Source organism: Falco peregrinus, chromosome 1 (genome assembly GCF_023634155.1).
Source record: "Falco peregrinus isolate bFalPer1 chromosome 1, bFalPer1.pri, whole genome shotgun sequence".
In the NCBI taxonomy this organism is placed as follows: domain Eukaryota; kingdom Metazoa; phylum Chordata; class Aves; order Falconiformes; family Falconidae; genus Falco; species Falco peregrinus.
Window position 1 is genome coordinate 116,686,974 of NC_073721.1, and position 124,392 is coordinate 116,811,365.

Sequence of the window (124,392 nt, forward strand, 5' to 3'; positions counted from 1 at the left end):
TGTATTGCACATCAATGGCCCTTACATGAATTTATCATTTTAGAAGATGAATCTTTCCTTCCTGAAAATTTTCAGATTAGCATTTAAGGGCTCAGGATTCACACTGAGAGCCATAGGCAATATTCTTTTCCCACCTAGATTCATAGATTACAAGTAAAAAATAGCTGTGAAAGTTACATTGCAAATTATTAGATTTACAGTCTTTGAAAACTTGACAGGTTTTTTCCCCCCCTTCTAACTTGAGTGATGAACAGTAGAGCAGGTGCTATAAAATATCTAGTCTATCACACCCTCTGTCCTGTGCACGTTCCTGCCCAGCAGAGCTTAGAAGGACGTGCAGCAAATACTTCCAACAAACCAAGCAAAATTAATCAAAGGTCATTTATTAGGCTAGGAGCAATGTAAATGATTCTCCCCTCCGTATTTTCTTTTCTTTATTTTTGGATTGGAGAAGTTCACGTAGTATGCAAACTCAGGAATCTAACAAACAAGTTCTGTTTTTTTCAGAGAGTCTAACCAAGGTACCTCCCACTGGATAAGCTGGAAATAGCTCAGATCTGAAAATGAACTAACAGAAATTGCATATTTAAGTTTATAAACCCAGGCGTGTAAGACTCGGAACACTTAATTAAATTCTTCCCCAGGTAAAAAGACCAAGTAGGTCCACTGAAGTGAGCACGAATCATATCCAGCTGAGAAACCAAAGGTTTTCTACATAAAAGGTTGTTAAACACCATTTTCCATAAAACACACTTTAGTGGAACCTCCCTTCACAGCCTTGTGAGATGAAAAGTGGTGCAGAAAGTTTTCTGTTTCTTGTGGAGGCTTATCTTACAGCAAGATCAGAGAAAAAATACTTTCAAATTCAGATTTGCAATGCAACCCCATCAAGCTGGCAGAAAGGCTTATGACAAGCTCTAGTATTACAGGTTCTTCTTATCTTTGTTTCTTTAAGTGCATAACATGTATATCCAACACCTGAAAGCTAACTTATTTTTGCAGATTTAGGATTTATATACTGACTACTGAAAGTTCTGTTTAATTAGCTCTAATTTTACACACAGGCATTTGGCTACTGAAAGACTGGCCTTGCCACACATCCACAATTGGATGACAGCTATTGTCAAATTAGTGTTTTCAGATGCTCTAATTTCACAGTTACCTTTTGCCAGAAATATTGCCTGGCACTGTATTAAGTAAAGAAAAAAAAATTATTCTAGGTGATAAGTGACAGCAATCACCACAAACAGAAGTCAAATAGTTTGAGAACATCATTATAGGCTGATCATCTTTTAAAAATATTTAACAAAAAGCTCCTGGGTCTGCTTTAATAGCTGAACCTGAACTCAGCAAGGACATGACTGAGCAGAATCAGACATTCTTATTAAGTAAAATTAGCCAAGTGCAATTTGCCTGGCTGGTCCTCTCTATGTATTAGTATTTATATTCAGCCAGTGATGAGCTTAATCAGGTTTTTCAAACAAAAAAGAAAAAATCCCCACCTCCTCAACCATAAACCTATCAGGTTTATTAGTAGCAGATTGCACTTCAATTGTAAAAAGGCAGCTAAGAAACTGAAGAAAATTGTCTGTTCAGAAGTGCATCCTAGTAGCTAATAGCAATCTTCCCCCATAGCAGGAACACGACCTCACATACAGGCTAGCTGATTGCTGTCAGATTTACTGAAGACAAAAGGACACATTTTTTAAAGGGCAAGTGCCAGGAGGCTACACAGAGCTGCCACAGGCCTTCACTGGAAGGGACAGCTTTGCCCTCTGATTGCAAGGATTATATCACAAGGTCTTTTTTTCCCCCCCTTCCATAATGAAAGCATCTCTAACAGCTGTCAGGCCCAAGAAACAGGAAAAGAAATGCAGTAGCGTCTAAGGAGATAAGCATCGGCAACAATTCTGATGTGACAAAGAGCAGAAACAACCCCAGAGAGCTGGTCCTGCTGGAGGGCACTTACCTGAAACAACAGCAGCAAAACTGAAGGTGAAAGGCAGCCAAGAGGGCATATCAACCCAGGGCCCAGAGACACCAGGCAGGCAGCTGCTTGAGCTGAGCGTGTGTGCTGATATCACTATCAAATGTAACCCTGCAGACCTTCTGAACATCAGAAAAGAAGCAGAAAATTTTGTAGATTTTAAGACAAGCTATTGAAAGTAGCGCTGTTAAAAAAAGGTTCCATTATAAATAGCTTGTTTTTGTAAAATTCAACTTGCTAAGGCCCCTTTCAGACAAATGGGCACCAAGCATGTCCTACCATGTACTAAAAGCCTTGAATTTTTTTATAAATTATGCCTCAATGCATCCTGGTTTGCAAAATACTACAGCAGTGAAAGCTGGCCAAAGGAACAACACGCTGCAGCCCTTTCCATGTGCACTGCAGGTAACAGAAAAAAGGCAACTTAATGACAATGACCCCACAATTACACTTTGTAACCCCAGTTATTCTCTTAAGGCAGACAACTGCTTTATCTGAGCAGCACAAAAGGAGGCTTTGACCCTCTGTTGTTCATTCCAGAATTCTTTTCTCCTTAAGTCCATGGTTAACTGTTCTCTTTACAGCATGTTTCTATAGCGACCAACTGCTAAATTGATTCTCAATACATTTCCCTTTCCACCTGCCTTACTTCAGACTTGGAAACTCAGAACGTTATTTAAAAAATATTCCAAAACCTGAGCCTCAAGCTAGTAAAATGGTATGGTAGACTACTTCATCACTAACTTCCCCAGCTCTTGAAACAATGCAAAAACAAATAAATGCAGTATTTATAGATGAAAGCAACATTCTTCATGGCTCACTAACAATTACTTGAAAAGCTAATACATAAAGGACCAGGAAGAAATTAATTCCCAGTACCTTAGGAAAGTATCAGACTACTCCTTTCAGGCAAGTATTTTACTTCTTCAGCAGCTTTTTGACTGTTTATTGTGCTTTGGTTACATTAACAGCACTTTGCTCCAAGCACAGCAGCCTTCCTAGAAAATAATAACCAAGATATGCCTTACATGAGGGTAAAGCACTGTGTTCCAGAACAGAAAGGGGAGCACGTTTTTGTAACACCTAACATGGCAATGAATCATCCTCCTAAGATGAAGACTAAAAACATTAAGAGGGGACTATAGTAGGTTAAAGTGAACAATTAAAAAAAAGGGCCTCAGCTGGTTCAGGTTTTGCATATGCAAATAAACATTACGAGAGGGGAAACACAGAGTGAGACCTGAAGTAATGAGTAGAAAGACCAGGTGTATCTATCCTCCTGGAAGCTGCAAGCAGGAAGATATTAAACTGTGCTTTCTGGTAAATTGCCACTGCCAGTTATTGACAAAGTTGTCAATTACACAGGATTATTTAGACCGATGATACCTGGAGAAATGGGGATTTAGAACCACTTGGGACTAACAGGAGAGATAGGAATGCACTGCAGATGATAAATGGAGTAGATTGAAAGTAAAACAGCAAAGAGGCCAGCTTCAGAGGGTATAATTAAATACCCTTAATTAGCATATTAGAGTACTTTAATGAAACCATATACCTACTTTCAAAGTTGGATTTTAGAAAATAAATGCAATCGAGTGGATGAAAGACCAAGAATATTCTATGCCCTAAGACAGGCATAGAATTTATTCAGGTAACTTCTATGTTGCTGATGTTAAAATAATTATATAAAAAAATGCACTGACTGCCCACGTCTGTAAGCAGTTAAGATATTAAATCATCATTAGACAGATTTTACTGAAATGGGTCAATGTATTAGGAAAAGAGGACAGTGCCTGAGTCAGTAGTAGGATTTCAAGTAGTTGAGTAATCATGCAGCTTAATGCACAAGGATAAAGCAGAGACCAAGTAAAAGGAGGGTGGCAACCAGCACCACAATGTATTTAAACAGGTCTAAAATTACAAGTTAAGTTTCATTTTGAGACAGGGCACATGAAAAGTTTTTTGAAATTCTCTGAAGAAGCCTCCTAGAATACCACAAAGTTCTATTCTGTTAAAAACATACGCTGGTGAAGAGTTAGGGATATTTGCTACCACAATTTTCTCAACAGAATGAAAGATATTTCACTGTCTCACTCATGAAGAAATCGTTGGCAGGTTAGGATTTTAATAAAAGATTTGAAGGAGCTAGGCTTGTATCAGTTTCGGCATTGACCTGTTTGGTCACGCAAGCTGCTTAACTCTTCTGTACCTCACTTTTGATGTACAATGGACCAGCAACTCCTGCCTCCCAGGCATTTCACCAGGATACATGTATCCACAACCAAGATATTATTGATATAATGGGAAGACTGCATGAAAAACTTTGATATGAGAGGCTCTCAGATATTACATATGGCACCCCAGCGTTATTTATGCTACCTTTCTAAAATAATTTTGGTTACTCAAATAAATTCTCTGTTCCTAGCACATAACAGCTTTATTTGCCACAGTACTAGCTAATCCACTATTTCGATCTTAAGTGAGACAGGGCACTACCACCAGGAGAATTTAATTTCCACCCCTCTGCTTCGATTGCTACTGTGACATCCACCTGCTGTGGCTTTTTTTACACAATCACTGAGGCCCCAACTAAGTAATGCCTTGAGCAACAGAAGCCAAGGCTTCAATACGTGCCATCAATATTTCTGCTTCCTAAGAAACAAAGCTAAAAACCTACCAACTGCAACAAGTTTTGAAAAAATACTGTATGATGACTGAACTGGACAGATTGAAGTGAGTCTTCAATGCCATATTACAATCCAGACAGAAGTAGTACTTGGCTTGGCCAAGCAAAAAATCAGTGTTATATACATGGCTCTCCCCTTGTAAATGCTACGGAAAACAGAAATGCAATAGGGAGGAGGGCACAGTGGTTGTTTTCCCAAGGACTAATAAACTTCCTAACCGAACAGTACTTGTCTTCTGATGGACAAGTGATGAATATGACAATATGACTGACTCACATTACATAAAAACGACAGCATAATACACAGAAGGCACCCTATTTGTCTTCAAGTTACTTTACTGATTAGGATGCCAAATGCCAGCTGAAGGTATTTAGGAAAGGCTTCAGGGAACCTCTGAGGCAGAAGCTAACAAAGACCAGGCAGAACATTTTGACAAGACACAGAGGGAACCAAAAGATTAAACTGGCCATCATCGTAGATAATCATCCCTGAAGACCAATGTACTTCAGAGACTGTACCTGCCTACCCAGCCCCTACCTCAATCTGGGTCTGAAGTAATGCAAAAGTGTACATTATTTCAATATAGAATATAATACATATAATATAGCACATGGCATTAGCTTCCAAAGAAATCTTCATAATGACAGTTACAGCATCCAACTCAGAATATAACTTCTAAATGCAGGATTTCTCAGTCTTTGGATTGCTTTCTCCACTCACAATAAGAAGAAGTTTAGGAAATGCGAAAAATACAAAACCACCACCGACGTTTGCTTGCTTTGCCTTAATTTTTCTCCAAGACATGGTACCCCCCTGCTGGGCAAGAACAGATGAAACAGCAAGGAGTCATAACCCAAAACTGAACAGTAAAAGCCAGCCTCACATAGACTGAAAAGGATAAGTAAAGAGAGTCAACTGAAGCAGTGCATGGCTGATCAAAAGCCTGAGAAAATATGGAGCCCAAATGCAAACCATTAAGCAAACAGCAAAAAACCCTGGAGACCTAGTTCTCCAAGCAGTGTCCAAACAAGACAGTAACATTTTTCGTAACAGCTTTAAAATGAGTCACCTTAAAGGAGCTGTCATCTTGACAAACACCAGTTCTCCAACTCTAAAAACAATGGTTGCAATATTTATGAAAACAGGAAGCAGAAAGAATCTCCTAAAGCAAAAGACTTTTGTCCATGAAAAAATATATTATGAGCTGTGAAGTCTGCACTGCATGAAGCTGGTAAAGAAATTTAGCTGTAACTTACGTATTCATAACATTGCTTTCCAGAAGAAGGTATGACAAAACTTAAGCAAAACTTCAGAACAGCTTTTCTTTTTTACTTTAGGTATTATTTTAGTATATGTGTGTATATATATGTATATATATAAAATTACAACCATAATAAAGATAGAACAATTTCAGACATCAGCAGTGATGCAGACAAAAAAGCAAACTCTTACCATAGACATGTAAGATATCACATATATTTTTAGGAAATACTAGTTAAATCCTACTCTGACATCCAAAGCATGATAAAGAGAGGTTAAGCCGCCTTCTCATTAGCCCTGAGACTAGAGTACAGTTGCCCATCTTGTTTCAGACTTCCTGTTCTGTTCTACAAATGAGACTGCTCAGTTCTCTACATGTCGGAATATTACTCATTTTTAAACCAAGGAAAAAATGCAACAAAGCCCTGTTTAAAAATAACACTCCAATAAGTGACTTCTAGGAACCCCCTTTTTTTTTTTTGCTAAAAATATAAACACAAAACAAAGTTTGATAATATTTTTTGCCCCTTTTATTAAAAACAGTCATTACACTTGATATACATTTGGCAAAGATAAAAAATTGTATCTCTACTTTTCAGGAAACCAACTACAGACTACTATAAAGTGACACTGTGTATGCAATTACCAGGTTCTGGGTCGGTTTCTCATAGCGTAAACTTGATTTTGTTGCAGTCCTTCAGGCCATTCTGCTTTTACCTTGCCTGTATGATCAACAATAGTATATTGGCTTCAGGTATGTTTATTTTAGATGACATATGTGCATAGCGCAAAACTGCAGCCAGTACCTGCTATTAGACATTGAAGAGAATGTTCTTCCAAGGTCTTTACCATTCAGGCAGACTCTTCCTTTTGTACCACTTTTCACATTGAAGCTTGTCACTCCAAACCTTTCACTTCGTTAACCAAACTTGGTTTCACTAAGAAACAAGTTTTCTAAACCATTTGTTTAGGGACCAGGGAAGAGGAAAAATCTTACCAACAGGAAACTATCCAGAGAGGAAAAAAAGTCTGTAGTGACAGAAGCAGATACAGAGCCTCAGTAAAGGTGAGATTTTCTAACCAAACCTACACAAAACCCTCAACTACACAGCAGTTACATTAACAAGGGGGGTACTGAAAGAAGTATCTTTCCCCAATCATTACTCACATTCTCAACATGACCAGATTTACATTAAGAGACAGTATCAGTCCGTTTACCAAGATGCGTTGTCCCATTTCCCACTCTTGTTTTAGGTCAACTGGAAGCTTCTTTTTTCAGTTTTTCTAAGATTTCATCTGGTGTCATTGACACCAAAATCTTCACCACTTTTTCACGTGATTTACCACCCTGGTTTAGACACACACACACAAAAAAAAAATCTTTCAGAGAATCACCACCATATACACATTCCAAGAAAACCTCACTGTAATGCCAAACACATCAGGTATTTTAAAAATAGTTCTTAAACCGTGGGTATGCAGGATTAACAGCAGTAAGTGATAGTTCATCAATGTCCTTTCTAGTTATTTGAAAGGTAGAAAACAATGTCTTATCTACTGTCTTTTTAAAATAGGATACAGGTCCCAAAGCACGCCCTGAAATGATGGTCTTTTTTTAGGCTAGAACAAAAAGCAAAGAGTGACGTTTCCGTAATTCACTTCTATCACCTAGAATCAAGACTCCAACTAACTTGCATTTTTGTTTTTTAAAAGTGGGTGTGTTTATATAGGTGTGTGTGCATTTGATAACTGCGTTTTCATATCTTTCTTCAGAGTTGTCTCCCATAGAGTATTAGTTACTCTTAGGCTGAATTCTTGGGTTGGTAATATCAACTAAATGAAAACAAATCACATCATATATAATCTAGAAGACATTCAGATTCATACAGCCGTTATTAGAAATATTATTGACCTGTTTTTTTATTAATGAAAAAAAAAAAGGCTATTTCACATAGGAACTGGCAAACCTGCAAACTCATTTCATATTGCCTGAAGACACAACTTTGATAGTATTCAGTAAATCATGAGAAGCAAGTTGCTTGTTGATCTGCAGCCTGGTGAAAATTTTGAAAATCCCACAAGGGACACCCTGAAGGAGGAATAAGTCCTTAACACCACTATACAGAAATATAGCATGAGATTTAAAATTTAAAGTAGATTTTTGAAGCAGTCTAGCCAGCTGGTGATGAAAATCAAGGCCCTTGCACAGAAATCTGGTAACTTCAGTTTTATACTGGATCATTTCCCACCAATTTTCTGATTTAGGTTGGTTTTGTTAATGTCAGCACTTATAAAGCAAGTAGCATGTAAGAGAGTGACCGGTACCAAAAATCACTTGCTGTTTATACCTAGATCAGGACAGAAAAAAAATCTAAGCCACAGGTAAAATACAGACTTTACGACAAAACTTCACAGAAAACAAACAGTGGCTTGTGAAAAACAAACATTTGCATGTAATTATTCGGACACCATAGGTCAGAATAACTGAATCAAGGTCAGACAACACTGACCCCTTTTATGCTCAAGTCCACTTGACACTTATGAGAATGATCTAATTAAACCTGAACATCCCTGTAAGGTAGGAAAACAATGTTATCTGTAAAATGTTGATAAACAAATGAAGCAGTTTGCCCATGATTCACGAAAAACAAGACCCAAATCTTTGCATCTCTACCTTTTGGCAACATGCTGCTCAATTCATTGATCACATTGCCATTTACCACTACCCTTTAACAGACTTCTACAACTACTATATTAAACCAACAGACAAAAATAAAAAGCACCATTTTTCACTGTGCTCTTATGTTCATAAACTATAAATGAACGTGGCTGGAAAAACTGACTTTAAGTACAATGAATAAAACAAATTATTTATTCAGTGCAATGAATAAAACAAAGAGTTTCCACTCGCCAAAGTCAAGACATGTAAATTCTAACACAAAGAAACTCGAGGCCCAGCTATAATCCAACTGCTTATGTGTGCTCTTGCTTATGTGTGACAGTTGTCACAAATTTTTCACTCAAATACATGTTACTTCAAAAAAATGAATGAAAAGCTATTAATAAAATGCACATTCCACAAGTTTTGTGAGCTGCATTTGACGTGAAAACAAGAGAATCTTTGAAAAAAACAGAAAACATGAACCACACATACTTGGAAAATACATCATGATGAGAATTGTTTTGACTCAAGATCAGCTGTGGCTCTTCATACACGAGGTTTGTTCTCAATTAACCATTCCATCAACTTGACTACACACCTTTACAATGTCTTTTGGGCTGAACTTGGAGAGAAGCTCCCTGTACTCAACGAGCAGGTTTCAAAGTCTTGAATTTAAATTGCAGTAGGGCAAGACTGAAAGAAAGGTGGCAAAGGAAAATAAAGGAAGTACCTTCTCTAAAATTACTTCACTCTTCTTCACTTCTAGCACCTTAGAGAGGTAGCGACACAGCTCTGCATTTGCCTCCCCTTCTGATGGAGGTGCAGCAATAGCTACACCTACTGCCTCAGCTGTCACATCTGCAACAAATATTTTAAGGTTTTTAAGCTCAAAACATTCAGTTAACATCTCCTAAAAATGAATCTTTACGCCTTCAAAAGCATTTTAATTTAAAACCAAATAAAGTTCTAGATTAGCAGGTAACCCCATTTTTACACTTCACAAATTCCCTGAAGTTAAAACTATTAGCCAGGACAAAGCCCATCATCTGATACAACGAACAGTGAAGCCCTCAGACCTGGATCTGAGCGCAGCCAGGAATTCTCAGCCCTCACACAACCAGGGCCCTGTTCTGAGCCCCCCACGCCACGCTGCCCGTTCTGATGCAGGTGGAGCCCAGCTCGGCACCACGTAGCGTAACACAAATCACGTCACCCCAACACAAAAAGCACGCTAAAGGCAGCCTGCCCAGCGAGCTGCGCTACCATCACCGCTTTCCTTCCGTTGCCAGTCGAGCCTGGATACTCCACTACAGTCCACCACGCTTGTGTCATGCACATACCTGTGTAAAAAGCAGGTTTGAGTTTGTGCATAAGCAACTCCGCATTTGCAGAGGGAGAATGTGTTTCATTAGCTCAAACGCCTACAGTTTGAATAAAACCGCACAAGCTCTTGCGATACAGAGCATGCACGAAATTACAGGTCACACTGAGGCGCTGCTCGAGCCCCTCTGCTGCAACTCCCCGCAAAAAAGCCCGTTCGGGAGCTCGCACCGCGCTCGCTGCACCACCTGGCCGCGGCAGGCCTGCAACCGCCGCGCTCTGCAGCTCGCTGCGGGGCCCCGGTAGGTTTCTGGTTGCTTCTGGCTTGCTGGGCTGTCTCCGTAGCGCAGGCGAGCGGGGCCGGCTGCAGGGCTGGCCAGAACGCGCAGCTTTCCCGCCGCGGCCTCCTCAGGCGGGACGGGCGGCCCGCGCCGCGCCTCACCGGGGGCACCCGGGCCCCGCCGCGCACAGCCCCCCGCGCCCAGCCCCCCGCGCCCAGCCCCGCGGCGGCGGCCGAGCCCCGCTCTGCCCCGCGGGGCACCGGAGACAGGCCGGGAAGCAGCCCCACCTGTGACGGCGCTGCACCGGGAGCCGGGCTTGGCCCGCACCGCCACCCTCACGCAGCCGTCGCCCGCCGCCACCACCGGTCCGGCGGCGGCGCCCGGTCCCGCGGGCTCCTTCCCGGCTCCTTTTCCCTGAAACAGAGGAACAGCCGCGGTCAGCGCGGGCGCCACCCGCTTGTCCCCCCCGCGGGGCTGCCCGCCCGCACCTTTCGGGGCATGGTCCCGCCGCGCCGCACCGGCGCCGCCAGCAGCCGCCGGAAGCCGCCGAGCGCCGGCATGGCGCCGGGGTGGCCCTTCCGCCAGCGGCCGCTGCCCGCCTCGGCCCGCGCCTGCGCGCTCCGCCGCCGCCGCTCGGGGGAGCCCGCCCGGGCCCGGGGAGCCGCCCCGTTCCCTGTGGGCTGGGCTAGGCCTGTGGTGTGAGAGCCGCGGCCTGCGCGACAACGGGTGTAGTTAAAGAGAAATTAGGGAAAAGAGGGTGGTATTCTTTTTTCCTCCTGTGTTCTCAAATTATTACTTTAGTATAACTTAGCAGAGGGGAGAGGGGTTTGTACATGAAGGCATTCTACTACTACACAAACATGGTATGAGATGCTGAGTACTATATACATACAGCAGTTGCATCAAATTAGTGTATGCAATCTGTAAAACTAGTTGCACACAAATAATCCTTAGTTCATACTAATTTCTTAGTATTACAATGTCCAATGATAAAATACCATCGTTACAAGTCTTGTATTCTCGTTTTCACATTATACATTTTCTTATAGGCACATATGTATATACAGTGGCTATTTCCATAACCAGCTTTATGTTCCAAAACAGCCCTTCTGGATTAAGAGAGATTGTGGAAAGGTGGGATGTTGCTGAATTTGACTTTGTATTTCTTCAGTGCAGCTGCACTCTGAAGTCCTAAGTCCATTAATTCTCCACAGCTCATCCAAAAGTCAAGATGACAGCAATGTGAATCCAGCGTACTTCAGAATACTATAGTAGCAATTAATGTCCGTAAGGTGATTCCAAGGTCATTTCAGAAAAAAAGTGGAAGCTTGGACTACAGCAGCAGCTTTACTATCCTTTGAAGACAGGTTGGGGAAAACATATGCAAGAAGTTCATAATGAGTAAGGATTTTCCAGTTCCAAAGAAATGAATTTTACTACACAAGAAATGAAGGGGTGTAAATACAGAGCCATCACAAGACACCGTTTCAAACCATCTTTTCAATATACAGAGTACTTACTCCACTTGACCATGAAAAGATATATTACATCCTGCCAATAACAATGCAGAGAAAATAGCTTTTCTGGTACCTCTCAAACAAATTGGTTATGCTTTCACACATTCATGTAATTTCACAGAATTTTTTAACTGCTGCCAATAGTGAGTTGAAGTCCACTGATATACTGACACATTTGAGATGATCATGTGAAATTATGTATAAAATATTATTTCTGGTATCTGTCCATCTTCTATTGATGTACCATTGTTGTTACCGGGTGAACTATAGAAGACAAAGCATGTTTTGCTAGCAGTAGGAGATTCATGGATCACTTTCTTCAAACCTTTTGTTCCATAGTGAGAATCAGGACCCTGAAAAACATCAGAAGAGATTAGCAACTGATTGGAAATGGGCAGCAAGACTCCCAAGATGTTGAAGTTCAAACACTACTAAGATTATTTTAATAGTACAAAATTTCTGACCCCACATCATGCAAGTTATATAGAAAAATCACAAACAGAAGCAAGTGTCCTATGTCTAAATAACAAAAAAAAGTTCCTCTGGCAGCAGATTTAAACCACTTTATTTTATCCAACTAGTAATGAATAAATACTTTCTAGTATTTCTCCTTGTCTTACAGGTTGTCTATATTCCTACCTAGTTCCCTGCCTCAGCTTCTTTTCATGTGCAACATTTTTTCCCCAACCCACTCAACCTTGACTTCTGTATAGGGAATTATATTTAAAAGGATATTAGAAGATTTTTTGTAAAACACTGAATAAAATTTGTCCATAACATTCAGGGGAAACTTTCCTAGAACAAATAATTCTTTCCTATATTTCAGCACCAGTATTTAAAAAGTGACTGGGGGGGAGGGAAAAAAAAGCTTTCAGTTTTCTTGACTCTAGCTAGTGGTTAGACTATCCTTGATAAAAGAAATCCAATTTACATTTTGAAAGAGAGCTGCCAGATTAAATAATCTAGATAGTGCTTTTGCTCACACAAAAGCAGCAGCTTCCATTACGACTCAACCTAACTCTTACATCAAGCCAGAAAATCGGAAGGCACAACAGATCCAGTTATGAATTCTGTGCTATGGCACAGAAGAGAGGTAGCAGTCATACAATTTACTGTAGACTTGAACTACATCCTTCATTAGCACTAAATTTAAAAGAAATTCAAGACCTAGAAGACACTTTCCCATCAGAAGACAGATAAAAGAGCAACTCTTGCATCAAAGTAACATTTTCTTTTGTACTGTTAGGATTCTTACTTTCAATGTTGCGCAAGCTGTGTAGCAAACTGTTGGCAAAATCTCTATAGGTTCTTTGAACATAACTCTGAACGTGCTGGCTGTTCCATCACAACTAAATCCAGTATCGTTTTGTCCTAGCGTTTGATTCTTCTCATAATCAATTATCTGTACAAAACCATGAAAACAAAACATTATTTTTAGGTTTACAAGCTTGAGAAATATTCTTACCGTGCACATACTAGAACTAGATTACAAGCAAACACTTGCCTACTCCACCCAGTTTAATTGCAAGGATAGTGCAATCTCAGAACTGCGAAGTAGGTGAAATTTCCCGATACCATTAGGGTTGACCCAGCAGCGTGCTGAATGATGGCTTGTGAGTTTTACATGGGCTGCCCCAACCTGTGGGCTAGATTCAACACTGCTCCAACCAGGTTATACGATCTTTGCTTGGGAGACAAAGAACAGCGCTTAGACCTTCAGCTTCTGACCTCCACATACTACACGTAATCCCGTACTTAGATCTGCTGATCTTTGTGTACCTACACGGCCCGCATGAGGGAAGGATGTTTGCTGGCTGCGGCTAATTTGGAAAACAAGTTTTTACTGATAATGTAAGAAGTCAATGACACACTCTTAAAAGAACTTGCACTGCGGTGTTTTATACAATTCTATTCTATATTCAGAATAAAAACTATGCTCGCATTACATATTATTTCTTTTGCCTTCAATTTTAGCGGCGAAAAGGAATCACTAGTGAAGATACAGTAATAGCAGATAACTCATTTTTCATTTTGGGTAGCAATCCTGATCCATGCTGCAGAAGATGGATATCAGAGCTTCAGAGTAACACGAACATTTCTCATTATCACTGTGCTAACAAGAATCCCATCAATTTTAGTATTTTATTATGAAATTGCCATATAATTTTTAGTAGTGCACAAATTAGGTGAAGCCCTATTCTAGGCAAAATGTGCTCCGATTTTTTCCCCCAGCCACAATCAATAGCAATATTAACAGTTATAACGCTGAAGTCCTAAGCCCCTTTCACATAAAAGATGTATTTGCAATCCACACTATCACTATTTTAAGATGGGCATTAAATGTTTAATTCTCTGAAGCTCTGCTAGTACTGATGCAGGTCCAAGAAAAGTAAAGACACAGGACTGAAATACTCATCTGAAAAGATGGTGACAAGAAAGTTTCAGTATCACCAGGAATTGGGGATACTTCCAGAATAAAAAGAAACTGTGCAAGATGGATGGCTTTATCTGAACCACAAAGGTACATCTGCCTTTCAGTATGGATCAGGAGCTTGTTTTCAAGTGAATCTCTTCTTCATTCCCACTTAATATGCTTCAGTTTGCCTTCTAAGAACTACATTATTTTCTGATGGAATAAACCCAGCAAACATTCTGAGGGAGCACACCAAATGCTCTTATCTGCTAACAGGAATTTAGCCAAGAGAATCAAACAAGAGTTAATGCAAAGTAAAAATGCACAAACAATGTGTAGCATAGCTGCTAGATCTTCAGTACCAACTCTTTTGTTCTGAAGACCCAATCTAGTACACTATGCTATTCATTTACACAGAAGTATAGTTTTAGAAAACCAAACTGATGGTACTTCAAGTCAAGGAATTTGAAAGTGAGTTTTTAAACTGAGGAATGCGGAAAAGCCAACCAATTCCTTCAAAACTTCATTCCAGATACATTTTGTTTGGAACAAGGTAAGAGGAAAGGCACAGCACTATTTTCTTAAGAGACAGACACAAAATTCCTACCCTTAAGTACAGGATGGTCAGAGAGTAGTAATCATCAAATAGGAAACAGAAGACAAACTGTCATTTAAATAGGATGCCCAGAAATGACCTGAAACAGCAGTTCCAGCACATGCCATACATCTATGAAATCAGATAGAGACAATGGAATTTCTGTCCCCAAAATGGTTACAGACTCTTTCTTCCACAAAATTTACCCCACACCTTATATACCGATGTGATAGTACCAGGTTACAAAATACACAGCACAGAATAAAACTGTGCCAGTCATGGAATGCTAATACCTTGTTAGAAAGCTTAGAATCAAATCAAAACTGATCTCAGCAAGAAAGAGAATTCAAATGGACTGAAATTCCGTATTAAAAAAGAAAAAATATATACTGCTGGAACAATATTAGAAGACTACAATCCTGATCAGAATACGTTAAGAGAGATCAATCAGGCTACAAGAGCAGGAAATACAATTTTAGTGGTGTCTTCAATTACCCACTCAGACCGGGCAAGTATCACATCAAGCCATGAAGCAGGGGTGACATTTTTAGATGCTATCACTCACCGTTTCATGGGCTTGCTAACCAATTGCTCAGTAGGAAGAAACGCAACCCTTGCTTTAGTACTGAGTGATGAGCAGGATCAGATTCAAAATTTCATAATGGAAACACTATGTAACAGTGTCCATTATATACCTAGAGACAATGCTCCCACGTGAACAACAAAAGCAAATCCGTAACAGCTGTGCTAAATTTCAAGAGAAAAATGAGGAAGCTTGTTCAAAAGAAGCTAAAAGGAACAATTAAGGAAATCAAATCCTTGTAAGAAGCATGCAGACTACTGAAGGACATTGCATGCCCAAGTACAGTATCAGTACGTATCACCTATTAGGAAAGGCTTAAGAAAAGGGGAAAAATGCTGGCATGGCTGATCAGCAAAAGGCTATTACTGGACATAAACAAGCAAAAAAGAGCATCCTTTAGAAATACGAAGTTGTATACAGATTAAAATAGGTCAAACTGACACGTTAAAATGTAAAATATAGAATTAGGCAGCCCAAAAGAAGGTTTAGAAACAGTTATCTGAAAGCATCAAAACCAATGTTACATCATTCTTCCAACACAGCAGTAGAAAAAAGCCTTATAGACGCTCCCTGGCAGGCTAAACAGCAATGAAGATACAAAATGAGTACCAGCAGGATAGTCTTCACATAGGAGCCTGGAGAACAGCAACACAAATAAATCATTTACCAGCAGAAGAAACTGGGGAGATTTCCATGCTGGGACAATGTTTTCAGCAAACCTAAAACTGAAGTAACTTTACAGAAGTAGTTACGGTTAACAGTAACATACAACCTCCTGCCTAAGACTGAATCAGTAGCAAATAAGATGTCAGTTTTCCCCAAAAGCTCTAGGCAAGGACAAGCCCCTAAGCCCCAGCACATGTACCAGGAGAACGAAGAACGTAATGAATACCCGACCAGAACAGACAAACGGTCCAGTGCACTCCAAAAGCAGCAAGAGGAGGTGCTGCTGAGGGTAAGAACAGAAGTCTGGACTCTGCTGTCCATTGCCCCAGCACCCACATCTGGTCTACTAGGGGTGCTACAGTGTACATCCCCCTTCTGTTCCTTCTGGAATCTTCTAATGGATCTGCTGTTGATGAATGAACATGTTCAAACACCACCAAATTCCAAACAGCGTATCTGCTTCCTGAGGCAGTATGTTAGTATCCTCTGCATTAAAAAAATACCCTGATCTGTTTTGATCTTCTGCTAGTATCAGGAAGAATCTCCTGGTTATATTCTGGGGTTTGGTGAACTGAACAAACAGTTCTGCATTTACCTTATCCACTGCCCTCGTGATTTTAGCAGCATTGCTCACACTTCCCCATAGCCTTCTCCTCCAGAAACCGAAGAGTCCTAGCCTTTTTGGACTCCCCTCATATGGAAGCAGCTCTATCCCTTTAATCATTTTAGTTACCCTTTTCTCTACGTTCCACTTCTACTGTGTGAAACTGGGAACTGCACAAATTACTCAAGATGCGGGCATACCTTGCTTTCATACAGCAACACAATGTCACCTTTTACCTTGTTTTCAGTATCTTCCTGATGACACAGCAGCTTTTTTAGCAGTCACTACATGTTATGTCACTGATTTCAGAGAGCTGTTGGACAAATCCAAGATCTCTTTCCTTAATTACTAGAAACATTTATTAACGGACAGACTTTGTGCACAACTGAACACATTACAAAGCTATGAAATTCCTCTGCAGAAAACTTACAGGAATTCAAGGTTAGACTGGGCAAGTATCCTGAGGAAAGCTTCGCCAGGAGCTACTAAATAGAGAAAATAATCTGTCTCAGGAAACACCTATACTGAAAATGATTGAAGGACAGAGGAATACAGCAGAAAGGGAGAAGAGTTTCATATTGTTCTTACATTTCCCTAGTCATCTGCTTATGACCACTGTTGGGGGAAAACCACAGATTAGATTTCTGGGCTATCAGCTGCTCTTAGCCAAATACACACTAAAGCTTTTGCAAGTACTACAAGTGTAGTTTTTGCATAAGCCTATTTAAATACGCTATACTATACCTGTATGTTAACTTGATAGTCTGTGGGTCCATGAATAGATCCGTATAATCCGAATCCCACTATGGAAATTCTTCTATTAACTGTGAACCTAGTAAGACACAAGCCAAGAAAGGAATTTATACAACTGTGATAGGTGTGTTACCTTATTTCCAGTTAAGCACGAAAAAGACTCCCACTGAAGAGTAGGGAAGTAAACTAAAAATGACTTTTTTTTTTTTCCAATAACTTTCTATTTAGATTTCAATAGTAAAAAATACATTGTAAGGTATCAACTTTATAGGTTAAAGCTTTGCTAACTACCCCAAGATACTCAGTATGACTAAACAAAAAATGAGCAGATTCTTTTTAATATCTCTGAAATAAAAACAGATCAAGACTTGGTATTTTTAAAAGAAATATGCAGCTAACACCTAATCACACTAGAATACACCCAATCCTCCAGGACTTCGTTTTTTGCTACTTTCTACTTTATGTGCACAACAGCTGAAGTTATTTTTAAAAATACAGAAAAGATCAAACATGCCCAAACAGAATCAGCATGATTGTTACTCTATCTTATGCCAAGAAGTTGAGAAATTTGTTTGTTTCTTCCCACACAGTTCTCTGTTTCTCCTCCTGATAGTTTCAAAAGCCATACCTAATTCGATCACTTGTTCCACTATAGCCCCAGCGACTCTCCACTTGCTGGAACCTGTTAATGCTGCATTCTTTTCCTCTAAGGCAACATCTTGGTCGGTCAATATAATCTACTTTAGGTTTAGGATTGACAGTAAAATGCAGAAAGAGATTTACTACTTCCCTATCTGACAAAATTCCAGATTGAGCAGGACCTGTGAAAAGAAAAAACTTCTAAGATGATTCAAAGAATTACTTTGACTGTTTTATTTAAACCACACATATTTGCAAACTGAAGATGACAATAACATTACACAAATGAAAGCATGTTGGAAATCACATATTTTATTAGTACAATATTAATAACAGAATAGCGTGTTAAGCATCTAAACACTCACAAGCAAACATCGCAGAGATATCACCTAACATTAAGAAAAAGAGCCCCAAAACCCACCTGCTGCAAACTCTTCAATAGTCATTAATGGAAAACGGATTAAGGAAAGAGCTCTTCCAAGGACTTTTTGTTTGTTTCCAAATGTCGGAGGCAGTTGTTGTCTTTGACATTCTGCTTCTGCCCAGCGAACAACAGCTCCGAAGAGTCTACTTTCTCGAATACTAAGGGTATCTCTTTCTAGAACTGCACATAACGTGTCTGAAGAAAAAAAAAAAGTTAACAGATTTAGTCAGTTTTCATCCAAACCCGTAACTGCTGCACATGAAGTAAGCTTGAAATGTTATATAAACACTAAGAACATTGGTAATAGACATCAAAGATAACTTATGTATAAAGAAATCTCCCAACGGTGTACAGATTCCAAAGTAAAAAAAATAATTTTCCTGCTAGGAAGGCAGCATATGAACTTCCTTCCTGATTCCTAAGTGTGTTACTATATATAATCTATGCAATGACAATCAGTATCCTAAAGAATTTCTATGGCTAAGGCAAGATCAAAACTGGAAGTGACCAAGCGGTGAATGCACACTACTGAAAAAACAAGTTGTTCATAATGACACTCATATTCTCATCCGAGTAGCCACCTGTCATTCTGGATTAACTACAGACACAAGCAGCAGTGGTGCACACGAAACCAGTTTAAAGACGCATGAAAGTCATCTTAAACATTGACGTATTTGCCACCCACAAAGCCTGAAGGTGAAACACAGGATGTGAGGCAAGGTACTCTCATGTGTTTTGCAAAAGCGAATTTTCTTGTATTTCTTACTTCTTCCAGCACTTTATGAGTAACAAGTATGAAAAGATTATCACAGAACACAAGCCTGAAAAAAGATGTGCTTTCATATTCTGAATCTTCTGTTGTTTTTTGGAATTTTTATATGCCCTGAATTTAAGCAAGGCATGTTTACAATCAAAGAAAATATCATATTGGAAAGTCAAAACAGATTGGGACTTATCAAGAGTAGAGATGAACACTCATAGTCTTGGTACAAATCTCACTGAACACAAGTTAACAGACTTTGCTTAAGTAAAGAAACTTTAAGCAGCTGGAATACCTTCCTTCAGTCTGAGTTTTTCACACAGTCTAGCTGAATTGAGTAAAGCCTTAGAAACATATAGTAGCACTCAAATTAAGTATGCAAATTTACAACTGCTAGCTTTTCATACAAGGGAAAACATAGAAACCAGCAGTTTAGATATTTATTTCTTTTAAGCAGATTTCATAAGCTGTACCTGATGGGTGCAACTCTGAATAGAGAAGTACCATGCAGCAACAAAACAGTGATTCCCATTACACGTGAAAAGCAGGTGTGGATCCCTCAGGGAGGAGGCACAACACTCAGCAAGTGAAAGCTCTGGCTTTAATGAAAGTGTAGTGTTACCACAGTGGGAGCCTCCGGACACTGCCATTAATCAAATGGGACCCCAACGCAATGGAACCCTGCTCAGGAGCAAAGCTCAAAGGAAAGCAGTGCAGGGGTGGGTAATCAAACCTGCACTGATTAACATATCATACATATGCAATGTGCTATTTTGCTCATTAGCAAACTCACCGATGTAATGCAGGTGCTGTTTTAATCCTGAGATCCACAGCTGGCTGTCACATTGGTGCGCGTGCAAAGGTGGGTGCAGAGGAGGGGGAAAGCAAACCACCCCACGCTACCATGACAAGGAGGTAAGATGTGCTTGGGACCCTACATACTTGGCTAGGCAAGGTGAACTACCCCACGTTACTGTAACAAAAGCCTTCTCATGTCCTACAATTCCCTTCAGAATTTAATGCTTACCTATATCAATATCAGTAAAGCCTTCTGCACTTATTGCATCCATAGTACTTTTGTCTATTGTGTCAAGACAAAGACTAGCGAGCTGAGGTTCATCGAACAAACGAGCCTAAAAAGTTAAAGAAACACATCTTAAGCATAAATTGACAAACCACTTACCTTAAAAAGCAAGTATTTTTACTCTAGTATAGATCCAAATTAAAATAGGTTGATTTGTTTAGGTACTCTTTGTGTTTATACCTTAAAGAGCACTTAAATTTTCAAAGTAGTACATAAGGAGAACTTACTAAATGCAAATTTTCCTTCATGCTTATGGTTTAATATTGGCAATATAACTAAAAAAAAAAGTACGCATCAAGTCCACTGTAGTGAACTGAAGCACAGTCTTAATAAAAAACAGTTAAGAGATTCATGCAAATACACTGTAGAATAAACTGGCTCCACTTGAAATGGCCCAGTCCATTGCATATGGAAAAAAAGGAGAGAGAGAGAAAGGAAAAAAAACCCCTTTCCTCCACATTAAGAAGCTGAGTCTGTAAAAATGCTAACAGACCAACAAGACATTTTCCTACATAAATGAGACTATGTGATAGCAAACCCACTGTGAAGTAATTTCCCACCAAATACAGATTTTCCTAGTAAATAAAAACTAAGCTTAAATTTACCTACTTGAGTAAGCAGCATAAAGGCATTATCTGCTCGGAGGTGCTTCGTTAGAAAATCCACACAATGTGCTTCCAGGGCTGGGACTGCATACTTTTTAGCAGTGTATAAAGTAGTCATGACTGTTTCTGGACCAATTTGAACTTCATCTGAGTAAAGAAACCTAGAAATCAACACACAAAACAAAACATATCTTGAGGAGGGCACTCAAGCACTACATAACTGTCTCTTTGCATACAGCAAACAGGTCAAAGATTTGCACTGTGAACATGCACCAGCTGACCATGTAGCATTTTTACAAATTAATAAGCTAGGTAAAGGGGTGAAGAAAGGCTATTACGTTAACCTAATGGCATACATTTGTTTTAATTATGTATTACTCCTTAAGACTGATCTGGCTGTACTAGTTATACATAGCTACCAAACTGTAAACAACAGCTGAGCTGCAGAATTACTGAACATACGAATGCATACTCTTTTGATTCACTAGAAGGGCTGTACTTCTAAATATCAATACGTAACCCTCTACGGCTATATTACTGAACTTAATTTACTGACTGCACACTAGCTTCCCCGCCATGAGGAGAACAGTGTCAATGACTTATACTGTGACAACAAGTCAAAGTTACCATTCTGTAGTGTTCAGAGGATAGAGAAAAGGGAGCAATATTCTAGCAGATGACCTTGACGCTTCTATTCCTGCCATAGCAAGACATTCTGGCTTGCCTCCACTGTTTGAGGCTAGACGATTAGCTGCAATTTTAGCATAAGCTGAGAACCAAAAGATGGAAGCCTCCACCAAAACCAGGGAAAAAAGCCTGTTTCCTGAGCAGCTGTTATTCGAGACCAGAAAAGATAAGATTTATTTTTATGTTCTGTATGGAAAAAGATGACTTTTTTAAAATAATTTTTCTTACAGGTGACATTGAAGATAATCTTCGCAACATTTCACCAGTTTTTCAGATAATAATCAAGAATAGCCTGTGATTTACAAAAATACATTTGTCCTCAACACACACACGATTAAACATAATAAACCAGGGCACATTAGCAAATGCAGGAATTCCACAATGAAGACCAAGCCTTTCCTTCATATTTCTTAAAATTTTTCGTTCAGAACCTCCTGGAAACGAATGGCAAGCAACAGAGATGAAAAGGCGTGTTTAGAAGGGTTTTAAAATATAACAATATGAAGTTTGTATATAACAGAAGAAACCTGTGAAAGTAACAGACTCAAACAACGGGGAGATCCAAGTAATAGAAACCAAGAATTAAAGCCTCAACTGAAGTTCTTCACTGTATTTCTTATACTCCAAAAATAATTCTAATTCTCAGTAAGTGCTAACACAACTAAATATGGCATTCAATATTAAATTTGCTGCCACTTACCAACAGGTACATATTTACCATTACAATACTCCAACCTATTCAAACAGTCAGCTCTCACATCACTTAGAAAATGTGATATTCTAGATTAATTCTTTAAACTGGATTTACATCAAACAGCTGTGAGATAGAAAGTTTAATTAAATGCCAGCTTTTTTTAGTGAAAGCTTCATACAGTTCTTTTAGAACTGATTTATGAAAGCTATGAATTATCTGTTGATGAGAATGATGGGCTGCCTTGCAGGTCAAAATTAGTGACAAATTTACTTTTAAAAACCTGAGATCTCACAAGTACAGAAGCACAAGTACACAAGTTTGTATACCAAACTGGCAAGTTGTTCATTAAAGCACTAAGATAGTGCTATTAGATTTTGCTTTTGAGATTTAGAAAAATCTGTTTTAAATGCCCTAACCTTCCCCGTATGACTTTTTAGGAGCTTGAAGACCAAATCACACAGGAGCTGAACATTAACAGGCTGTAAAAAACCCCAGCACTATCATGCAAATTACATTACAAATTTTACTTAATTAAAAAAAAATAATCATCAAGTTGTTTTTGGACTATGATCTTGATTTTATTCCTTAAGTTGGTTCAATCTGAAGCCAATGAACTGACACACCAGAGCAGCTTATCTGGCTTGTGGTTCACTTTCTGCTACACCTTCTTAAGAATCAGGCTGCAGTTCCAAGCTGCACTTTTCTGATCCTTGCTTTCCCAAAAATTTTGCAATTTTTTCCTCACATGATCCAAAAAAAATTATGTGGCCAAATGACAGGAAGTCAAATGTGGCAATGGGACATATACAGGTTTTTCATTCATGGGAGATCTAAGAGCTACTAGATGTTTTTTCATCCTATGAAGGACACACTTGAGGCTCTATGCTCAATCCCTCCCCTGCCATATGGCTAGATATACATTAAGAGACACCCCCCAACCTAAAATGCATCCATGACAAACTAACAGGACTTAAGCAATGAAAGTTCTGACAAAAAGTTTGTACAGCATCTCAAAACAGTAACCAAAACATCAGAAAGGTATCAACACTATTTTCAGTGCAAATCCAAAACATAGGCCTGTACAAGCTACTATGAAGAATTTAACTTTATCCCAGCCAAACCCAGTACATTCTCCAACCCTTATTGCATACCAGTTACGTCATGTTCAGGTCCCACACTATCGCAACATATCCTCATCAACCACCTCTCCACCCGTAAAACGCCTGTAAAATGTACATAAATATCCATAAAACATTCATTGAGTTCATTTGGTCTATGACTTTGGGCTCCATCTGTTATGATAATTACTCAGGACAGGAGAGATGGTGTGTTGCATGGAGTTACTGGGCACTATTGACCTCATTATCTGTTTCTAGACATCCATCGTCAGTGGGGCATAACAACTCACAGTTACATACTCTGAAACTGAGAAAACTCATGACAAGAAGTGTCCAAATACGTTAAGATAGTCACACTGTCATTTTTTTGTATTTACTATTTACAGTTTTTGACAACACCAATACTTTTCTGGGATTTTCAAAGCCAAACAGTATTCTTTTGCAAATACAAAAAAAGTGTGAATTTGCAAAGTTAAAAGGTAGCTGTAAAAACCATGAAATACGGTAATAAAGTACATTGCTCTAGGATGCTGTATAATCCCATTTCCTGTAAGTATACAGATAGATGATAATGATGCATTCATGTACTCATAGAAGAGGAACTCCCTTCTGCCTAAAAATCCCTCTGCTCACGTGCCAAGAACTCTGTCTCACTGTTAACTCTCCTATTTGTGGCATGCCTGAACCAGCACACCTTTATGTTTATACCACTATTTTTCCTTCACTTAAATCAGTGGGGCTCAAGATCACTTACCCCTCCCCCTTGCCTTCTTCCCTCCTCTATTCCTCTTTGAGAGACTTATAGAAACAACCTATTTAGACATCGGTTAATTTTACTGTCATCCAGGATGGGGGTCTGTGTGTGGGGGTGTGTGTATGTGCACAGTGGAAGAACACTTGTAGCGACCAAAACATTTTTTCCAAGTGACCACTCGATCATTCACTTTACATAAGTCTCCCAGACATTTTATGCCACTTTTCTTTACTCTCAGCACTTCTTTCTCCCCTAGTCTTAGCATCTTCCCAACAGCTGAAATATTTTCACCATTATAAAAGCACATAGGAATCTTTTTCCAGTTAGTCATGACTGGACCCCTTTATGTACTGCTTGCCAAAGTCCTTTGCAAAGACATTTGGAAGACTGACTGCTAAATCTGTGTGATGTCGTCACTTTCCTTTATACTATGATCAAAGGACAAGTTAACATACTGTTAAATGTGAATGAAATTTTTAAAAATCTAATGATTTTTTTTTATTTGATTTTATTTTTTAAATGAAAATAAAAATGAAAACTGAAAGCAGAATTCTACTAAGAAATTTAATTTTCTTGATCATTGCTATTCAATTTGTACATTTATAAACGTACAAAAAAAAGCTCTAATCGGGAAGCAGATTCTGACTTTGTGACTGATACTATCTCAGCTCTTAAGGATTTATCTGTCAAACTACTGAGGTAGTAAGCTGCTTATAAAAAACTCCTGTGTCTCAGGTTCTAAAACTCTTAAGGCAAGAGGAATACTGGATGATAAGCCAAAACACACAACACAGTCATTTCTAAGCCTTTGAGCTCAACCAACTGTTCCTAAAAGTTCTCTCACCTTCCCCAGCCAATTTTAAAAGGCTCCCCTTCAGCCATCTTTACAGTTAGGATTTTAGTACACAGACAAGCACAACTACCCACCTTTCTCTAGGTGGGGGAAAAAAGAAAAAAAAAAAAAAGGAAACCCTGAAATGAGAATTACAGTGGTACTATCAAAGACTCAGTCCATTATTTTAAAATACCTTAACTCTAGAAATTTATTAGAGTCCTCTGTCAGAAAAAAAGTAGCAACTGTAGCCCATTTTAAATTGTGTACAAATATATCCAAAAGAAAAATAATTAAAAAAAGATGTCACACTACCTTGGTGACTATCAGATGTTTAAATTGTTCTAACTACCTTTTTCTTCCTTATAAATAATTCTTGAATTACCATCTGTTTTGTGACAAAACACTAACACTGATAAAAGTTTACATCACCAGACAGATACAGACGGAATTTTAAGAGAATCAGAGAAATTTTCATCAAAAAATCTTGTCTTTTGACTTTAATTTACAAGCAGCATTTGTTGTAAAGTAATCTTTATGAAGATAATAGTAGATTTCATAAAGTAGTTCTTTATGAAACATGTCAACTACAGATAGTACCTAACAAAACACATAAGTAAACAAAACTGGAACAAGCTGTGGAACACTAAATAATGGGTAAAATATCCCTAAGTTTTTGCATCACTTAAACATTTCCTTTACCTTGATGTTCATTTGCTAAGTATACTCAAAGATGCCACCTTAATTTCTAGCCAATACACTTCAAACTGGTCTTTACAATGATTAAAGACAGGTCCTATAAAAAGCAACCATCACTATCTGACAATTTACTAATGACAGACAAAAAAGACCCAACAGTGCAAGTTGTAAGTCTTGCCTCCTCTGGCCAACACCAGGAAAAAAATAACAGGTTGTCTTACAGTTGGTATACTTTCAGGACAGTGTATACAAGCATGAAGTCATCCAGTACTGGTATGTAATGAGGAAGTTCTCCTCAGATATGTTTTTAACAGGGCGTTGCAATGTATATTTATGCCAATACAGGCTCAAAATACGGAATGTGGAAGAATGTTCTATAAAGCTGCCATGTATTTCCTACGAAAGAAGACATTAAACCTGAGATGTTTCAACAGTTCATCAGTCTGGTGATATTTAGACAAGATACAAGTACAATCAGTTTACTTACGTAAGTCCCCTGGCCATTACGTACTAGCAGCTCTACCAGCACAAGATGGCTTTTGTTTGCTTCTAACATCTCTTCATTCATTTCTACAGCTTTCAAATACCACCTTCTTATCTTTGCTTAGAACTCTCCTGTTTCCGTGTTTATACTTTTATCCAGACAACCTTTTTCTCCCACCATATCCACTTTCACCATCCAGTGTTTTTTCCGCATATATATAGACAAACACATATACGTGCACATTTACTTTTAACCTGGGAAACTATTTAGCTTGAGACACACTTACCCACTGTCTCCCACTCTGCTACAGAAACTTTTCACCTTGCCACTCATTCTTCCCTAAGAATCCGCAAAATAAACACAGTTCATTTGCTAACAGCAACAGAGAGACATTGCTGCTGCATGGTGGTTTGCTGGGATTTTTTTTTTTTAATTTGGTTGCTGCAGCTCCTGTGTCCACGATTACTAAAAGGACTATGTGACTCTTCCTCTCACTGTTCTTACCTGTTAGGCCTCAAAACAAAGAGAAAGTTGCTAAGACTTTGGAGCTTTTTCCATTACAGAAATCTTGGAGACACTACATGTTTCCAGGCAACATTATTACTTGCTTCCCAAACGTTCATTAAAGAAATCTGTTTTGTATATTTTATATAGGTTTTACCCAGCAGAAGAGTTTCTTTGGGAAAAAAACTTAAGGTTAAGCAGTTTAGTTGTATTTATCACACCACAGCCTGACGCACAAAGAAACTGTCAGTAATTGTTTCCATGAACACCATAAATTTTATTTACTAGACCGTATAAAAAGAAATGGTAGATAAACTCATCTGTTCCGTTAGCAAGAGAATTGGCAAATGGCAAATAAACTCAGTTCTGTGAGCATGAGCATCGGCAGATCCTGTTCTGCCCAAATTAGAAATCACTAACCTATTTTACATGCTTTTTGCCATCACTGCACTCATGGTCTCACTTGGGTGGTTTGAGTTTAGAAATCAGTTAGTTACTACTGTCCCCTCTACACCCAAAAGCATCTGAAATAAGTGTGATTACAACGGGTATTATGCTAGTGAAAAGATATAACAATTTATTACCACCGCTGAAAAAGAAAAGTGGATGAATAAGATTTCAAAGTAAGTAGCAAATGAAATGAAAAGGTTGGTACGACGGCCTCTGCCCCTTCTTAGCCATGACCAGACGAAGGATGGGTAGTTGCAACACTCAGAGGAACCACGGATTCCCTTCATCTTACTTTAAAAAAAAAAAAAAAAAAAAAGAGAGCAATCAAACAGCCAGACCAGCCACCTACCACCAGCAGAGAACTTTTCTGAGTGGACAACGCGCTGCCCTAGAATGAGGTCACTTCTCCCGGGAAGAGGATGCAGAGGGAAGAGCAAGACGGAGCCAAGCGGTGCTGGCGGGCGGCGTGACCTTGCGGTCCAGCCCGCGGGGCGCCCGCGCCTTTGCGCTGCATCTCCCTCCACCGGCCCGGGGTACGACAGGGCTCCGCGGGGAGGGCAGCCGGCGGCGCCGAGCGGGGAGATGACTCCGGCGGCCGAGGGCGGCGGGAGGACACGCCCGCCCCGCAGCCCCCACCGCGCCCGGGGCCGCCCGCCCGCCCCGCAGCCCCCACCGCGCCCGGGGCCGCCCGCCCGCCCCGCAGCTCCCACCGCGCCCGGGGCCGCCCGCCCGCCCCGCAGCTCCCACCGCGCCCGGGGCCGCCCGCCCGCCCCGCAGCTCCCACCGCGCCCGGGGCCGCCCGCCCGCCCCGCAGCTCCCACCGCGCCCGGGGCCGCCCGCCCCGCAGCCCCTACCGCGCCCGGGGCCGCCCCCGCCCCGCCGCGGCCGGACCTCAGCAGCGCCAAGAAGGCGGCGGGCTCCACGTCGGGCAGCTCGATCTCGGCCGAGGTGGTGGCCATGCCGCCGTTGAACATCGCGTCGAAGACGGCGCTGCCGGCCGCCAGGACGAAGCGGTGGGCGGGGATGCGCTGCTGGCCCGGCCCGGGGGGCGCCCCCCCACCCCCGCCGCGGGGGCTGCCCTTGCCCACCACGAAGTGCACGTCGCTGAGGAGCTCGTTGGAGAAGAGGAAGGCGAAGCGCTCCCGCAGCGAGCCCTTGGTGGCCTGCCAGTTGTACAGCGGCTCCCGCTGCAGCACCGCGCCAGCCTCCACGGCGGCGGCGGCAGCAGTGGCGGCGGCGGCAGCGGTGGCGGCGGGCGTCTCGGCGGGCGTCTCGGCGGGCGCAGCCGCACCACCCCCGGCGGCCGCCATCACCGCCCTGCGGGGCCGGGCCGGGCCGCTCCGTCCGCCGGCGGCACGCGAACCCCCGCCGCGCGCCCCGACGTCAGCCGCTCGCCGGCCCTGCGCCGCGCATGCGCCTCCGCCTCGCGCAGGCTAGCGGGCGGGCGGCGAGGCTGTTGCTGCCCGGCTGCTCCGCCCCAGCGGCCGGCCCGGCGGCTGAGGGGCGGGGCGGGCGGCTGAGGGGCGGCCGAGGGGCGGGGCGGGCGGCTGAGGGGCGGCTGAGGGGTGGCCGAGGGGCGGGGCGGGCGGCTGAGGGGCGGCTGAGGGGTGGCCGAGGGGCGGGGCGGGCGGCTGAGGGGCGGCTGAGGGGTGGCCGAGGGGCGGGGCGGGCGGCTGAGGGGCGGCTGAGGGGTGGCCGAGGGGCGGGGCGGGCGGCTGAGGGGCGGCTGAGGGGTGGCCGAGGGGCGGGGCGGGCGGCTGAGGGGCAGTGCGGGTGGCTGAGGGGCGGGGCGGGCGGCTGGGGGGCAGCGCGAGGGGCGGCTGAGGGGCAGTGCGGGTGGCTGAGGGGCGGGGCGGGCGGCTGGGGGGCGGCTGAGGGGCAGTGCGGGTGGCCGAGGGGCGGGGCGGGCGGCTGAGGGGCAGTGCGGGTGGCTGAGGGGCGGGGCGGGCGGCTGGGGGGCAGTGCGAGGGGCGGCTGAGGGGCGGCCGAGGGGCGGGGCGGGCGGCCGAGGGGCGGGGCGGGCGGCCGAGGGGCGGGGCGGGCGGCCGAGGGGCGGCCGAGGGGCAGTGCGGGTGGCTGAGGGGCAGTGCGGGTGGCTGAGGGGCAGTGCGAGGGGCGGCTGAGGGGCAGCTGAGGGGCAGCGCGGGCAGCTGAGGGGCGGCGCAGGTGACTGGAGGCCTTAGGACAGGAGCGTGGTCCCCCAGGGGCCGGCGGGGTCCACTAGGCTGTGTTTTGGGTCGGTATCACTTATTAGTTTTGTGGGGGTATCTGATAGCTGCATGTGCGGCACTTCCAGAGCCACGAAGAGGAAAAACCAGACGTGCAGAGCACTGCGAGAGTCACAGAAATTCATGTTGTTACATGTGGGGATGAATCAATCTTGCAGCTTGTCTGTTTAGGCACATGACATACAAACTCGTTTTTATAAATATCTGAGTCCTGACAGTAACAGCCAAAAGGATTGGTCACCTATGTCAACTGTTTCTGAAATACTGTTGAAACATTATTGACTGTTGGCACGTATACCTTACAGTTCTTATACAAAAGAAATCCATGCACCATGTGTCTTGACATGGTGTGTTTTAAACTGAGGAGAAAAAGCAACACTAGCAATAGTGAGTGTAGCAGAGGGGCAGCGTTTGTGCCTAACGCAGTAGCCATCAAATTTAACCTCCTTGGACTAGGGCATGTAGGGTGGTGAATTAATATGGCAAATTCTGACTAGAAAAACGGGATCATTTTTAGCGTACTATCTTGGTGGCTTTTGGGAAAGAAAAAGTATCTTTGCGTTTTCATAGTCCTGTCAAACCAGACGCAATCAGTTGAAAAATAAAGTGGATCATTTTGCCATCTGCTGGAGTTCTGCTGTAAATGCAGCAGCGATTTAAATTACGGAGCTGAAAGCTATTTATCATAGCTTCTGACTTGTCAGCGTTTATGGAAGTGTATGGCTAAAAGAGGAATGGAATAGGTCACCACTCTGCATTTAGGTTTATAATTAGGACACAACTGAGACGGAGCAAATGTGGTCTGCTTCGCAGAACAAGTTTTAGAGAAACTTAAGCAAGATGGAAGCAATTTCAGCAGGATAAATTATAGTGGGAAAGGGGCACAAGAAGGCATCGTATACCAACCAGAAAGCAGCAAGTAGCTTTGCGCAGAGGCTATATTTAAAAATAGAATCATACTGCTGACTTAGAAGAATGAAAGTATCACCTTTGTGCTCTTCCTGTCCTGAGGCTGGCAAAGTAGGGAAACTGGAGAAGTCCAGATTCCCTCCAATAGCTTAGGGGTGGAGATGAAAAAAATAATGAGAGAAATGGTGACACCATGGATACAAAAAAATAGTTTTCTGGGGGTATTTTTTTCAGTCACAGGATGATCTGGGTATTAATGAGAGTTTCTGTCATTGCCATCTTTCTGCTTTTACCTTTTTGTGTTCACTCGCAGGTTAGTCTGTAAGCCAACAGCCATAACTGCTCTGCTTACAGAGAGCCGTGTTTGTAAAAAGTGAGCATATTGCCAGTAACAGGCTAGAGGAAGTCAACAAGGATGGAAGAGGGTTAAGAAAAAAAGAGGGAAAGGTACGCCAAAGAACTAAAAGGAGGGTGGCTGGGGCAGAGTATGTAAGATAGCTTCAGGGATGAGAAATAATCAGAAGAAAAAGCTATGCAAAATGGAAAAAATGGGAAAGACCTACAAGATGGGCTGAGAAAGCAAGCTGAGAGAGAAAAGGAAGGGAAAGAAACAGAAATAAAAATAGTATGAAAGAAATGAAAAGTTTGAAAAAAGAAAAACAGGAAAGGAGGCAAAGAAAAGGAGAAATGTGACCTGGATGCCCATCAGATCTGATCAACTAAAAGCCAAATGTACTAATCTAAACAGTTTTGGAAGTAAGAGCTAAGAAAATATTGACAGATTTCCTTTTGAAACTGGGCATTTCTGCATGTAGACAATAAGCCTCAGACATTTGTTTCACCTTGTAATCTTCATGCCAGCTTCCTTCCTAAAAAAAATTCAGCCAGTTTTTCTTTGGCATTATCAGTAGGTGGATCACAGCCATTTTTAAATATGACGTCATAGATTGTATTCACTGGTCCAAATAAGAAAGAATACACAATGCTTTTCCCAAAAGGGGCTACACATGAATGTCACTAAAATGCTGCTCTGTTGTTTGCTTTCTTAGCATGCTCAGTTTTTGTCTAGGACATACAGCAGAAATTAATACAGAGAAAAGTATTTACATAACATAAGCTGTGCAAATTGGCTCAAGAAGAACTTTTTGTTTCATCTCACGTAACAGAATGGCTGTAAATCAAGGGCTACAGACAAAAGTTCAACAGTATTATATTCTATAGCTGTGAAGGTTTTCCTGATCACTAGCCAGCAAAACAGGTGGTCAGGGAGTGTCTACACTTCAGAACAACTCATTTTCAAGGTCTGCATAATGGCCTGAGCAAGCTCGTGCTGACCTGGTGCCTTTTTTCTGTGGAAATTCATGAAGGAGGTACTCTCCAAGTTCTGAGGTTCCTTTACCCGTCAGCAGGGAGAGGGAGGAAAGAAGAACCAGAGAACGTCATGATCAAACTGCAGGGAGTTCTGGGATACTTCTGATGCCAGGGGTGTCCCAGAGCCACGCTAATGCCTGCCCAGTTCTGTGAGAGCCATCAAAAGGGTTTGGGTTACAAAGCATATTGTATTCAATAATTTGTTCCTGAAATTATTTAAATTCTCCTCCCTTTCCTTCTTTTCCCCACATGAACTCCGCTTTGTGTATGTTCTAAGGAGCTGTTTGTTGTTATGATCAGAGTTTTTGAGCTGGCACATATTTTTACAGCGATTAACAATTGTTCTCATGAACGGTTAGCATCCTTTCTCTGCTTCAGGGGGGAAGCGAATAATTCAAAGTACCTCACAGATTTGTTTCTGATTAAACTTCCTGGTTGGGGCCATATGATGACATCTCTTCCTTTTTGTGCTCCATTAGATTATTAAAATCCCCTACATCGGACCTGTGCTGTGGCTGTGAATGACAGGCATGCATATTACCATTCCTGTCACTGAATTACTAGTAGCATTAACATTACTCAAATGTGGAAATATGTAATAACCATGCTTAATAATAACAACAACAATTATTTTATTATTAGTATCAGTATTACTGTTATCTCCTTGGGCTTTTAATTATGGTTATTATTAACTTATCTCTAGTTTGCATTAACTTGTACTATTGTGATGTGGGGTCTGCAGGCAGCGTAACCTTGCAGGTTTCGGAGCACTGTATCTATGCATGCACAGAAAACAAATTCAGAGTCTTAGATTTGAGAAACACTAAGGGAAGAGTTTATGGTTTTCTCTTATGTCTTGTAAAGTGCCTACATAATGTTGATAAAGAAGCCATAATAAGAGCAATTGTTATTTTTTCTGTGTTATAAATTCAACTGCAATCTAAAACTGACCATAGTAACTGTGCAACCACCTTGGAATTTTTAAAATTCATAATTCTTTGCTCTATCATTTCTACAAGTAATTCTCGTATGTGAGCACTTTACTGTGCATTTCAGCTGTGCTGATTAGTTGTCCTGGAGTATTAAGTTCTTATGTCTCTCTTGTGCCTTCAATTATATTGATACACTTTTCTGATTTTTAGTGATAATACTTTTCTACATTAATTTATGTCAATATATTGTAATTATTGCTTACAATACACTCTTGCAATGATCATTCCTGCTAATCAAAATATTTCTGTGAAAATTTTCAGAATCCTACTTAGAGATGTGTACAACTGATGCAAACAGCACATGAAAATTTTTAACCACTCCAGTTGTGGAGCTAGCTTTTCCATTTTTCATTCTGCACATTTGTATCTTTCAATATACAACAAAGGGCAACAGCAGCATTCTTCACATCTTTTCTCTGAAAGTAATTACAAACCAAACCCAATTATTTAAGTCGTAGAAGATTCTACTCACCTCACCCCTATTTTACATATAATGTCAAATACTGACATGACTGGCTTATGAAAAATCTTACACTTTGACATATTTTTTAAATCATTAAGTATGTTCTGTTACTGCATATCTGGAGAAGCAAAGAAGGGGAAATTCTGTTATTAGTTATTATCAGCATATTTTTATGATTGAGGAGTGACTGTTTTGTCACGCTATTTACTCGTCAATCCCTGCTAAATGTGTTGAGGCACAGCAGAATTCCAGACAGAGCACACACTTCCTTCATTTCCACCAGGGTATTTAGCTAGCAGTTAAATTTCCACACAATTAACAAGATTCTTACTGAGAAGCCACCTTTGCCATTTACAGTTTAAAGAGCACAATTGACATACTCCCTTTTACCATAATGTCTGTTAATTTTACTCTGACATGTCTCTTCCCCTCTTAAGATTAATTGTTGGTGAACAGGTGGGCTGTAGCAGAAAAGGCAGCTTAACTTCTGAGGTACTGATCCTCAGTTTTGTAGGTGGAATGAACACTGATCACTTACTCCTTTCTGCGTGATTCTTTGGTGCTATGATTGCTGCTGGAGAATCCCCTCAAATCCTCAGCAGTTCATTGTACGTGGCCTCCTGACCCCCAGTGCATACCATATGAAGTACATTATATTGCCTCTGGTGCACCATGCAGCCTGTGGTCTACCATACAGCATCATTTATTAGGACTTAGACCCTCAACTAACAAGAAATTCAGAAACAGAATAGATTGGCTTTAAGGCTGTTGGAGGATTGCAGTCACACATGGTCTAAGCTGCTCCCTCAGCAAATTAACAAGTTAACAAAACTCTCAAACATGAAGCTTTTAATTCATCTTTAAATTCACCCTGTAATCCATCTTTATCTGGACTATTGGTTACTGACTTCTCTTGACTTAAAAACTCACTTGCAAATACAGGAAGTACACTCCCAAGAATGTATCAGCTTAGTTAATAAAAATTGAATGACACGAGTTGTTTTGTACCAGCATGGTATTTTGTAGCTGGCATAATAATGCAATAAAGTGTGCTGCTTGGCAGAGCCATATGTGAACACATGAGCAATGCTTCCATGAGCTATAAATAGCGTCTCTTAATCCTTGCATTGATCTTCCTGTGCTTGTTTAAGGTTCACCTACCTATATTTGTATGAATTAATGTCATTTCTTTGATTTAAAATAAAATCAGCTATGTCTCAGTGTAATGTTAAACCCTACAATTTGCCGTGATTTAACAGGCAGTTATTAAAGATAAGCGCTCTTTCCCAGACTAAAAGTAGAAACAAAGACCTACTGACCAGTTAGTCTCCCACTTTGAAGCTGACCATTAATAAATAAGCATTTTTACGTCCTCCATGGTATTCTTTTTCCGGCACACTTACAAATGCCTCCTTAGTCCTGACAATCATGATTGATCTGGCACCATTTAGTAGAGAGCCTGAAGAGAAACATCTTCCACATTATAAATACAGATTGTTGATCCAGTAATGCTCTAATCGAAAAGCTGATAAACACAGCCCAAGCACATTGCTTGCAGGTTGAGTACTGCCAGCCGAGGGGCCACACAAGTGGGCCTGGTTTCTTGCTGCGATCAGGATTCCCAGTGAGGAATCTGTCATGTGGCGTAAGGCTGGCTTACCATTTCAGAGATAGTTGGACTACCTATTTTAAAATGACCATTTAGACAGAAATCATGCCGTTTCTGACACAGGAATGTTACAGGGTGCTGAAGGATCATTGGTTTTGACATGGTGCTGCTGAAGGGATTGTTTTTCAGATGAAACATAAGATCCAAACTCTAGGAATCTCATGTTGTCAATAAATATGATCCTCTGACAATTTCTGTGTGGGAAGAAGTCTTAATTTTCTTGTTTTCATTACTCCATTTTGCTTTCCTAAGCTTCACTGCAGCTTACGTAGGATATATGCATTTCTCAATCTTATCCTGACATATAATATTGCTAAATAGTTGAATAGTTGTATGATTTTCTACAAGTGATGGCATCTACGTGCCTCGTGATGATGTTACCATTTATAAAATCCAGGAAAAAGCACGAAAAAATGATATTGCAACATTAAGAAATGAATATAATAGAGCATGTGACAGGAAGCTGAGAGGTTCTGCTTATTCTGGTGATGGCAGGTTATCAACACCACTTTCATGTAACATCTTGATTAGTAATTAAGTTGTTAGACACCCTATTCCTACCATCATTTTTGTATTGCTGTTCTGGTACATGTGAACAGAGGGTGGTGTTACATACAGTTGAATTCAAAGTTCTTCTTTCCCCTTCCTCCACCACAAGACCGCCTAGAGCTTTCAAGAAATACATGTGTTAGTTTTTGAGGACTCCTGCTTTTAAACTGAGGGTGTTGTTTGATCAGTAAGACAGCTTGTTGTTTGACTTAATTTCTGACTCAAAGCCAAATTTTGAACTATTTGCCATTGGGGAAGTCGGTCAGTGGTTTTGGGCTGTGCTAACTAAGCAAGTTTTCCCTTTTTCTCTAGAATTGATGTCAACTATACAAATAAAGTCAACAAGAATGCTGGGGATATTATTTTCTTCATAAAACTGAAATAGAAGCCAGGATATTTTGGCACAGAGAAGGAAGGCTGGAATCAGAAGGATCTGTCGCTACTAGGAATAAAGTTTTCTGATATGGAAAGCGTGGGATACCAGAATCCACGTGATCAGCACTGTCATGGGTGGGCTTGGGGGCCTCCTCTGTTGGGAAACGTAAGGAACAAAGGAGCTAGAAGGCTCACTAGTGCTTCTGTCACAGGGTGAGAGATGAAAATGAAAGGAAAAAACAGGCCCCTTTGAACAAACACTTCAAACATTCCATTTGAGGGGTCTTTTCTGCTACCAGATGCTCATTATTATTTTTTTAATCAGAAATTGATAGATCTCAACACAATAGACTCAAACACTGCACCCCGTACAGGTGAGTTGCTCTGTGCCTACCACACGCTGTGCCCTGACAGTTTCTACTCAGAAGCTGAAATGGGACTTGGTCAACAAGCCCAGTGCAAATCTGTGCTGCAGTTAACGCCAACAGAGTGGTAAGGACGAAGCTTCCCATGTAGCATTTGACTTTACGGACACAGGAACTAAGCAGCGAAGCCTGAGACATGAATCTTGAGACTGCACTGTGGCAGCTGCATACAAATAAGCAGCCTATACATTTGAAAGCTTGAGAAGTAAACCGGCTGTGCAATGAAAGGTAGGCATTTGGACGTGGTAAATTTAGCCCTGACTCATTCAATGGCAATTTTGACACTTGGGTGGACTAAATTACTTTTAGGAGTTGCATCATGTTTTTACCAGATAGTTTGATTGAGCATGGTTTAACCCATTCATATACCTGTGGCCAGATTCTTGACCTTTCTCACTCGAAATAACTATGCAAGAATTTGTATACAATATATAGGTTCTGGGTGACCACATTATCTTCTGTCAGAGGCAATCACATTAATTAATGCATTGCTTTAACTTACCAAATCACACCTTAAAACTGGACTTTTTTTTTTTTTTAATTCACTACTCCTATTGTAAAAGACTTAGAAGACCCTTTACTGCACATAGCTAAAAATCGGTTTCCAAAACCGACTTAAAGTATCTTCACAATTTTGCCCTTCAAATTAGAGAGTTCTTTCCTCTCCCTGGTGTTAACTCCTCAAGTATTTATGGAGAGCACTAGCGTGCCAAGCTCTTCAGCCTGTTCCTGATGGACAGGTGCCCCGTTTCCCCAGCCACCTTAGCACTCCTTTGTATCATTTCAACACGAGTGAATCGGAATCGTGGCCACTACTGCAGATGGTCCTTCTACAACAGCATTAATACGTCCTGATCTCTACCAGAACGCGCTTGCCTGGCACGCTAGAAATGCATTTGCTGTTTTTCCCCGGGCAACACAGGATGATCATTTTTCTCTTGCCAATGGATTTAAATGCTCAGTAACTTCCAGGAAGAGCGGTTTGCATTTGTTTGCCTTCCACCTTTGCACAATGGCAGTTTATAGTGTTGACACTCAAGTATAAACAAAGTTTGAAGCCAGAAATAAAACGCTGATGGAGAAATTCAAACATATGCCTAACTGTTGTTATTTTTTTGACATTTAAATGGAAAAGGCGAGTTCACAATTACAACATTTTTAGAAGGTGAATGCCCCTGTTCTTAATAATCCTGCTAAATTCTGATGCAAAAAGAGATGCAGACGTTTTTTCACTGGTTTCTTGGCCTCCTGCACTGGCCGGAGCAAGGCGACCCCTCGCCCACCGCCACCTCCCGTGAGAGCAGGCGGCCTCCGCGGGGCACCGCGCACACGGCCGCTCCGCCCGCGGCCCCCTGCAGGGCCACCGGTCACTAATTAACCTGCGACGCCTCTTTCGCAACGCTCAGTTCAACTGTTGCAGCATCGCTCGGCAGCGGGCCGCCGCCGCTGCTGCCGGTTACCGGCGGGGCTGCCCCCGCCCGGACCGCGGCCTCCGCCGCACCGTCGCCCCGCGCCCCCGGGGCAGGGCGAGGGGAGCGCGGCGAGCCCCGGGGCAGGCGGGAGGCTGCGCGGCCCTCCCCGTGCCGCCGGCGGGGTGCCGGGCGGCTCCGGTTTCTGCGGCGGATTTAACCTTTCCCGCGCGGGCGGGAGGGGGCGGCCGCCGCGGGGCGCGCGCCGGCGGTGGGGCGGGCGGCGGGCACGGGCCGGCGGAGCGCGCGCGGGCGGGCGCCCCCTGCGCGGGGCGTGAAGGGCTGAGGCGAGGCGGCGCCTGGGGCAAGGCGCGGCGCACGGCGGGGGCACGGCGGGGGGCGCAGAGGGCGGCCGCCGCCTCCCGCCGCGGGGATGAGCGCCTCGGCGGCCACCGGCGTCTTCGTCCTCTCCCTCACCGCCATCCCCGTCACGTACCTCTTCAACTGCCTGGCGGCCAGCGGCAGGTGAGGCGGGCGAGGCCGCCCTGCGGGGAGGGCAGCGGGCGGGCGGCGGCGGTGAGGGAGGTGCGGGCGGCCCCGGCGGGTATTTTTAGCGGCGGCGCAGGGAGAGGGCAGCTGCGGCCGCGGCGCTGAGCGGGACGGGGCGGGAGGCGGAGCGGCGTCGGGCCTCGCCGCGGGCAGCGGCTCGGGCGGGAGACGGACCCCGCTCCCGGGTCCCGCCCGCGTCCCCTAACGGGAGCCGTGCCGGGATGCGGCCGGGGAGACGCGAGGGGCTCCTGCCTCGAGGGCCCCCGCCTGGCCGCCCACCCCGGGACCCTCAGAACTGCCGGTTTCGCATCACCTGGAGCCTGTCCCGGCGTCCCCGGAGCTCGGGTCACCGCCGGGGCTGGCTGGCAGCGCCGAAAGGACAAACCCGCCCGGGCGGCATCGCCGGGCCCGCGGCCCCCGCAGCGCCCTGAGGCCCGGGGCGGCGCGGCCTCCCGCCGCCTGCCCTGCAAGGCGTCCGCCAACGGCGTCCAGTGCTGCTGGAGAACGCATGGAAGAACTCACCGGCCTCGGGAGGCTCCGAGCCGCACGCTCCAGGCACCCCGTAAGATGTGCGAGTTTTAACTGAAAATGTCCATGTGCCTTCGTTCTGCCAAAAAAATAGGATCCCGGGATAGACCGCAGGTCTGGGAAAGGAAGGTCTTTCTTCATGGAAAAAAACCAGTGTACTCACAGGTCTGTGTGGTATTTTGTGATCCCACAGCCCGGGGTGTTCTGCGACTTTACTGCACAAGTATTTGCTTCGTGTTTCTAAGGCTTTGCCACATCTGTTCCTTCCTCATTTTCCTCCTTCTGGCCGATAACTTTTTTTTGTTGTTGTTTCTCATTGCTAGAGAAATGCCGAATAACGCACACTGACTTACTTGATTCATTGCCAATGTTTATTTCAAATTGATGGACCGCGGTGAAAAGTCACTGCAGTATTAAGAGCTGTAATGGTATGAAGAAATTAATCACAGGGAAAACAGACTAGCAAAAGGTTCAAACAGTAAAATAAATCAATAAGCTAGTACTGCTGAGCCTGACTCAAAAGTCTTTGTGTATATATTCTGAAATATTTGATCTTGCAAATTTTTTGCAGTAACTTTTAAGTCACATTTCACGAAGGCTGAAATTGTCATAGTAATACTTGTTTGTACACAGTTTGTTTTCTTGACACACAGAGTGGTACTGTGTATGAAATCATGTACCAAATATTTTTAGCTTATACTTGTGGACTTTACCTGACTTTCCCCTCCTTTTTTTCCCCCTGCATGAGCACAAAAGTGAAGACGGAGAAATAAAGTCTTCAGAGAACTAAATACAATTTACGCACTCCGAGCTGTAAGCCAATATCAAACTGATTTTCTTAGCTGGCATTTTCTTGGGGAAGGAGACAAATCTGCTTTGTGCCCAACTTTTTTGTGCTTTTCTCCACTGCCACTTTACATGCGCTAACGTTATAGTCCCATCTTCAGAGCAAAGGTCTTTTCCGCTGAGCCCGCTTGCATTAATTACAGACACCCCAACCCCCCAAGCAATCCTGCCTTATAGAGCTGGAGAGACCTTCGGTAGCACTTCCAAAACTGGAAGTTAAACCTAGATCCATCATAGGCACTCCACACTGCTACTCCCATTCCACAGGACTGATGTGTTTTCTTTGTGAATATGTAATTTCCTGAGTAGATAATTTATTGCTGAGGTTAGACTAAATGTCCCTAATGATCCTTTTCATCTGTGAAATCTCTGTTTCTGACTTTCACCTCTTGTTGGCCTTTAAGTTTTCCATCATTTTTGTTTATTTTTGCAGATACCAATATGAAAACTGATTTTAGTTGAACAAATCTAGACTCCTGCATATGTTATTTATCTAGCTATTTTTGTATTTTCTTTTTTTAGATGATCACGTGTGAAAAGACAGGCACATAAATTCTGCAAAACTATAAAATGAATACTATGACAGACTGTGCAATGGACTTTAAAAACAGCCTTTTAAAGTATTAAAAGTTACTTCAAGAGTAGTATTTGCATTTGAGAATAGATGGTAGGAAAAGCTGAAGAAAACAGCTCTGTCTCTTTCCCTGTCTTATGAATTCTTTTTCTTTTTAATACTGTTGCAGTTCCTGGGCAATTGTTGCAGTTGGACTGCTGGTTATGGTTTTTATTGCTCTGTTGGCTCGTGTTCTTGTCAAAAGAAAACCACCAAAAGACCCGCTGTTTTATGGTATGTCTTGGTAACAAGAAATCTAAATTCAGAAAGTGTTAATTTATATAAATTATAATATATGATGGTTGTTTCAAATTAAATGTTTAAGAGATGGCTTCAGAATCCAGTCTGGTGAGGTGCTAAGGAGCCAGGAAAGACAGACTGGGGAAAGAGGAGGAGAAAGCATGCTTCTTTTGTGCCTTTTTACTCTTCTCAAATAGGAGATCCAGCTTAGGGACAAGACAGACCTCCTGTTTGAAAAGAGTAACACTCGAGTTGGGCTGTGAAACTGTTGAAATGCTGTCATACCCACTTTGTTGAGATCTTCCTTGTAGCAGGACTTTGGCACCACAGTAGACCTCTCATGAGTTGACTCATTTGGGATTTTTGGACCTTTGGCCTCCATGGCTTGGTTCTTCCTGTGATTTAATTCCTTAATTCTCCCGTTTTCATTAGACTTCTGTGTTAATTCACCTTTGTGACACGTAAGAAAGTTCAAACCACCCCAACTCCTTGCTTGGGTTGTCTGCAGACTTGGGCAAACATTTCTATATTGATACTTTGCCATAAAAGAATAGAGATACTGATTACCTTTTAAAAGGAAACCTTAGATCTAGATTACTTTATAGCAAAAATCTAGAAGAAAAAAAACACTGCTATTTTCTGAAGTTTTACAAGATGGGCCCACAGGCAAAGCAGCGTACAAACCACCTGTATTTGCCCTCTGTCTTCCTCCTCATTACAACTCACAGGCATCTGTCCCCAGTGTCCTACACGAGGCTGGGAACTCTCAGTTCACACTGAAATAAAAGGAAATAAATAACATAAACTTTCTGCAAATAAATTTCCTGTCTCAAAGGAGTGTCTCGCTAACTTGCCTGATAGGTCCTCTGGACTGCTGTGGCTATATCAGTTTGCCTTGCTCACCTCCAAAAATGGCAGTTCACATTCTCCACTTCCTTTCTGTTGTCCTTTCTCCTTTCCAAGAGGTGACTACAGTCAAGGTTGCATACTTTGTGTGACCAAGATTTTTGAAAGACTACACAGTCCTTGCTGCAGACACTGGCTTTCCATGGAGGCTGTGCCTACAGTTCTACAGAACTGACGTTCCTAAGTTTCCCAAGAACTTTGTTGACTAACCACTAACTAAAAAATACTAAGCTATGTGGGAAAGTCGTATTGTATGTTAAATATCTGTGACCTCAAACTACGTGCATCTAGTTCAACAGATCTCTGCCTGACTGAATTTATTGGACTGTGAAGCAACTGCTGATCCCAAGTCTTTATCCCCGCCCCTCCCCCCCCTTTATCTTATTGCAGTTTATGCCGTATTTGCCTTTACCAGTGTAGTGAATCTAATAATTGGACTGGAACAGGATGGAATTATTGATGGATTCATGACTCATTACTTGAGAGAGGTAAACAATTGTTTGGCTTACAAATGTAAATAAAATCTTTGCTATAAATAACTTGGTATAGTATTTGTCACAGAAAAATAGCCACTTACACATTCAGGGTCTTCCTGGATTTGGCCATTGACCTGTCATTATTGTTATGGACAAAACCTCCACTGACTTGAAATCACTTGACTAATTTGGGAGAAATGTCATACCTTTCAAGTTTCAGTGTTATTTCACTTAGTTTAGGTAATACCATTCTGTATTAAGTTCTGTGGGAACTGAATAAACTGTACATGTTCTCAGAAAGCCATAGCTAGCACTCAGGAGAGGATGAGTACTGCAGTACCTAAACGTGTTACCAAGACGGAAACAAAAACTGCTCCTTTATTTTTGCCTAATCACTTTACTAAAAGGAATTAGAGTTAAAACTCCATGATGCCAGATACCTAGTCAGCAGAATCTGTTTGCTGCTGAATATCAACATCCACCAAAAATAGCTCAGTAAGTGCTTGATACGAAAGTCACTGAAGTAATTGAAAAGATTCCATGAACTCTAGCGTGAAATGAGTTGGACCTTACAAGGTTATACATTGTCATCAATATATGCAATACCATTGTAGATCTCTAGGTTGCTAAATATATCTTTATTTGTTCCATGTTAAATTTATCTTTATTTTGTAGCTTTTATCACTAAAATACGGAAAAGTAGTATTTCCATAATACAGCAGAACAATGCTGACAGTCATGCATAGACGTTTTCCCTTCCATCTTGCACCCCATTTTGCAACTGTAGAAGTGATTTAATTGTACCTGATCCTACCTAAATCAGGTTTGTGCTTGGAAATGTGTATTGTCACTCAAAAACTGTACCTCCAGATTGAAAGAACATCACTTTTCTGAAATTGTTTCTTGCTGTTCATTAATTATTTGTTATTCTTCCTCTGATCACTTTATCTACTTAAAAATAAATACTCTCTAGGGTGAACCGTATCTGAACACTGCGTATGGCCATGTGATCTGCTATTGGGATGGCTCTGTTCATTATCTGATGTATCTGTTGATGGTGGCAGCTATTGCATGGGAGTAAGTAATTTTGATTTGTGTACTGTTTTGCTTGCGTTCTTGTGCAACCTACAAAGGGCTTTCTTTTCTCTGCAGTATTTAGATTTTTCTTTCAGGACTGTTTAATGTCTTAGGCCAAAGCAACACTACTGAAGTGTCATTGCTTTCAGGAATTGTACCCTTGCTGACTTATTCGTTCTCTCAGCTGAGTAAGCCTAGCAAATGCATTGAGTTGTAGTGAGTCTTCCTCACTCTGCAGCAGAGATCATAGCCCATCTGCATGCTTTGTGCTAGTTAAAAGGAAAGCTTAAAGATGATGCATGTTAAAACCATGTGTGAAAACTCTTTTTTTTTTTCCAGATAACATATTTATGATAGGAATAGTGTCTTGCTTAGCATGATGATGATCTCTCGTCAGTGTCAGACACAATTTCTAGATATTCTTATGTTTCTTGCTGTTGAATAAAGAGTTTGAGAAAATATGTACTTAAATTCCAGAAGTGAATGCACCTGCTGGTAATAGAAGCATTAAAAAAATGAAATTAATAATTCATTATTAATTCTTTTATAGTTTTGTACAGCCTGTGATGTGCAAAATCATGCAGTCAGCCTTCAGATGAATGAAACATAACAGCAAATAACTGAGTATGCACTAATGCTGTACTGTTCATGTGATAACTTTCTCACACATGAATGTAGGATTTCTCCACATCCCCCTCAGAGGCAAGAATCCACTGTTGACTTATGGTACAGATTTTAAAACCTTTACTTACTTGGATAGAACCATGGATATTAGTATAATATTTGAGGGTGATTTGGGGTAGGGGATTTTTAGGGATGGTGCAATAATTATTTCTTATTTCCTTTTTTAAACAGACAAAGCTATAGAACCATCGGCCTCTACTGGCTAGGTTCCATTATCATGAGCATCATTGTCTTTATGCCTGGAAACATTGTGGGTAAGGACATAATTTATATGACTAACTTCTTCCTGTGAAACGTTTTCTAAATTTAGCATTAGGTTATCTATATTTTACTGCAGCATTGGTTCCTTTCTGTAATAATATGAAAGAGGAATTTTAGGAATATCAGTAGAGAGATGGAAGATATTTTGAAATTTAAATATGAGGAAGGAAAGATGGAGACCAGGAAAAAAAATCCTTTCAATTGACATTGCTCTCGAGGAAAAAAAAATAGTCTTTTGTTATACCCATATGGCTTTCATCCAAACTAGGTTTAATTTAAGCAATGAGACGATAACCATGTCTTAGTATCATAAAAATATAAATTTTATTTTATATGAAATTTCCAATTTACTTAGTAGTCTGACTTTCAAGCAGCTTACGAGAGACATCCAAATCACCTATAAAAGTGAAATCTGGAAATTATTCTATTTTCAAAAAAAATATAACATTCCTAGATTTCTGACAAAAATCAGCTCATAGCTGTGCTCCTAGAGGTTGAGAATTTTAATAAAATAATTTTACATCATTATTAGGTAGGTGGTCCTTTAAGAGTGCCACTCCCCTCAATTAAAGATTTCCTTTTTAGCAAAGCTTAAATTGATGCAAAGTTGATAGGTGTTCAACTGAGAAAAATATTCATGTGTTTGAATCCTGTAGTCAGCTTTATAAAAGCTTACTCTGGCCCTCCTTTTTATGACAGGGGAGGAATATTCATGGTGCAGCCTTGGGCCAGTCCAGTTCCCTCCTTTGTAGATATGCACCACAGAGAAAACAGCAGATTTAATGTGACAATACCTCTTCCTCTTTCCTCTAGGGAAATTTGAGAGAATTGCTCTCAAGAGCATGCCTTCTGCCTTCCTTTCTGACATAGAGAGTAGCCAGTGTAAAAGACACAGATTTTCCTGATTTACCTGGGCTGAGTATAGCTCTCTGAATTTATGCTTTGTCCTCAAATATTAGTACAGGTCTGTAGGAGAAATCAAGACTTTGGAAAACAAATGCAATATTAGCTCTTAAAAAATGGATACGTTAATTTTTTCCATTTTTTAAAGAGTGATGTCTCTATTTGAAGCAGGTTCCATTAAGAGATTTCAAAGCTGTCCCACATTATAGGATTACCTAGTGCAGAGTGACAAAGGTGGTTTGCCGTCCCTGCAAAACCCCCCTAATTTCTAAAATGGCTTCTGGTCTATTGCCTCTCTGTCACCTGTGACTCTACGACTATCCTGAGCCCGTGATTTTCGACAAGATCAGTGTGTCGCTTTAACAGTGATTTCTAACACTTTATGTTTGCATTACCAGAGCTGCTTCAGGTTTGGTATTACATATATGTTTTAGCTTTTCTGCAACACAGCTTACAAATTCTCAAACATCTTATAATTATTTTTTAATAGGCAAATACGGAACAAAAGTATGTCCTGCTTTCTTCTTAAGTGTACCATATATTTGCCTTCCCATATGGGCTGGGTTCCGAATTTATAACCAACCTTCGGTGACTCACGACACTCCAGTCAAGGTAATGTTGTTGTATTTAAGGTTGGCTATTGTTAGGAAAACTGAAATATGCTTGCTGTTTCTGCTGAGTTTTATAGGTCCCTCTGTGAGCATGGAATGTACTGTAAATGTTCACTGTTACGACAATTGCTTCTTGGCTGTGTAGACACTGTAAAAATACCTATACTGCAGGATCATTTCATTATGGTGGGGTAAAGAAAAAGCAAAAGAATCTTATGTTTAGAATAAAGAACCCATTTCTAGGTGTAATTGTGTTACTACCCTCTACTCAGTTTCTGACTGTTTCAGTTTCTTAGCTGATGAAAATACTGACATATGCCAGCTTCATAAAGCACCACAAAATCCTTGTAGAAGCTCTGCAGGAAAGTATTCTGCAGACAACTTACAGATTTCATGTAATAATTTTTTGTATGTTCATTCTGCAATATTAGATTTTACAGGTAAGACATTGTACATTAATTGATATGAGAATTATTTACATACTTATTAAAATCTGTAAAAATATTTACTTAAAACTCCTTAGATCTTTGCCTTTGAATTTAGTAGTTGGGCTGTAATGAGATTAACTGAGCAGTCAAAAAATGCAATAAGTTTATGAACTGTTTCATATTTTAAAAAAATCCCTGCAGTACAAAGCACAGAACAGATCTCTTAACTCTTTGTTGCTATAAGCAAGACAGTTTATTGCCACAGCACACCATATCAGTTTTAGGTAATATAATCAATTAATAGTTTTGCATCACAAGAGCTCCTGAGTCTCAGTCAGGTTCATTCTGTAACTGAAAACACAGACACAGATGAAGGAGTTAGTTCCCATTCCATAGCTAATAAACAGCCAGTGTGCAAGTGGTGTCCTACGGCATAGAATAACAGCAGATGATGCACTGACATTTTCCCAGAAATGTATGAAAGGTAACATTCAGTCATCCATCTGTGATTTTTCAGTAGGAAAGAGGTATAGACAGATGTTCATATCTCCTGAAGTATGAAGAACCACTACAGAATCACCACTTACAGCGAAAATCTCTTTGAAAGGCAAATTATGAAAGGCAAATTGGGGGACACTTCGGGTGCCAAACACTCTTCTACCTTCCTGTGTAGGCTTACGGGAAACAGTGTGTCCCATCCCAAAGCAGTTTGAGCTGATTTACTTAAAGGCATCACTAATTCTGGCCAGAAACACATTCTTTAGAGTCATCAGGGTAGAGAAGTTAAGTGTAGTTGAAGGTAGTGATGGCCATGTATTAGTGAGAACATCCTTTGCATGAAGGACGAATGAAGATTTCAGTTTGTTTTCATAGTACTGCGAACACCACAGCAATTGCTAGCATAGAAAATATGTGATAGACTGCTTATTTGCTGAAATATAGCCACATCTCCTATGCTTATCAGGAGCTAAATTGCTTACCTAGTTTTGGTATTTACTTTGGTATATATTTGCAGAGAAACCTAGTTTTTAAACTCTGTTTCAAAAAGAGAGTGCAGAAAGAGCTGGTGATCTGAGAATTTAACATTGCACTTCTTAGTGAGTCCTTTCTTGTAAACTTCAACTTTGTTGCTCGGAAGGTCATAGAAAAAGCCTTGATGCCTTTCACTGGGGCCTTCTACCCTTCCTAAGTTGTTTCTTTTTTAGAAGTCATATTTTATCTTCTCAGCTAATTTATGCTCCATATCCGAGCATGAATACCTGGGTCCAATAACTGTATACCTTAAAATGCCTTTAAATCTTAACATGACTACTTCTGAATTTTTCTTATTTTTTATACAACTCCCTCAGTCCTAAATGAAGTATCGTTTTCAGGAAATAATTGTGTCTAATGCTACTATCAGTTAGCTAATCATTGTAAGTCCTGAAAATATTTAGTTCTTTCAATAGATCACTTGCAATTAGCTGTGAACTTTAACTTTTTTTAGCTATCATTATTCAGAGTTGGTATTAAAAGGTTTAGGAAGAATATGTAATAATGCTTTTAAACATGATAGTGCAAGTATATGGAAAAATACTTACATGAAAGCAGTGGAAGCAAGGGATTCATTGCTATAATATTATTATAACCCAGTTTTTTTTTTAAAAAAAAAAATCGCTGTGGAGACAGTTAATGAACTTTTGGGTGTTTTCTAGTAGAGATGGCTGCATGGGAGAGAAATGGAGTTACACCCTCATTTAGAATCAAACCAAGCTGTGCTGCAGTATTTACAAAGCCCAGTAGCTTTATCTACAAGTATATCAGCTCAGAAAAGTTTAATGTAATTTACAATTCAGAATTAATACATATAAATTCAGATTTGCACATGAATTCTGAAGGGACTGACTTCTGTGGACAGATTATTCTTGTTCCCTAAAACAGTCTCACAGAGGTTATGGAAAACAGCTTTTTCCTGGAAGTGAAATTGCAAAGCGTGCCTACACACTTCCTTGCTACACAAAAGAAACAGCAGGGTTGGTGAGATCTGTGCAGAGTTCAGTGTTTGCAATAAATGGGCAACCTGTAGCAGGTCATCTCCACTCAGCCAGAGTACTTAACATGTAATTAATTTTAGCATGTATTGATGTGACTTTGCTGTGTAAAAGAAAGGCAAGGCAAAATTGCTGCGTAGCTGAGGTCTGACAGCGAAGTGCACACTCTTTCAAATTCTTGTTTCTGCTTTTAAGCTTTTCATTTTCATTTTACTTGTAAAAATGCATATATATATATGCATAGAGAAAAAAGGTGCAGCTTTTCTGTACCTTGGCAATTTCACAAACTCATACTGCACCAAAGGTTGTTTCCACTAATAGTGGCTTTGTCTCAAAAACCTCCAAGTACAAAATTTTATTGTTGCTTTCTGATTACAGTAAACATGCACATTCATTTAACATACCTTTTGAAACGAGGAGTGACATACATCTATATAAGCTTCATACTTAGACAAAGTGGAAAGAAAATATATCAACCCTTCAATTTTCCATTATCCTTAGGTAGTCTGCATCTGAAAATGACTTGCAACTCGGCAGCCATGGGAGGCCTTTGTCCTTCATGGGACTAAATACTAGAATATAGACATTCTTTGCAAGTAATACTGTGAACGTTCCTACACTGGTACTGTAAATACTGTGAAGTGACACCATACTGCCAAAACAGACCTGTTATTTGTGTTTGAAAAATAAAAAAGCAAAGGTGTCACTTTCTTTTTCTGAAAAAGAACTTTAAAAGAAAAAAAAAAAAGCGTTTTATGAAAGGACATGGCCTCTGTGTAAAATAGCCTTATTTTTGTTAAACTACAATTCAGATCTTGCAGTTCTTACTCAGGAATTGTGCTTGCAAGATTGGTTCTCCTGTTTCAATAACTTTATTGTGAGTATCTTGATCCTGAGTGCTTTTAACTATGCCTCTACATCCTAATTATTGTTTTGTGCTTTGGAGACAATTCCACAAGTGTGTAACAGGAAGGAAATCAGGTTTTTCTTTTGCTGTCTGCATGACAACACATGGCTAATAAAAAGGAAGGGGAAATGAGTAACATATAAATGGGGAAGTTTTCCCTCTGAACTACAGAAAGATACTTTGGCATTCTTATAATTTTGTCTGTGACTACATAGTGATGAAAATGTACCTCAAACTATTTCCATGAGTCTTTTTAAGTTTTACCACGTGAGCAAAGAGATTACTTTGGTTTTTCCAAGCTATCTTCCTTGTTAGATACCTATGTGGCCTTTGCTACTGTAGAATGTGAGCCCCTCACGTCTGCCTGTGCAGTGCAGCAAGGGGATTCCTGTTCTGAGGCTGAGGAAAGGAGGTACAGAACAGATCAGATCCAGATGCCAAGAAGTGCTTCGGTGCCCATCAGAGGAGTCCATAGCATACAGTAATGAATTAAAGGAGGGTTTTCCATGTGTTCCATACATGCACACACATATTTCATTCTCTATTTCTGCATTACATATTAAGATACATTATTTGCTCACTGAACTCAGCAGAGAACTCAGCTACCCACAGAAAAGCTTTTATTTTGTGCCAATGATACGCCATTAATTTCAATACCTGTCACAGCCTGCTGAAAACCACCATTCGCTATCAGTAATAAGATAGACCCTTTTTTTGCTGTCCCTCCAAACAGTCCTTTTACAAAGCGTATTAGATTCAACTCCAAATGTTTGATACAAACCTACATTTCCAAAGCTTTTCTACAAAGGGACATTCAGGGAAATTAATTCATTCCCATTAACAAAAGACACAACTTTGAAGAAGTTAGTTATGCTGCTCTAAAGCCTTATGTGATTGCAGAGTTAGCGTTCATTTGATTTAGGTTGCTTTGAAAGTCACTATCAGTAATAAGATAGATCCTTTTTTTGCTGTCCCTCCAGACAGTCCTTTTACAAAGTGTATTAGATTCAACTCCAAATGTTTGAGACTATCCTACATTTCCAAAGCTTTTCTACATAGGGACATTCAGGGAAATTAATTCATTCCCATTAAAAAACCCACAACTCTGAAGGCGTTATAAAGCCTTATGTGATTGCAGTTAGTATTCGCTTGATTTAGGTTGCTTTGAAAGTAAACTAATCTGTATTGAAATGGCTTTAGTTAGATCCATCCATTTCTAGGGTTTATTCAGATTAATTTTCCTCACTACATCCTATAAAGTCTGAAGTCACCTTTTCTAAACGCGGAAATCTGTGTCTCTCTGAAATCAGTGGATAAATAGGGTAACGTAACTGAGAATTAACTCTGTCTATCATAATTTTTCACCACTTATCCCTTCTTGTAGTGACTGATCTGGAGTTAAACATGTCATGTGGAACTGGGATGTACTCACTGCACATGTTCTGTGTTGCAGGTAGTTCAGGAAGTCCAGAAGAAAGGACTCCTAAGACGACCAATAGATTTAATGTTAGCTGCGTACCTCATTCTAGCAACGGGGTTTTGCATATTTAGGGGCATGGTAAGTTGAAGATATTTTAATATTCTGGCCTCTAATTTTCAAGTCAGATGTTTAAATTTGAAATCATTGTGGCTGTGTGAAAAAGTATGTACATTTTGGTTAAGGGAAATCCTGTAACTTTCAAGGTTGGAATAGGCCTTAGATATAAAAAGGACAAATTGATTATTTATGATAATTAGTGGTGCTTTGCTTCTTAATTTTGTCCTCTCTAAAGTGTGTTTTTCAGAAGGAGGTGCACAATCACAAGTATAAGTAGCATCCCAAGTGCAGATCAACATGACTTAAAACTGTTTTCATTGGCCTGGTGTTACATTTATGGCCAGGAACACTGAGACAAACCAACTAAATTAAATCTGTATTCATGTTTTTCTAAACAGATGCATAGTTAAAAGTATATAGGAAACCAAGTTAATTTATATTGCATGAGATACAGGACAACATTTCCACCTGAAAAAAAATATGTCCACCTTACCTGAAAAACACATGTTGTTTCTATTACCAAGAGCTGATTTTTTAAAAAATGTTTGCTTTTAAGCATAGTTGGTTGAATTAAAAATTCTGGGGGAATGGATCAATACTGAAAATGCTTGAAGTGGATAAATCCAGTAGTAGGTAAATCTAGTCCTTTGTCAGCTCTAAAGCATTTTCTGTCTTAAAGCAGAAGGGAAGTTGTGTATCATTCAGTGAACAGAGCTCAAACGTTCAGGTGTCTTAGACCACCACTTGCATGCTTGATTTGTAGATCTGATCCTGTCTAGAATAATTCTAAGAGGTGATGAAAAGTACCCAAGCAACATTTTATTTACCTAGTGCAGACTGTCCTTTTATAGTTCTGCTGCTCACATTATTCTGTCATCTTCTGCTGTTTCTCTGAAAACTTGCTTGTCAACAACATTTTTTTCTTCTAACTTGTCACAGACTGCTTTATTTCTTATAGATCATGCTCCTTCAGAGCACCACTGATGCAGGTTAATCAGCTGGTTTACCTGTAATTTCACTGTGGGCAATGTTAATCTCATGCTCACTTGGTTTGCAGTCCCACTTCTTAATTTCTCAGAGGATTTTTTTTTTGTTGATTTTGAGAGTGTGGTCATTATTTCCTTTACCAAATGGGAACTGTTTACTGGCCTTACTTACATGCAGAGATCAATGGAACATCTCTGTGTAAGCTGCAGTAACTGTGATTTTGTGATAAAGCTAATAAAACATAATCCATTATAGTCCACTCAGACCTGCTTCTTGGATGCCCATGTTGGAAAAGAACAGGGAGGAATATCCACTGTTTGTAAACCTTTTTATTTCCCACTCAAAGTCACACAACGAATACGCATGAAATTAAGTCGTGCAAAACTTAACTGTTCAGTCCTGTAACTTAGGCATTTACGGTGCTTCGCCATAGAACACTTAGAGTGACAGCTGTTGACATGGATTGCTAACTCAGAATAGTATTTTTTGTTTTAAGGGCTACTATGGAAAGGAACTACTTTTGCAATTGAGTCCATTTTTTGGGGGATTTTATTCTTTCTATAGGAATGTAAAATCCAATAATTTCTCCTTTGCTACTCTCTTTTAAAAATTATTATTATTGCGAGTAACACCCGTCTCTCTGCATTGCTCTCCACCGCTACCTTGCCACAAAGCAACTCTCTTCTTGTACTACATCCATAGCTTGCTATCCTAAAATTGGATGCTTAACCTGAAGTTTCCCATTTGAGCAATTTTCCATTGGAAAGTTCACTTGCTGGGATTAAAGTCTGTTTTTCAGAGCAAATCAATAGCAATTATACTTTTATTGCAGCATAGCCAACTGACTGAATTCTCTTCAGTCAAAATCTTTAAAGCAGGCTGTCAGTATTTCCTCACAAACCCTCTGAGTAGGAGCTGAGAGGAGGCTGTATTTCAGTTTTGTATTTGGTGATCAAGTGGATCACCTTTGTAGTGGACTTCTAGCAAGCCTCCAGGCTAGCAGTACTGCAGGCCACTAAGTAAGTATCTAGGGCTGGTAACAGGTTAGCTCGTTTTTCGAACAAATTCGTTGTTCACGGGAAGTTTTAAAAATTCTTCTTAGATTGCTCTGGATTGCCCTGCTGAACTCTGCCGGCTATATATTCAACTTCACGAGCCTTATATAAAAGATCCTGCTGCCTATCCTAAGCTTCAGGTAAAGCATTGACTGTGGAGCATAGAGTGTTAAGTGACTTGTTAACTGGCACAAATATGAAGCTATGGGTTTCACAGGTGACAAGATCAATAAGGGAAGTATTTGTTCACAGCAAGTTAAACAGTATTTCATATTTCGTACTACAGCCATTACAAGGTACCAACTCTTGTGATAAACTCAGATTCAAATCAGTTACTTAAGAGTTACACATCCCAGTTACTCAGGCTTCTTTTAATATAGTCCATGAAACACAGCTGCATGCTTTTTATCATCATTCTCCTTCCTTAGAAGGGCAAAGTAGACTTTCAGTCTGGAATAATGGACCAAAAAGGGGTGTAGTAGGACTAGATTCCTTAAGCTGATGTTACGCTTCTGTCACCAGTGACACTCCTTGAAACATAGCACTTTCTACAAACCCTATTTACACAAGCGTTGCAGAGGAGAGAATGCTGTTGCTTTAGTTTTGTAGCACTTGCAAGGTTGCTATTCTTCTGCAGCTTTGGCTGCTACATGGGGGCAGGGCCTGAAGCAGTAAGAGGATTCACGAGTGAGGCAATGAGCAGAAACCAAATATATCTCTGTTTGACCTGTTCTTTCTGGGAATGAAGGGGTGGCTTGGGTATATCTCATACTTCCCAACTGAAAGTGCCATGGAGCTTGAGAAATGGACGCTTGTGTTGAGTTAGGTCAAGCCACGCTTATTGGCATGGTCTCAAGATGGCAAAGGTTAGTGAAACATGTCCTAGGATGAAGTGGATTTGGATGTGGGAAAGAGAAACAGGCATCAGTATTAGCGGAGGCCTTAGGGTATCTGGATCCAGTCAACAGCATCCAGGTATGAAATTGTTTTCTTAAAGAAGTTATAGCTGCATAAAGGCCTGGGAATCATCGCTGCCAGGAGTGTAGCTTTGAATAGTCACAAGTCCTCAGTCAGCAGTTGGCTAATTTTGAAACGCATCTCCCTCACACTACAAAGCAACTAATACTTCTGTTTAAAATGCAGATGCTGGCATACATGTTCTACTCTGTGCCATACTATGTGATTGCTCTGTATGGCCTACTGGTGCCTGGTTGTTCCTGGATGCCTGATTTAACCCTTATACATGCTGGAGGACTAGCTCAGGTATTTCTTTGTAAAATGTTCACTCTTGAATTACAAGTTAATAAGTAGAGATCTATGGAATAAATATGGGGCCCAGGGCCTGATCTTCCCATGCAGGTTTTATGCCATTGTAACTCAGATCACCTTTTGTATCTATAAAAAAAAAAAACCAAACTAATTTAAGGGAGTGGAGAATCAAACCTATTACTTGTCTCTAATGACTGCGTTCTTGCTTTAGGAGACTTCTCTCCTGCAGAATCTTTTTATTGCGCTCATTTAAACCTTATTAAGCACAATGCACTCTTTAGCTGAGACCATGAAGGAAGATTGTCTTAAAGCTGTAACAGTCAACCATGTAAAAAAGCACCAAGCACAGCAAAACAGTACAATGCATTGTTTCCATAATATGTGTTGGCAATCTAGGTAGTTTGAAAAATATAAATGGAAAAAGTATTCACTAGTCACAGAAAACGGACAATTATGTTGATAGAACACGGGGAACCTCCTGGGCCACAAACCACAGCAACACTAAGACATGTTTGTGTTGCCAGAGGCAGACCAATGATCATACATTCTCAACGCATTTTCTTCTCAGTCTCTTAACGAACAACTGTAGTTAATTACTAGATGGTGCTGACACTTACGAGAAGACTGACTGAAAAAAAAAATTCAACAGCAACTAGTAAATGACTTCTTATGACATGTAGATGACCACTGAACAGCTGAGATAGAGGGACAATTGATTTGTGCTGTATGTAGGAAATGAAACATGCTCTGATCATCCAGACAGTGCAGAAAATACGCACATAATACTGCAACAATAATGCAAATGTAGGGACACGGCAGTAAGTATAATCTAAATACCGCTATTACACAAACACAGAGCAGTGCTTTATTCCTCAGGCCTGAGATAACAATCCGTGGATACCAACCACAATCCAGCTTAACTGCCCAGTAAGGAGGGGGGGAGTGCCATTTCATTTTCTGTTTGTGAGCAGTAATGGAGAATATGACTTTTTTTTCTAAAGAGTTTATAGAGAACCTTGAATTACCAAATGATGTCAAAACAGAATCTGGCAAACAAGGAGGTTTAGATGCTCAAAAGGTATCACAAATATTATACAACTGTGTTTAGCCTAAATCTAATCTAAAAAAAAAGCACAAGCCAGTATCAGGAAACTCTCTCTGACAGATTACTCAGGTTTCATGAATTCCCCAGTCAGTCAGGAAAGAAACCGCTCCTTCAAAGACTATTTAGCACAAGGAAAAGTTACCCAGAAGTCAAGAGTGTGCTATCACAATCTTGCAAACTTAACTAAAAGCTCAGCATCCCAGATCGGAGGTGATTCTTGGTTGGTTGGTTGGGTTTTGGTTTGTTGTTGGGTGCTCGTGCCCTGCCCCGCCCCCCTTAAATATTTCCCATAACAAACACTCACTTTTTTCTTTAATGGCACATTCTGCCTTTGTGCCTTTTGTATGATTAATACGTGCAACATTTTGTTGCTGAAGTCTAAACCCTCTCTGTTGTCCATTTGGTTTGGCTTCAGGAGAATGCCAATTTACACATTAGACAATGAGAAGAAAAGCTACTGGAAACCCAAAGCTAACACTCAAAATTCCCCATTTTACTCTCTAAAGCTTGTCCTAGACACAAGTGAAAACCATGGGCTGACAAAAACTGATTTAAAGAACTGTACATTGCTGTACACTCTGCACATTTTATCCTGATTCAAAAAAAGTTTCTTTACATTTGGGAGGGTTTTGTTTGGAGTTTACTTTAATGCACTGCAGAATGAACTTCAGTCATCCCACAACTGAAGATGATTTAATTTGATTTGGTGAACTGTGAGCAACCTGGGATGAAGAATGTGTGAGACAGTGAATTGATGACTCATGTTATTTTTGGTTTTGGTCACTTTGAGACAGAAAACACATTTCCAGGTTTGTCTACTGTTTTCTCAAGTTAAAACATTGTAATTCATGATTAAAGCATATGTAGTTTACTGAAACACATTTTTTCTTCTATTATGCACAAAGGTCCGATACAGGTAAATACCTAACAACAAAACAGTGAGCATTGCTCCCCTGGCATGAACACTGCTCCTACAGATGGAGACTGTGAGATTTTAAGTATTTTTATTTCTATCATTATGAAGTATTAACTTTTTTTTTTTACAAAAACCAGGTGTCAAAATACCACGTGATGCATCTAAACTAAGAACCTCTAAAAGTGCCTAGCCTTTCACACACAGAGAAATATTTACTGTTTTTCAGAATTACATACAGGTCTCAGCTTGTATTATTCTGTTACTAACATTCAGACTCCAAAACCAGGTTGTGACCCTTATTAGACTTGAGGAGCTTCAGGAAGAGCTCTTTAAATGTCACACGGCTAAAGTACCAGGAGCTTTGATTACACAAAAGGGTTGGAATAGCCTCTGAACTTGATTAAATTGCTATTTCCCTATGCAAGTGAGCTACATGAGAAGGGATGAAGAGCCATAACCCTGCTATCCAAAACTATTCTGTTTCACCAGCTCTGCATAGTCTGCTTCCCTATTCTCTCAGACATAGAAAGTTTTCCCTCTACTTCTCCATCCAAGTGTTTTCCTTAATCTTGCAGTTTTTGGTGGCTAGCTTCTGCAGTGCCTCTTGTCTACAAGTGAACCTAAACCCAAGGAACATGCTTTCTAGGTTACTGCCTCCCCACTCTATTTGATGGTTTCTTTAGGCTCACAAGACCTGGTCCAAACCCCTCCAAAATAAGTTGGAGTCCTTGCCTGACTTTAGTTGCTTTACAGAGAAGGTGCAGAGTGAAGTATGACTCCTAACCTTTTCCGGGCCCTTCTCTGCCCCTAGCTGGAGGCTTTCTGGACTGCAGGGTAAGAAATATTTGAAGTTTTGCCTATGATTAGGCTACAGGCAAAAAACACTGTAAAAAAAATAATCCAAACCCAAACTATTTCATACAGACAAGAAGCTTAATGAGTAGCAGGCATACACAAATTCCAGTTGAGCTGCACCACGTCTGGCACCAGGCAGCTTCCAGTTTGTGTGGGATGGCCTGAGCAGAAGGCCGACGGAGGCTTCGAGGTTCAGAAAGGCTGCATGTTAAAACATTAAAGCTACCTTAGAAGTTTACCTGCAGCATCTCATTTGGCCAGTTTCTCAGCCAGGGTTTAGGTGTCTGATCTTTAAAATTCTCTAATTAAGAGAGGGTTCAATAACAGAAAGCACCAAGGCATGGCTGATTTGCTAAGAGAACCTGATTACAGTGAGTAACAGAACAGACTCAAGGTTGCTCTCACCGCAATGCCAGCCCATTTATTGCTCAACAGGCAGAGAGCGCTGCAGGAACTGACAGCTCTGGTCTTGCTGCTTAAAACTATGGATTTGGTGCAAGTCTGCCTGGTACTTAGCAAGAGCAGGACTGGGCTACTGGTGAGCGGCAGACCTGCTTGTAAGACACACACCCTGCCCCAAGGGAGGGAGAAAAAAAAAAATGGCAGAGTACTGTCATAGAAAGCAAACACATGAGATTAAAAACATAACACAATATCCATAGAGGCAAATGAAATAATAATAATAAAATAATTTAACAGACCTACATATCCTCCTTGGTAATGAAAGGAAAAAAAGCAATTGTGTTATACTGAAAAAACAAGTCACATAAACAGTAACTTCATTATATGGTGCACTATTAGCTAGTCAGAATCTTCATTGGCTACAAATAGAACAAAATGTTTCTGCTTTTTCTTTTTATAAGGCGCAAAGCTCACTAATGTGTCACAACTCTTGTAAGAGACAAGACCACACAGTAAGGCTTAGATCGTCAAAGGCAGCTAGGAGGCTGCGGGAGCTCTGGGTCTCTCAGAAGCAGCCCCTTACTGCTCTTTCTGACAAGGCTTACTATGAACTTATGATGAATTTACTATCAACTTACTATGATGCACAGCTGGCCATTCTTGGAGACAGGCAGGCCTTGCAGTCTTCCACAGAGAAGTACATAGCTGAGCATCTTGTTCATCCCGGAAGAGGCTCTAAAATACTACCAGGAGGCTGTTAGCACGTAGGAAAACTTCAGGCAGACCCAGACCTCCTATCTGAAGCCTGATGGTGGCTGGCTGGCTGCTGAGGAAACTGCTGCCTCATGTAGCAAGAGGGCTTTGGTGCTGAGCACTCATACTCTGGCTGCCTGGGCTGAGGTGGCTGCCAAGGCGAGGGAAGGTAGCAGGGGTCCGAGCAGGACCACCCAGGTGCCAAAGGCAGCTCCTGCCTGAGACAGGTAAGGACAAAAGGGCTGCAAGAGACAGGCTGAATGATGAGGCTGATATAAAAAGGCTGCTGATAGCATCCCCCTGAACATCTGTTTACTCTGTAATACCTATTTACAGCAACATGCTAAGTGGCACTCTGCTGAAGTGTGTTTGTGTTTGATTTCTTTGATTACTCCCTTTCCTGACTCCAGCTTGCTAGATCAGCTCTCCCTATTCAGTGGAGGTGATTAGAATCACCTGGAAACTTGATTTCCTTTTCTGTTTTGATGTATGGTCTCAGCCTAACCTTTTGCTAGAGGGGGGTGTGTTAAAACACCTGCGCTGTATTTCACTTTCTACTGTGCTAACTGTGAACAGAACTGTGTTCTTCGTGAGTCCAAAATAACTCCTGCTGAAGCCAGAACAGAGGACGTGATTTGGCCATAGTGTACTCCCCTGCATTACTAAATTCCTGGTGTCCCTTTCTCCTGCTCTGCTTAAGATCAAAATGATTTTTATCTTCTTGGACCTCCTCCACTGCTAACTAGCTAAATAATCATAAAAAAAATAAATAAATAATGGACACACAATAGTTAATGTGAATGAGCTGTGGCTTGAAATAGCAGGTAACAGATGGAGACAAAAGACAGCGACTATCCTGACGCTTCTATCTTTAAATGTTTGTTTATGCTAAAAATATGCTTCAGCCCAGCAGGCTTGTCTTTGCTTATAACCTTCACTCTAAACTTAACCTATACCCAAAAGCCAAATATTGCAGACAGTTTCTGAAATCAGGAGTTCTGGGATCAGAATCTGGAAGACTGGGATTAAGATTTAAAAAAACCAACCAAACCCAGAGCTAACACAGCTTCCAAGATTTTTTTTTCTAACTTTATTCCGAGGGAGTGTCTGTCTGCTTCCCGTTGATGGCAAGGACAACATTCCTAGGTAGGTGGGTGCAGGTCCTGCCCCCACTGCTGTGCTGCAGTTCAGGAGTGCCGACCTTTACGGTGATGCACGCTTCAGCGGCCGTTTGCCTGGGGAAGGATCGTGGACCCTGTTGCATGACTAATCACTCAGAAGCCAAGGGTGAAGTCCTCTACCTGATGTAAAGATCAGTGCCACCACATGCATAAAGTGAACCTCCTACCATGCCACTGCTGGTTCCGTTTATGCCTCTTATGCCAAGATATTAATGATCTTTGTTCAAACTGTATTTTTATACTGAGGTGCAAAAGTATGATGGAAATACCTGAAATAAAAGGGCTGGCTTGGAAAATGTCACTGGAGATGCATACTTGCATGCAGATTATGCCATCTTTCCAAAATACACATCAACTTTACCTTTTTTTAATATATACATTATGTACACACCACAGGCTCAATTTTCCCATATCGGTGCTTCTCTTCATGCTCGAACTCCTTACATCTACAGAGTCCCTGAAGAAGCAAAACAGTTTTTCCTGATATTGAACATAATGTATGGGATTCTTCCCCAGCTGCTGGCTTACAGGTGTGTCAACAAGCCAGAGTTTTTTATGAAAACAAAACAAGAAGAAAAAACAGAATAGCACAACTGTTTTGAGCTCCTCTTTTTGGCTATGTATATAATTGGGCTGGGATGTAACTGAACTGCTCAAATGAAACCCAAATGAAGCGTGTAAGGTGTGTAAAATTGTGTAATGTTGCACGGTCTGTTTTGTTTATCCTACTCAAAAAGGGAAAATAAAGATGACTGCCTTCAGTACCACTTTGCAACATTTTGACTTTGTGCTGCAGTGGAGCTGCTAGTTCACGGAGCTATTTTTAAGTAAGCTGCTTTGACAGTTTTAGAAATACTGCATGAAGTTAAATAATAATAATGATGTCAGTGTTTAGCCTCCACACACTGAGGAACATCAGTGCCAGCAGTCCCTATACAGAGCTACTGTAGAACGTGAAGGTCAACATTCTGAAGTGTGAAAAATTAACATACATAACTCTGTCACATGCACATGTTTTATTTGTCAAAAAGTATGTCTTGTGGGTCAGCCTTGTTAAAAATCCCAAGAAATCTTTTAAGAAGCAATCAACTCCATATATGATCAGCAAGTCATAGTTTTGTTAATTCCTTTAAGGATTCACTTCCGCAAGGACTGCTCATCTGCTTGAAGTTAAGCACGTGCTTAGTAGCACTCCTGAGCTGGGCACGGAGGGCTCGTTGCCGTGAGCAGCGGCGCCTTACACCGTAGCATGCATTTTTGGAGAGGAGGGGGTTTGGGCCACATTCTTCGCAGCTACTTTTGCTAATGCTGCTGGGTCATAAACAAGTAGCAGCAAATACAGTTACCTTGGTTTGTGTAATTTATGTTTCTGTTTGCAATGGCAACTATTTCTATGCCTTCTATGTGTATTTATATTAAAAGCGGTGCACTTTGCACCTTTCTCACAGATGGAATTGGCTGATCCATTGTAACTGGAAAGACGTTATTTTGGGATCTTGACTTTCGGGCATTTTGATTTAGAGAATTTTAATTTTCTTTTTAAACCTCATCAGTAACAAGAAAGCATCAGCTCATGCGCATGTGTGTTGCACCCTGCACCAGCAGAGCAGCAAGAAACTGATGCTTTAACGTTCCCACTGAACACTGAGGTGCAGCTCACAGCAGTGCTCAGGAGAGAACCCACGGGTTTACACCTCCAGCCAAGGGGGCAGGTCCAAACTCACCACAAGGCATCTCATTAATGTTTCTTGGCGACAAGGAATTTAGGGATAGCTTCCTCCAGCACCCAGCCTCCCTGGTGTGGGCTCCTTCTGTGTACGCTAGAATTCGGGATAGCTCCATCCCAGTACATCTTCCCAAGAAAACAAGCCCAGAGCTGTGGGGCTGCAATAGGACATGCTGGCTCACAACCATTTGAGCCTCCGATGTTACTTCTAATGTTTTTAAAGAAACTGTGAATACATTCAAGGTGAATTTAATAACCTCCTGTTATCCAGAAAAGGCAAAGTACAGAAAAAATAAAGATCTCACCTGCACTTGTATCTATTATGGTCAACTCATGTTAACAGAATGTTTTGCTTTAATACTTGACTTACATTAATACCTCACATTATTACACGTATGAAGCCAAATATGACGCTAACTTAGTTGCTTACAACCTCAAACCTTACTCCCAATACACATTCCAATAAATTTATTCTGTAAAAACAATACATTTTTTTGTTTCTTTTTGTTTTGGTTTTTTTTGTTGTTTTTTTTGTTGTGGTTTTTTTTTAGTTTTTTACAGTAAACTCATCAACTACAAACCTTGAATACGCAAAAGATGTTCCAAGGACAAGCATAACAAGGATTGGTAAAACCAGACTAAATATGTTTTCACAATAAAAGCTGGCATAAAAATAAATAAAAATCTCTATTATCACAATAGCAACAATAATGTACACAGAATAATGGATTTGGAATGCTTACTTACTAGTCTAGTTCTATTTCCAAAAGGAAAAAAAAAAGCCAGAATGACAGCATCCTTTTTTAAGCCTTTCATTATTTAAAATTGATGTTTTCTTTTGGTTTCCCATAGGGTTCTATATCACAGTAAGCTTAAAAATGGAAAGCATCCAAATGAATGATTTCAAATTGAGTTGGCATTGGAAAAAATCCTTGTATTAATCTAAAGAAACACAAAAAGACTTTCACTAACTTCACATATAGGAACTAAGTCAGATAGTGTACATTACATCATGATTTTGAGAAGTATTAAGAGTATAACTAGCTAGGTACTTCTAATAAGGAAAGGTATTTTATTACATTATTGAACTTGGTGGTGATCTCAACTGAAGAAGAATTTTTCTTTTGTGTTGTAAACTGATCAAAAATCAAAGTATGGATATAGGGAAATCTAAAATCATGTTTGTACGTGGAAGATATTGTAGTATTGTATGGAGGGGACTCATTTCTAAGATTTACTTGTTCTTAAAAATTGCTGATTTAGAATGATATAATTTGGAGTTACACCTTTTCTATCTAGAAAAGGAATCTAAATCATGTTCAAGTATGCGATATCTTCATAAACCTCAGCCACTGGTAAAGGGCAACTTCATGCAACCAAATAATATGAAAATCAAAAAGTAACCCTTAGAAAAAAGGGTAAAATGTCATTTCTGCAAACACAACAGATAGGAATGTGAATAATGTGCATACAAACTGGGATGCTGTTGATGATAGTAATGAACAGATGTGGTGACTCATATCAAATCCAAGAATATTAGACAACCAAACATGTAACCTTCTTGTATTTTCCCTTAATATTCAGCAGTCATTATGTTGGTTAAGTCTGAAAGAGAGAGAGAGGAAAAAAAATAATCACATTTAATGTAAGAAAAAGCATGTTGTAACAAACTTGATATAATTAATGCCTTATTCCCACACTTCAAAGTCACAGGTACAAGTAACCACCTGGTCTGTTCGAACAAATTTTTTTCTAGAGAAAACGACTTATGTTACATCAACTAAACATACCCCTATAAAATACTAAAGAACATATTTTAGAAGTAAACATTTAGGGCTTTATTCAAATAAGCAGCTCCAGTCACGTGTGTGGGTTGGTTTTTTCTTTTCCCCAATCACTTAATTATGAATCACTTATAGCATACTTCACGCAACCAAATTTTGCATTTTTCCACTACACTACATCGCTGACAGGCTTCACGCAAAAGCTCCGGCACTGCTGTGCTCCTGGACGCCTTGCGGCGAGAACACCCTGCTCTTCCAACAAGCAAACACTTAGCAAGCCCAAAGAAGGACAAACAGTTCTCATAGCTAACATATCTGATTTTGCTTGTGAAAAGGAAACAGTTTGGCTCAGAGTTCACTGTAAGGTGATGACAGAAAAGGAAGAAACTCCCACTTCGTGGCTGAGTCAAGGTCAGCTCTTGCTCCCACTGGTATTAGGGTGAACAGGATCAGACTGTCCTCACGTGATCATGCCAAGTGTCTCCAACTCAGTTTCTTCATATTAAACAGAAACAGCAAATCTCACCTATAGGCACAAGGACACGCTACTTTTGTCCAGCAACACGACGACATGCAGTGCTACATGACTACCTAACCCTGAGCGAGGCACCCCTGCTCCTTCGTAAAGAATTCAGAGTGTGAAAGCTTGTCCACCCACACCCCCACGGACGGAAAGAAACACAACACACAAGCAGTGTGAAGGAATCAGTACTGTATTTGGTGTGATCATCCAAGAAAAAAATCAACATTGAGTGGTGGTGGTGGTGGTGGTGGTGTACAGGTTAAATCCACTGAGGATGATGGAATTCTCACTTTACACAAGACCCAGAAGAGAATACGAAAAGATGGCTTATTTTAACATCCCTGCACTAGGAGTTTGCTGCCTGAGCTCTCCCGCTCTGGCCCATCATACCTGCTGTGTGCGATGCCACGGCTACAGCAGACTGTGCTTCCCTGTCCCCGAGGACAAGAGCATACGAGTGCCCGCGGAGCGGCCTGGGGTGCCAGCCTGGCTACTGCACCTCTGAGCTACGGGCTGCGTTTGTCCAGCGTGGTGGTTCTCCCCCACGACAAGGGCTTTACAAAGTGAGTAATGGAAACCTGCACATTCCGTGTGGGAGGTCTTGGTACATCCTGACGGCCGACACTTGACAAGGGGTAATTATAAAATGCTCATGCCTGTAAGGACGGCTGACAGGCGCTGCCTGAGCCCTGCCTCCCCCAGAAGGTGTGACTGCGTGGCTCACCCACAGCCGCACTTCCACCGGCCTCTCTCCTCCGCGTCGGTGAGATGATACTTCCAGGTGCTTTGGAGATGTGGCTGGCAGGGGCTTGCTGCTGTTTCCCTTCAGAGGGACACGCAGGCACCCATCGAAACAACTACAAAGGATTAGTGGATCACAACATGCCTGATGCTGAAGTTCATAATGACTGACAGCTGCTACCCAGCGCTGACGGGCAGCGTGGGTGGTGAAACGGTGGGTCCCTACAGTGCCACTCTCCGATCCAGCCAGGAAAGCTGTCCTTTTGGAGTGTGAAACCTTTGCACTTACAACCATTCCCTGCTGGACTAAGGCCAGGAGACTGGTGGGCGCCATTCTTGCCTGGGCGCTGGGAATATTCACCCTTCCACTCCCCACTGGCTGTGCAGAGACGCATCCATCGGGCCACAGCGTGGCACAGGAGGGACAACAAAGAGCCGGGTGTGCACATCATCCACTAGGATTTTCACCTTTACCAGTACCCACTCTGCACACTTTGTCCCCCAGAGCAGTCCCAGGTGCCCCAGAGGCCAGCAGCTCTCTTGTCCCCAGCTGCCGGCAGCCCCGGGGCCAGCGGGGACCTTCCCCCACCCAGGCAGCGCTGCCGGCCCCCGCAGCACCCATGGAACAAGGATGGCAGCAGCCGCTGAACAAGGATGCGGCAGAGCTGAGCGGTTTCCATGGTCTCCATGGTTTCACGTCCCTTCAGACACGGACCAACCCTCATCATCTTTGTTTGAACAAGTCTCTCAGCTGTACTGTAAGATACGGTCCCTGTGCCGCACTGACCAGTGCTACTGCACACAAAAGAAACAGCACACAATCTGACTGGAGTGAAACATCGCAGTCATCGGCAAAATTGAAGGCCAGAGAACACAGAAAGCAGGGAATAAAAGTAAATCCACAAATGGCTTTGTTTTTTCTGGCACTGAAAATTTGTTCTGCAACTGACTCAGCCGTTCTGTACTTTAAAAGCTCTTGATGGATGGACAGAAGGACAATTATTTACTTGCTCTATATGATCATCGTTATTCCATGTTGGTTTGGGGTCAAAATGGCTACAGGATTCAATGTACACAGAGATGCAAAGAGCATATTTCATCTACACTGGCTGCTTTAATCTCAACTTGCACCCAGACATCGATGTTTCTCCTGAGTTACGTCCCATTGCCTTACTGAGCAGTGCTGTTGTGCTGTTGTCCTGAGCTATAGGAAGGCAGCAGACAACACACCTCTTTGCACCAGAGTGTGTGCCACTATTTGATTTTTACATGGAACTTTTTACTGTGCAACAGTTAAACATATTTTCGCAAATGCTGTCTTTTTTTGGAGGGGTAGATTTTAACTTACTCAAATTGCAGGAAAAAAAGATCGGACAAAAATACATACTCTGTTTTCATTTTCTGGAAAAATGCCCATATGCATGCTTTTACCTTGAATAGAGCCCTAAATGAATGTTGGTAAACCCCCAAACCTATTATGCCACCTAACCAATGTTATTCTTGAGATGTAAAGAAAGAGTGAAGGAACCGAACATGTCAAAACCACATCAGAAGGCCACGGTGAACCTGTGTTTCTCTGGCCAGTTTGGCCTTAACACTTGTCTTTCACAGCAGTAACTGGAATTGTTGCTTCCCCACAAGAACATAACAACAAAAAAATATGTCCTGGACACAGGGCATTTTAAATATGTTCTCCCAATGGCAATAGTATCCGATGGCAGTAATTTTGGACCAGATCTTGATCCCCTTATTCATGCTGGCAAGCAGTTGCCTCCACAAATAGATCCACTGACTCCCATGTTAGTAACTGATTGTCAGTGTGAGTAAAAAGATCACAGTCCTTTAACCCACTTTAATATTTGGGCTGTACCAGGAGCAAAATAATGTATTTAATTTCCAACGAATCTATTATTTTTCAAAGACTCAGTAAAACCATTCACCTCCTGAAAGGCAACCACATGCGTCTGTACACAAAGAGAATGCCTTGTTTACCAACACAATGTCTGGACTGTAACCAATATAATACCAAAAGAAAAACTTGCCACATACTCTTGAGTGCTGACCTTAACATCCAAACACTCTCTAACAGGGCAGGGACTACCGCCAGCTTTCCAGTGTCGTTACACGCCTGGCCGGAGAGTAAAAGTAAAACACGACTTCGGTGTTTGGTTATAAAGATTCCGAGTTATGCCACCCAAGAACCAAACACACAAGTCACCAGAGATTTAAATGTGGAATGTAAATCTGCTGCCATGAATTCACTGATTTATGAGCTAATTTTGGACTACAGAAAGTAAACAACACAGAGCCATGAATACCCTTCTACTGGAATAGTCTGTTGACGTGGTGTTTTGAGAAAGCCAAAACAATTTAGTATTTAACAGCCCAGGACTGTCATGGCGCAGGGGGGCAGTGTGCTGTGACTTTTGACTTGAGCAAACTCCAAGATAGGCTGTCTTAGCTGTCATGTTATTAATTAATTAATATTAGACAATAAACCCCTGAGGTTCAGGTTTTGCATCTTTCTGGGGAAAGAATCAGCCGAAGAACAGCAGCCTGAGGACAGGTAGTGGCAGGATGCGATTATAAAGTGTGGCTGAGTCTGAGGAAGCGAATGTCTCTTCTGTGGAGAGTGCCTGCAGTCCTCAAGAACAGTTGAGAAATTAAGGGATGGAGATAAGAAAAGAAAGCAGCTTTGTCAACCCCAGGGATGAAAAAAATAAATATCACAAGTCGAGCCCTTGAACAGTATGAAATTGGCTGAAAAAATATCATAGCTTTGGAAGTACTTTTATTTGCTCTGGGCTTCAGTCTTTAGGAAGCCATCACTTCACATTTTCAAGCTTTCCGCTACCACCTGGAGGTTAGAAATTTCATTAAAAAGTATAGGTGAAGACACTCCTGCAATCATTTGACTTGAGCTGTTAACCCTTTGAGAAGATCCCTGTAATGTGAAGGGTAAGGGTGTGCATAAAAGGTACGGTTCCCTCTGATCTGGAGAGTAGATGTGTCTTCAGCCTGCGGTCCAGGCATTACAGAACGTAACTGCTACCTCATTATTATTAGCATCATTATGAGGAAAGTTGCTTGTGTCCTTTAGGCAACTCTTGCATGGTCAGACCCTGGAAGGTGCAGAGCGCAGGAGGCAGAGGCTCCCCAGGACACACTGGTGGGGAGCACTACCTGCAGGACAGCTGAGCCCCCAGCCGCCTGCCCACCCGCCTGCCCCAGCTCTTCCCAGCCCCTGCTGCCGGGGGCCTTCAAACAGCTGGTCACAGTGGCAAGACCAGGGCAACTGAACAGCCTGTATTTGAGATGAGAGCTCTGAACTCCTGCTTTTCTTGTCTCTTTGCCTTCGCGGTACCTTTCTACAAGTTACTGTGGCACAAACTTTCCCGGTGTGAGTCTCAGGCAGCCCCCAGCCCCCTACCTTGGGGGAGGGAGCAGGTTTGCACCCCAGCGCTCGCTGTGGAGTGCCCTCAGCGCTGTCTCATGGCCGGGTAGATGCTCTGAGCCTGCTGGCCTGGCAAGACAGCGAAGCGGTGACTATGCAGCTCCTGTGCTGCATGCTGGGGAGGAGGAAGCCCACAGCAGGCTGCGTGTTGTGGCTCCAATGCTCTTCTCACAAGCCAAATGATTTCAAAAGAGACCATAATCTCGTCTATAACGGTGCCTTTGAGCAGACCTAGACATTCTTCTGAATTCATGCACATGAACAAGAGGACCATATCCCAGCTCTGCAGGCACGTGTTGGTCTTTTTCGACCTTCCTTTCCATAGAAGAGAAGCCCAGGCGGGTGGGCTGGAGGAGCTCGCTGCCCCCCATCAGACTCCCGGTCTGGATGCCCGGCAGAGCGTGGCCCAGTACCCCAGCGGGTCAGTCCAGGCACACTGTGTAACCGGTGTGTGACCGGCTGTGTAACTCCAACTGGGAAAAAAATTCCCATCACTCTTTCCCCGAGTGCCTTGTGTCTGACAAGGGATGGTACCTTCTAAAATGACACCTAGTCTGGCTCCGAGGACATGCAGTGTCCCCTCCTGGTCCTAGGAGAGAATTGCACCATCGACAACAGCCCAAAGGAAACGGGGAAGAGGGTTTACATGTGATACGCTGATTCTGCAGCACAAATCCAGATGAAATCTCTGGATCAGGATGTGAATTTCTCCAAACTTATCAGTGCTTTTATCTCAAAGTGCTCTGAAAACCATCTGTCCATCTCTCCTTGGTACATGCTACTAAAACTCCGCCTTTCCCATAATGCTTCCAAGATCTAGTCTAGTTAAACAGCGGTCAAGCCCCAGTGCTGGGGTTGCAGAGGTCGAAGCAGAGCCAGCTCCTCACATGGGTATGGCAGTGGTGACTGTATTTCTGTGGAGCTGGTGCTGGCAGGAAGGACAAACTGTTGAGATTTCAGCACAAAAGCTAAAATACCCACAATCCTGAGAACACTGAAGAGGACCATGATGTTGGAGCACGCTGGACTCTACCCCCAGAAGCAAGAGCTGTATGAGTGTCACCAGCCAGCCAGCCAACACCCTATGGGACTTTTTAGCCACTTAGTCTGCGACTGACCTAACCCAGAAAGAATTTGGTCCTTACACGGAGAACGTGCCTGAAGCTCATGGGCATATCCCTTGCCACTGCTACAAACGTGGGAAACAAAGCAGGCCCCCTGAACTTCTTGCCACCTCAGATGGACCTTATGGCCAGTCTTCTCACTCAAACACCTCTTTGAAGACATGAAAGCATCACAGGGTTAACTAGCCAGAACATGGGCAACACGTGCGCTACACACACCACACTTATCAGCCCCAGACCCTCTGAGTCTGTGGGTGAGGTGCTGGGAAGGCACCCCCGGGCATACCAACTCCCTGTGTCAGTCTCTGGCTCAAGGCAGCGGCTTGTTCAGAGTGAACGCAGAGGCTCAGGGCACATTCCTGACCCCATGAGCCACATATCAAAGTCTTTATAAGGTGAAGAGCCACGAAACACATAAACTGCACGGCAGAGAGAGAAGGGGAGAGGAAGCTCTGGGAGAAGTCTTGAAGCAGAAGTCGACAGCAGCTCCCCAGAGGTTGTGCTTTGTGAGAAAGGGTTGAGGCTGAGCACGCAGCTGGGTGCTGAGGCACCTCGGCAGTGTCAGATGAGAGCCTGTGCTGGCTGGCTTCCTGTCACACCTGGGGATTCGTGTCACTCAGCAGCTCCTGTGACAGCCCAGCCCAGCTGCTGGCCATGTGGCAGAGCCTTGGCACAGAACCTGCACGAGAACTGGTTCTGAGCCGGAGCTGTAAATGCTGGAGCAGGGAGGCCAGTGCTGCTCGAAAGGCTCAGAAATAGAAGTGGTTGTTAACGGTGGCTGACGATTAACCAGACTCTGTGCTAATTCCCCTGCTCAGCAGCCTTCCTTTCTGTCGTTGTGGTCACAACAAAATAATATTGATATGAACACACAACTGACGCAAACATACAAGGAGACTGTATGAAGCTGCTCTGGAGCAGACGGTACTTTCCCTCCTTGGAAGGTCATATCCCAAGGCAGGATCTGCCCTGAAACCCACAGTGTGCCGAGTCTGTAATGTGCACATGAACCCTCATGAACTCCAAAGAAGTCAGTGGGACTGCACAAATTTTAAACAAGTGTGAAAGGATAAGCAGGTTCCCCCTGTTTAGTAAGCCAAAATGCATTATGCAAACAGTCTGATTCTGCTCTCGCATCAATTTTGCATCATTCCAGCTCATGGTTTTCAGTAGTTCCTCTCAGCTGACATCCATGCAAGTGCTGGAATGAAAATAATGCTTATAGCATCTTTTCTCATTCAGTCATTTCTCTAGAGCAAAACTGATACCAGTGCAGGGACCGGTCTCACGTTCCTGTTCTAGACACATTCTGAGCACTGAAACGCAATGTAAAAAGATCGCGTGGGGTATGCACAGGTCACTGCAATGCAACGCCTTTCACCCAGAGCTCCAAAGCCCCCCGGTAGCAAACAGCGTGGGAAGTGAATGGTATTAACAGAAGATTACCCCTTCACTGGTTTTCTGCAAATCTGAAGAAGTGTTTCTTGTGTCATTGCCTGCGTCCCCAGCATCAGAGCTGCTCTTATTTTCTTCCTCTTTGCAGTCCTTATCATCTTCATCTCCAGGAGATTTCCGTGACTGCTTGGAGGATTTCTAAAATGAACAACAACAAAGTGAAAAAGTAAAAACTGAGCTTCAGTCACAGAAAGGCACTTTTGAAACATATGTGGAATGCTGTCTGATCATGCGGTTCCCTGTCCAAGGTGAATACTGGGGAGGATGTGTGGGGTGAGAAGCATTTTTCAGGTGAAGCAGTTGGAGTTACTGCCATCAGTGAAGCAAAAGGCGAAACTGGGTGTTTGACACAGGTTGGCAGCACAACTGACTGTAAGACAGACACAGTAACAGGAGATGGGTATTAGTGTTGGGTCACCTGTAGGTTTTGTTAGTTAATGAAACAGATGGTGCCAGCTTGACAAAAGTTTTGATTAAACACAGAGATGTAAAATGAGAATAACATTAGCAGAGCTGCTTTCCATACTTTTTTTAGTGCTGTCAGCTTTAATATATTAACATTAAAGCCATGTGGAACCAATATATCTTTTCTGCTCCCTTTATGTTATGCAATTCTACAGTACAAAAGGATAAATTGTGGCATTAAGCCACCATTTTCCTAATCCTCTGTTTGCCCAGAGTCTTCTGGAAAGAAGATGGTAGACCAGACCTGAATTTGTAATGTAAAACACATAAAGGGGGTGAAATTACTTAGTACGTTTTGTTCAGTTGATGAACCATAGAAATCCCTGCTCTCCCCCAAATTGTACCTGGATCAGATTGTTTGCTTGCTTCTTCTCATTTAATTTAGTTTTCACTTACAGAGAAGAGTCACACGAATATGAGTGCACATGACTCTGCCACGCTTCCCACAATTTTTTAAGCCAAGTACAGACCTGGAGGCACACACAGAACTGGAGGAAGTGACTATAACGCTGCTCCCTTTCACCCGGGTGAGAAGTACAGCTGAACCCAAAGTCACTACGCAGGTGATTACATTCAACAGCCATTACCAGGCAGTCTGAGACACAGTACTCCTAAGGAGGCACGCTCCTAAGGCTTTTTTTTCGCTCTTCATGGAGAATCTAAGATGACCAAACCTATCAATCCATCTTTGCATGGATTTTCCTTCCAGCCCTTCTCAACTCCTTCCCATTCTTTCACCTCCTTCTCAAAGTGTGGGCACCAGAACAGGGCAGAGTATTTCAGCTGCTGTCTCACCACGGCCGTCCACAAAAGCAAGAGCACTTCCCCTTGCCTGTTTCAACAGCATCGTTATGGTACTGGGTTCAAAACGCTAAAGAAGGAAGAACAGATTGGCAAAAACTGGACACTAATTATAAATGCATATGGGTAACAATGGAAAAACTGAAGACAACCTTTGAAGTGTAGGATTTTTTCCGTTTTGAGCCTGCTTTTTCATTCTTTCTTTTTCCTTTTCCATCCTCTTCTACCCGATCACCTTCCTCCTCACTGCTGGCATCTGCTGTATTTCCTCCTTCTCCTTCAGTTTCTGAGGAGCTCTGTTGCTGAATTGCCTTTAAAATAACAATAACAGTAATAATATATAAACAACAAAAATATCACTAAAACCTAGTACTTATTTTTTGCTCTGTATTGAAGATAGGAATACTGGTAACAAACAGCTTACACTTTAGTCTCTACAGTCAGGAAGAGCTCATGTTATTCTTGCAATTATCAAGAAAAAGGGCTGCAGAGGCAATTTTCTCAGTCACCACTTGAAAACAGTTATCAGACGCAGATTCTGGGATAGCACGTTCTGAACGGTTTACACAGAAACAGAAGATCCGATAACAAAAATGTGTTTGCTGGAGAACTAAGGGCTGCTTAGCGGACAGACCTGGCGTGTTCTACTCTGGGCAATACTGTGGAAAATTCTAGACTTCGGCTGCAATAGGAGAGACCTATTCAGGAGAGAAGATGGCTGTTACACACACACACACACACACCCCACCCCTTCACAGGGCAGGAGCTCCTTGTTAGGAAAAAAGCAAACGCTGACCAGAAGGCTGAGAGCTCTTTGACAGTCCATCTCCCACAGACTATTCACTAGATTTTTTTAAATCCCCAAGTGCATGCAAAACATCTGTAGGGCTGAAAATATGAAACAGGAACCGAGAGGGGCAGCAGCTTGTCTGCAGGTGGTCCGCATCGCTGGTTTGTAAGGTTTTGTGCTAATAATGTAATAGGTGTTTGCCTTCTTTTGGAGGTGATTTCTACCTTCAAAGGACCACATTTTTTTAACGAGAAAAGTTCTTTGGCTTTATACAGCCCACCAACTACTCCTCTCCCCCTCCAGCTTCCCTGACTTTTTGCTCCGGACATCCAACAGGGAGAGCTGTTGTACAGCAGCTACTATCTCGTAACGGCAGCGTAAACCTCCACCTTCTCACCCCTCACAACTCTGGCAGCGGTGTCCTACGTGTTGTACATTACCAATGTAAAAATCAAAAGTGCAGTGACCTTAAGGTCTGTGTAAAATACACTGAACCGGACATAAAAATAAACAACAGAAAGAAGAAGTCAGAAATTATTCATGTTTATACTGGAGTAAATAAAACCTTCCATTTTTAATTCAACTAAATCTGCTGCAGGTTTTTCCATTTCACCACCCCAGAATATCGCAGAAAGCTAAGGGCTCTGCAGTATGATTAAAGTTCAATTTGTCACAGAGTGCAAGACCACAGTTGTCTTTACATTACACAGTTACAAGAGCTGTGAAACTTTACAGCTCCACCAAACCCAGGACCTTCCACACCACTCAACAATTTTTACATTGACAAGAAGTCTTCAAAGAGGAAAGCAAGAAAGGTAAGGAGGAATAGAAGTGAAAGTAATTTACCTGATATCCAGTAAACTTTACTCCAGGGTTGTTTTCTATTTCCCACAGGCCTTCATTAAATCCTTTTCGCTTGTTCGACTTCCCAAACTTATCTTTATATTCTTTATATGGGAAAAGGTCTTTGGGCCCCAGGAATGCACTGCATTTTAACAAAGGTGACATTCAAAAAAGGACTTAAATTCCTCCTCTTCAAAAAAACCCCAAACCATTAACAGTGCAAATGTCTTCCCTATTCTTCTGCTCATTCCATCATTTCTTTCTCAGTTTTGTTTGCTTGTTTATTTATTTATTTAACACTGAGTTACTGCTGTGAGTCTGATTTAATGGCATTGGCTCACCATCCTTATGTCTGAAGTTGCAAAATCATGCTGGGTCTCTCTAGAAACAACTAAAACAAGTCTCATTTGTTATATTAACTACTGCTGGGAACTGGCACTTGAACAGTTTATGAAAGGGATTATATGACGTAATTGCCTGCGATAGCAAGGGACCAAACTTCCAGTCCTGTGTGTTACAAATCCAGAAAGGCCTAAAAATACCATACAGAAAGTTAAAGCATTTAAGGAGTGCCTAGAACCCACAAGCCAGAACTTACCCCTCGTACCGCGGGACAGAAAAAGCAGTGGCATTTACCAGTATCTATACTGCTGGTATGCCTGGGACCCTCTTTCTTGGAATAAGACCCTCCCATGCTAGATTTTGTGCAAACACAATAAAAATGCTCTTTCCCCAAAATCTTATAATTTCATATAAGCCAAGAAACAATGGGTGAATATAGGCAGATGAGTAATACAAGGAAACAATGAGACACATGGTGCTTGTGGCCAAATTGTGTTTTAGACAGCACAGCAAAGCAGGGATTTTGTGCTCTGCTGCTGCTGCATAAGTCAGCTATGCACTGGGCCAACTAATTTCAGGCACAGACACCACAAGGCAGAAAAAATAATTACAAAAAAAAGAAGAGTGGTGATTTATCCTGCTTTTTCTACATACCCTTTTATTTTTTTTTTTTTTTTTACTTTCAATAAAACTCTGACTTCTTATATAAAACTGAAGAAAGCATCAGTTCTTTTTCATTGGGTATCTATATCCATTGTGTTTACTTTGCTCTGTATCACAGTACTGGGATGGCTAATGGTAAGTTAAATTAAAAACAGTGAAGGCAAAAACCCCCTTTCGTTCCCACGTGGAAGATTCTATGTCACCAACAACTGGAGCTGAGCAAGTCGCAGTGTCCTTCACTATAATCACTGTCCTACTTTCCTGATGATCTTTGCAATTAACGTTAACTCTATGGTACCCATTACCATGGGATCATGGAGCTCCACCATTTACAACACATTTATACTTGCAACATCACCATGAGGTTGGGAAGTTGCCCTTTTTTGCAGATGGGCTTCTGAGGCACAGAGATCTGCCCAAGGTCAAACTCAAACGGATAAAAGAGCACAGAGGAAAACCCAATCCTCTCCAGTCTCAGTCCTATACCTTAATCACAGGGTCACAGTTCTTCCTTGCTGTAAACAGTACTTCAGATTAATGCCCAATTTGTGCCCTGATTCTTCCCAGCACTTACAAACGTGCAAAATTTCATTCACTTAAGTGATCCCACTGGCCAAGAAGTTTGCCAGGGTGGCTAAAGGCAGCAGCAAATGCCAAGTCTCTGGGGAAGGAACTTCCTTTGAACTACGCAGGAGACAGAACGGTATCCACACGCAGTCGTCTCATTGAGAAGTATCTCAATTATATAATTACAAAGCCAAGAATGCATTTCTACCTGAAAGCCAAACAGCGATTTCCAAACTAACAAATGTCTTGTTAATATTAAAGGCTACAATAGAGCAAGGGATCTGAATAAATTGTTTTATGAATGCTTTTGCTAATACTAGATGTCTCCTTGTTGCCAAAAATACATACAAACAGTTCTAACACAAATAACAAAGGAAAACTGAATGAAACTTACCACGGGCTACCTTAATTTTGCACAACAGTAATGTATGGAAATGTTTCTACAGCCTTTTATGTACAGTCAACACTGAAAAATGGTGTACATCCTTGTTTGAAATACATCTGTTGCCACCGGGAGAGTATAACAGTTTCCACTGCTCTGCTATCAAACTAAGGAGCTGCAATCTACAGTTCATTTTTAGCAGGTATGCTTTTTAAATTATTAAGGTAGTAACTACAAACGTTCTTCCTGTTTCAGGTGCTACAGTCAGATTGTGGGCTGACAAAACCCAAACCAAAAGAGGTTAGCAGTGTGGGATTCATTCAATTCAGAATAAAAGTGGTCAGAGGTTTTTTTCTCAAAATGTTTCTCGAGAAAAATGTTTCCATTAAAAAAAATAAATTATATTTTGTGCTCTGATTTTAAAGCATCGTAAGTTTACTTGAACTTAATTCTTTTTAGATTAATTTGTGACAGTAATAGTAGATCACAATATATCAAAGTAATAGGAAGAAATATTTTAACTAAAGAGGCTGCTTTGATCTTTATTAAGCACAAACTGCCTTTAAAGATTTTTGAAGTAAAATGTGACGTATTAGCTATGGGGTTTATTATGTTCTGGAATAATGTTAAAATTCAAAAACAAACAAGAATTTCTAATAAAGCTTCAAATGTCTAAAATTAAATTTAAAATGTCATCAGAATTTCATTTTTTTCCTTTTTCTATTTCCTAGGAATGCTAGAAAACATGTTCCCCACAAGTGGGGAAGGAAAAGTTTTAAAATGTAAACATTTAATGCAAAATAGAACCTGTGATTTATTTTTTTGAACTACCTCAGTTTAAAATAGAGACACGTACATTATAATTTTGAAGCTCTGTACTTTGTAGCAATTACTGTAAGACCTAACTTACTCTTTCTGTTCTGATTCCTTTCTTTCCCTATAAGCTCTGCCAACTCTGTTCTATTACTTCCGAGAAGTCCATCCTACAGTGCCCCCAGCACAGATCTCACAGGAACGCACGTTATTTTAAAGCTGTGTGAGGACTGTGTGAGACTCCGGGCTCTGCTTCCTTTCATTTTACAAACTACCAAGTGATTTCTCACACAGGACAGGAACCCAAACGTGTCTGAATACAGCAGCTTGATCTCTGCTACCATGTATATCCAAGTAACAAATTTTTGCCCATGCATCTGACGTCAGATGACTCTTTAATAAATACGTGCCAACACTTTTCTTTACGGGAAACACAGGCACTACTTGTTATTTATGCTTAGCCCATAACACACCATCCAGGCAGCAGTGTTCCCATCTACTTTCACGTGTTGGTACAAATGAGTTGGGCTCATAGGACCTATCTCTAGGCTCCCAATGGCTTCAGTCAGGATTTGTTCCAATAAAATCAGTGGAGATGAAGTTAGCTGCAGTGGAAGAAGATGTTTTCAAAGGAAAAGACCATGTTCATTCACTTACGTTTCATGAGTCCCGAAAAAGAAGATGGGGTATTTATTTGCTGGAGGCTTCACGGCTCCTTCAGGGAGTTCATCAATCTGTGAGACAGAAATGGAAAAAGGATTACTCCCAAATGTGGTGTCCCTCATCCAAGAATCCCCACCAAGCCGTGGGAGCCGTAGCGCAGGTATGCCGCAGCCCTGGGAGGTTCCCACGGTGTGCTGGCACGGGGAAGGGGTGACAGCTGCCGATCTGTCAGGCAGGCAGGTCACACGCCGTCAGCGCATGACAGAAACACTGCAGGGACACGACAGAAGAGCAAGGAGCAGACAAAAAGTTGTCATGATTTCATGGGCATTATAACACACAAAGGCAATAAAATCAAGTCTGCTTAATTTAAGTGTTAACTTCAGATGCCGCCTCATCAAAGGCACCAAAGCCCAGAGGGTAATCCTGTCTGTCTCACACAGCCACCTAAATAACTTCTGCCACAAATGGGGAACAGATGGCACCTCTGCAGCCGGAAAACCAGACAACCTCCATCGGTGCTTCCCGGTGGCGATGGTCGGATGCGGCGTACAATGCGTAACGCACACCAGGGAGGAGGGCCTGGGACTCGCCTTCCTCCAGAGGTTTGGGTCACCACTCCCCTCTGTACTCCACTGCTTCTTTCACATTTTACCCCTGGCCTCATATTTCTCAAGATAGAGCTGCAGAGCTGCTAAGGGAGGGATGGGGAGGGGGCTCTCCTGAGATATAGCTGGGACTGGGATGAAGCCCCCAGGCTAAGCGGTGCCCAGACCCCATCTCCCAGTGCTGAGAGCCTGGCGGCGAGGCTGGAGGTCAGGGTCATAACTAAGTCTTGTCTGTATGGAGTTTTTCAGTCCTCTGCAAGAGAAATAGGGTCCAGGTGCCTCCCCACATCAACCAGAACATCAGCACAGCTTTGAATAAGATCTAAGTGCCTGCCTTGACAGAAATGGCACTTCTGAGCATATGTCGGTGTCTAAAATTAAGCGTCCAGAGAACTCTCCAGCTAAGAGGGAGCCTAATGAATGTAAGTATCATCTATAGGGCAACACCAGAGAGCAGGTGAATGGCTTGCTGCCTGGGTCTGAGGGAACTCATCTCAACATAAGCATATTGAATCCTGCCAAATGTCACTGGAACTGAGAGCAAAGTGCTGACATTACCAATGCGACACGAAATCTGCTCCTCAGCAGAGCATGGGGATGGAACCTGCATGTTTTCACTCAGGAGGCCAGGCCCACATGTGCTTTCCTTCTCTTTTCCTGCCGAAGGACCCCAAACACTGAATTCTTGTTGATTAATAAACACCAGATTGTTTTCAAAGGATGTTCTCTTTCACTGTAAAGCATCTGCTGGCTATGTAGCTCTCAAAGGAGTACAAGTCTTTGTAAGAATTCAAGTACTTTTGGTCTTTCTGCAAGGACACCCGTTGGGGACAGAGAAACCAGAGCCACATGTGGAGCTGTAATGTCACAGGACTCCTTTCTGCAAAAGAACTGGATGCCTATCTTTTAGGTCTAAGCAGAGCACTCTCTGAAGCTATGCCAAAATCAGGGGATAGAAGAGCACTCCCAAAGCATCCCCTGTCTCGTCTCTGCGGCACAACCCAGGGGTGCGGATGGTGGGGCTCTGGCACACTGGGCCACGTGTCACCTACAACCCAGCACCGTCTGCAGGAGACAATCCGTGATAGTCAGAGGTGTCACACACCTCGTGGGCACAGCAATTACCCACCTTTTTCTATTCAACAAAGCTAATGAATTGATAAATAAGAGGTGAATCTATTATTTGAATGCACATAGAAGGGAGACAGATGCTGTTGGAAGATGGAAGCACGCATTCCCTTTTAGTTCAGCTATGTTTAAGAAGGAGCTGAAACGACATGACAGGCTGTTTGGTGTTCTCTTCATCATCAGGAATACACAGAGGAAAGACTGCCAAAGATATTTTTTCAGAACTCGTTATTTTCTGACATTAACTATTTGTTCTTAAGTAAGTGCCCATAATGTGGTTACTTTCTCACTAATTCATCATTTAAATACAGGTGTTAGACTGTAACAGTGATAAAAAGACTGCAGGGGAATAACTCATAACTCACTTCACAAACTGATAGCAAGTCGGGGAGATAGCGTGTCCCACTCTGCAACACATTTCATGCTTCCTTAAAGATGGAAGTATCTACGCATCAGACCAAAAAAGTGCTGCGCTGGCAGTTTGCCAAGTACAGGGTACCTCAACTGTGGATGCCATAGCCATCTTCCTCTTTATCGTGACAAGGAAGATGTCCAGAGAGATACCAGACCCCAGAAAAATGTGGCCTCTGTGCCTGAGACAAACAATGTCTGCTGGGACGTGAGTGTGAACCTCATCTGGCCACTTGAAAGGCGGCACCAGCTCTGGGCTGCATTACAGAGCACTGCAGTCCAGTTACTGCCTCAGCCCTTTAAGAATTTCTCATGAAATAAAGCAAACAGCTGTAAACAATCAGTAAAGTGAAGGAATGAAGACATGCTTAGCAGGGAATGCTGATCAGAAGGGAACGAGGACCTTACATCAACAATGTGCTATGCTCCAATGCAGTGAGGATCTTCTAAGCAACATCCCAAGTGGAGTTAAGCCTCATGTCACATTCCCAGCACTTCATACTGTTAGCTAAGGAGCAGCACCAAACTGACAAAGGACAGCACACACATCTGTCACGCAGCTCACCTGCTCCCCATTTCGTGGCATATTTCTTTATCCATCTGAGTATCCCCTCTGACTGTGTATCATCACAGGAAACCATAAAAAAGCTTTTCATAGCTTTTGAAAGCTGGCATACACATACAAACACACGCAATATAAATCTGCACTAAACAGCTCAAGGATAGACGGTTAATGCTCCCACTCTACCATTTCACTGTGCAGCTGAGGTCAAGACTTCTCCTGCCTTCACCGATTTTGCTGTGAGCTCCCCAGCTCTCAGGCTTATGTCGCCAGTACTGTAACGAGGCTGAATATGAAGTGACAGTGCTATCTTATGGCCGTTTAACTCCGCAGCAAAAACTCCACAGAATTTAGCGAAGGACGAGACCCTCTCTGCCAATAAGGAATATCTCTTCCCTTTTTACCTGTTTCATGCGAATCCCTGCATTACAGACCTTAAGAGGAGAGCTTTGCACAGTCCAGCCATTCCCAGCAAAAGCACCGTAGCCCTTTATGCATGCTGAGCCCCCAAGTGCTTATTTAGCTGCAGAACAACCCCAGCACTCCCTGATGATTGCCGCTGTTCTGTAGCAACAGAAAGCAAGCGGTACGAGCAACCATACCAGCCCCCTGCTGCTGCACTCAGTCGCAATTTATTCCCATCCTACAAGATGTTTTGGTTAAATATGCCAAAGATTTGGATCTGATATTTTTCGCCATATCAGCAAGCTCAAAGACAGAGAGGGAGGGAGAGAGGGAGGGAGGGAGAGAAAGAGCAAGCGCGTGAGCACATGAGCGAGAAAAGCATCACTGCTTCGAACCAGGAACAAAAGAGGCAAGTGCACCCATACTAGGGCACAGTGTTGTAGTCACAGAAACCTCACTAATGATTAAAGCATCTATCAGGGAGCCAGACTGCGATTGCATTTTGCTTCTGGAAGGAAACAAACAGATTCTGAAGTACCCGTTATAACCTGCAATCAAACAGGAGATCTATCCTCTCCCCAACCAGAGCACACAGTGGGCTGGAGCTTGCTGCCACAGAAATCACCGAGAGCTGTGCATGGCGCGCGAATCTGATACGTGCATCAGCAACATCATGGGCAGCCGCTTCAATTATGGCTAAAATTAAAGCAAGTGGTTTCAAATTTCAAGTTTTATCCCCCTTGCTCCCGTTGCTGTCATCTGCTTAATGAATAACAATTGCTTTCTCTTCGCACAACCTCAGCAGCGCTGCGCTGCCCAGCATTTGTTTGCCAACCAAGCAGCACAGCTTTAAAGATGTAACTGCGCTTTTCCCCCCACCCCTCCGGTAAACAAATGCCAGGCTTCTAGGGTCAGGAACACTGAAAAAAAAAATTCAGCCTGGCCCTCTCAAACCAGAGCAGGGCTTTATCAAATGGTGTTGCTAGGGACTACCAATGTGTAAGCAAGAAATCTGTCTCCTTGCGTTGTAGTTTATAGGCTAGGATGTATATGCAGCCTGAGTATTTTGCTCTCAGTGGTGCTGAGCAATTGGTGACTTCCCAGGTAGTCTGGTTCTCACAGGCTGGGTTTAGCAGTACTGGTGCTGCACCGCTGCCTTCCCAGTTGCCGTGAGGTCAGGGACCCTGGGGAGGGGGGCGCTGGCTGGGGTCGCACTGGAGCTGCAGAGCCGGAGCCCTGCAAGGAGCACCGAGGTGGCTCTCAGAAGCACAAATCATCCCCGTGCCTGCCTGTGGGATAAGGTGGCATATTCCAGACAGGCAGAGGAGCTCCCTGGGAGGGCTGGTGCAGAACCAGAGGAAGCTGCACCCCCTCCTGGGTGTTCTGCTCCAGAGAGCTCCACGTTCCCTGCAAAATGGGAAACCGGCTCGGAGACACTGGGAAAACGGCAAGCTTTGTCTCTCTGCTTGTCTACGCAGAGCAGCTTTCTGTGGAGGTTTATGTTACTGCAGCAGTCAAGAAAGGGGCAGTCCTGCCCATCAAGGCGGAAGGGCAGCCCAGATGTGTCTCCTTCCACTTGGAGGGACAGCAGGTGTCACCTCGTATGGCTATCACAAAATCTCTCTGCTGTGGCTAAGCTGCTGCTCAGAAGCAGGAATTTCAGGCTGTCCGGGTGGCTTTCGGCCCAGATCCTGTTCCGTTATATTCCAGCGGAATTTGACACTGCGAAAAAACAGGTACTCTGCAAAAATACCTATCGGGTCCACATTTACAGACAAGAAAGCTTTCCTTCAGCATGTGGAGATGCTTATGCAGGCCTTGAAACCACAAGAACATGTCCTTTTATTTTGCAAAAAGAGGGCATTAAAACTGCAGAGCAGTAAATCACTGGTTGTTTTGACACACTGTAAATGCCTTTGATTGGCAAAAGCACACAGAAGCATTGCAGAGATCAGTATCTCCCACTGAAATCCCCGGAGCCACTGCACAGCAGTCGAGCAAAGGCCTGTAGTATTTTTGCTGGAAAGTGGTTCAAGTTGCTTATTATTGCCCAACACAGGCAAACAGCTTGATCTTTTGCAGTTAGCTTATTAGCAAAACCCTAGATGGATAAAAGCAATACTCTTCAAAATCCATTATTAAAATAGGGTATTTTGCTTTTCTACAACATTTTTATTCAGATGGATTTAATATGCTTTTTAATAGCTAATGCTACCCGGAGTCAGCAGTATGGCAGTATCTTTTCTAAACCATTATTTAAAATACTGTTCTGTAAAATGTAAAATATTAATTCTTTTCTTCCCCCAGAGGTTCCTAAAATGTAGAGGGGAAATAAAAAAAAAAAAAAAAAGAAAAAAAAATAACCAACCTCCCTCAAGCTAAAAACTATGACTCAAATTCTGTAGTCCTTAAATTGAACAGCAATCCAAGTAAAGCTGATCGGAGACTGCAGAATTTTTCTCTCATTTATCAGGACTATATGATATTTGAAGCACAGCTCAACTCCTTCCCCGATGTACATCACATACTAGAACTCCTAGTGTGGAATGCTGGCATATGCACTTTTTCACCCATTAGAAAAGATAACCTTGCGAAGGGTGAGACTAGAAGCAGAATCCAACTTAATAAGGTGGAACTGCACAGCTACAAAAGTAAAAATTAAAAGTCTCTGGGCATAGAAGAGTGCCACCAGCAAAAACAAAAAGCAAAACAAGATTAAAAACAGCAGAGCATACTTTTGAGCACTGCTGAAAATGGCTGAAGGGTATCCTGCAGACAGCCAGAAATGACAATATAAAGACATCAATCCTCCTTTTTTTCTGTGCATGCTCAGGACCTCAACGAGATAGAAGACAATGAAGGGTTAGTTGGGAGTCCAAACAATGCTGGCAGGCAGTGTCTCACTAGGAAAGATCAGCAGTCTTGCAGCTGAGTTCAGCCCCTTTACATCCCTAATTAGCAGCATATTTTTAAGACAAAGTTGAAATATACTTTCTGCAGAGCTGCTTTAATCTTCAAGATGGAAATGGGGCCAAAGCTTAGTTCTGCATGACTGGTATCTATATGCATGACTTTGGAGATAACAGATCTATTCATGTGATTCCTCTGTGAGCTTTCACGGCTGGTGGGCAGAAGACTGTCACAGGAGGAGACTCTGGGGCTACAGAGACTGGTCCTATCTCCTATATCGGCCGCTAGCCTCTGGGATGACCTTGGCCACATCACTGCACCGCCTTCAGTCTCACTGTACTGGTACAAATGGGGTACTGATCCCCATAAAGCACTCGAGGTCCACTGCTAAAACAGTAGCTAGGTGCAACTAGTAGCAAGTACTTCCAGCTCTGTCAGAGAAGGATTCCAGGTTACCAAACTGTAATCCTCCCAGTGAGCACACCCCAAAGTTAGACTGCTGCAAAAATGCTCCACCTTTTCCAAGTGAAGTGCTTCCCTGCCACTGTGAGCGAAGCAATGGTGCTACCACTGGGATTTTCCCGCCCTCCAGTCTGTCCCTAAGGAAAGGAAAGGATGTGCTCACAGTATTTTCAGTCTTTTACCTGCAATAACTCAGGGACATGTCAGACAATTTTGCCAAACCAGGCAGAAGGAGAAAGGCCAAAGAGGTACTAGTTTCCCCATGTTTTGTGATAAATAGGCTGTCCATCAGAAGATGGACAGATAAGTAGTCCATGTGCTAAGAGACAGCTTGCAATGCAGGCTTAACCAAAACATCAGGCAACAGGGAATCCACATAAAAACAAGCCAGAGAAAAATAAGCTTAAGTTTCGTGGCTCACAAAATTACTTTTTATTTGTGGGTGGATGGTGAGAGGTTGTTCATTTCCAACAGAGATTGCCAGCTTTGAGGCATTTTGTGTTTATTTTTCTTCCCTTTAAGCATAGTTCTTTGTCTGAATTATTCCTCAGATATCAAAATACTGTTTGCGATGTCCATCCACCTGAGCAAACCATTCTCAGCCCGCTAACACCAACTGAAAACAGTTTCTGATGACAAATCTGGTTATCTTACTTTATCATCTTACTACAAATATTTTTGTCTTGAAATACAAAAGTGTGCAAGAAGTGCACATACAAAAATGTGTTTGGAAGACATGCAGCAAATAAACACTAATTAACCAATCAAGACATCAACAAAAGAGAAATTTTGGGGACTACACACTCACAAACACTATTTCTCTCCTGCCACTGTCTTCTCATAAGCCAAAGGGACATGAAAAGTCATATCTTCTCCCCAAAAGCCTCAAAGCAGGCTCAGATAAACCCTGCCACCTTCCATATCGCATCTGCTAGAAAGAATGGATGAATGGAGTAAGAACTCTATTAGACTGAGGAATATTTTCTGGCCTTCCAATATTTACACTTGAATTTTACTATTTCATTGATTTTGTTTGATTTAAGGAAAAATGTTATATTCATGAGATAGGATTTTTTGGCCAGTCAACTTGATCAAAAACTTTTCAGTCAGATACAGCCTGCCTAGAGCATTGACATTTGGTCAAATATACACAACCAAATTTTATACTTGAGGCTCATCTGTTCCACATATCCCAGGCTCCATATTCCACTGTCCAAGCTTTTATTAAAAGAAGTGTTGCTAGTCCTTATACTCTATTGGCACACTTAAAGCCAAAAGGTAAGCAAATTTCTGGAAGATTGCAGTCTCCTAGACTTGGCTGGCTTAATTTACTATTTCTTTTCCAATGTAATCTACTTCCTAAAAAAGTCAGTTAAAAAAATTGGATTGGCACCGTATTTCCAGGCTGAAGAATACCAAGCGCTCCTGTGCAATATTTGGTCGGGCTTCCCACAAAGTACACAAGACCCTGTTGATACTACAGTTTGCAGTTAAAATCGTTTTGAGTAAGGATACGTGATCGATGGAGACTGCAGGTCCCAGACACGAGCCTCCAGCCTGCGTCAGGGTGGACACAATCATACTAGAGACAAAGGGAACAATCTGCTTCACTTGCTGCAGCCCACAGGCCCCTGCTAGGGAGGACTCAAGCTTGACACTGGAGGTTGCAACTATCATCTCGGCCTTTGGGTACAGAAAACCTTCCTGCTTGTCTCCTCTGTGACTTGTTTTGCTACCACCAGTTGTAGCTAAGGAGTATAATACCAGGGGACCGAAGCATTCCTTGTCACAGAACAAGTGCCTGCACAGAAAAAATACTGTTTACATGGGGAAAGAACACAAAATCTTTGTCCCTTAAAAGTGCAGAACATTTTTGGTGTCCTGCACCCCTCTGAGGTTTGGGTGCAGCAGTAGAGACGAGACTACGTGAGTGTCCTGATCAGTGCTGCAGAGGGAATGGAGACACAGCTAAGCACGTATTTGTCTTCATTAAGTTGCTCTCCGTGGACCCACAGACCATAAAGACTCCTGGTCTTAAATACCTGAGTGTACGTGTTCACACCAGAACATCTATTTGCAGGATTTAAAGCAACAACTTCAAAACATAAACTTCTGTTTCACAGTACCATAAACAAGGAATTTACCTATTACCTACCCACCGTTCTGCAGCTGGGCTGCGTACACAGCACCAACAGGGAGCTTCTGCAGCACCAACAGGGAGCTTCTGCAGCACCAGGTACGGTGAAGGCCCCTGAACAGATCCCACACCCTGGCGCTGAGGACTGCAGGCGCACATCCACGCTCCCAGCACCAAATCGCAGCACTGAGGGTGCTCACATGCAGGTGGTGGCCTGGGACCCTTCCGCAGGGGAGATGCCTCAGTCCAGATTTTGGGGCTAGGGGGTAAGTATAATCACCAAGCATCACCACCGGCTCACAGGCCAATTATTTTGTTGTGATGCAAATAACACGTACAATGACGTGTGCACAGTCTGGGGGGAATAAGCAGCAATGAAATCTAATTGCAAAGCCCATGAATGGAGTGATTTGCAATAATTTTTCAAAGGCAGGTTTTCCTGTTTACTCGGCTGACAAACTGCAAACTTGTACCTGCAGAAGAGCTCAGAGCCTGTAGAAAGCCTAGGGTGGCTATAAACCTTGCAACTGTCTGTAAATAATTGTTTCTATTACTCCTGCAGCCTTAGCCACCACCTATGATACAAAACACCCAATTAAACTGGCATACTATTTTGCTAAGATGAAGCTTTTGCCTGTGTCGGCTGAGTTGCTAAAACCATGGAATGAGAAGAGATTCATGCAGTCACAGTGGTCTCTGTGCAGCACTTGGACCCAGCTTTGGTATTTTTACTGGGTTTGCTTTCAATCTCTGCTCAGATTTCCAGGAGCTGTCATTACGGTGTCAAATACCTTCTTTGCAAAGTCCCCCAGTCTAGGTTAAACTCTTAGGAATTTTAATCTGTCTGCCTAAATAGACTCAGGAACCATTTTTTCCAAGCCAAGTCATACTCTCCCCACCTGCCTGTTTTTCTGTTTCCAAAACCTCAGGATGAGAGTTTTCATTGAGTTTTGACCAAAATGTATGTTGCTGAAATCTACTTAGATAGTCCCTAAAAGATTAACATTTTCCTAAAAGTAATGATAATAACAATAAAAATCTTAAGCAGCAGCTTACAGGAATGAAACTTTTTATATAAAAATATACAAAGCACTCCATTATGTACATGCAGACCTATGAACTTGCATCCTAATTACTAAATCATGTTAGAAAAAAATTACTTAAATGAAATAGTAAAAACATGAAAGATGAAAAGATATATTTTTAGAGATTTAAGTGGCATTAATGTCCGAGAGGAAGATGGTCAATATGGTAGTGACCAGACTTGCTAGGGTGGCATGCCCATTATTCTAAAAATATATATTTTATATCACAAACACTAAATATGAGTTTTAAGCATGTGAGTACTCTACTCATGGGCTTGAAGTTGCCTACATGTTTACATACTTGTAGGACTGCAGATTATAACATCTTTTCTTTCTGTCCAATGAGCAATGTGTAAGTATTTTGAATTATTTTCAAATAACCTCTCAGAATATGGTGTTTCCATGACCATTAGTTATCTACAAAACCTAGTGACTCAGCTCCAGTTATGTTACAGAAGACACAAAGTTTACTCCAGAATCTGCTTTCTTCCAAAAGTCTCTGATTTTCTTTGACTTTCCTTCTCTGAACAAGACCAAGGGCTTTTGGCCATCACTCTCTCTCATTTCCATACTGCACTTGGAGGGGTAATCAGAAGATTAATTTTAAAGGAATGGTGATTTAAAAATGATACAGGCTGTCAAGAGACAAATTGCATGTGTGGAATTGTAATAGCTGTTTTCCTGCATACATTAATATTAATTTTTTAAAACACTCGTTACCTCTGAATCAGGAATGGCATCCATACTAAGCACAGGAGCTTAGCACTCTCCCCCAGCAGCTCAGTAAAAAAAAACATGTTTAAAATCCGGTTACCATTTTGTTTTAAAAAGCAGCTGTAAAGAAACAGCATATTATTCTGACTCATATTGTGCAAATAACTGGGAAAAGGCAATTACACATAAAAGAGAACTTGGTTAGTGGAGACATATCTGCAACTAGGGAAGGACGTTAGGGAACACTGCACATATGAATTTGTCCTGGGATCCAGATACACCTCATACAAATCAACAAAATCCAATCAAGCGCCTTTCAGTCAGCATTCCAAATTTTAATTCGAAGTGTCACTTGCCTTTACTTCCTAACACACTGGTGATGACACATGATGTGTCCAAACCGTGCTCCACAACCAAAGAGTTTTAGCTCACACTGCTTTTAAGTGTCAAGATCCCCAGTTCAGTCTTACCTGCAGCACTGGAGACACCCCTGCTGCTACACCAGGGCAACTGTACCGCTGACATCCGACAAACAAGTAAACGAGCACCTTCATCTAGCAGCAAATGCTTCAGAAAAAGTGTAAGCATCTCATAAAAATATTGTTCCCCTTGCTCCCACATCTGCTAAAGTTGTTGGTGTTTCTTCTTAACATACTGCCACTAAAATCTTTATTATTATGGGCTTCTAAAAACTTAACAGCTAGAGGCTTGATCCTGCAAGCACAGCTGGGCATACAGTTTGGCAGCATAAACAAAGCCATTGTCTTTGTATGATCAGATCCCATCCAGCACAATAACACAGGCAATTATATATGCAGGTGAATCCATTCATTTGTAAGGCAGGAGATGGCATAAAACATCTTCCAAAAGATAAGGAGAAAACATTCACAGCATTTTAATGCTGAAGAGCCCTGTCTGCTGAATGTGTCTTCTCTAATCTGTTCTCATCTTTTAACGAGGAATTCTTGTCATTTTACCAGAAGTACCAATTCAAAAACACTGCTCAGAAAACTGACCGACTCCCTTAACAGCAATAAAAAGCTCCAAAGCAGAGTCTTTCAAATAAAGGCTAAGAAAACAAAATATTAACAGATAGAACAAGCTTCTTACTGGTGATATGTATCTTAGCAGACATGAAAATTCTAACCACAAGGCTTGATAACTTTATGCTACCTTCTTCTAAAAGCTGTGATAGAAATACTGACTTTGACAAAGAAAAATAAACTTTGCACAAGAGGAAGATTTTGAAAAAGAACTCTTGATAAAAAGCAGCAAAAGGCGCACCTGAAAATGTGAACATATGTGAGTCACCTGATCCAGACACCATACGAAAAGAATTACCTGTTGCGTTTGCTACACCACTATCTTTCAAAAGCCCTGGTATGTAGAGAGGCACTGCAGTAAGGAATGTCATCTTCCCCCCCACCCCCTCCTTTTTTAACAGGAATATCTGCCTTCTCCCTTAGGTTGTGGTCCTACTTTATGTTTCTACAGGCACGGCAGCACACATGTAAGAAGTTTCATTGAAATCAAGGAATCTTTATGCAGTTGAGCTCATTTGCTGCCTTTGGGACACGGTCTTCAAAGGGCAAACTAATGGGATAGGTATCCCCTTCCTTCCGCTATTCCGTAACAACCAGGACAGCAAGCTCCAGCCCTGCGCTGGATCTGTGCGGGGCTACTCCTACAACACATGAAATGCCCAAGCTGGTGCCTGGAGGATAATGAAACACAGTGGTAACAGTATGCTGCTAAGAACACAGGAATCTCAATTCTGCAAACACTTCCACATGTGATTAATCCTGAATGAACACTACCTAATTGGATTCCAGATAGTAGTGTCTGAAGAAATCTTTACAGAAATACAAATTTACACTGGCTCAGATGGAAACTGTGACATCTGGGCTGAAAACCAACTAGCAACTAATTAGCTTAAGAACAAGATGACAAAAATGCTACTACGGTAGGGCACAGTGCCCCTGGCATGAGATGCCTTGCTTAGGTGTATTCCTTGCCAGGATGCGCCCCACTTAACACCTTATTCCACATTCTGGGAGAGGCGCCTGGGGCAGCAAGCTGGGAGCCTTTGCAAATATTAGGAGAAAGATAGTCTCTTATGCTCCTATGTATGTATGTATAAACATGCAGTCACTTCACTACACTCAGTAATGGTAAAACCAATGTGACAACTGACTCACAGAGCCCTGGGTCTGTGAGAAATATGAGCTGCAAGTAAACCGAAATTCAGTTTGCAAAAGGAAAAAGCTAACACATCTGGGAAAAAGGATTGGCAACGTAAGAGAGAGAAAGCTGGAAGCAGCAATACTACAGGAAGCCAATAGTGGACCACAAGTTACATTGGAACAACCGATGTGCTGCAAAGGTCAAGGCAATATGCAGAAATCCCCATATGCAAACACACATCCTGCCAGAGAGCTGGCAGACAAGCCTCACATGGTGCAACCGCACCCAGGAAAATTATTTCAGCCCCGTGCAGGACATGGCCGTACAGGCTGGTAACGAGCTGGAGGAAGCTAAAGAAAAATACAGAGATATTTATGTCAAGCACACACCAAAAAGCAATCAATGGGGCCTGAGATTACTTTACATACAGCGATGAATAATAAATTATCTCCCAAGGAAGGAGGGCAGGCCACGCATGGATAGCCTCACTTCCTACATGGGGTGCAAATCACCCTCCCCACACCTGCTGGCCCTGGAGCCCCCCTCACCCTTGGTACTTGGGTGGTCCCTGCACAAGCAGTAGGAAAGAGAACGGCAAAACCTGAGAGTTCACAAACCACCTCTTGAGGCACGGTGCTCTGCTTTCCGGTATCATCTTATGCTGCTTTGTCAGGACGGTCAGCCCATGGTACATGCTAATCTAAACGCCACTCCACCAGTGCCTTCCTCCCTTTCCCCCATCCCACAGCTGCTGCAACAGGAAAATACTGGTATGTGCAATACAAAAGGTGAACCGTAAGTGTGCCTTACAACTAAAATTTTCCCAAAGGATCGTGGAGGAGCTGGAGGAACTGCCTTCTAGTTACCAAACAATAGGTTAGGAACTAGGGTAACAGCCAGGAATGGAGACCTGGATTCCTGTTTTCTTCATGTGGAGGAGACTCCAGCTCAGGAAGATACCCCATCCTTCAGGAATTAAAAGAAGGGGTTCACCAGGAATTAAAAGAAGGGGTTCACAATACCCCTCTTTCATGGAGGTTTGAACATAAGATTTGAGGACCCAAAGAAAAACTTGCAAAAAAAAAAAAAAAAGCATTGCCTGTATCCAATGACTTTTTATGCAAAACACATAAACTTTCAAGGGAAGCAACTCTAGAATGTTCTTTGCAACTCTAGCATTTGCTGCTCTCTGCTTTCCTGGTTCTCCCCCCTGGGACTGCATCCCCAGACTGATGCTACATAGCTCTGTAAGGTCACTCCTCATGTTATTATTAAGTTTCAATATGTACTTCTATTTACTACATTTAGTAATCTAGTCTGATATGGGACTGATTCCCAGAAATAGTATGTGTTATTGTGTAATAGTGTCTCAAGCTCTCCCAGACTTAAAGTTTCTTCTACTCACTGCCTCAGTGTGGTTTTACTTTCTGTGTTACAAGGGGTTTCACAGGTAGGTGCTTTCCAAGCCCAAGGAGTATAAAGTTACTGACTTTAAAGACTGACACACTGTTTCCTAGTTGACTTTGGTGACACCACATTGATACCTGTGATGTCCCTACAGTCTGGAATTTTTCACTTTCTCCCTGGCCCTACTCACTGTGCTGTACGTAGGATGCTTTGTTAACTGATGGTCTCAAAGAAATTATTTGGTGTATGATATTCTTTGCCCTGTTTTTCCTCTTTTGTTACATGATGTCTTCTATTCGAGCAGCCAAACTGGAGCTGGCAAACAGCCTCTCTCTAGGTTTTTTACACGTTGCTGCAAGGCAAAATAAACAGTTGTTTCCAGTTTGCATTTTTGGGGCTACAGATGTATGCTAATTATCCTTTCAGCCTGCTAATGGAAACCTGAAAGAGATTTAAATGTACTTTTCTAAGGCAGAGACCAAAGTCAATGGACACCTGTCCTTTCTAACGCTGGGCTTAGTGCTGCCCAGAGCACAGCACGATCTCATCTCCTCCCTTTATGTTGACTCTGAAGGCATTTTCAGATTTCAGCAGGTCTTCAAAAAAAGACCAGGAGATAGAAATTAAATCCTTCTGAAATTTAAGAACATTATGTGCCTTTCTGGAGCAGTAACGATGCCAAGTATAATATCTGCATTGACCTGAGACCATCTGAAGGATGGGGAACTTCAGAATGGGGCGATAAGAACTACATCATAACATGGGAAGTTCATTGTTTTGTTACGATGCTGTAGTATTTACTCAAATTTCTTACCTGCTTTCTGTTTTCTAGAACAAAAAATTGATATAAACAAACAAACAACAAAACCCAACCCTAAAGCCAGGTCTCATATACCCTTCAAGTAAAAGTAAGTATTACCAAGACTGTCGTATCAATGAGGAGAAGAAAGGAAAACTGGAAATATACCTGCAGTTTATTTCCAGTTTCTGTATCAGGTTTAGAACTGGCTGTTACACAAATGAATGAAACCACCTCAGGTGTGCAAAGCCAGTAATGCAAAGACTTCCCAAGAGGAAGACACAAGGATCTGTTTCCTTCTTTAAGTTTTAGAAGCTTTAACTCATGATACTCACTTGTTTGCCAGATATTTCTTGGAATCTTTCAAACAACTGTTCGTTCTAGTCACTCCTATTGTGCTTCGGCCAGACTACTGGGCCCTTCTCTGTTGATGCTTCCTCTGTTGGAGTCCAGAGCCAAGTGATGTGCTGCACAGTCATGTGCTACACCTATGTTTCAAGCACCTATCTTTCCTGTGGGAGTGTGTATACCTACGCACAGAACAGGTATGTGCGTGTACACACACACATATCCATGCTATGTAGAGATCAGAGATACAGATGATGCAGGACAGATGTGAAAAGTACCGAGGCACCTAAAGACACGGCAAAGTACTGATGCTCAGCTAATTCCTAACACCTTTAAAAAGCTGGGTCCACAACCTCTGCCTGCCTGCTCCACACAGGCTACTTTCCAGTGTTTGTTGCTGTATTTAATCACTTCTCCTTCTCCTTTATGCCTCTCAAGCATACAGTGGAAAGGTCTTCACTGCTCAGACGCCACCATTTCAAACAGTTGAAATGTCCAAGCTCTCTACATTGTCATCACTTTTCCAACATTATCAGGAAATTCTTTCATCTATCCTCAAATGACAATTGTATATACTTACTGTCAGCAATCACTTGCTTACAAGATTTTTATTACCCTAAATGCAGGAAGACTTGTTAATGCATTGTTATGATGGGGAGATCAGGAAATGAAGAGTTAAGACTGAAAACTCAGCCTTCATTTTGCTGCCCATGCTTACAAAAAAATCATTCCAGTTGGGGGTCCTAAAAGGTTCTTTACACAATAATAAAAAGAGATCTGTCAATTAATGTAATGGAAACTAACATTTCTCATACCTTTTTGCAGCAAGAACATACCAATTGACTTGACAGGCTACAGATTTCACTGAAAGGGGCAACCTTCCTTCAGACAAAACATACATCCAATGATTTCCAAGACATTAGTTGACGAAAATTATTCAGTAGCTTCAAAAATGAGAAGGAAAAATATCTAACAAAAAAGTCTGTAGAGTATGGGTATGAAAAACTTTGATTGCTTTTTGCCTCAAAACTTCTGAGACAACCGTCTTCATTCTGCGTTAGCTTCATTTGGACTTAAAATCGTAACACTGCAGGAGAAAATGTATTCATCTATTGTCATTTACACAAAGAGATCAGACCTGCACATTTGGGGCTAGTTATTTAAACTAATTAAAGAAAAAAACCCAACAACCAAAACAAAAGAGAGAGATTTAAAGAACTGAATTTTAAAGTTTTCCAAAATATCCCTGCCGTGCTAACAAAAACCGTAGAACATCTTGGTCCCAAAATAATTCATTTGCCAAACAAGAGCAACTGGAAAGGTTTTACTGTAGGCTATGGTTCAACTTTACGTATAAAAATTACTCCACTTTACGCTACAATCCTCAGATGAAATCTGTTTTTAAGTCACACTTAAAGCAGAATGCAGGAGCATGGAGACAGGCCATCAGCTGCTGAGGTTCCTTACCTTCCAAACACTAGGAGAATTCACACTTCACTCCTTGTTATTTTTGCTTTAGGAAGTGAAGGAAACGGTACTCGATGAGCCGATGAAGTCACTGAAAAGGCACTCACACCTACTCTAAATACGACCAGATATCTGCGAATAAAAGTTTAAATGCTGTCTAAGCAACATGTGCTAACCTGGTGCAGAAGGTTCAGAAAGTAAAAACCCAATTCCGTAAAGGACTCACTGCCTTAAATGGGCTCTTTAGATGCACCAGAGCAGAAGTCCTGGGAGTGCTGCCCGAAGAAGCCACAACTTCACCATTAGTCCCTAGGTTAAGAGAGACCTTTGCAGTGATCAGCAAATCACGTCTCATCTCGGAAAGGAACAAACAGAGACCTGCCATGAAAAATTGCTTGCAGATCTCCAAGGAGTGATGTACGAGCGAGGTACATAATTAAAGAGGGAGAGAGACGGAAGAAGCTCTGAGTTGGTAAAGAAGTCACAGGAGACTCATATTTAGTAACACAGCAGAAGTGAGGTCATAAACCAGAGCAACCAAAAGGGGAAAAAGGAGAAAAGCACACAGTGAAGGACTGGACAGGCCCCAAATGGCCGAAGAGAAAAGCTCAAAAGACTGCAGACTGAGTTTTGGCAGAAAAACACAGAGAAAGATCTGTTGTCCATTTCTGATGGATGCTTTGAAGTTTTCTGGATCTAATCTGATTTTTGTCTGTCATTCTTTGCCAAAAAAGATAAACCCTGCCAGGGAAAGCCTACCTTCCCATAGCCTTACAATAATAAGAAAACAAATGATCTGTTTTAAATATCAAACACTTAAAATGTAGAATCTTTCTTCTATGATGTGTCTGAGAGCTTGATATTTCCAAGCTGTCACAGTTGCAATTATAACCGACCGAAGTTGTTCCTGGTTAAGTATCTTGTATTTTACCAAACTATGTCAGAACATTGGTCTAGGTGCTCACTGAGAGCTTCAACACAATCAACCCACTAGCTCCATCCATACTTCACTGAACTGGGAGCGGGACGTTCATTTACTATAATGCCTGCGTAGAGGTGTCCAAAATACATTTTAAATTTATTTTACTGATACTGAAAATCTTCTGGAGTTCTGACACTTTTTAGTCGTAATTTCTTTTAATAGTCTCTAATACTATATTACACTATAATACTATAGTGTTATTAGCCTTATCTTTTTAGGCTGTAGTCTAACAAAGTCTTTAAGCATAAGCTTACCTTTAAGCCCTCTCCTTGGATTACTGTACCTCATACTTTAAGGTGCCTTACTTGCTGAATGGGGGACATACTCAACGATACTGAAAAAACCCACTCAGCTTAAAACTACCATGTAATCGTTACATTTATGATGCTCAGCCTGCCACAGACACCAGTTCCCATTAAAATGACAGCATTTACTATGTATTACTCTAAGCAATATACTGACAATTTCAGACCCATTTGCAACTCTAATACGTTAAAGTGCCCCAAATACTATTTTGCCATTGCTATTGTCAGATGCTTTTCAATAGTGATATTCAGATGAGGACTGTCAGCTAACCAGCAAATTTGGAGTTCAAGTAGGTGTTAATTCAGAGTAGCAATAAAGGAACTGGACAAGACAAACAGGAGTTCAGAAAACAGAAAATTCACCTTCACAAGACAGTAAATAATACACCTCCATACTAGTTAGTGTGACACTGTTACTTTAACGGCTGTGTTCACCTCCCTACACAGAATATTCTGAACAGCTCTAAACATCCACGTGTTTTACACTAAAATACATTGCCTTACCTGCTTGGACCTCTCTTGTATTGTCCCAGATCCACTTTACCATCCCTACACAAACTACCTGTGTTTAACCAAATACAGTTCTTGTCTCCCCAGATGTATGACCCTAGATTTCTGTTCAGTAATGGCATCACCCATTTACTTGGGTACACTCTAATTTTATTGAGGTCATTCCAGACTTTTTCCCTCCGCTCTCTACAGTTGCATTAACAGCTTCCTTCCTATTTTTAAATCAGCAGCTAATTTCAGCAACTAAGTGCTTATTGTTTCTTCAGGGTCACTCATAAAACGAACACCATTATTGATCTTTCTGAATCTAACACTAGTTTTTCCCTTTTATCTCATCTGAGTGACTATTCAAGGGGCAATTTCTCAGTAAACCAGGACATCTATCCTAGATAAACTAGGGTATCTGAAGAAAGAGATTTTTCTGTCTGTGTGTGCTAATGCAGCTCCTATCAAGGCAGTAGCCAAGCAACTCATAAATGTTACCGATTTTGTCTCTACAACACCTTTTTAAAGGGAAAAGTGTTGTTAACTGCCTTTTACAAACGGGGAACTAAGACATAGAGGTATTCAGTTCTTCAAAGGCAAAGACCACTCATGGAATGTAGAATAAATTGAATCCTTATTTCCTATATTTTACCACAACAGCATCTTCCCTCAATTTCTGCGCACACCTTGGACACACAATTGCTTATTTACTGGATTACAGCAACTGATGACCTGGCCAGCTGGTACTTGTTCTGCATTTTTGATGAGCATCTGAAGACAACTGACATAATAGGCTACCATAAAAACTGTGTTAGACCAAACTGCTGCTGGTATTTTATCTACTGTTACTATTAAGTTTCAATACAATTCTTGGGGCCTAAACCCTAAATCCATTCACTGTCCTCCAGTTAAGCTAAAGGAAATCTTGGCTTTGCCCAAGAAAACATGGTATCAAAATGCAAAGCAGCCCTTCCAGGTAACAAGACCTATGTGACATCTTTCAGACACCAAGTATCTAAAAGCATCTTTTGAAGAGAGTGGTTTTATTCACCAATTCTATTTTAACTGGGTATGTAAAGATAAGATTTACTGTCCATTACCATTTTGGCTAAGTGTGGCAAGTTCGGTCCTTTTCATATTAATTCTAGACCAAATTTAGACAAAATTTTTCGATGGTCCCTGGGCATATCATCACTATCTGACCACTTTCTTCACGGTTTCCTTCATTCACAGTGAAGAAAGTCAGGCTTGCTGGTCTTGCTCTTGCTGATCACTACATCAACGAACTTCCAAAGAGAGGGGGTGGAAAGCTAATGGTCCAGGACTAAAGATTGCTGCCTACGCTGGCTATGTCTGCTGTGCTGTGCCACATGGAGCTGGCCGAGCCCACAAGCATTACGCCTAACAAGAGACAAGAGTAACGGAGCTAGGTGCAGATCGGCACTACCGCAGCTGGCCTGCTTCTGGGAACAGAGTTAGATTTTCTGTGTGACACCACCCATGCACACAAAAGTATAGGGCTGGTTCTGAGCCAGGCCAATTATGTCTGCGTGTTCATTAAAGGGTCAGCAAAGTCCTTCTGTTCTGCTTTAACGCTTCTCAGGTTTATTAAACACAGTTTAAGAAGTTTGTCCCTAGACAGGAAATTCATGCCAAAGGTCTCAGAGATGCAAAACACCACTTGGTAGGGGCAGCAGCACTGTCACGTAAATGCATTGCTAGTGGTATTATTAAACTAGGATATTAGCATGAAATATCTAAGTTTTTACATGAGAATACAAAGTCAAACACACTAATTGCACAATGAATAAAGAAGTAGGTAGCAAACACTCAAGGATCTAGAAACAAGCGAATCCCCTGGTTACACAGCATCCAGTTAAACAAGGCATCCAGTTAATCAGAGTATCCGTTGCCTTCTCAGCTCAAATACTTCTTTTCTTCTTATTTGTATATAGCAGTGTTTTCTGGGAAACACAATAAAGACTTGTGTCCTCACTAGGTTTTTCCTTCACTTAAAGGAAGTGTGCATCAGGCAAAACTTGGCAGCCAAGACGAAGAGAAGCCCTAGTAAAGATGGTATGAACTGTGTTTTTCACAAGCAACACATTAGGTTCAGGCAGACATCAGCCTGACCTAACATGAAGTTGTATGTAACTCCATCACGGGTTACGGGACCACATTCTCTGCCTCTGGAAACTCAGGTGAACTAAACCCCAGTGCTAATGCTCCCCTAGCCCGACTGCTCTCTTCCTACCCGATGACAGACTCTGGACTCTCTACAGTTTCTACCTCCGCTTGCTAAGTCATGTTAAAAGCAGAGACTGCTTTGTCTTCACTTGAACTTTACATCCTGTTAGTCTGCACAAAGGAAGTATGTTATGTTAACAGCACACCTATTTTTCCTAGTGACGATGTACTCCGTTGGATATTATCGCCATTCAGATACCTATTTAGACATCCAGGCAAAGGCTATGACCAGCTGCATAGCATATAATGATTTTTTTAAAGGAAAGAAAATACCATTAAAACAAAAGGCCCTGTTCTGCTTCTGGGTAAACAAATGGGAGTTTTACAAAGGCTCAAAAAGGAAAGGAATTAACATGCTTCGACGTGGTAATGGTCTCAACTGTTCACATTAAAATTTTCACAGTAAATTAAACCATGACAGAGGTAGGAAACGAAGTCAATTTTCAGTGACTCGTGCTGTTCTGCTGACATAAATTGCCATTTTTTAGGTAGTACAGCCACTAACCTGTATAATCACAGAATAACAAAACTGCAACCCAGCGTTGATTAAGTTTGGCCTTCTGCATGCTAATTTTAGCCTGCTCTGCCAAAATAATTGAATGCACTACCTTATTTACATGCTTCTAGATATTTAGCACCCTCTCACTATTTTTTCTTCACCAACCTTTGCTTAAGCCTGCGGTGTTGGCCATCCCTCCTCGGATGGTGTGCCTGCTGTCGCGTCCCACTCCTCCTGCCTCTGCAGCGACACTCGGGCACCCTTCCACCACTACAGCAGCCTCCTCCAGGGCACTCTCGCCAAGGGGGATGCTTGGTGTCAGCCCAGCTTTACCCTGCCCATCTATTGTTGCACGCAACGCCTCACGCTCCGGACGGCCGATAAAGACCGGCAACTTCCCTTGACTAGAAGGCGATGGTGTGATGCGCTGCCCAGCAGTCCCAGTAAGGCTGGAGAAGCCCAGGAACTTGAGGCGCCCGCTGGCTGGTGCCTGCCGAGGAGTTAAGGCAACACGTGTTACGCAGCCGGTTTACACCACGGCGAGGGAACCGGAGGGCTGGGTCAGGCCGTGTAAGCCCTGCGGAACGCGCTGCTCCGCGTTATGGCAGCGGCCCCGCAAGCGGGTCTGTAAGTACAATGGGGCGCTTCTCTGGCCGCCCAGCGCCCACGGTGCCTCTCCACCTCGGGTGTATCATGGCAGCGTCAAACGGAAAATGACAAAGGACTGTGAAAGACGGTCAACACGGTACACGGCAGAACCAGGCAGAACGCAGAGCCTGCGTGCGCAGGGGGCCGCAGGGTGCCGGCCCCCGCGGGGACCCCGCCGCACCTCGGGGCCGGGCCGCGCCTCACCTCACCCAACCCCGCCGCCGCCGCCGGGCCTCGCCGCCTCCCCGCACGGCCCCCCGGCCCTGCCCCTGCCCCGCACGGGTCCGCAGGCCCGGCCCGAAGCCCGGTGCCCGGCCCGGGCGCTGGGCCGCGCTGGGCCCGCGGGAGGCGGCCGCCCTGCCCTGCCCTGCCCTGCCCCTGCGCCGGCCGCGGCGGGGGGTGGGGGCCCCTCTGCCCCACGGGGGAGCCGGGGGCCGGGGCGAGGGAGGGCGTATAATAAACAGCATCGCTGTCATGCGGGCAGGGCTGCCGGCTCCCCAAGCCTCCTCCCCGCGATAACAACCCAGGTACAGCCCGCGCTCGCCCCCCTCCCTCCCTCCCTCGCTCCCTCCTCCTCCTCCTCCTCCTCCTCCTCCTCCTCCCGGGGGGCCGGGGAGAAATCTGCAGATCAAAGAAAAGATGCACAATAATAACGGGGTGGGCGCGCACGGCGGCCCCCCGTCCGGCGGGGCCGGGGCCGGGGCCTCTGGCGGAGGCTCGCCGCGGCCCGGCCGCTCTCCGCCCGGCGGGAGGGCGAGGGGGGCGGCGGCGGCGGCGCGGGGCCGGGGCCGGGCGCCCCCGCCGCGGTACTCACCCGGGCCGGCCAGTGCGGGTACCCCTTCATTTTGGCGAACACCAGGTCTCCAGCCTTGTATTCTCGGGGCCGCGGACGAGCCATCGGGAGCCGCCGCGGGAGCCGCCGTGTGTCCCCCCGCCCGCCCACACCCCCCGCCCCGCACACGCCGCCCCGGGGGCAGCCGGGCGAGCCCCCGTGGGGTGCGATGCGCCCGGGCACGGGGCGCAGCCGGGAGCGGGGCCGGGCCGCGGGCAATCCCCGCTCTCTCCGGCGGCGGCGGCGGCAGGAGGAGATGGGGTGTGCGTGTGTGAGTGTGCGAGTGTGTGTGAGTGTGTGAGTGTGTACGCGGGGGAGGGGGAGGCCTTGGACACAACCCCAGCAGCCCCCGGTACCAGGGAGCCGGCTGGCGGCGGGGCGCCTGGCCGGGCGGGGGCGGCCGGGGAGCCCTCACCCCGCGGCGGCGGGCGGGCGCGGCGCTGCCCGCGGCCCCCCCCGTGCGAGCTGGCTACGCCGCCCGCGCCGCCCGCTCCATCCCCGCCGCAGCCGCCGCGGCCGCGGGAATATGGAGCCGTCTCCTCCGAATTACTCCTCGGGCAGCGACCGAAAACAGGATCTTCTTATCCCCCCCCACCCCCCACCCCGCGCCTCCCCCCCCCGCGCTTTCCCTTCCTGTTATTTTCTAGGTACACAGATCGGTTTCTATGAAAATAGGAGAGCAGAGAGCGGCTCCAGTCCCTCCCGGCCCTTCCTTCCCAGCTGAAGCATGACACGGTTCTTTATGCGCGCCCGACATGGAGGCTGGGCGGCCAGGGGAAGCCTGCCGAGCCCGGCTGACTTTTGCAGCGGGGCCCCCGAATTCCCCTGCCCAGAGGCTGCCAGCCCTGGGGCCTGGGGGGTGCCGTGCGCCCCCGGCCACAGCGAAGGCCGGTTCCGGGGCTCGGCGGCCCCCCGGCGCGGCTGGCGCACCCCCTCAGCAGGCCTCCCTGCCCCGGCGCCGCCCGCCCCGGGGTGCCGCAGGGCCGTGCCCGCAGCGCCCTGCCTGCCCCCCGGCAGCCCGGGGCAGCCCGGCCCCGGCCCAGGCCTGGCTCTGGCACCGCGCCTCGCAGGGGCCGCAGCCAGCCCCTTCCCCACCGGCAGCCTCTCCGCCTTCCTCATCAGCCTCCACAAACCCACCCCTGCCCCCTCAACCACAGAGGCCTGGGCCTGGGGGCTGCCTGAAGCCGCGGGGGTTCCCCCCCAGGCCTTTGGGGCTGGGCTCTCGCCCGGGACACCGGTGGTCACCAACACGCCGCTGCGGGAGCCAAATGCTGGGAGCTTACAAATCCCAACCCCCAGAAAAAAAAAACAAACCCAGATGTTTTCACCATAATGTTACCACTTAAGTTGTAATGCTCAGAAATCAATTATTATTGATATTTATTATACCAGAGTATTGCCTAGAGGAGCAAAACTAGGAAGGCACCTGTGAGCTGGGCCGCAGGCACGAAAGCTTAGGAAGGGTTTTGCGGCGGGGGTTGGCTGAGACCCCTGGCAGTGGGTTTCCCAACTGTTCCCACAGGCAAGATGGCAAATACCCCCGTGGGTTTAGGGAGGCAGCTCTGGCAGGGTGCCTCACTGAGCCCCCCCGGAAAGCAGCTGGCCACAGGCAGTCCCTGCCGATGAAGAAGGGAACGGGAGGCTGAAGGCTGCGGGGTCCATGAGGGGACCATAGAGAGCACTAGCACTCTGTGAGGGCCGGTAACGGCAGAGAAAGAGGAGAAAGAAGCGCTTCTGGCATCTATCTGTTCCTGGGCTGGAACAGAACCAAGAAGACTTACTGCTTATGGTGTCCCCAGATGTGGCTCTGGTACCCAAATGCTGCTGTTGGTAGTACGAGTCAATAAAGTTTGTCACTCTGGGACATAAAATAGAATAAGCACTTCTTTACCGGGGGAAGCACTGCCGTAAAATCATTAGCTCAGGTATCGGTAGCAGACTAACAATGGGGGGGAACAAATCCAAGAAGCTGGATAAACATTTAGATGATTAGCCTGCACTGTGCTCGATGCTGTTATCTGTTTCTGAAGTACTGAGATCAGTAATGGGGTTGCCAACGCAGCCACCTTCTGTATAGACATGTGGCCAAACAGCTCACTTTCACTTTCACATCGGTTAGGATGTTGCATCCTTTTAAATTGATACCTTATTTCGGTTCAAATTCCCTTCAGAAAAATGTAATACAAGATCTCTGAGTATAGGAGCTGGGAACCCTGATCTGAGTTTGTCCAGAACGCTCCAATGTGCTGTGTCTTGCCTCCCATACCTCTATTATCCCCCCAGGCCAGCCTTACCTCCAGAATACTTACTGGAGAGGTGGAGCCACCTCTTTTTTTAAAAAAATATATTATTTGCTTCTCATGTCAGATATGAATAGCTCTTTCTAGTAACTTATTTAGTGACCTTAAATCAGAAAGAAGTGGGATGTATGCCAATTTCTTCCAAAAGGAGACAGTACACCTTACATACACATCCATGCAACAATGTATTGCTAATGTCAGAATAGCGAAATCCAAAGTGTTACTGAACCGAAACATCTTGTTGAACTGCCTGCTTTTTTACTTCCTTTAGTCCCAGCATTGGTGTCTGCAGAGAACGCAGTGAATGAATAGCGTTTCTGGTCTGCAGTGAAGATAATCACACGCCAGAGCTCCAAAGAAAACCCATCCCATGGACATGCAAGGGTGCAGCGCTCTTTTCCTCTTGTCTATAGACTGCAAAGCATAAATGAGTTGCCAAGGTAAGAACTCTGCTCAGGTTTGGCCAGCTTAAAACTCTTAAACACACTTTGCAGACAGTTCCTCCATCAAGCCATGGTTTAAGGTGCTGGGAAAGAATGGAGAAGAAGAAGCAAATTTCCCTGCTGATAAATGAAAAGCCAAACTAAATGTTCCACACATTAACAGCACAGAAAACCACTTCAGTACAAACGGCAAAAGAGTTTCTTAGTGTGCATAACCCCATCAGCCTCTCAGCACAGCATACAAAGCCTGAGATCTCCTGCTATGTCACTTGTATTCTGTTCCTTTCTCTTCTGTTACAAAGGGGAGTTCATCTGCCCCTTCTACACAGAAGTGGCAACAGAGAAGCGAAGAGAGTTTCTTCCAAACACTTCAAGAGCAGTTTCACATCATGACTGTGAATGGAGGGATGCAGAGGCTTGCTAATATATATATGCTACATGTGTATAGGCCAGGTCCCAAGTCTGCAGCAGTCAACAGCTGTGTCTGCTTTGTGCTCAGACAAAGATCAGCAGGTCACAGAGGCAGCAACACCACGTTCTTACTGAGCAAGGGAGACCTGCAGCAGGGATGGCTCTCTCCTTCCCCCGAAGCTCCCCAAAACATTAAGACCAGGTTCCCTCTCACTTCTCATCCTGCCAGACAGGTTGTGTTTCCAGCCCAGGGCAGTATATGCAAGTGCGAGCAGGTGAAGGGAGTAAAGCCGGAGGCCCAGCAGGACCATACAGAGAGGTGGCAGCGCCAGGGGTGTGGTCAGTAGTGAAACCGTGAGACCCAGGACGGACTGTTTTGAAGCCACTACTATACTACTGAATTTTGCTTTCCCAACAATTCCAGGAAACAGTGTTCTTAAGCTCTTGAGAAGCTTGAAGCTAGTCCCTATTCATATGAGGAGAAAAATAGCTACATTCCTGGTTGAAAATTTTCATAGAGAAACAATTCCATTGATTGGGGAAAAGTGTGGAGCAATCTTTAAGAAAAGAGCATGTGGACAGAAAAGGTCTAATTTCAAAAGAACCCTCCAAAGTAATGAAAAAAATTTTAAACATACGTTGTTTTACATGAAATACTCCATGATCATAGTTTTGCACACATATATTTATATGTCAGCTGTCTTGTATGTGGACCCTATTAATGCTGCCATCTCACACTTGCTGTTTTGTGAGATGCTGTCTGTATTGTGTCTGTAGAAGCCACACAGATTATTATATTTAACTCTGTAATTCTGTCCCTGGCCACCTTAAAATTTTTGCTTTCCCCACTCACATCCCTTCTGAGATCAAGCTATAAATGCTCTGCAGGATGGCCACTTGTATAATCAACTTTACTGTAAGATACTGAAATAAAATTATTTCTTTTTACTTATCTGTCTATAGCTGATATCATGTTCTTGTCTTCTGTATTTCCTTTCCCTGCATGCAAAAATATGTCAGTGATGATTAGTATTTTGCCTATGTCCACAGTAAGCTAGCGCTTGTCTGTTAAATATTTTAATAAGAAATTGTTCTGAGTCACAACTGAGCCATTCCCTGGTGCAAGACATGTCTGAGAGCGCTGTCTGAAATTACAGAGCTACTTCATGTCAGGCAAACAGAGGCCACGATGTTATATGTCCATCCCAACATGCACAGAAAGGCACTTACCATGCCCATTAAGATATTCTTAATTGCTGAGATAAGAAGCTCACCGGGTGATCTCAAGCCTTCTCTGTAATAATGGTAGAAGGGAGAAGGGTGTGTATCATAGCTGGAGCAAGTTATCTATACTCAGTTTCGTGAATCTTATGTTATACACTGGAGCAATCTCCTAATCATGTTAAATTAGACAATCTTTAAGGTGATTGCTTTACATGTTGCAGAGGTGTGAGCATGTACCCCAGAGGCAGAAAAGACCAGAGCACTTCAGTTAAAATTAACTTCTTCTCTGGTTGGGAACTTGCTGCTATGAGCTGAAAAGGTTTGTATGGGATGGAAATGTTATCAGCAAGTACGCATTGCTGCCATTCCTTGTTCTCCACAGGCATTTCAGCTAAAGCTACACCAGACAAAAGATGCCTACCGTCAATGCTGCTTAACAAGTTCTGATTCAAACCTTTGTTTTCAGTTCCTTGATTACTTTTTATCGTTTAACCATTAGAATTGAAATTTTCCATGACCATAGTGTGGCTAAAAATCAAAACTCTTCTGAGAATGACAGTAGAAGAAATAGTTGTAAAATTACCAGATTGCCAGGTACCATACAAATGTAGCCAAGTTGTGAGAGTCTGAAAAGCGTTCATATGCACTCAATAGGGGTTGGTAAACAAGTCTCAGATGGTCTGTCTGGACTAAACATGCTCCAGGCTAAAGTGAATGTGATTCAGCTCATGATGGGAGATGACTGGAAGCAAAGCTCGTGAGAGGAAAAAATGGCTGTCTCCCTCCGAGTACCTAGCCAGTATACCGGGGTGGAGTGACCAGATGTGCATGCAGAGAGAGAACTGGGAAAAGCTGGAAGGGGAGCAGGAGCTAAAGCATGGGAAGGATGTGAGAAAAGCAGAAAGGGATTAGGAGACAGAGGTAAAAGCAAAGCAGCCACAAGGGTAAGAAGACAAAGATTTCCAAATATCTTAGAATACATCAAAAAAACCCACACTTTATCTAACAAAATTCTGTGGCCCAGTACACCTCATTCTCTGGCAGTTACTCCTTCATCTAAAGACTAAGATCTCTTACTATGCTGCCAGTTAACTCATCAGCCTATGTGGAAATCTTGACACTGCATTCAAAGGTATTGGACTCTGTGACCTACTAGAAACTCTTCAGTGGTAACCAGCCTGAGATTCTCTATGGGGGGGAAAAAACAACCAACCAACCCAGAAAGAGATTATTAAAGATTGTATCACAAACCGCCCAAGAAGACAGCAGAATTAAGGTTGCACCAGCAACCTGAGCCCCAGTATTTCCCAACATTTGACTCCCTGACTTTGCAACTTCACTGTTCTTTGAATTTTCTTTTGTGGCATGTGAGATGCTTCAGCAGCCGTTTGTTGAGAAACACTCATCAAAATCTAGTACTTCCATTAATGTGCAGTAAACATTACATGTGATATGAAGATTATCTATTTGGACAGAAGTTGCACAGTCTACTTCTCTGTTCCCATAATTTTAGTGTTTGGTAGAGACATCATTCATTACAATGAAACTAATGACTTCTCAGCTCCATTTGATATACTAATCTATAAAATGCCTCTTCAAATGGCCAGGTGAGAAACTCCATCTCTAAAGCTATAAAGCCATAATACCTAGGAAGGAAAACCTGCAACAGACATTTCTCCTCTGGTGAAATATTTTAAATGTGTCATCTAAAGCCTCAGAGATTTATTGGGTGAGAAATATGTTGAGAGTTGACAGGAACAGTAAATTTAGTGCCAGATTCATGACACTTACCCCATCGTAGTTTCCTCTCATAAATACCGGAGAAAAGGATTTCTCTCACATGCCCTCTGCTACATTCATCAAAGTGCCTTTTGGAATGGGACTTAATGAATAATTACATCCCAACATGGACAACAGAACATATTTATTTAAGGAGCTTTGTAACTTCATTTTTGTGTCACCTGAATGACAGTGTCAGAAGCTGAGGAACAGTGAGAAATAATGTGGCTAGCGTGCACCTTCTTGAAGTTGTGGCTGGTTTGTACCATGAAGTTGAAGGCATTAGGCAGTCAGGAGAGCCCTCAGGCTGTGTGGCTGTGGTGATGCTGAGTGTGGTGACCCTGATGGGTGCCAGGATGAAAATGAGCATGAGGAAGTGCTTGGGGAAGTAGATACGGATGATACTGCGCCTGGTGGGTTGCAGGGGAAGTCAGTCATCACTGACCAGGCAGAAATGGGGCAAGTTATTTTCTTTCCCTCCCTCATTTGCAACAAAGAAGGTCCCCGCTCTCTGGGCGGCTGCTACTTTCTCCTCCAGGGAGTGACGGGGAGCTGGAAGGGAGGGGCTGAAGCTGCCGAATCCACCACCACCACACTTGGCCTGAAATGCTATCGCTTAGGCCTTCTGGTATACTCTGAAAGTTCAGCACACCACCCTGCACAATGCAAGAACTGGTTCCAGCTGGCTCCCGTGAGAACTTCTTAAAAGCACATTTCTTCACACATTCCACATACCCACTACCTCCAGATCATGTTTCTGGTGATGGCCTGCAAGACTGCCCCTTCCTACTTTACATTCTGTCATGTGGCAGCCACATGTTGATTGTTTCCCCATTAACCATGCCAAACCTAATATCCTGCTCACCTATTTGTCTCTCGGATATCTCCAGCCTATACTCCCTGCTCGTGACATGTCCTTCATATCCTGCTTCTCAAGAATCACAGCCTCATTTCTTTTGAATTCCTTGCCCAAAACTCCATCCCTCCCAGACACCCAGGACAGCTGATTAGGTCTACCACATCTCTAATGAGCGAGGGTTAGCATAGGAATGTAAAGAGCCTGGAATTAAAGTGGTATATAGGATGGGAAGAAAAGATCACGAGTAGGATGTGGAGGAGGACAGGAAGTTAGTATGCTTAATAACAATTAAGATTATAACTTGCAATTAACATCACCTTGCCTGGCATTTCAGTCATCCCTTTGTTGTATAATGTATCCCTTTCCCCATAGTCTGACTTTGTTTTCCTCAACATTGCCATCTTCAAAGGCGGCATGGTTTTCTTCTTCTGAGTTTGGAAAGTTACATGTTTATAAATAATAAATAGAATAATAATAAATCAGGGCTACTGCACCTGCTAGCAAACAGCCAATGCGCACTAGGTCTCTTAGAAGTCAAAGAGTATGTTTCTGCTGCTGTTTATGCCACTTCGCTTTGGATACAATGAAGTTGCTCCTGATTCATTTCACTGAGAAACTGAGTTGCTAAAATGTAAAATCTCAGTAAGATACAAAGACAATATAAATATTACAAAATAATACACATCTTAACAGATTTTCAGAGGAATTATTATGAGTTAGGAAATGTACATATTTGTAGAGAAGTGACAACATCGCTCTTTAATTAGAACATAGTGATTGGTAAGGAAATGGCCTGTTTCTGGCCACTTATTTTCTTCTTTAGCTGTCACTTATGTTTAAGTGGATGCTATCTTATCGAACATAAGCACTAGTTCAAACCTCCCCACTGTAGTTCAGAGAACTACAATGTTTCAGAATAAACAGAAAAATGATACCTATCTTCACTGAATAACAGCAAGGGGCTTAGTATATTGCTGGAAGACAAGCATAAAATATTTAGGCTGGTTAGTATTAAGAAAGTCAAAGAGAATATTATGAGATGAAGCAGCCAAACAGAATTGGCAATGATAGCCTTATAATGGACAGGTATTTATAGACTGGTACTCCCACTGGACATGATGCTCCTCTCTTACTCAGGCAAACCTCCCACTGAAACTTTCAAAGGGCATATTGCCTGTCTAGAAATGAGCAGGGACTTTGGGGCCGACAGTGATACCCAAATCTTCTGTCCATTCTATGGTGCCTGTATTAATTACTTGTATTACATCTGCCCTCTGCAACTTCATAGGGTCTGACAGCCTGCCGTACTGGGCAGATGCTGGCCCTATGAAGATAAAAGTCAGTCTGTGTTGCCATGTGGCCCATGGTGCCCAGAGAGGGGAAAGTCTGAACACTCGCAGCTGCTTTTTGTCATCCAGTGAACAACAGTGAATTTCTGGAGCATAGCTAGCAGAGGAGTAGTGGAAAGGCAAGAATTAGTACATCTGGTTAGGCACCACAGGCCTTTAGTTAAATTGTGCTGCCCTTAAACTGAGGTCTAGTTCTGGACCTATGTGTCATTTTGGACCCCGCCAACAGGAAAAGATCCCCTTTTCCATACATCTGTGTGAAGGACAAACCTCGGGCAGCAGTGGCATGAAATTGAAATGAGCTGCAGTTTGCTTTCCCGTGCTTTGTCCTCCTCTGCCTGCTGCCAGCCTTCCAGGATAGTTTTTGGTTTACAGTGGTAGCTTTGGGAACTCATAGCATGTAGACTTCAACATCCAACACAGAAGGATTCAAACCAATATAAACTATTTATCAGTAATGCCTGCGTAACATAAAATGAACATTGTTAACGAGGGATATGAACAATTGAGATTCAGGACAGTAATATAAACCAGTAACAGCAGGCTATTATTTATAACTGAAAACCATAAGCTGTTTTACATCTAGTACTGGCCATTATATAGACTTTGTGCAATTTGTTTGTCTGTTTGTTTCAGCAATGGGACTGACAGGCAGAAGATGGTTCCATTTTGTGCTCATTTTCCAAAGTTAATAAAGTGACAACAGGTATATGAATTAAAGCAAGGAATTAATTTCTCAGAAAAAATGTAATTTGCAATAATTGCAACGAGGGTCTGTTTGACCAAAAGGCCAAATGCTTTTGGTGCAGCTCTGCTGACACCAATAGAAGGAATAATTTGGCCAGTGTATACCTGGTGTACCCAGTCCTCTGCTGCACAAGGCAATGAAAGGGAGCACACTCACACAAGCCTGCCGAGTGTAAACTCCTATTAATTCTGACTGCCCACTTGCACAACCAGCAAGATTCTGCATTTGAGTTCTCCAGACAGAATTTCAGTCTTATAAATACTGTGTAGTTCTGCACACTTACACACCACTAATGAAAAATCAGAAGATTAAATTTATACTAAATGTTACTTAAACTGTATACATACATTATATAGAAATGTATTCAGTGAAGGATGCACACACAAAGCTGATGTAAACCTTCAGACATCAGGAATGTCATACACATTCCTTTATTTCATTGAATATGAACTCGTTCTCTCTCTCACACACGTTCTCATACACACACACACACACACACACATACTATAACGAACCTACTGGTTCTCACTGATCCAGAGAATCCCTGAAGGGCTGGGCGGAGGTCCAAATAGCCGTTTCATAGTAGATCACTCTGCCATATGTTTGCCTTTCTACACAAACATTTGCCAGGAAATCTATCACCGTCAATGCAGCACCATCATGTGACATGATAATAAAAATGTTTATGTGCAGTCTCTCTCGGCGTTTTGCAGAGGGGGAAGTATCTGTAGGAATAAGGACACTGCTGCACCCTCTCTTTTAACTAACACTTTTTTTTTTGGTGACAGCTTTGATTGTCTCAGCGTCCTTCTTCTGTCAGTAACAACTCTGGTTTGGATTAAGGACAAATGCTCCATTTCTCTCATTTTTTCTTAGTGAAGTGCCCCTGCAAGCTCCTTTATTTGAAGTTTGTGCTTCAAACACTTAAAAACCAGGGCTCTGAGCACCTAAATGTTTGTCCTTAGGTTTGTGGCGTGTAGTTCTTTGCCAGATGTGTCAAAGGCTGTTGCCCCACCACGCAGCATGCTCAGCTCCAGTCTTCCACTGAATGGGCAGCAGCATTCGGAGATGCTGCCGCAGTAACGAGCCAAGTCAGAACATGTACAGCCGTTATTACGGCAATCGATGGGAATCTGGGTTATGTTGTGATGTTCCTAAAGGCCCGGAGCTTTATTGCTACTGTCTATCCATATACTGGCTGAATCAGTCAGGTCTCCTGCAGAAAACTCCAAGAATAGTGACTGAATGGAATGGCTGTTTTAGTAGGGACACCTCCATATGAAAAATCCTACAGAGGCAAACTAAAAATTCTTACTTGAAAAGACTGAAGATGTTAGCTCTTGACGTTGTGTCACCATGCATTGGAATATGCCTGTGCAATGCCAACAGCTGAACCTCTACTGGATTCAGTGGAGCCTTCCTTTTCTTGGCTAACAAATCTGCTGGGAATGGATTTGCTTTTAAAATGTTAATCTATTCCATCTTTAAGGCTGATTAGTCCCAATGCTGGGCTTTTGTTTTCTGGTTGGTCTGAATTCTTCATCTAGGAGAAGGTGTCAATCTGGGGACAAAAATGGTTTCACTTCTAATCCGTAAAATCTACACAAATCACTCAACTTGGTTCTATATTATCACATACACACACTCACCCTTGACGCATGGCTCTTGCTATTTAGAGGGAAAGCTTTTTTCCAACATTTTGGTGGGTTTTGCACTAGAAGTCAGGGAGGCCCAGCTGGGGGCTCCTGCACTATTATTTAAAAGGATACCGCAGGGCTGTTTTAGAGTAAAAGTAAAAACAGATGACACTGAGAAAAGGGCTTCTCACTTGCTTGCCAAAAACTCTAAAATTTCAGAATTAATCTATGCATTTTTTCGTAGTCATTTCTGCGATCATTTATAACATACAAATGCTTTTAAAGTGGCCTCCAAAGGAGACTTTCTAAACACTCTTGCTTTCTGTTGTACTTCTAATCATCTTATTTCTAGTGTAAAAAGATGATAATGTTGGCTTTCTCTAAAATTAGCTTGCTTTCAGAAATACAGGTGGTATGGCTCTTGCTTTCCTTACAATGGTAATGATGTGCATAAACAGGTAAAAATACTACTAAAAGCAATGGAAATTTTAAAGGATTCGATGGGCTACATGTTCCAGCTGCAGTCTCAATTACTTCATCAGAGTTGACCACGATAATGTAAGGAAACTTTTGCCTAGTGTTTGATCCTCTGTGAAATAATGGAGTCATTTTGAAGCTTTGTGCTGATGATCCTAAGCTGGCCATGTGTTTCTTTATGAACATTGCTTGTACTGTCAACTTCTATCAAAACCTGTTCAATTTTTTTTCAGTTTGTATCACTAGACCTCAGAATATTTTGGAGGATGACATGGCAGCCAAGCACTCAGAACAACTTATTTGTATTCATTTTCCTCCTTTGACACTAAAATGGCCACCAAAGTGCTTAAATAACCTGAAATGTCAGTGCAGATTGGCATGCTCACAGGGCTGAGCAATACAAAACCAAGGCCAGGCACAGTGTTTGGAAATGTTATGGTGGAGTGCATAGAAAAATCAGAAACTTTCTCGTTGCCCTGCTCATATCTAGCACCTAGCCCAGTAGAGCCTATGTCTGTGACAAATCTTTGTTACAAAAACTAGACACAGGTTATGAAAACTTCCTGTGTCTGGAGAAATGAACAACATGCAGGCCCAATATCATAGCAAGGGTTATTTTATTTATGATCAGTAGTAAATAATGTAAAATTTATTTGAGTGATTTGTTCTGGCATGTCAGGGAAGATAATCTGTATGAATGCAACTCCGTATTTAAGATAGTATGTTCTGTATATTTTAAATATTCCAAGACCACATATTCTTTTTACTATAGAAAAATGATGTTGTTAGTGTAGATCAAAGAAGAGTGAAACAATGTGTTAGGAAGGAGGTATCAGAGGATCATCTGCCTCTTAAACATCACTGAAATGGGTAGGTCAGTGGGCTATTTGTGCAAGACAAAGGTGGTAAGACATGGTTTCTTCTAAAAACCAAAAGCCAAGCAGCTCAGGAATTCCTAAGATACATCTAATTGGTGTGAGAAGTGGTTTGTCAAAGGAAGAGAGACAGGGCTGAATAAGAAGAGGCAGAACATGAAAACTCACTGAGAAGGAATTTTGAACAAGCAGTTTCGTATAGAGGCTGGACGTTGGGGTGGGGTGCCGGATGAAAGAGCTTCAGGCCAAGATTATCTGATTTCTTCTTTAATCAGAAAATCTGTGACTCTGGATGTTCTTTCACATAAAGATGTGTGTGATCTGAACTAGTCCACAAGTATTCAATATTGGCTATTCGGGCCGATAGGAGCAGGAATGTGTTTGTATGAAAATAACTGAAAGAAACTTTAGCAGACAGAACCATAAAATACTACAAAGCTAGGATTTCTAAAGTGGGCTTTGGTCTGAGAATAAACCAAGAAAGTTTGGGCAAATTTTTCTAAGAAAAATGAGAAGTCCACTGGGAAGCTTTAGTTTAAAAGTTAATATCCCAACCCCCCCTGCAAGAAGTCTGTCAGAATGTCACTCACACTGAAAACTTTACTACCATTCCTTGTACACATGGCCACCAGCTACACTCTGCTTAGTTTAAAACAGAGAAAGCTGCAGTCGTAAATGGCTAGGGAAACTGTTAAAATGTGACCTACTATATATGCATATTATGTAGCTGGTGGAGATGCTCTGTCTGAGCTCAATCAAAAACTTGAAGCGTTGTCTAAACTCCCGAATTGCTGAACTCTTGATTTAGTGTTTAACCATATATTAAACAAATCTGTGCACAAAGTTTAGATCAAGCTGACCCTCCAAAGTCGTCAAAACTGATGAATGAAAGGACTTCTAATCAAGGGAGTCAACCTTGGGAAACAAAGAACAGATTGTGAAAAGAACACTGTTATCTAAATTATGCAGAAAGAAGCCTCCAAGTGAGAAAGTTTTGGCCGCAAGAGGAGACAAGCTGATAAGGTGTTGCAGTCCACAGAAATCAGTTGAAAGTAGGACAAAGGTAATTGTGGGAGTGGGAGATCCTGACCTCTGACTCAAATAGTGCCCCCCCAGAGGGCAAACCCCGCTTGGGGAGCATTCGTAGTTAGTAAAAAGCTTCAGTAGTGTTATCAGAGGATGCGTACCAGTTTGCATTAGAAGCGAGAAACTGGTAACCAGTCCTGTGCGTGAATGAAAATGAATATATAATATACTGTGAATATGCAAGTACTCTTGTATATAATGTGTACCCTCAAGTAACTTGGTGTGCAAATCAGGAGGAAGAATCCCCCATGCACCCAGCACTGCAATAAACCAATGTCAGCTTTCTGAACTATCATTTGGTTTGGAGAGTTTTCCTGGTTACAATTTTTGGTAACAGTAGGAGTCTTTCCATTAACTAATAAACTTCACATGAGGGCCATTCTATAGCAAAATTTACTCAAAATTGCATCGATTGTACTGTTTGTAACTCTGTACCATGCTAGACCAATGGACTGACTGATCAACTCCAAAGAATCCAGATGCTTCTAGACATTTTATTGTGCCTTTTTATGGATTTGGAAAAAAACCCCAAAACATCACATGCTTATGAGTTGCAGTTTCCATGAGAAATGTTCTATTATTTTTGAGCTTGAATCCTATTGTCAGGAGACAAACTTGGGACTCCTCAGAATTCTGCCTCATGGACACTCATTGAACCTCAGGAGCTTTGGTGGTTTGCTGCTTCAGGTGCTGTCTCAGGGCAAAACCAGTTTCTTTCAGAAATGGAAATCCAATGTTTCTGACAGCTGCCTCCTGGGAAAAACGATTGGCTCATGTCTCCCTTCGGTTTTGTACAACCTGCGCTGAGATGAGAAGCTGGCAGCGTAGTGCTAGCTGTACCGTCACTTCCCAAAGCACTGCAATTATTAATAAAAGAAAATATCGATAAGGAAGCTTCTGCAGGACAGACTAGCACAGGGGTTGTGGCTTCAGCATTCTGCCGATGCAGTTAGCATCTCTCTCTGAAGCTACTTAGCACATGCTGGTGCTACTACTATGGTGTGTAGTTGCCAGAAAGACTTGTCCAGCTGGGCTTTCTCTTCTCCCTGGGAATCCCGCGCATCTCCTGCATGGCTCCTGCCAGCGCCATGGACATACAGCTGTCTGCCAAGACACTGCTGGGTCAAACGGGCTGCTTTTTCCCAGAGGCCATCCCAAAGTGTTGCCATTGTTGTACTGGTGTACAGATCCAAGTTAGGTCATTTTTTTTCTTTAAAGAGAGCTGTTCAGCTCTCACAGAAAAGACAGAGAGAAAAGCCCCATCAAGAATATCTATGCTGCCGTTAATGTAGTCCTTCTCAGGCCTCTGACCTTTCTCACCAGGAGGGTTTTCAAGCTTTGTTCTAACCGTTAATAGAAAACTGTGTTTCCCTGAAGTACTGAACAATTTCCAGCAGAGGTCTCTGCCCACTAATAATTAAAGTTTGGCTGGGCTGCTCAGGCACCACAGGGTTCAACAATCGTTGTTAGGCTTTGTCCCTCCGCAGGATTAAGAACCAAAATCAAGACTTCATGAATCTAAATGCCTGAGAAATCCTCGTCTACTTCATAGGGCAGTAATGCCCGTCTATTGATTACATACACAGAGCTTCTCAAGAAAGGTTTCCTTAGGTAAGATATTTTGAGTCACTCTGTTGAGGTTTGCACAGCACATGTAGCCTATATGGAAACCCAACACATTTCAAAGAAGTAAAGAACTAAGAGCTCCTTCTGGTTAAATACATCAGAGATTTATTAAACTGTAGATATCACACTTTTTTTCTGGATGCAAAACAGACAAGTTCGTTTCAAGCAAAGAAAAGAAACTTCTTTCTTCTCAGGGTGTGCTGTGATCCTTAAGTTGAGATTTAACTATGGTCAAGGGCAACTGCTCCAAGGGACATTTAGCTTTCAGGCTACGATCTCTTTGCTTCTCATCTGGCTCTAATACAAGTGTACTGTCTGCTTATGAGGAAGTGATTTATTTTTATGCCTACATTGCCGTGTCTTTAATTTTATTTACTAATCTACTTCACTGAGTGGGATGCACTTATAAAATGCAAGGTGCTAAAAAAAAAAAGATTAATAATTTCTACCTTTAGGTCTGGGTGCTAATTGCTCTGTGCAGCATTTCAGTTTACCAAGCGACTTTTGGAAGTCTCAAACAGAGACTTTTTTGAAGCTCAGTGTCATCAGGGTGGAGCAAGCTCCCTTCCTCAGGAAAGAACTTTACCCTCCTCTGTGCCAAGCCGTCTGCTGGTGTGTACATTTTGTTATGGCAGAGAACAGTGTGACGTGAGACTATTGCAGCACAATCGCTGTGATTTCCCCAGCTCATACTACGGTTGCAACACCTTCTTGTGTGCGAACATTAAAATAACAGTGGTACAACAACAAAATACTACTAATGGCTGTTCACCCTGAAAGTTTCTCGATAAATATCCTGGTGTAGTCTTTCAGCTGGGATGTGAAAGGTGCACATTCCCTTAATCTCCAGCTTTCCAAAAATCACAGTTCCGTATTTCAAATCGAAACAAGGTCAGTGACCAATCCAGCACATCTGTGTCACAACCACCAGCTTTGGTAAAGGGAAGACCACTGGGCAAATACCACTGGATTTGCCTGCCGGTCTCGGTGGGGGAGCTCACAACAGTTGGTTTTGTGAGGAATGCCTGAAGAATCACAAGCCAATTTCTTAATAGCTTTTACTCATGTCATAAAATCTAGCATTATGAGATGGTAACTCTACATACATAGATGCTCACACTCACTTCATTTCCACAAAATATTACAAGTTGGGGCATTGAGGCATACTGGAAGCTGCACGTATAGCACTGAGAACAATACTGAAAACAAATTTATCCTTAAAACGTAACAAGCAACAATTGCAAAATGAGAAAAGGTATTATGCTCTTGGCAGCACATAGCACAAGATCTACGTTTACCTTAGCACAGGAGCACGATTTACTCCGATCTACACCAGTGTAACCATACTGGAGTTAAGGTGGCATTATATGGATGTGATTGCAGGCTAAATTCCTACAGTATCATCACTCTTTGATTCAGTCCCTCCTGTTCATGCACAGCTAGCAGAAGGTGTATATAGTGGATGAACAGACTGGTAACGTGCTCACTTGCTCAGTGTCCCCGGCTACAGCAAGTGCTTTGGGACAAAGTGAAAGAGAGGAACTGCATGTGGGTTTAGCCCAGGGAATTCTAATCAAACAGCAAAAAGTTCCACTGTGTCTCAAACTGAATGTTTTAGTCAAATCCATGTCTGCACCCGTCTTCTGCTTATAATTCACCATGAGACAGAAGTCCCTTGGTACTCCAGTAGATATTCTTGCAGTTCTTTGAAAACACTCACTTGCAGCTCACTAGTTCTTTGATTTGCAAACTCTGGATGGAATTTGATTCATGTTTCACTCCCTCTTTCCCAGCAAACACCTGCGTTCCAGATAAAGCTGATCCTTGTTTTGTTAGTATTGTCTCTGATTTAAGATGGTATGTAGACTTTTGGGGAACTCACCATAATCCAATCTGTCTTGCTACCTTGCATTTACCTGAAAAAGTGTATTGTGATTATAATAATGGGGAGATGAGAGGCAGACCTGCTTAACCTCTGGATAGCAGTGTTCAGTTCCAGTTCTGGTACTTTTCAGTTAGATGCTTTCCTCCCACAGAGCTCCTGGAAGGATGGATGACACTGTGGATAAAACCGCTTCCTCTTTCTACCCTGCCAGAGAGTCTTATAACTGAAAGACCCTTGAAGAAGCTACAATGGGAGGCAGGATTGTTTGGGAACAACACAAAGATTTAATATGGATTTATGGATGTTCAGAACCTCTGAAAATTACCCAAAAGTCATTACAATGTTAGAGACTGTCTGAGGAGACTGTCCTTTCCCTTCTCTAAAGCAAAGGATAGCCGTATTCTCCTTTATCCCAAGAATGACAAAGACCATTTCATTAACACCTCTGAAGCTCTGGAGCTACCACACATGTATCACTGTGGTCTGGAACAGTAAGTACAATTGACCATAGCCCTCCTTCTTACCGCTTTTTTTCTTAGTTTTCCATAAACATTCAATATTGTTCCAAAATGTTTCCATGAGCCAACACCTTCTGACCAAGACCATTCAAAAAGCTTACATTAGGAAGAAATCAAACAAATGGCAAGGAAAATGAACTTCGGCTACAAGTTCAGAGGCATGTTTATCATGCTTTGCCCCTGAAGAAGCTCAAAGTGAGTCTATTCGATGTAAAGCTCATCAGAATATCACAGACTAAAGGTCTGCCTTGAGCTCTTCTATTAACTGGATTTTAAACCGTATAAGGGACGAGGATGTAGAAGAAAAGTATCAAGAAAAGACAAGAAATAGAGAAAGCAGAGAAAAAGATGCATTGGCCCTGTTTTGTGTCCAAAAGTGGCTCTTGTGTTCACTTCATGTGAAAGAAGCAGAGAGACTGAGGAACTTTCTATCCTTGTTTAGGTCCCTAAACAAGAGTTAGGTTCCTACTTTCTTGCTGCTCCAAAATTTAAGGCCTTTCAGTAGGCTATAGCTACCTTCAAGAAATGAAAATAAGGTAAGAACAGATCATGAACCCAGTAGAAGGTGATGAATAATCCAACCAGTAGTGGGTTTGTATGTCTTTTTTCTTAGCATGTGTTCTTTGTAGAAAAATTCTAGCAGAGAAATTCAGAGCCATTTTACCACACATCTTCCTCCAGCACCTATCCTTCTGCTTTACACCTGCTACAGCAAAACATGGAAAGGTGTCCTTCTATTGAGAAAGCTCAGCATTGACCTGGAAAAAAAAATAATTTTCCCTGCTACATATTGCCTTCAGCTGAGATACACATTTGTTATGTGAGAGCAGAAAATGGGAATAATAGAAACAGAAGTGCACAAATTATACAAGATCCTCACTTTAAAACTTGGAATGTGGTCCAACTTTTAACACAGTGCAAGAACACAACAGAAAAAGAGTTCAACAACAGAAAAAACATTGCTGAACAATGTGGACAAAGGAGCAAGTAATAAGGTTACCATACTCTGTTTTTGGAGCCATGTACATTAAGATCTCAGCAATATTTCAATACTTGCTGAAGAAAACTCACATATATTCCACCTGTCAGATATTCGGCATAACACTGCCATTATTTAGCTGTTTTACAAAACTGAGTGCTATTAATTTAGTTACCTGCAGGTGTGAATTCAAGGCTTTCAGCAGATTAGATAGTATAATTCCAACTGCCACGGTCAATTTCATGCATGATAAAGTTGCACAGACAGCATTAATTTTTTAAAATTAAAAAATAATACACTTCTGTGTACTGCTTCTCAAAGTTAGCACTTTTAAAATGAGTCATCTTTTCAGGGCAAAAGGCCTGAAGAAATATGTAGGAAGGCTATGATTTGATCATGTGAATAATCTTTCCTTGTATCGCTGTCCACATAAGAAAGATCTCACATCATAGTCCTTGAGTAAGGATGCAACACTGGGCTTGGTTTTTACACTGTAAACAAGAGATAAAAATGGAATATTAACCTTGGAATTATAATGTATTACCTTTTGGACTAGGTGGCTGGAAGAATATAATGCTAAATATTTGAGTGTTCCCAAACCACATTGACGGTGGCATGCCAGTGGCGCTAATTGCTGTATATTTGGGTCCTTTTTCTTACCTTTCTAATTCCCACTTAGCTTTAGATTCTTTAAGAATTCTTAGGACTGCAAATAAAAATAGGTTTGGTTTTTTCTCCTCATTAAAACAGGTTATATTTCTTAAGTTTTGCATTGGTGCAAAGGAGCCACATAGCAACTAAGTAGAGTGTATCACTTGGTGGCAGGACCCTAGGCCGGAAAATTGGGATGAAAGTGTGAGTCATTGTGTAGCAAAGAAGAAACGTCAGAGCACACCCAACACCACTATACTATTCTGACACATTTTAAGCCATGCAGTTTGCAACGAAAATAACCCTAGGTGCATGCCCTTGTATGCCTTAGGACACTAGTCTTTAAGACACAAGAAGGCTCTAAGTTGACTGTTGCACCAGCTTGGACACAGGATCATGCACCTGGATCCAGAAACTTGGACTATCCTCCAGCCTAGACATAGCTTCTATAAAGCATAAAACTGCCTTGAATATCTAACTGCCCCTAGCTATTTCTTCCATACAGTAACCTTCCTCCACTAACATGGCAGCATACAATTATTTTAGACCAGAACAACAGCAAATATAGCATTCAGATTCTACTTGTGACTCAGTCTGTCCTGGGACCTCAGAGAGACTGCAAGGCCAAAACACTGGGGAGGGAGCTTTCTCTTTCCAATGTGTGTTTCAATTTCTGTACATAGAATTAAACATTTTTATCTTCATTTGAAATGCCCTGAGACTCTCCTTTGATGTTGAGACAGGAAAGGGGTTCACTCTTTGCTGTTCCCAGAATTTGTGCAATTTGGGGATTTTCAAAGGCACTGTGTTAGTTTTCCACTTACATTCATGTTAAAGCACAGAATTACATCTAAGAAACAACTGTGATTTAACAGATAGATAGAAACTATAAATACAAAAGGAGAAACTGGAAATAAGATAACTTCTCACTTTCTAGAAGAACATGACCGCTTCATGAGCTATTCTAAATTTCAGCAGCAGGGCACCAAGTAGGGTGATATTCCTGGTCTGCTCTGCTAAACCATGTTCGGCAGAGGTTTCTGGGACAGAGTGCACTCAGTTTGCAGGATTCTTTGTGGTATTTATATTAGTGCAAAAGTTGTTGATGTAATGTAATGATGGTGGTCTTCTACCCAAATCCAACATGTAATTAATGTGATGAAAAACACAACTTTTCAAAGAAACTTTGGCATGCTTTTGTAGAAGGGTATGCAGACTTCTCGAGTTTACAGTACATATCTGAATGCAAATACGCATGCTTGATTTCCCCTGAGTGTTGTGTGAACAGTTATTATTACTGACCTGGAAATTTTTCTACTTTCTCTCTTTGACTATTGTTTTTGTCTGGGTTATATGCATCCCTGAAACCAGATGTGCAACACTTGATATATTTCCATTACTTAACATGATTGTGTGTATTTATTATCTTAAAGTTTGAACAATTGGTTTGTGCTGCACATTTCATGATCTTTGTCTGTTACAATGACCAACAGGCCTCATAAGGCAAAATACAGTGTGTTCTAAGGAATCTGTATCAAGTTAGGTATTGCCTGGGATTTTACTGCTATGAACCTCTTGAAAAAAGAGGAAAGAAAACTTAACGATTTTATTTTTCTAAAGCAGGCCGGTGTAGATTTTACACAGGCATCTACCATGTGGTGGAACCAGAATCACCTCCCATTGTCAGCAATAAAAAAGGCTGGTCTGACCAGTTCTAATTCCATCCAGAAGAGTGCAGCAGTATATACCCATGCTGAACAAGTCCTCACAGGACAAGCTCAGAAAATCGCCAAAAGAAAAAAGAAAAAGAAAAAAATAATATCACCCACCCCCTGCAATAACAGCCTGATGTGTAAAACAAAATAAATGCCAGTTTAACAACAAATTGATTTCTTTCAGTCATACAAAAGGGTAATAGGGGATGGGAGTTGACATCAAACAGTGGCTATTGCTCCTTAGCTCTGAAAACAGAGTAATTTACTTTTTATTGCCATTTTGCTGTAAACAAAAAGACTGGTGATGGAGGAAATGATAGATTATGAATACTGAAGATTTTTTTAAAAATAAGGAATTAAAGGGTGGGGGAGGATAATGTCATCCAAAAACTACATTTGCAATAATCTTCCATAGGGACACAAAAAGGGTTTCATAGAACTGGATTCTTACATGTTCTGCAATATCACAGCATACGTCCAAGCCTTTATTAGCTCAGTTACTCTCACAATCTTCTTATGAGGTCAGAAACTACTGTTCTGACTGAGGCATAAAATGCCTTTGCAGATCTTTGCTTAAAATTAAACAGAAAGTGGAATTATGGCTGGAGTTCTCATGCAGGTCTCCTGCGCTCCAAACCAGCTCAGTTACCTGTAGATAGCCCTTCCCCTCCTCCGCATGAAGAATGCCTCCTCCGAGCACGTACCAGACTCACGTTACATCTGCTCAAGGGCACTAGCAAGAGAGCAAGGAGTGTGTAATGCAGTGCTGGCAGCTCGGTGTGAGAGGAGGCACTGGTTTTATTTTCCTTACAGCTGAACTGCATGGTCTGAGTGAGGGGAAAACCCTCGTTCCTCTACCATAAAGTGTTGCACAGATATGGTTGAGAAATTGTGACTGCTTTCTAACTGTCCCCTTACCAGAGTTTTTTCTTCTATCGTGACAGAATACAGGAGAAAGAAGAGAGAGTAGCCTCCTCAAATACAACAGGGAGAAGAGCAGGATCAGAGAAAGCGAATCACAGAATACAGACATTTTTCTTTGCATCTTCAACAGGCAGATCTTTCTCCATTCCTGCTTCATCTCCCACAATATCATCACCCGCTCACTGGCAGCAGCCGTTCATGCCCACACAGCTTCCAAAATGGGTTCTCCTCCATTCAGTTCCTGTTTCCCTCAACAAAGATCTCCTCCCTTTTTGCCACAAATAATACTCTAGAAGGAACTCCTCACAAAAGATCCTCTCTCTGTGAATGGTGATAACTCACAAAAGTACACAAACATCAGCCTCATTAGCAACTATGTGCTCCATGCAGTCCTGTGGTTGCTTTCCAAATTAAAGCCCCCCAGTTTCATTCCCGGTTTCTGTTTTTCTTCATTCTTGTTTGTGCAAGATAAGGCTGACAAAAAGCAAAAGGGTCTGGAGTCTGGAGAATTTTGTCAAACTCCACAGCAATGAGAGAACCTCAGGTGTGCGCACACCCCCAACCCCCCAACCACCCCCCCACCCCCCCTTGGAAAGGAAGGAGATGAAGAAATAGCTGAAGGGTAAGGATGGGCACTGCAGGAGCTCTAGTTATCCATCCTTTGTATACAGAGGGTAAAGGCATGTTTTTTTGCTAAAGCAGGGGGAGGCAGAGTGCTGGGAAAGCAAGTGAAGTAGATGATTTCACTCAGATAAGTTTTTCCTGCATATGCCTAGGAAGGCAGAGAGACTTACAGTCTATAGGACATCAGGGAAGGCTGGAAGCTCTACAGAGTGACTTTCTGAAGAGAGATAAGCCCTCATATTATTAACAAGCCCTACATTATCGTGCATATGATAGCATCAGGCAAGTTGTTAGTCCCAAGCACACTCTATTCAAGCTGTTTGCAGCCTGAGAAGCCTGCGTATACCTCTGACTTGCACATGGCCTCTCTGTGCTCAGGAATCCAACGTAAGGTTTATATCATCCCACACAGAGGTGCAGATGTCGGCTTCCCAGGGCAGCAATAACGTGTCTCCTTTCTAGTAAGTTATGTTGTTTTGCTAGCATCTCCTCTGAAGTCACTCTGGCTGCTCCTGGTTCTTCCACATCTCTATACGCCATACAATCACACATTCTGTTCCCTTTGAGAATTTTTGACTGAAAACTCTCTGAATGTTATAAGATATATCTGTCCAGATTTTGAACTTGCCTAAACTGGCAGAGCTCACTCCAGAGTGAGTGTTTTACTTCTACACAGGATCTGTCTCATGCTACCTTACCAGCAAAGGTAACACTTTTCATAGTACAGTTGTTACATTGGTCATGTAGAAAAATAGCTGCAAACTATAGTAATTTATAGTGGAAATGGGGGCATAGAAATTAGTAAAACTTGTTTGTTCTCTCAAAGTGTTATATTTTGACCTGCCTCAGTAAGCTAGCAATTACAGAGCAGTATAAGCAGCCAGCATGAGCCTAGGTACTCACACATGTAACTTATGGTCCTTGTTGAGACGTGACTCCAGTATTATATGCCCTGTTCTACTGAATTAATTGAAATTACTCCCAACTTACACTACCATAAACGAGAGTGGAATTAGGTTTAACATGAATATGCAGCCCTATGCATATGCAATTATGCTATGTATTGATATATGTGTGCATAGATTACCTATGCATGGAGTGCACATACTGTTGTTCTTATAAATCAGCAGATTCAGATAAAATAAATATTTTTCTAGAAAAGGGCTTGTGTGATGACTATAATTAAAAATAATAATTTTGGAATTAAAATGAGAATTCTGATTGAAATCTTTTTGCCTGCTCAGTTTTGCTGCAGTGCAAGTTGCTCAGTACGTATCTTAACAATAACGTGTTACTTGCAGCTCAAGGATTTTTTTTTTTTTTTTTAATTAGAAAGCCATTGCAGTTTATCATTGTGACTGAACAAATGTTAGGACTGGTTGTTTCTAAATTTGAATGGATACAAAGAGGAGGTGAAAAAAAAATCCGGATTGGTTCAGTTCATCCCTGATAGTCATTTCACTGGTAGCTGGTTTTATGGCTTTAGGCTTCAGGGAGAAGGGCAGGCTGGGCTTCCGGACCTGAGAAATGCTAGTCTGTGGTAGGAGATGTGCAGACAGGGAATGAGTAGGAAACATGTTACACAGCTTAAAAAACTTGAGTCTGGCTCAAAACCTCAAAAAATCAACAGGAAAGCTTCACAGGTACTGAATTCTCTCACTCATAATATGACAGGGAAGGCTTGGGCTTTTTCTAGTACATGGGACTTCTAGAACCTTTTTTCAAGCAGCATATCAACATGCTTTCCCAGAAAGTGGTAACTAATTTCCACAGTCCATCCCCGACAGTTTCTTGGACCTGCAACTACCTGCTAAGTGTACAGTCTTCAATGATTGCCTCTACTTAAATTTGTAAGCAAGATTCAAAAATCTTCTGGAATTATTAAGAAGAATTCTTAATATTAAGAAGCTTGTTATCCTAAGCTTCAAAAGAGTGGTAGAGGTGGGAACTAACGATAACAGTAATAAGAGGACACATTATGGAAATCCCTATGCTGAATGAGCAGAAACTATAGAACAAGATTAGTGACCAAAGATTTAAAAGACTGAAGCAAAGACGCAGCTCACACTTAAGACATGTTTGAATTGGCCTTAATTTATTGAAAAGAAAAAAAATCCAAAAAATTTTAAAAGGATGCTGATATATGGTACTCCTTACAGTTCAAACTTATGAGAGTTTTGCTAGACTATGGCAAGCACAAATTTGACAAATTCTTTTAGTACTGCACTCGGGAGTTAAAAGCAACTTTTCTGCTTTTTAAACAAATGCATCTACGGCAATAATGGCAAGTAATTCACAGTCATTTTTACCAGTTTAGGATAGGAGCTACAAAGACACAATAGAAAGGGCTACAAATGCTTCTATGAAGCTCTAAATTGGTGTAGAATCAGATGAAGTGCTCACCAGAGAGGAACTATCACTTCATGGCATTACCTTTCTTTTACCCTTTTATAGTACAGACATGAAAGCTGAAGGGTGCTCACAGGGAACCAAGCTATCAGGGCTACAGCTTAACAGGGTGATGTTTCAACAGTACATTTGCAAGTTAGTAACTTCATGTAATCCAAAGAGTGCCAAAAGACACGGGAGCCGGGGGGTGGGGGGTAAAGGCAAGGGGAAATTAAAAACCAGTCTACCTTCAGAAACATGTTTGCTAAGGCCACGTGGAAATCTCACCAGCCAGCAAACTGTTCAGAAGAGAAGAGTTTTCCAAAAGTTTTCCGAGTAATTCAAAGCTGACTTGATCATGCTATGCATACTTAATCCAACTTCAACCCTTACCCTTTTATATATTGACTTGCCCTCCCCTCAGATGGGGGGACTGGCAGTAAATGCTGCTCTGAACAAAACCTGTAGCCAGGCTTTCTTTACAAAACCTCTTTGATCCAACCTTCCTTCTCTTATTGCATTGTTGTCTCCTTCCCAATTCAGAGTCAAACTCTCATTTCAGTTTGGAAATGAATGCTCACTTGCAGGCTGAATGGAATCCTTATGGGCTATATCACAAGCTCTAAAGGTATTTTTAGTTTAGCTGCGTTTCTTAAACCTATGCTTGCTGATTAATCAGAAGCTGCTTTTGAACCCTTTTCAAGGAGGACCTGGCACCCTATTTAAAAATCCTTGGATGAAGTCCAAGTAGTCTAGCTGTTTTTTAGGCTTCCCTATTCAATGTAGAGCATCAGACAGGTATTTTCAGAACTTGTTTCTCCACTTTGCTGGATCATATGCTGTAAAACTTCACTAAGATTCACCAGAAACAATAACCTCTGGTTTTGCCGCAATTCTTTTCAAAATACTTAGAAAACTGGAGCTATAAAAACAGATCCCTTTACGCTCCATTCAAGATGGATTTCTGCAAATACTGCTGTAAGCACTGGGACACTCATTGTTCCAGAGTGATATAGGCTTGCAACCCAGAACTATGCAAAAATACCTTATTCTGAGAAATTGGATGCTCAAACGTACAGAGTGGCTACCCCGCAGCGTGCATCTGTGCCTTCTTCACAGAAAGATGACAGGATCTAGTTTTTGAGGCTCTTGTTTTCTAATGGGGGAAAAAAAAGAAAACAACAAATAAAATGGAGCAACATACTTGAGCAGCAAGGGTGGGCACATCCAGGCCCAGCTCAAATCTCACATAAAGATCTGAGCCTCCAACTGTACATACAGCATCACAGAGGTAAATATCTCTGGAACTGAGCCTCAGTCAGTGGAAGCTGCTTCAGCTTTCCAGACTGACCCTGAAAAGCTCAAAAAATAATGGTACTACTATTCTGAAGTGAGGTTGCTTCCTTCAACATCTGTGGCGAATATGTGATACAGGCTGCTATAAGCATCACACATATTTAAAACTAACAGGAGATGTTGAGGCTTGGTCCAGCCACATTGTGGTCATTAGGAGGAGGGAGCTACACAAATGCTTCATGAGATACATATGCTG

The 124,392-nt window shown here is 42.3% G+C and overlaps 5 protein-coding genes and 1 long non-coding RNA gene across 15 annotated transcripts; 3 read left to right on the forward strand and 3 right to left on the reverse strand.

Annotated features, from left to right (window-relative positions):
* Positions 1-6,441: 6,441 nt before the first annotated feature.
* Positions 6,442-10,803, reverse strand: C1H15orf40 (chromosome 1 C15orf40 homolog). Of its 4 annotated transcripts, none has more exons than XM_055790518.1 (5): positions 10,686-10,803; positions 10,485-10,611; positions 9,327-9,454; positions 7,153-7,282; positions 6,442-6,963 (listed from the first exon to the last, which is right to left on the reverse strand). In XM_055790518.1, exons 1-4 carry the CDS (start codon positions 10,755-10,757, stop codon positions 7,190-7,192), a joined length of 420 nt encoding a protein of 139 aa, XP_055646493.1. In that variant the 5' UTR covers positions 10,758-10,803; the 3' UTR covers positions 6,442-6,963; positions 7,153-7,189. The 4 variants fall into 4 exon arrangements, with proteins under 4 accessions (XP_055646493.1, XP_055646485.1, XP_055646487.1 ...); XM_055790510.1 differs by adding an exon at positions 7,902-8,023 and having other exon boundaries at positions 6,442-7,282; XM_055790512.1 differs by having other exon boundaries at positions 6,442-7,282.
* Positions 10,804-10,960: 157 nt separating this feature from the next.
* BTBD1 (BTB domain containing 1) lies at positions 10,961-28,541 on the reverse strand. The gene is made up of 8 exons (XM_055811009.1): positions 27,954-28,541; positions 20,845-21,001; positions 20,179-20,284; positions 18,389-18,586; positions 17,957-18,149; positions 17,320-17,407; positions 12,970-13,116; positions 10,961-12,067 (listed from the first exon to the last, which is right to left on the reverse strand). The coding sequence occupies exons 1-8, from the start codon at positions 28,370-28,372 to the stop codon at positions 11,909-11,911; spliced, it is 1,467 nt and encodes a 488-aa protein (XP_055666984.1). The 5' UTR covers positions 28,373-28,541; the 3' UTR covers positions 10,961-11,908.
* Positions 28,542-37,716: 9,175 nt separating this feature from the next.
* On the forward strand, positions 37,717-59,335 carry TM6SF1 (transmembrane 6 superfamily member 1). 7 transcript variants are annotated; one of them, XM_055811017.1, is made up of 10 exons: positions 37,726-37,977; positions 40,119-40,222; positions 41,525-41,622; positions 42,584-42,687; positions 43,543-43,625; positions 45,026-45,147; positions 49,965-50,069; positions 52,138-52,230; positions 53,234-53,353; positions 58,491-59,335. In XM_055811017.1, exons 1-10 carry the CDS (start codon positions 37,886-37,888, stop codon positions 58,698-58,700), a joined length of 1,131 nt encoding a protein of 376 aa, XP_055666992.1. In that variant the 5' UTR covers positions 37,726-37,885; the 3' UTR covers positions 58,701-59,335. The 7 variants fall into 7 exon arrangements, with proteins under 7 accessions (XP_055667003.1, XP_055667031.1, XP_055666992.1 ...); XM_055811021.1 differs by having other exon boundaries at positions 37,730-37,977; positions 58,968-59,335; XM_055811041.1 differs by lacking the exon at positions 37,726-37,977 and adding an exon at positions 38,065-38,563.
* Positions 59,336-60,530: 1,195 nt separating this feature from the next.
* Positions 60,531-98,914, reverse strand: HDGFL3 (HDGF like 3). The gene is made up of 6 exons (XM_055811073.1): positions 98,325-98,914; positions 75,702-75,778; positions 72,281-72,419; positions 70,797-70,955; positions 69,370-69,516; positions 60,531-61,902 (listed from the first exon to the last, which is right to left on the reverse strand). The coding sequence occupies exons 1-6, from the start codon at positions 98,406-98,408 to the stop codon at positions 61,897-61,899; spliced, it is 612 nt and encodes a 203-aa protein (XP_055667048.1). The 5' UTR covers positions 98,409-98,914; the 3' UTR covers positions 60,531-61,896.
* On the forward strand, positions 70,962-75,687 carry LOC129784921 (uncharacterized). Its single transcript, XR_008748180.1, has 3 exons — positions 70,962-72,249; positions 74,296-74,433; positions 75,176-75,687. It is a non-coding gene; the product is annotated as an uncharacterized LOC129784921 (long non-coding RNA).
* Positions 96,199-102,448, forward strand: LOC114013301 (translation initiation factor IF-2-like). The gene is made up of 2 exons (XM_055811065.1): positions 96,199-98,037; positions 100,914-102,448. Exons 1-2 carry the CDS (start codon positions 97,285-97,287, stop codon positions 100,944-100,946), a joined length of 786 nt encoding a protein of 261 aa, XP_055667040.1. The 5' UTR covers positions 96,199-97,284; the 3' UTR covers positions 100,947-102,448.
* Positions 102,449-124,392: the final 21,944 nt, after the last annotated feature.

Bases quoted from the DNA above. Each gene is read 5' to 3' on its own strand.
- C1H15orf40 (XM_055790510.1), bottom strand. From the start codon at position 10,757: ATGCCGGCGCTCGGCGGCTTCCGGCGGCTGCTGGCGGCGCCGGTGCGG. The intron at 10,612-10,685 runs GTGCGGGCGGGC...CCTCTGTTTCAG, and splicing joins GCGGGACCATGCCCCGAAAG to GGAAAAGGAGCCGGGAAGGA. The intron at 9,455-10,484 runs GTGGGGCTGCTT...TATTTGTTGCAG, and splicing joins CCGGTGCAGCGCCGTCACAG to ATGTGACAGCTGAGGCAGTA.
- BTBD1 (XM_055811009.1), bottom strand. From the start codon at position 28,372: ATGGCGGCCGCCGGGGGTGGTGCGGCTGCGCCCGCCGAGACGCCCGCC. The intron at 21,002-27,953 runs GTCCGGCCGCGG...GTTGATTTCTAG, and splicing joins GCCTTCTTGGCGCTGCTGAG to GTTTCTTTACTCAGATGAAG. The intron at 18,150-18,388 runs GTGGGTTTTGGG...TTCTTTTCACAG, and splicing joins TATTGAAGAGTTTGCAGCAG to GTCCTGCTCAATCTGGAATT.
- TM6SF1 (XM_055811017.1), top strand. From the start codon at position 37,886: ATGAGCGCCTCGGCGGCCACCGGCGTCTTCGTCCTCTCCCTCACCGCC. The intron at 37,978-40,118 runs GTGAGGCGGGCG...ATACTGTTGCAG, and splicing joins TGCCTGGCGGCCAGCGGCAG to TTCCTGGGCAATTGTTGCAG. The intron at 52,231-53,233 runs GTAAAGCATTGA...TTTAAAATGCAG, and splicing joins CTGCCTATCCTAAGCTTCAG to ATGCTGGCATACATGTTCTA.
- LOC114013301 (XM_055811065.1), top strand. From the start codon at position 97,285: ATGCGCTGCCCAGCAGTCCCAGTAAGGCTGGAGAAGCCCAGGAACTTG. The intron at 98,038-100,913 runs GTACAGCCCGCG...TACTTCCTTTAG, and splicing joins TCCCCGCGATAACAACCCAG to TCCCAGCATTGGTGTCTGCA.
- HDGFL3 (XM_055811073.1), bottom strand. From the start codon at position 98,408: ATGGCTCGTCCGCGGCCCCGAGAATACAAGGCTGGAGACCTGGTGTTC. The intron at 70,956-72,280 runs GTAAATTACTTT...GTTATTTTAAAG, and splicing joins TAAAGTTTACTGGATATCAG to GCAATTCAGCAACAGAGCTC. The intron at 69,517-70,796 runs GTTGTCTTCAGT...TGTTCATTTTAG, and splicing joins AAAAATCCTACACTTCAAAG to AAATCCTCCAAGCAGTCACG.